The 126,955-nt window shown below is 45.5% G+C and overlaps 3 protein-coding genes and 1 pseudogene across 5 annotated transcripts; 3 read left to right on the top strand and 1 right to left on the bottom strand.

Moving 5' to 3' along the window:
• The first annotated feature begins 41,982 nt into the window (after nt 1–41,982).
• Nucleotides 41,983–62,289, top strand: ARHGEF15 (Rho guanine nucleotide exchange factor 15). 2 transcript variants are annotated; one of them, XM_063301504.1, is made up of 13 exons: nt 43,079–43,885; nt 46,059–46,114; nt 48,564–48,796; nt 50,307–50,467; nt 50,827–50,979; nt 52,032–52,161; nt 53,142–53,216; nt 54,025–54,117; nt 54,488–54,642; nt 55,257–55,421; nt 56,431–56,516; nt 58,047–58,148; nt 60,778–62,289. In XM_063301504.1, exons 1-13 carry the CDS (start codon nt 43,740–43,742, stop codon nt 60,963–60,965), a joined length of 1,743 nt encoding a protein of 580 aa, XP_063157574.1. In that variant the 5' UTR covers nt 43,079–43,739; the 3' UTR covers nt 60,966–62,289. The 2 variants fall into 2 exon arrangements, with proteins under 2 accessions (XP_063157572.1, XP_063157574.1); XM_063301502.1 differs by lacking the exons at nt 56,431–56,516; nt 58,047–58,148; nt 60,778–62,289 and adding an exon at nt 41,983–42,823 and having other exon boundaries at nt 43,825–43,885; nt 55,257–55,530.
• Nucleotides 62,290–63,276: 987 nt separating this feature from the next.
• On the bottom strand, nt 63,277–91,323 carry PLOD3 (procollagen-lysine,2-oxoglutarate 5-dioxygenase 3). The gene is made up of 19 exons (XM_063301501.1): nt 90,978–91,323; nt 80,415–80,506; nt 79,856–79,992; nt 79,488–79,651; nt 78,277–78,389; nt 77,200–77,263; nt 76,403–76,500; nt 75,878–75,979; nt 75,623–75,754; nt 74,145–74,266; nt 72,998–73,102; nt 72,765–72,890; nt 71,937–72,078; nt 71,098–71,211; nt 70,377–70,442; nt 70,181–70,285; nt 68,318–68,464; nt 65,523–65,648; nt 63,277–64,661 (listed from the first exon to the last, which is right to left on the bottom strand). Exons 1-19 carry the CDS (start codon nt 91,081–91,083, stop codon nt 64,506–64,508), a joined length of 2,217 nt encoding a protein of 738 aa, XP_063157571.1. The 5' UTR covers nt 91,084–91,323; the 3' UTR covers nt 63,277–64,505.
• Nucleotides 91,324–93,820: 2,497 nt separating this feature from the next.
• On the top strand, nt 93,821–100,874 carry ZNHIT1 (zinc finger HIT-type containing 1). 2 transcript variants are annotated; one of them, XM_063301499.1, is made up of 5 exons: nt 93,826–94,037; nt 96,673–96,843; nt 97,684–97,763; nt 98,985–99,154; nt 100,693–100,874. In XM_063301499.1, exons 1-5 carry the CDS (start codon nt 94,016–94,018, stop codon nt 100,712–100,714), a joined length of 465 nt encoding a protein of 154 aa, XP_063157569.1. In that variant the 5' UTR covers nt 93,826–94,015; the 3' UTR covers nt 100,715–100,874. The 2 variants fall into 2 exon arrangements, with proteins under 2 accessions (XP_063157570.1, XP_063157569.1); XM_063301500.1 differs by lacking the exon at nt 98,985–99,154 and having other exon boundaries at nt 93,821–94,037.
• A 10,801-nt stretch (nt 100,875–111,675) lies between these two features.
• On the top strand, nt 111,676–117,721 carry LOC134497050 (alpha-N-acetylneuraminide alpha-2,8-sialyltransferase-like; annotated as a pseudogene).
• Nucleotides 117,722–126,955: the final 9,234 nt, after the last annotated feature.

Below are 126,955 nucleotides of genomic sequence, written 5' to 3'. Positions count from 1 at the left end.
GGCCATTGTCAGTTTTCAACGTGGTTGGGCATCCCAGCACTGTAAAGGTCCGAATGCAATGATTTATGACATGTTTGGTGGTCTCACCCCTCTGGGGGGTGGCCATCATGAACCCTGAATAAGTGTCAATGGACACATGTAAGTATTTCCAGGGGGTAAATGGAAGATATTGGGTAACATCCATTTGCCAGGTTTCACAACTTTTAGTTCCTCTAGGGTTAACACCCTGAGGATATGCTCGGGCTTGTCGGCTGCAAGTCGGGCATTGTTGAACAATAGCGCCGGCCTCAGCCAAGGAAAGGCCGAATTGCTTAGCCAAGCATTTTTTATTTTGATGAAAATATTGATGACTTTCAGTTGCCGTCGGCAATTTTTGCCGGGGGGTTATGATGGTCACAGGAAGTAGCTCGCGACAAGCCAAGTCAGCGCGCTGGTTTCCTTCAGACAAAAACCCTGGAAGGTTTTGGTGGCTCCGAATATGAGCGATGAAGAAGGGGGATGATCGCTCAGTGACCACCCGCTGGAGCGACAGAATTAACGACAGCAGCCCTTCTTCGATGGCCGGAGAAAGATACGAACCAAAAATGTTCGAAGTAACATGAGCAACATATAAACTGTCGGTAATTATGTTAAGCGGTTCTCTTTTAAACAAAGTGAGAGCCAAAACCACAGCAGCTAATTCTGCCTTTTGGGCGGATGGCTGGGGTTGCGTTAAGCGTTTTTGCCATCCATCATCAGTTTGCCAAGCACAGGCACCAACGGCCTTGGTACCATCTGTAAAGACTGTAATGGCCTGGGCAATGGGGAATAAAACCAAAGGGTTTTGAAAGGTGATAGGAACAGTTTTCACCAGTTGTAATCGATGATCAGACGGGAGATGACAAGAAACTCTGCCACACCAGCCCTCAAGCGCGGCCTGAATATCATCTGAATTTTGATATAGGTGTTCCCAGGTGGTTAATTTAAAGGGAATAAAAATGACAAAGGGCTCTAACCCCACGAGGCTTTTCAGCCGGGCACGTCCCTTCTGACACAACAATGCCATTTGGGAGGCCTTGGTAACTATCGTAGTGCGCGGGGTGTTAGACAAATGGAGCCATTCTAGAATTATGACCCCTTTTTTGTTTTCCGGCTTCTCTGGGACCTGAAGCAAAATAGCCGTTAACAAAGATGGAGTAAGCAGTATGGCTAATGAAATAGGTAAGTCTTTTTTCATGCGATCAACCCATATAAGGCCTAGGGCCTGGTTAACTCGTTGTATGGCCGCCTGGTGTTGTTGTGTCAAGGTGATTTTTTGGGCGGGGAGCTTAGAGCCAGCCAAGGCTTGAAATAAAGGAGCTAGCTCTTGTGTCGACAAGCCCAAATATGGGCGGACCCAGTTTAATGTTCCCAAATATTGTTGTAACTGAACAAGAGTGGGGTCCACAGGAAGAGTAATGTGAGGGACAGAAGGGCTGGCGGCTGACTGCAAGAGGCGGTGACCCAAATATTGAAAAGGATATTGAGACTGAACCTTTTCGGGGGCCACGTGGAGTCCACCTTGTGCCAATATGTGGATAAGCTCAGGAAGGGTCTGTTGCACGGAGCCTCTTGGGCCATCGGCTGCCACTAGAATATCATCCATATAGTGATAAATCAAAAAGGTAGGATGACTCGTGCGAAACGGCTCTAACACATGTGCGACAAAGGTTTGGCACATGGTGGGACTGTTGACCATTCCTTGTGGAAGGACCTTCCACTGGTATCGGCGGGTTGGCCTAGAGTTGTTTAATTCGGGCACCGTAAATGCGAATAAAAGGCGGTCTTGAGGGCAAAGGGGGATAGAGAAAAAACAATCTTTCAAATCAATTATTATGAGGTCATAGCTGCTCGGAATAAAATTAGGATTAGGGAGTCCACACTGCAGCGCGCCCATTGGTTGAAGAATGGCATTGACTGCTCGAAGGTCTTGAAGCAGTCGCCATTTTCCAGATTTTTTCCGTATAACAAAGATCGGTGTATTGTATGGGCTGGTTGAAGGCTCAAGATGAGACAGGGCCAACTGGTCGTCTACCAGTTTCCACAAGGCTCCTAGTTTTTCCAACGGGAGCGGCCATTGATCCATCCATACGGGAACAGGAGACTTCAATGCCAATTGAAGCAATGGGGGCGTGGACTGGTGTTGTGTCATCATGGAAAATATAGAGAGGCATGAAATTGAGACAACAAGTCTCGGCCCCACAAATTAAAAGGAAGCGGGAGCACAACGGGGCGAATGTGAGCAGGGCGAGATGATTCAGCCGTTGAGGCCTGGAGCCAATCGGAACTAATTTGCGCCACCTGGGTGCCTCCCACGCCGTGCACGGATGGAGATTTTGAAAGGGGCCAATCGGTGGGCCAATCGTCCAAGCGAATAACCGACACGTCTGCACCAGTGTCAACCAAGCCTAAAAAGGGACGACCGTTTAATTGAACAGTCAACATCGGCTTGTGTTGGTCAACTGTTTGGCTTAGAGCCATTATTTCAGCTAAGGCTGGTAACAAAATAAGGGTAGCCACTATTGTCCCTTTAGACATGGAAAAACAACGATCTCCAATGCACACAATGGAGAGATCGTGTAAGGAGACATGATCATATAAGAAGGGTGTCGCCACCACTCCTTCTAATATAAGGGAGGCGTTCGGGATGATAAGGAGTGGGCGATAAGGTTGTAAAGGCTCTGGAAGTTCAACTACCAGAGGAATTGAGAAAACTAAACCAGGCTCATCATAAACAATAGATTGGGACAAATAAACCGGAAAGGATGTAGAGATAGTCTGTGGTGAGGCTGGAGGGGGGCTGCCTAGTTTTAAAGGCGTAGTCTCCCTTTTCAACAGCAAGGCATCAGCCTTTGGCGTGGGGCTGGCCGAACGCCCCGCCTCTAGTTTTCCGACTGTGATTGAGAGGGAGGATTGGATCGACACTGGCTTGCCCAATGAAAACCCTTGCGACAACGAGGACAAACGGTCTTTGGCTTTCGGGCGACATCTTCTTTTTGGTTTTTGAACCCTCCTTTTTGAGCGCCCCCCCCCCCTGGAGCTCGACATTGAGATCTAAAATGGCCGGGCTTGCCGCAGTTAAAACAGTTGCCATTTCGGGGTGCAGAAGAAACCACAGCAGTAGAATTGAGAGCAAAGGCCAGTGCGGCAGTTTTATAGGACTCAGTTCCCACCTCTTGACAGGCGCGAATGTATTCGGCAATGTTTTGTTGAGTTACCGCCTGAAGAGGTTTTAATATTTTTTGGCAATCAATATTTGCATTAGCCACTGCCAGGCGTAGCAATAGTTCTGTCTGGGCTTGGGAATTATCGATCTGCCTGTTAATGGCTTCAGTTAACCGATCGATAAAAGTGGCATAAGGCTCAGTGGGCCCTTGCAAAATTGAAGTAAAGGAGTGAGTGGGCTTAGTAGGGTCGGGAATGCGTTTAAAGGCAGTCAAAGCGGCTTGGCGCATGATCGCATATCCTCCTTGTCCCACAGTAATTTCTTGCTGAGGGGTAAGAACAGTGCCCTTGCACAAAAGGTGGTCCATAGTGACCCCTTGGGGGAGGCCAGCGGCCTGCGAAGCCGCAACAGAAAGATAGTAATCATTGTGCCATGCCGCCAATTGGGCCGGGGTAAGAAGCATTTGAGCAATGCCTCTCCATTCAGAAAACAGTATGTTGTGGTGGGCCGAAATGGTATCCAACAACTGGCGCGTATATGGGGAGGTCACACCATACTTGGTGGCTGCTATCTTAAGTTCTTTCAATAATTCCCACTCTATCGGAATATAATGGGGGGTTGCAGCCGCAGCGCCAGTGGGAATGTGCATAATCATGGGAAAACAAGAAAGATCATCAGAAGAGATCTTTCCGGCAGCTAATGCCATCTGAAAGGCGTTTAATACGGGCTGTTGAGAATTCTTTGGGGCCGTGTTATAAGGCGGTGGTGCTGAGGGAACGGGTTCGGGGATGACAGGATATAACGAATCTTTCTTTGGTGTCTTAGGAGACGGTTCTTTTTTATCTAATGAGGCAGGTGAGAGCAAGCCTTCATCTTTATTTTCTTCCTTTTTCTTTTCTACCTCAGGGGTTGGAGTGTCAAAAGGATACAAGACATTAATGGCGGCCATTAGAGCACGCCACGTACACATGATGTTTGCCGGGGCCCTTGGGGACTCATGTATCCATTTTCCCAAACGCTCCCAAGTGGAGCGCTTGAACGTGCCCTCCGCTGGATATGCGGGGCAGTGTCTTTCTAAATAATTCAAAAAAGAGGTTATTTCTCGCTTTGAAAGCGGGTACACATTTGTGCCATTAACTCTCTGCAAACAATTTGCCTTCTTCACTAAAACGAGAAGTTCATCCCTATGCCTGAGTTGAACTTGGGAAAGTGAGGAGCCCATACTCACGATGCGCGTGCCTATTCCAGGTGCGTAGTACAGGAGTGAAGGAGGTGTACCTTTTGCCAAAGGTCACACCTTGAGAATCACGTCGGGGTCACCAGTTGTGGCTGTCGGCTGCTGGTCCCGTCTGGGATGAGAGGTGAGCGCCACAATACTGGGACGAATGCACCAGGTCTGACTGACCCGGCGGGTTCTTTTCCCCCACAGAATGACACAAGCACAAATGGTTTCTCTTGGTGGGAGAAGTAGAGAGAGAACCCGAAGAGAGAGCGAGCGAGCTAGCCCTAACGGTCTCCACGACTCCCTTTTATTTAGTTACAAATCGCGTGACAAATGGTCACATGGTCACTTAATATTCATCAGTACATAAAGTTTGCCATATATGGTAATCCTTGGTGGTTTTCATTGTTCATTGGCTAAGCGTTCCCTGTGTGCTGTGGAACGGCCCGAATATGTTTCCTTCTTCCTGTTTCCTGGTTCCCTGCTCTTTTGTCCCACCGCAACAGTTTGGGTCGCCGAACAGATTAAGGACGGCGTGTATTTGCTCCGAGGCATCGTCAGGGTACTTTGCCCCACTTCATCCCTGAGTGCAATCTTTACATTTTGCCAGCACAATTATTACATTTGCAGGATCATTTCCAAGAATCCTGCCATTGTTCCAGGCTGCAGTCAGAGGCTGAGAGCAAAGGAATGGCCATCAAGTCACGTCTTGGCACCTGAGAGGCTCTTTACGTCAAACCTCACATCTAGTTGGTCAGTCCCTTCTCCTTCCATGATGGATGCATTCAGTCTCATCATCTCCTGCCCTGGAGCAAGGGAACTAGATGACACGTTGGGAACAAGCAGCCGCCTGCCCCGTGTGTTGTGACTCATCCCTTTACGCCTGGTAGGAAGTACAAATAGGAGGTCAGTAGCAGGGTGGAAGGCACTGTACTTGCAGCTTCCTTACTACAGCAGCTCCCGGTGGACACAAGGATACAAACAACAAGGATTTACCAGAAAGACAGCATCACTGCACCAGAGGTCCCACCCAGCCCATCAAAAATGGCATTCTTAGTGCCAACTGAAGATCTTCAGATGAACAGCAGTCTAGAAGACGCATGGCCACTTTGCAAAGAGCATTTCCTCTACTTAGAAGCGGACAATCTGGCCCAATGGCCTAGCAATCAAAATATGGCGCTCTTGACAGTGGCTGCACCAAGGGCTTTGCACGTTTTCCACTCCTTCCAGCCAAGCCCAAGGGAAGAAGACAACCCCAAGGTGGTGCTGGACTACTTTGAAGGTCACTGCAGACCCTGCCACAATGAGACTTATGAACGCTTTCTCTTCCGTACCCGTTTCCAGGAGCTTCATGAGCCATTTGAAGATTTCGTGGCTGACCTGCTGTACAAGAGCCATTTCTGCAACTTTGGAGACCAACGGGAGTCTTTGGTGAGGGATCAGGTGATACTGGGCTGCCGAGACAGCCTTGTCAGGCAACAGCTGCTTCAACACGACTGTCTGGGTCTTGAGGAAGCTCTGGAGATTTGCCATTGGGCAGAGAAGAAAGAGGCTCAGCACGTTGAGGATTCCTGTAGCCATCCCAAAATGAGCCCAGAGGAGAAGACTTTATTCCGGGAGGGGCATGTCAAAGAGAAGAGGCACCAGGCCTCACGAAGGGAAGTACGGCGTGTCCGAAACACAGGCAAGAGGTTAAACCATTGGCAGCAAGAAGTTGACAGCTGCCCCAGGAAGGAGTCCTTCAAAACGTATGTTTGAGCCAGACCACCAGAGTTTTTAAGACATTGAATGAATGGAGTAGTGAGTGAAATACTGAAGTCATGCGAGATGGATAGCTCCTTCTTCTGCCATGTAGAACTGGGCCGCTGAATCTTCTCTGAGCATCTGTGTTACATTACGAAGGTTGTAAAGGCAGCATGTGGAAAGAAGATGATCTGTTTCTTAAACCACCAAAGAAAGTAACTGTTGTGTAGTTTGTTGAATAGAGGCTAGGGTCCTGTGCAACGTTGGTTGTCACTCAACCTTGGTTCCCCGTATAACAATAACGACCCCGAAGACAATCTCTACTAAGTAAATTGACTTCAGATGTCACATGATGGATTTCCAGCAGAAAATTAAGCCTGAGAAGATTATAGGGAAACACCCTCTAAAGTTGTCTATTCGTGTGGATGCCTGTGATTCAATTTACTAAACTGGGACTGTTCAGGTTCTTGAATTCTCATGATCTATCTCTACATCTAAAAAGCCTAACTGAAATATTCAAATTGAGCTTTGCGGAAATTACCTTACCAGTGACTAATCCATGTGTTCATTTCATTGGGAGGGGAGGAGAGAGAGTGACTTTTTAAAGGAAATAGATGTACTGGAACATAGTCTGGCTTTGTCAGAGTGAAGTTCTGAGAAACTCAGCCATAAAGATTTCCTTTTCCCAATTCTTAGGGCTGTTAACAGTTGTAGAGAATTATTTGCCAACTTTCTGTTTTGTATTGCTAAATTATTCAGAAGCGTTCGCCCTCGTGACTGCAAACCTACTGATCTCTACCTATATTTACCTACCAAGTTATTTATTATCCAAAATAAAATATTGGCTTGATTGCTATCATGGTTTGGTCCTTGAAACTTTTAATTATTTTAAATTGCAATCCTCTACACATACAATGCTCAGAGAAAAGCTCAGTTGAATATGGTTGGACATAACTTTTGATCGAATTAGTGTAGGATGGCATGCTTTCTGGATCTATTTCTGCCTGCATTCTTCTGAATCCATCACTCACAAAAGCCTCTTTAGAAGGTCAGGGACCCCACCTGAACAGAGCAAGATGGCGTGAGAATAATTCCTGAGGAGGAGGTAGTTTCTCAAATAAGACGGAGAAAACTTTCAGAAAGCTTTCTCCTGTTCATGGCCGTAAGGATAAACACCACTGGAAAAAAGATACGTGACTGACAATATCAGACTGGGAATTTAGACCTGGAGAATATTCAGCAATGGCAAAATGAACAGGGTTATGTTCACAACGGAAGTTTAACCAAGTATAAGCAAGAACGGCTTCCATATTTACTCTATATCACCCAGCAAGGCAAATATAAATATTGTAGAGTATGGTTTCTAAGGGGGAAAAGAATTGTCTAAAGTAAAATCAGAAATACACCATTTTTTAAAATGTTTATAAATATTGTGTACCAATTGGAGTACCACGAAGGGGAAATTAAATAAATTAAATATTTGTTTATAATGTTTCAGTAGCTTTTCCTCTTCCTGTTTCTTTTCTCTCTGTTGGTATATTTAAATAACAAAATAGGGGAGATTTTGGCACTGAGCTCAGAGATTCAAATCCTTTCTTATACTGTTAAAATAATTCAGTGTGCTTTGTTTTTATATTAATTTCTTATCAATGATATATTCAGCACTAACTCTACACCCTTGTATCTCTGCATCAATTATTTTCCCTTAATTTTTTTTCTTCTTTCACTTGTTTGTTCTCTTTCTCTCTTTTCTTCTTTTAAAAATGATTAGTAAATTTAAAAACAAAAAACCACCCTGATCAACCTTATGATGGGGATTACCCCAAACAGGACAGTTGTGTTCAGACTGCATGCAATGCCCCCAACATAACCTTATGATGGCTTAATGTGACAGCTCGGCTCGCACAACATGCTAAGATCATGACTGGATCCCCCCAATATGCTGAATCCCGAACTACCTATTCCCACTTTAGCCTAGATTAGTATGTTCTGCAAAACCGGCTTCAGACTGATATGAACTATTCAGAGGCTCCCTCAAAGCATAAGGTGCCAGCTTAAGCGGATGCCAACACCAGCACTGAAGCCAATCAGCCCAAATATGGATGACATGCATATTCCATAATCAGCTATCCACACTGGGTTGGGGGAGATACTGCACCCCCCTGCCTTTTCCCCATCATCCCAAAAGGAAGCCTTCCTCGCTCTTCAGAGGAAGTACTGGGTATGAAGTGAAAGCAGCAGTTTTCTTGTGATGACTGCCTACTCAGCTTACCATTAAATTCGATTCATACGTGATCAAGTAGAAATCTCTTTAATGGAGTGTAGTGTGCAGTACAGAGAAAAAGTTGCAAATAGAAGTTCCCACGTTTCCCCAAGTTAAACAGCCCAATGAACTCAACCCCCTCCCCCTTCTTCGGTATGCAGACCCCCTTTTTGTGCCAGTCCATTCAGTTCTGTGCAGATGTCTCTGCCGGATGACCTTGGATGCCAGAGATAGTCCAAACAAGATGCTTTCACACTCCTGGCTTGTCCCCCCTCCCACTTCTACTGACTCGCAAGTCTCAACCCGTGTTGATTCCATTCATGCATGTGAGTCGGATCAGATGTTCTGGGGACATTTGATCTGGGAGCATGACATCTCTTAACATTTGCACCCAGAACGCTTAGTATCCAATATTTAGAAATATACTCTTGAGTTTGCAGGTTCAGCTTGGCTGGCATTCCCTCTTTATTTTCTGGCTTCGGGGTTCTTGGCTGAGCTAGTCAAATGGCATCATTCATGCACAGGAGGGATTAACCAACTCAGTGGGAACCTGAGATTTGCAGAAGGACAAAAGACTGCTGCACGGAAGGCAGGGACTCAAAAAGGAAGGCTCAAAACAGCTTAGGTGAGATTAGGTAAGTATGCTTAGCAGCTGTGGGACAGTAACTCTTCAGAGGATGAATGAAATACTGGATGGGTTGGGAAAGGAAGCAAAATGGCATGTCCTGTGGCATGGTGGGCATGGTGGTCTGGAAATGGGCATGGTGGTCTGGAATGGTGAACAGAAATACTTCACACTGCAATGATAAAAGCAATGTTATCTTAGCTGTGTTGCCTCTCTGCCACATCTTCTACCATCAAACTGTACACATCATGTTCAGAAGGTCCTTCCTTTTCTTTGCAGGTGGCTGTGGATTCTGGGCACCCCCTTTCCCATTTCACCTTTGGGGAAATGCACAGTCATGGTGCTGAGCTGAGCTGGAGATGGTAGAAGAACAGCTTCCATTCAAGCACTTAGGAAATATTGCCTGCAGGACATCCATGCGTGGGAACCTGGAAACACGGCTTGCCTTCGCCACTGCCTGAGCATGAAAAGACTTTGCCTGGAGCAGCGGGGAAAAATAGGAACTGCCTTATGTTAATAGTTCCCTGTTGAGTCTGCAGGATGTGCTCAGGCACGTGCCTTCGAAATGGTCTCTTGTCCTGAGAAGCTGGACAGACATCAGAAGTGGCTTGACACGTAGGAGGCTGCCCAGATCATTAGCCACTTCCGACTCCTTGTGGCATCTGACAATTAATTCCCAGAGGGTGGATGCTGCTGTCTTCAACTCCTGTGGAAAAGAGGAAAAAAACCATTATTTTGCTCAGCAGTAGAAAAACAGAGAAGGAAGAGAGAATCCACCACTGGGCTGACTTCTTTGTAGATTTACTACACGCATGGACATTTCTGGGATATTTCAGTTACGGACTATAGAACTGAAATTTCTGATAAAGCCACAGCAATGGCTTCAGGTCCTTAAAATGTTCAGATGGTATCTACAGATTTGGAATTAAGGTTGATTCATCCAAAAATTGTATTTAGGGCATATCGGACTCCCCAAAGAATGTATTTGAAAGGATGGATATCAGATTTTTTTATGCTGGAGATGTAAGAAATTTGAGGGCTCCCTGACCCCCATGATATGGTCATGTGATCATTTAGTATCTTTTGGGGATAGTGTATTAATGTATATTAGTAAATTTATGGGAAAACCTTCAAGCGTTAAAGTTGTTAATGTAATGTTGAATTATATACCAAAGTTTTGGAATTTGACTGTTTACCATGAATTGTGGTTCTATCAGGAAGGCAAAAAGAATTATACAGTACTAAGAAACTGGAAAAGTGGAATTATTCCAGATGTCAAGGAATTGGAAGTGTGTGATCTATCTGTTTTGGAAAAGGCAATTATTTTCTACTAATCAAAGGATGCAGCAATGTGTGTTACAATGGCCGAGATTCTGTGTATCTTACAATAACATATTATTCATATTATAGTAGTGAATTCATTGGTAAACTAGTGACCATTGCTAAGTATAAAATAGATTTGTTTTATTTTTTTTCTTAGTTTGTATTTTTAGTTTGGACTTTTAATTTTTGTTTCAATTTTCTTTTCTTTTTTTAAGATTAAAGACAAAAAAAAAAGATTTACTATATATGCACTAGAGCCTTTCCACATGTGCAAACAAGTAAGCTTCTGCCCCAAAGTGTTTACAGTTGGAATGTCATCATCTTATTTCTCTCTGGCCCTTCCACTGTTACCTGCCTCTATTTGGCTCCAGCTCAAACCTAAAAATTCATAATTGTGGCACAGCTTCCATTTTGGAAAAAAAAATTCTTTTAAGTAGACAGAGTTATGCACAAGAATGCTTTCTCTAAAGCTAAGGTGGACCCCTTGAGGCCCAGCACTGCACATACACCCCCAAAGTCAGGGTACAGCACCCCCTTTTTTAATGTGATAGAAGGGAGAAAAGATTCAACACCTGATTAGAGAGTAGTGCTATTAACTACATTTAATTTTTACTGCAGTAGCAAGAAAGTTTGGCCTAGTGCAGTGTGTCTCAACCTTGGCAAATTTAAGCTGTATGGACTTCAACTCCCAGAATTCCCCAGCCATCATGGCTGGCTGGGGAATTCTGAGAGTTGAAGTCCACACAGCTTAAAGTTGCCAAGGTTGAGAAACACTGGCCTAGTGGTTAAGACACCAGGCTAGAAACCAGGAGACTGTGAGTCTCATGAAAGCCAGCTGGGTGGCTTTGGGCCAGTCACTCTCTCTCAGCCGAACTCACCTCACAGGGCTGTTGTTGTGGGGAAAATAGGAGGAGGAAGGAGTATTAGGTATGTTCCCTGCCTTGAGTTATTTATAAAAAATAATAAAGGTGGGATCACAAAAAAATCTAAAAAAAAATAGTGAAAGGAAATGTTTTTATCCTGGGTCTACCAGGAAGTAGGGTCTGAGCAATACACTAAAAAATCAAGTGCCACTCTTGAAAAGCTGTTTATTCCAGCTCTAAAGTGTACATCATGGTCTTCAACAAGGTTAGTGTTAAGGTGATTCACCATCAGCCTCACGCCAGACTTAGCTGACCCTGCTAGTTTTACTGGAAAATGTGATATCCGACGCTAACCCCAGTACACCTTAGGAAAAATGCTTCTTCAAAAGTCTTAACATCCAGAGGCTTTCAAAGAAGAAAACTGACTGGCTCTGCATGGACATTCTTGATTTAAAACTTATATTAATATTTTGTTCATATTAATAAGCAGCATTTTGGCACCCACACACAGAGATCCAAGTGCAAAAATTCTAGTGAAATAAAGTGAAACAAACATGCAAACAGTAGCAGAGCAAAACAGGACACTTCCCCAAAGCCAAAGAAAAGCAAGAAATAACACCCCAGGACTGCTAAAAGGATATGAGAAAAGTGCAGTGTTGTATCCATGTAATCATCAGGATTTGAGCATGACTCAAGGCATCTTTATATTTTTAAGGGTATCATCAAGGCCTAATTAAACAACCTTGTAAGTACCCTCCTCCAATTGCTAACTTGAGCAATTGCTTACCAGTTGGCGGATGTAAGACAGAGAACTCCGTTTCCCATTGTCTTGACCAATTTCCTAGCCAGGTTTCTACACTGCACAAAGCCATAATGTGGTTTGGTTTCAGCTTAAGGGTGTTGTGTGCCAACTGCAGGGGTTTTTTTCAATAAACCATGGTTAAGCACAGCCTGGCGTGGTGCAGTGGGTGACCCAGTCACCCACTCATTTGCATGGAACAGCATGTGTTCGCTTGCCTGCAATTCTTGATTGCCCAAGAATGCCATGCAAGTACTTGAAATCCAGGTCGAGAGAGAGATTGGGTGACAATCTTGGCTGGCTGCCAGAAACACCAAAGGGAAGTGGTTGGAATCCCTGAAAAAGGGTTTTGAAGTTTAGGTGATATTAAGAAGACATTTATAGATATTGTTTTTCATGTTTTTCTTTGTGTAAATGGCTATGAATAAATTGCTTTTTAGTCTTTGAAAATGTATTAAAGCATTCAATGTAAACAGTGAGTACCATTCTGTGGTTTCTTATTTTTTATATACTAGGCATGAACTATCTCCAATGTTGTTGTTGTTATTACATTATTATTATAATTATTATCTTGTGGAGTCCTTGGTGCTCTGAGCCTTGTCGTTTTCTTGCAGACGTTTCATTGCCAGACTAGGCAACATCTTCAGTGCGAAGAGGGAGTGGGCCTTGCTCTCCAAGTGAAGCAAGGCCCTCTCCCTCTTCGCACTGAAGATGTTGCCTAGTCTGGCAATGAAACGTCTGCAAGGAAACAACAAGGCTCAGAGAGCACCAAGGACTCCACAGTTCAACCCTGAGCTACAAATATCCGCTTTGATTGGAGATTATATTTTTATCCCACCCCATCTACCTACCTACCCACCTACCCAAGGTGGGGAACATACCTCATACTCCTTCCTCCTCCTATTTTCCCCACAACAACCACCCTGTGAGGTGAGTTGGGCTGAGAGAGAGCGACTGGCCCAAGGTCACCCACCTGGCTTTCATGCCTAAGGCGGGACTAGAACTCTCATACCACGCCTGATTGGCTCTGGGGCTGAGAGGGAGGGACTAGCCCAAGGTCACCCAGCTGGCTTTCAGGCCTAAGGCAGGACTAGAACTCTCATACCACGCCTGATTGGCTCTGGGGCTGAGAGAGGGGGACTGGCCCAAGGTTACCCACCTGGCTTTCATGCCTAAGGCAGGACTAGAACTCTCAGCCTCCTGGTTCCTAGGCCATTATTTTGTATTGGGTGGAAAGAGAAGACATTGGCCTTGGTGTACAATCACACTTCTGTTGTTGTTGTTGTTACTAGGTTGCTTCCCACACTTCATGACCCCTGGGACATCAGTTCATCCGGCGTGCCTGTCAGTAGCTGCTTCTTTGCATTCCTGAACTGCTTGTGCTATCAGTGGCGGTATCTAGCCACCTTGTTGACCTTTTTTTGACTGACTTATCCAATGACTCCTGGCTTCCCACTGCGTGCCCAAAATATTCAAGCTTTAGCTTCAGTCTTAGTGCTTCTGGTGGGCGGCCTGCTTTGACTTCATCTTGTATTGAATGATACATTCTTCTTGCAGTCCTAGATATTTTCAACCCGTTTCTCCAGCCCCACCAATTCCAAGGCATCATGTTTTCTTTGTTCAGCTTTTTCTGATTATCCAACTTAGTTCTCCTTCCTTGCAGGAATTAAGTTCACAATTAATCACCCTCATCAGGTCAGGTCCTTCCCAAGAATTCTTATCTGGGAAACTCTCCTTGGAGGGCACCAGGCTGGGCCACACCGTTGCCAGCTGGGCAAACAGGCAAAAATGGAGAGATTTGTACCTGCAAGGCAGGAGCCACAAATTGCACTCATATCCAAGCTACAAAGGATCAAAAGAAGGGTGGGTGCAGTGAACATTTAATGCCGGCTCAGTTGCCTGGTTCCCACCCAGAAGCACGCGATCAAGGAAGAAAGGATGGCCAGCTTCCAGGGTAGTGAAAGATGCTTTGGAGATGCCAAGCCCAGTAATGGTGCCAAGTGTTGAGTTGGCACCGGGCACCAGACTGGTGGGCACGGTGCCCATGTGAGTAAAACAGGATACTGAGCAGATGACACGGAGAGGATCAAAGGGGAAAAGCATCATGGAACAAGCAGAGAAGTAAAATCTAACAGCCCCGGTAAAAAGGGGGATATCATGGGACGTGGATTCCTGATGCTGTGGAAAGGGCTTTGGTGTTAGAATGAGGCTCCTTGAGGATCTCACATTTGGGCGGCAAGTATACAAAGAACTAGCAGATGGCAGCAGAGATACAGAAAACTCCTAAATCTTAGTTGCCGCCTGATGGGTATCCAGATTTTTTCAGCACAACCAAGTTTGATAGTGAGAATACAGCTGCTAGGTCTTTAGCCAACTGAACAGAGCTTTTAAGAGTAAGGCCCAGGGGCCAAGATGAGGAAGGGAAAACCTGTGTTTCAGGTGGGCTTCGTGCATTGTGTGAACTATTGCAAAACATGGCATAGAGGCCTTGGCCTGTTAAGCATGTTTTTTTAAAGTACAAGTTTTTAAAAATATATATTTTAATTTCTTTACTGTATTAAACGTGTGTCCTGCCTATTCCCTCTAGGATTTAAGGCAGTGGAGTTTCCTGCAATCTATAGTGATTTGTCTCAGGCAGGTATAACCTTGCGTGGCTCCTTTAAACAAGCTTGCAGGAAAAAATGCAGCCACTAACCCTAGTTAATGGTACTCCCAGCTAATGGGAACCTTCTAACCTTGGGATTTTACAACGGATCGTAGTCCGCAGTCCCGTTCGTCGCTGTTCGTCTTCTAGCTCCGTCCTGCGCTTTGTTACGGAGGCCCGAGCTGTGCTAGCGTTGCTGCAGAAAGAATCTATCCATGTGGTCCCCAAGGGCCGACACCGGCTGGATGGCAATCAGTCAATCAGTCAATCACCTTGGTCCGCTTGTGGTTGCAGCTTAGCTACCTCCCAGCGCCTGATCGGTTGCTGTAATGCAACCGGCGGCCCGGGGCTGCCCCCGGAGAAGCGGTCTTCGTTGGCCGGCGCCTTCTCCGCCCTCCGTCTCCAGCCCCGGGCCAGATTAGGGCGGGGGCGGATCTCTGAGTCAACTGCGCTGGGGAGGAGGCGGAGACCGCCGCGGCCGCCGCCGGCGCAGGGGATCGGCAGCCGGCTGGCGGCATGCGCTGGGCGGGACAAAGAACGGCTGGGCTCGGCGGCGGCGGGTGAAAAGCCCCGCCGGGGCCGGCTCTGCCTTTGCGGAGACGCCGCGTGCCTGCTGCGCTCCCTCCGGGCTGCAAAGGCGCTTCTGGTGAGCGCAGCAGGCAGAAGGTGAGACGGGGAGCGGCTCCGGATTAACGTCCAGGTGGGCTGGGTCGCTCGACTGAGAGCCTGTGAGGAAGCCGGCTTCCCCTTGGAGGAAGAAGGCGCCCGCCCTTCCCGGTCGGTCGGTCGGTCTGCATTGGGAATGGGTTATGTGCACGTGGCGCTAGGCGGGCGGGTTAACCGTGCCTTGAACATGTGCAGAGTGCCTCGGGGGATTTGAAGGGGAATCGGGGCAGGGCTTTCCCAAGCAGGCTTGGATCCAGGGCCGTTTCTTTAGAGAGGTTGACCGGCCTTGGGTGCCAATGCCAAACCTCCTTACGCTGGCATCGTAAGAAACCGTGGTTTATGGAAGGTAAACCCCAGCTGGATTTTTTCTTTTGCGGGCTGCCTGAAGCCGTAAGGCCTACTCGGCGAGCCGCTCGACCGGGTTCAGACAACGCACTAACTAAGAAGGCAGACCCGGGTGTGTGAACGTGATCGTCGCGCCTGATCAATGGCTAGCACGGTGCCCGGGCTGCTAAATGTTCTCCTGGGTGTTGGAGCGTTTCCTGATTCTTCCCTGGAATTTCTGCACAGAAAGGTGGTTCTCATGCTGAGCCACGCGTGGTGTTTGCACGGGTGGGTGAGCTCCTGTCGAATAGAGAAGCCGCCGCATCCAAAGGCTATGGGAGCTAAAAGTGGATGCAGTCACATTAAATCAGCATGGCATCCAGGCCTTTCCCCCTGTGCCAGTCGCCGCGGGTCCCGAGGGCTGGACCATCTGTTGAATTTCCATGCAGCCTTTTCCCCCACCCCCAGTTTGGCTCAGCTTTGGGAAAGTAGTGAGGACGGATTTCTGAAGGAGAAGAATTGGTTCAGCTTCATGGAAACACTCCCCCTCTAAACCTTTTTTATTATTTTTTAAAATGCCATTGCATCCTGTTGATCCTGTGGGTGGAAAAGTTGAAGGCAGGATTTATTGAAATTTCTAGCAGAGATTTGGTTTCCTAGAGGGTTGTGTTCGCATAAGCCACTGCCCTCCTTATGGCTGTCCTGGGAAAACTCTCTGGGATTTGACTCAGGAGAGGAACAGGATTTGTCTGTTAGGGAGTGTTGTGTTATATTGTGTAAGTGCTGTGGAAGCCACTGTGCCAAAAGAAAATAACCAGCATTGTGAAGAAACCATGCAGACAGCTGATTCTGGGGTAAAGGGAAGATCTTGGTGGTCTGGTTCATCTGTTGGATTAAGCCATGGCTTGTTTGAATCATGGTTTGTTGAATGAACTGTGAAGGGCTGAGTTTGCATGACATGCTAAGCCAGAATCAAACAATGCACTTGCTTTTAGTGCACTATGTTTTGGTAAAAAGTTGTTCTCCATCCAAGTTGCTGTTCAGTTAAGAGAAGCTATCCCTGGGCTGCAAAAATCCAAATGATCAGTAGAGAACAGTAAAGAATTAGTATTTTCTTTATATTTCTTTGCTGCCATCTGGTAGATGTTTCAGTTTTTATACCCCACATCTGGTAGCCCTATACTAGTGTTTCTCAAGCTCAGCCGCTTTAAGCTGTGTGGACTTCAACTCCCAGAATTCCCCAGCCGGCTAGGGAATTCTGGGAGTTGAAGTCCACACAGCTTAAAGCGGGTGAGCTTGAGAAACACTAGTCTACACCCTCAGGCAGGTCACAGGCTTGCATTGAGAACCCTTGTATTTTTTTTAACTAATTGTAGCTTCGTGAAACGTGTGGACCCAGCTGCATAGTTAGAAAGGGCCATGGAGGTCATCTAGACTGACTCTTTGGAAATCTTTTATTGTGTCATTGTAAGTCTCTGCTCAGAAAGTTTTAGCTCTTCAAATTATGATTTAAATCCTTTTCTTTTCTCTCCTGCCTTTAATTTCTTTTGCTCACTACTTCTCACTCTTTTCCAGCACTTTGCGAAACATTGCTTAACATGAAACAGAACACTGGGATGGGCACGTATGCATGTAATTATTATTTTTATTTTCCTTTTTAGTTCAACTCTCAATCAGTTGCACTAGAGAAACTCCAGAATTTCCTCCTCCTGTATCACCACTGGAGATACCTAGAGAAAATAGATAAAGGGGTCTGTAAAGAACAAATGGGTCTTTAAGGGGTGGGGGGTGTTTTTCCAGGCAGCTGATCCAAAGAAGAAATTAAAATGATTACAATTCATGAGAAAGACACTTTCCTTTAGAATGACTTTTTTGTAAATGAGATATTTATCGCAAACGAACCCCCTAAAAGAAACTGTTTCTCACGGATTTCTTTTGCTGGTTGGCAAATTTGTCCAGAGTTAGACTAATCCTGTTCCCACTGGTTTGGAAATAAGCCTCTTCGGAGTCGAAGTGACTGAGCTGGGAAAGATTTCCTAGATAAAGTCATGAAACAAACTGGGGCGTGCTGTTGCCCTTCTGGGATGCACCATTCCGTTTGTTCCTTGTCTAGTTGACAGCCAGCACTCGGTGTGCCTAGAGCCCATTTCCATCTAAGAACATCCTTTCCCAACTTCCAGCTTGTTTCTTCTCCCGCACAGCCCTCCTGCGGGAAGTCCAGTGGGCAAACTCCAGGTGAGCTGTTGCAAGACCCTTCGCTTGCACATAACGTGCATGCCTGGAGGACAAATTTCTGTGCAGCTGAAATGGAGTGACCAGTCTCTGGTCTGGGATGGAGGAGAAGAAATGGTTTCTATAGCTCAGGGGTGAGAGGTCAGCTTGGTTTGCAAGGAAATCAAAGGGAAAGTTGGGTCAACGTCAGCGCTGGAAGATCTGATGAAGCCTAGAGAAACCCAGAGGGGAGGAGTGAGTCATTTTGTGCAGTGATGGTGGTGGAATAAAATGCACCTGGTGAACAGCCAGACATGCCTTTGGGTGCATCCAGTTTGGTTAGAGGTTGTATACTGTAAATCTACTTTGTAGGTGAGATTGGACATTTTTGTTTCAAGGCAATAAATAAGGGGAGGCAGTTTTATGCGGATGTTTGTGCGGATATGTGCTAGACTGGTGGATTTGCACAAATGGCAAGCAAGTGGAGAGGAATGTGCAGCTCTTTGAATCTCCTCTTCTAAGGGTGACCCAGAAAATGGAAAATTCTGGAGGTAAATCACAGTTTTGCTGTTGGTGTCTGCTTTCACTGGAGAATCATCCAAGTGGTGGGAACAGCCCTGTGCCTCATAGCAAAGTAATAGGACTTTGCTCATCTGATATGTTTTTCCCCAAGCATAAAGCATTGTGATTGACCTTTATGTGTGAATCCAGCCATGGTTGAAACAAGCCGTGGCTTGTCGGGATGCGGGAACCCAACTGTGCAGGGTTTTAATATTGAAGAGACACTCAGAAAATCATCCCACTCGCTACGCAATTGGGGCTAAGCTGTGGAATTGCAGCATGAGATGGGGGGCCGTGCTATGATAGAAAGACAATTAAATAGAAGTTAAATGAAATAAAATGAATGCAGAGGAAAGGTATACTGACCAATATTAGCCATGATGGAACCTCCACACCCAGTGATGGTTTGCCATTCAATGCAAGTATTAATGGAGTAACAGGATAAACATTTTCTTCCTTTGTGTCCTAATGCTCAGATTTCTTAATACATCCCATTAAGCCAGCAGGATGGTCCTTATGTTTCTGTGTAATGACCAAATTAAAGTTCACTCTTTAAATTCCATATTTTTTTTCTGGAGGCATGTGCATCCAAGCTAGGTGGTGTTTATATTTTAAAGTGTAAAAGCCATGCATCTTACACGGAGTACGGATTTCTCATTGGCTTTTTCTCTATATGGATAAAGTGCTGAAGACTTCAATCCCGTGCAGGCTTACCTGGAAGTAAACCCGGTGGATTTGACGGGATGCATTTGGGTAAATGGACATTGGACGGGCTGGAATTTCTGGGCATTTTCCTAGAGGAAGGGATGGGGCAGTCTTTGTAAGATAACCCCCATCTGCTTGCAGTTTACTCTAAAGGGACTTGTGCCATATTGTGTTAATGCTGAGCTGAGAGTGGGATGGCCCAGGACTGAGTCTACCTCAGCTGTGCGAATTCCTTGGTTGCTCTGGACCAGTACCACTCCTGGCCCGCTTCACCTTAAAAGGTTGTTGGGTGAGGGAATACGATGGGGAGAGATCCACATCTAAGTCATCTTCAGCTGCTGGAGGGAAGGCAGGATGTAAGCGGTTATCATAGACTCCGAAGGGACTTTTGATTTGGCATGAAATCTAAATCTGATCCTTTCACTGAAGCTTTGCTTTTAAGCTGTTGTTCTGCTCGCTTATCTGTCAGTTCTGTCAATACAATTGAAAGCAATGAGATCCTCATTGTTAAGCCTGCTGGATTTTTGACAAAAATGGATATAAATAACCAGTCATGTTATTTTTGAATTTGGTTCATTCTTGTACTGGTTTCCTTTCTTGGTGCAATCCTTCTTTAAAAAATTCAACCTCACTTTGTTTTTCTTTCTTGCTGCGTTTCTGGATAAATGGCTTTCCACTTTTATTTCAGTTTAGTTCTAGATTTGTGAAGATTTCTGGCCATTTTTCTCCCGAGGCCACTGGGAATCTGTTTTATCCCCACTACAACGATCTTGTGATGTAGGCTGGACTGAGAGAGTAATAGAAAGTCACTTACATGGCTGTGATGGAAGTGACTTGTGATATAAATCTTCTTTCCTTGTAAGGTTATGCCCTCATTTTTTTTAACATTTAAGGTGGTTGCATCCCAAAGTAATTAAGGAAGTTGGGGAGGATCTCTCTGGGGTCTCATTTCCAAATTTCTACTGAGCCAGAGTGATTAAAAAGGAGACTTCCGTGGGACCTTATCTCTCGATTTACACTCAACCCCAGAGCCACTTAAAACACAGCATAAAATCCAAGATGATACTCAATGAGAAACAGTGAACCGTGATGAATAGGGAGCAGGGATGAGCAATAAACAATGTGCTTGTGAGTGCAGTGGTTGTGGATTTCTTCTGAGTTTCTGTACCAAGGAAAAATTAGGCACACTTCCCTTATCATGCTTCAATTTGAAAATACATTTTCTCTTCTGTCCTCCCCTGCGCCCACATTTTAGGGTGTCTTGATCCAGAAAAGGACACATATGACAGCAAATTACTTGCCATAAATTATTTGCCTAGAGAGCCAGTTTGGTGTGGTGGTTAAGGCACCAGGCTGGAAACCAGGAGACTGTGAGTTCTAGTCCTGCCTTGGGCAGGGAGCCAGCTGGGTGACCTTGGGCCAGTCCCTCTCTCTCAGCCCTAGGAAGGAGGCAATGGCAAGCCACTTCTGAAAAATGCTGCCAAGAAAACGGCAGGGACTTGTCTAGGCAGTCGCCAGGAGTTAAGACTGACTTGAAAGCATACCCCTCCCACCATTGCAATATGGAAGGGCACAAATCATAAGAAATGTGTGCCTGCTAGTACCTTGAGATAGGTAGATGGGAAGATTAATTCCTTCCCCTCCCTCCCTTCCGTTAATGTTGGAAAAGTAAACTTGAGGTGAGCTGTTCTATTCAATCCTTCCTGCCCTTGGTTCACGGTCTTCTGGCGAAAAGACAAGGGCAGGGGGCTTCTTTGCACAGCCCCTTGTTCTTCCCTGCCGCTTGCAGAAGCCTCACCAGCTGTGCAGAAGATGAAAGCATGCCCAGAACCGCACGATGTATGCAGGTAACAGAATTCTGCTTACCTCAGGACGGAATTTTGGTTTTGTTTTATTTCTGTAGCTCATCATAATTTCCACATGTCTGGATAAGAGCTAGGGAGGGAAAGGCAGTTGTGCAACTTGTAGATGCATCTTAGATTTTGGTGGATGGGTTGATTCCTCCCTTTTTATGTAAGTCTTGCACAAGGAGAAGAGCTGTCCAGCAAGCAGGAGCCTGTTTCTGCACACAGCACAGATGTGGGTTTCCCCCCCCCCCCTTTTGATTCCTGGGTAATGAAAATGGTAGTGGCTAAGACATTGGATATAAAGAAGAAATGCTCAGAAATGTTGCGTTGTGGAGAACAATGGCGAAGAAGGTACCAATAGAAGAGAATGCATGTAGCTCAGGGCTGAACTGTGGAGTCCTTGGTGCTCTCTGACCTTGGTTGTTTTCTTGCAGACGTTTCATTACCCGACTAGGTGACATCATCAGTGTGAGTGTGGGGAGCTGATAGGTAACACCCTGATGATGTCACCTAGTCGGGTAATGAAACGTCTGCAAGAAAACAACCAAGCTCAGAGAGCACGAAGGACTCCACGGAAAAGAAGGTGCATATTGTCCAAGGAAGGGCTAGGAGCAGGCTTATCACAGTGCAATCCTCTAACTACTTGAAGTCCAATAAGTGAATATAGCCCCTTTTTGCAACCTGGTGCCCTCCAGATGTGCTGGAACTGCAACTCCCGGTTTTTCCCAGCCGCATTAATGGCAATCCTAGCATAGCTGAATGATGGGGTAGAGCACCATGGTTTCTTGATTATAGCTCTTTTGTCAAATGGAAGGAGGCCATAATACTGTATTGCCGTTGCTGGCTCCGTGCTACAGGGGGTCTATCCAAGTGCTGTGTTGATTAAATGTAGGTTCATCTGCATTTAATACTTGAAGGAAGCTAGATACAGTAGGCTCCCAGTTAACCGGAACTCAAGCAACCGGCAAAAAAAGTCAAATAAATAATACTTTAAATAAAATTTAATAGTAACTCTCAGGCAACCAGAAACTACATTTATGCGGCATCTACCAATCCCCATGGGTGCCGGTTAACTGAGAGTCTACTGTAATAGAATATTAAGAATCTAAGCATATGATATAAATATTGTTGTATTGAAACAACATATGGTACTAAAACTGAGAAAATGGAGCAATGGATGGTTTACGTGGCTCAATTTAATAATATGTTAAAGGATTGAGCTAGTTCTATATTAACATTTTATGGATATACTTTTAGTTTCCATAAATGTCACTCATTCATTATTCTATATATTTTTTCTCTGATTTTATTAGTACTGCTATGTTTGTACTTCATCATATCTTCTGGTTGTTATACTTACCAACATTTATTTATTTATCCATTCAATCATGTCCAATTCTCAGTGACTGCCTGGACAAGTCCCTGCAGTTTTCTTGGTAAGGTTTTTCAGAAGAGGTGTGCCATTGCCTCCTTCCTAGGGCTGAGAGAAAGTGACTGGCCCAAGGTCACCCAGCTGGGTTCGTGCCTAAGGCGGGACTAGAACTCACGGTCTCCCAGTTTCCAGCCTGATGCCTTAACCACTACACCAAACTGGCTCTCTATTTTTATATATGCATGCTACGTTAAGCGGTCCTCCTCTGTCAGACGGTCCGTTCAAGCTTACTGGGTATTGGCATCCTGCACCACACTGAACAGCACCCAGCCAGCAGCACTAGAGCATCTGAATTTTATTGCCATTTTGATTTCCCATAATGCCCTGTGGTGTTGCTGTGCCAGTGGCATTGTGGGAAAGGGATAGGGCAGCTAGATTCACCACCCAGCACTGCTCAAAGTGTGGGGCTATCCTATCTGTATTATCAGAGGACTCTGCTCTTGTCAGTAATCTCCTAACCCCAGTTCCAGGTTAAATAGGTTTTATAATGACCACGTGCTCTGAAAAATGAGGTGAAAGGAAAGGGTGTGAGGTTTCTATGCCGTCCATCCGTTGATGGCCGTTTCACGTGTTTCAAGGAGGAGAACTCTCTCTCTCCAGTCATCGGGGAAAGATTCCGGCAAAGCTGAAAAAGGGAAATGCAGTATTTCAAAAATATGGAAGGCTCTGCAAAGCAAATATTTGGCTAAGAAAAAGAAACGAATAAGAATCAAGCCCTGTTTCTCACAGTTGGAGACACTTGGATGGATGTGCATCTAAAATAAAGAGGTTAGATCAGGGTTTCTCAACCAGGGTTCTGCGAGAGGTCACTAGGGCTTCCCTGGGAGATTACGGTTTATTTAAAAAATTATTCCAAATTCGGGCAACCTCACATTAAAGAAGTCAGCCTCATCCTTTATTTTCAGTTTAAGAACACTGTTAATGCATACATACGGGCCTGCCCATGAAACAAATGTAATAATTTTGTAACTTCCGGCCTCTGTTTGAGCCTGAATGTGCAGGGATTCTCCAAGGCCTGAAAAATATTTCAAGGGTTCCTCCAGGGTCAAAGGTTGAGAAAGGCTGGGTTAGATACTGACTGTTTCTATTCCTCTCCCCCATCTGGAATTAGGAAGAAGGGAAGCTTCTCATCTGCTCATCCAGTGTGCCAAATTCTTCATTAATGTTCTGCATCTCTTGAGCAAAGCTTTGGAACCAGCACATGGAACTCAGGGAGAGTCTGTGTTAATTCAGGGATGTTGTTTCTGGTCCTCCCAGGTCGGCCTGGGAGCTACATTGCTGATGTGGTTCTGCACAATTCATCTGTGAAACCTTTGGACAGTGTAAGGTAAAGGTAAAGGTTTCCCTTGACATTAAGTCCAGTCATGTCTGACTCTAGGGGGTGGTGCTCATCTCCGTTTCAAAGCCGAAGAGCCGGCGTTTGTCCGTAGACACTTGCTCCGTGGTCTTGTGGCCGGCATGACTAAACGGAATGCTGTTGCCTGCCTACCGAAGCGGTGCCTATTAATCGACTCCCATCCGCATGTTTTCGAACTGCTAAGTTTGAGATTGTAAATTCTGTGGGCAGAGCCCTCTCTTCATCCTGTATTCTGCAAACTGTATGCCTACTAACGCAATACCAGGAACAATTAAAATAAAGTAATAAAATCAACCTCATGCCCCGCTCAGCTCTATGACTGTACAGACACATTCATGCAGTTTTCTTGACGGTCTGCTGTGCCTTCTTCCAGGATGAGTTTACAACTTCTTCATTTAACCTAAACTTCGGAATGTCCTAGTGGTCTCCTGTCTAAGGTCTCACTTATCTGATTCTGCTTATTTTATTTTTTTTAATTCAGCCAAGGTTGCCCAGGTGCTATGCTGACCCAATATCAAGTCAGCTAGACAAAATCTATTTCCATGTAATATGTGGCTGCCCCCCCAGGTTTGTACAGAAGAAAATATCAAGCAATAGGAAACAGGAAGATATTAAACATCTCTGAGTAAAGAGCAGAGTAACTACACTAGCTGAATGCAATTAAATTTAGCTACATCACTGCTTTGTTAGAATATTTAAAGTCTCCTTCAAGAGCACCATTGCCATAAGGAAGTGATTGGTCATTGGCACCTTCTGATATTCAAATCAAATAATTTATTACAGCCATAAGGCCCTTCTGATGTTGCTTTTCCCATCTCAGTCTAGCCTACAGCTTTGGGATTTTCTGATGCAGCCCCATCCAATACTAACCAGGCCCTACCCTGCTTAGTTTATAAGTCCAGACCAACTACAGTTTTTAGACTGATGTAAAATAAAACTCAAGCCTCGGACGGAGGTCTCTGCCAACAATTAACTAATTATGAGTGCATTTCAGCCTAATTTACAAAGCTTAAGGAGATCTCTTTCCTAGACTTAGGTAAGAGTTGTTCAAATCCTTGTGGGATTAGTTTCTGAGGAAAGAGACATTAACTGCACTGGACTTAACATTGGTTGGGATATTTACTTACAGTCTATGTTGTGATTCATGCTCTGATTGCATCTCGATTTTGCTGTTATAGCAAGACAAAATGGGCAACTTTTTGATGGCCGAGGACTGGAGCCACAGTAGATAAATGAGAACATCAAGTGAAGCTAGGATTTTTTTGTGGCCTTAGGCTTCCCAACTTCGGGCTATCTAGATGAGAATGCCCCAGCTGGATAGGGTAGTCACCGTACCCCATCCAGCTGGGGGATTCTCACTCCACATCTAGGGGCACTAGATTGAAGAAGGCTACTTTACAATATAGCATTTGTTTTTTCACCAGTTCATATGCTAAAACTGTGGGTGGAAATGATTCAGAGAGGTAGAGAGGTTTGGGGTTTCATATCACCTAAAGCTGTAGTAAGTCTGCTTTTTGTTGTTCTTGACCACATCCTTGGGTAAACTGCATTCTTGGGTGAAAATTAAAAACGGAAGTTATCTAAGGAAACGATGGCTTGCTTTAGAAAGTGGCCATGGTTTTGCAGAGTTTCCCAGCTGGAGCAATTTCCAGAACTGTGGACTTTGCCTCCCAGAATTCTCAGCAGTCGCCCTGCTGGCTGGGGGATTCTGGGAGTTGATTCTGGGCATCCTGGTTTGGGAATCACTGAGATGGTTGCAGATATGTGTCAAAATATTGTTTAAGGAATGCTTCCCTTGAAATATCCTTTGTTAATCAGAGATCCTCCACATGTTTTAGACCAGTGTTTTTCAACCTTCCCAAGGCTGGCTGGGGAATTCTGGGAGTTGAAGTCCACACATCTTAAAGTCCCCAAGGTTGAAAAACACTATATTAGACTGTAATTTCTATGGTTTCTGATCCCTAGCCATGGTGGTTAGGGTTGACTCAAGGATGTGCCTGGGGTCTGCAAGAGATGAGTTATGGATTTGAATCCTCCTTCAACCTATGCAGTTGGATCAGCCATTGCTTCTCAGTTTAACCCACCTCACAGGGTTGTTGTGAAGCTAAAGAGTAGAGAAGGGAAAATAGGCAACTTTAGGTTCTGCTCTGAGCTTTTGGAAGGAGAAAATTACAATCAGTAATGCTAACATGGCAGGCAGGAAATCAATTAGAAATTCAGGAACTTTTAGCCTTTTTCAGAGCAGGGAATTTTTTTTTTTTTTTTTGCATAAGCAGGCTTCTGCTTGTACAGACAATGATTTCTTTCTACAAATATTATTTGGCAGGCTGCCTTTCAAGTTTGGAAAAGAGCAAGTCTTGACTCGATGCGGGTAGCAGGCTCTTAAAAAAAAGAGGTGCATGCTTGTTAAAATTTGCTCGGTCCAATCTCCCTCCGAATGCATGCGGTTTTATTTCCTGGGAAGGGGATGAGTTTTTGCATCACTGCAGCCACCTCCTTGCCAGCCTGTTGATGACCCTTTTCTGCTTCCGCGAGAGAGAACCGGTCCTGCATGGCTCACCCACCTTCCCCAAAACCACTCCCTTCCTTTTTGAACAAATGGGAAAGCTGCCTCTTGCTGGGATTCCAGTGTGCCAAAGCATCTGGGGGCCCAGCCCTTCCAGCTTTTGTATGCCATTCTGCGCCTTCTCACCCAACAGATCCTCTTCTGTCGGAGAAGCCGGAACCAAGAGAAGATGCTTCCTTTTTTCTCTGCAGACTGGTCTTCACTGCTTGGAAAGACGGAGTGACTTGATCGTTTTATAGCCCTTCCAGAAGATTGCGGGGAACGCCGTCTGCTGAGTGTTGATGCTGCAGCTTGCAGAACGTGGCTGCTGTAACCATCCCGGGGAGAAAAAAAAGGGGGAGAGCAGAAAAAAGGGAGCCCACCCCGATTCCCTTGAAACTGACTTTCTTTTGTGTGTCTGCCTCTGGATTTCTTTGCCTGCCTTCTTGATCTGCCAACTGAAACAAGGAATATGAACCCTCGGCTTGGAGCAGATTCTGTGCAGAAAGTCAAGCTGTGATCCTTCATGGAAGCAGGAGAAGCTCTGGGTAATGGGTTTTGGTGGAAAGGGTGGATTAAGAAAAGGCTTTAAAAGGTGCGGGGTGGGGGAGCTAACAAAGGCAGAAGACGGAAGAGAACAAAGTATCTCAGCAAAGGGAGACCTAAGCGATCTTTTCTGAAGGTGGATGGGTTCTAGACCACACAATCAGATTGAAAACAAATCCTCTGGAAAGCTAAACGAATCTGACCCTTTTCTTGCATGCCCCAGAGTTGAGGAGTGGATTAAGGACAACTCGTCTTTTTCTCAGTAGATTTGGGGATCTAATTAGGAGAGATCTGATTAAAGCTTACTGCAGAGTGTGAACTCAGAGATGATCTACTGGGGAGGGCTTCTTCTGAGGAGAAGCAGGATTGTGTTCCCTCCTTCCCAGGAGGGATGAGTGTGCGCATCGTCAGTAGATTGTGGACCTCATTAAATAAGATATCCGAGGTTATTTTAAGGGCTACCTGGACAATCAACCTCATTATCTCTTAGGATCCGTTGTCAGGTTTTTCCCTCCTGCCTGCATTTGAAGAAAGTAGAATAGTAGTATAAAAAAATAAATAGACCCATTGCTGTTTTCTACTAGGCTGGCAGGATTGTGTGTGCGTGTGTGGGTGTGTGCATGCATGTGTTCCAGTTCCCTCCAGAGCATCTCATTCTCAGCTTCTAATGTGGGAGCATGAAAGGTATTAATAGCAGCTTGCCCCAAGCTGGCGCTCTGATTCCCTGCCTCCCCAGCCAGCCTGTGGATGATGGGAGTTGTATTCCTGCACCTATCGAGGGTGCCCGTTTGGGGAAAGCTGCTTGATAATAACAGGAGTGCCTCCTTGCCCTTCCCACCTCTTGGAGGAGTGGAAAAGAGGGAAGCTGAGAAGATGCAGAAATGTCCTTTTCCCCACCATGCTTGCAGAATAGCCACGAAGCTTCAGGGAAATCAAATCAGTCCAGAATAAAAATAAGCCTTCCTTTCCCCCACCCCCCACCCCCCACCCCCACCCCTACCCCTTTTTGATTTCAGTCCTTCTTGTGGCTTGCTCGTGCCTGCTTCATGTGGTCCCGGCTTGGAATGATTCATCCAAACCACTTGATTTTCAAATTAGAGGGGAAAACGCATAAAAAAGGCACTGGGGGAGGGTGGACCATCCCATACAGCCTCTGAGCTGGGAGCTGGGTGGGTTGTTCTTGCGGTGAAGGGCAGGCATGTGTGGTGCGCGTCACCAAGCGCATGCATGGCTGCATGAGGCTGTTCTGATTTAGTGGCCTGGTATTTTTACCGAGTGTAAAGCAAGGAGTATTTTCTCTAAGTTAAACAGCTGCCAGCCATTTCAATTCTCTTCAAGTTGCGCTCCACTGGAGCTGCATAAAATGAGTATAAATGAGCTTCTCTGTTGAAGTTAATTTTCTTCCACCTTGGTGTTAAGCATGAGTAGCCCTATTCCTCTGGTGTGCTTTCCTCCGGTGAGAACCTTGTAGGTCAGAGCAAGCAGAATTGGCCTTTTTAACTCAAATTCATTCATTCATTACTTTGTTTCTACCACACTGTTACTTTGGTCAATGTTCGAGGCATCTTACTGTAATTCAAACAAAACACAAAATGTAAGCTATAACAATAAAACCAGAAGAATTGAAACGGCAATCAGAATCCTTAAAATCAATTAATGATGTTTATATGAAAATCCATGAATATAAGCCACAAGTAACAATATCGGTGTCAGAATAACAGTGGTATCCACAGGACTAGTGACTTGGGAATGTAGGAAGCTACTGTAGGGCTAATCACTCCTTTGCGCCAATGAGTTCAGGAATTCCTACACTGAATGTGAGTGGGATAGAGCCCTCCCCAACATGCTTATTCTCAGCTGAAGTCCTGGAGATTTATTTCTCCTGCTGTTTTGACATGGAATTCATTAATTCTGTGCATCAGATCTTTTGTGTATACGTAAACCTGGAGCATGACTGGAAAATGAAGCCATTCCTAATCTGATGCCTCTCCCTCCCATTTCCTGTAGCTCAGCTGGGCTGGTATTTTTCTTCGGATATCAGTTTGTTTGGACATTTGGCTGTGATGGCTTTTCAAGTAGAAATAAAAATGGTGTCGTAAGTACCACTGCTTTGTTGTCAGGCTACAGTACAGGTAGTCCTTACCCATTGTCTTGTTTAGCCATCGCCTTGTTTAGCGAATGTTCAAAGTTACGACAGTGCTGAAAAAGTAACTTTATGACCAGTCCTCGCATTTACAACTGTCGCAGCGTCCCCGCAGTCATGAAATCGACATTTGGGCACTTCACAACCAGTGGGCATTTACGAACATCGCAGTATCCGGCGGTCACACGATCGCCATTTGCATGCTTTGCAACAGGCTTGCAACAAGCAGAGTCAGTGGGGAAGCCGGCAGTAAAATCGGAAGTCATGGTCACGTGATGTCTCACTTAATGACTGCCATGATTTGCTTAACGACCAAAGGGGAAATGATGTCATGAGTCTGATGCGGTCATGCAATGTTTCACTTAGAGACCATGGCATTTAGCGACAGAATTGCTGGTCCCAATTGTGGTTGTTAAGCGAGGACTACCTGTAACCTCACTGAGACAGCCACATACAGGTAGGTGGTGATTAGTGCAAATTCAAATAGTGTGAAATTTGATTTAGTGCGATTTATAAATTGATACCAGGCCGTGTCTAATGCAAGCCAAAATTCAGTTAGTGCAAGGTTTTAGATGCTAATGGTCGTGTTTGCAAAATGGAGAAGAGGAGAGTTCCGTTCGAGCAAAGCTCAAAAAAGAGGCTCATTTTGAACAACTACAGCAGAATACAGGAGGTAGCTAGTATGCTTTGTTTAGGGTTTATCCTCTTTTACTGTTATATGGTATTTCATTAATAAACATATAAAGAATTATGTTTAAAAATGTTTGTTGCCCATTCCTGGAACCAATTACCCTATTTGCCATAGAAATATCACTTCGAATAGTGCGAATTTGAATAATGCGACCATTTTGTGGGATTCGTTAACTGCACTGATCGAGACCTACCTGTAGCGCTCTAAGCTTCAACCTCACAGGCTTGGTGTGGTATCGTGTGCAAATCTTTGAGGTTTATAAATCATGGTTTAGGGTGTAGTGCAAGAGGAGAACTCAGCCACCCTGGTCTTATCCGACAAAGCACAATTCAGCAAACCATAATTTAGTGTCAGTAGCAAATTTTGCTCTTCCTTTTGCCCTTTTCGTTTGGAGAAAATGTTCATTTAAGGAAAAATGGATTAAGTGGCATTTGCATAAAATCACAAGCACATTATCCACAGGTTTAGCTTAGTATAGTAAGTGGATCCAACCTATGGGTTGCTTCATCGTTTGGTGAATTGTGCAGATCCTGAAAACTGAGCTACTAGATAGATCCAGCTGATGAAATAAACCGTGGGTAGACATGCCCCATGAACACAACATTCATCCATCAGTCCAACCAGTTAACAATCTAGCCAGTTCCTCCTTTTAAGAGGAGCTTCTGCTCTTGACTACGGTGGGAATAAGTTGGAAAGCTTTGCCAGGAATTCCGGGAGCTTTGCTCTAGTCCATCAGCTGGGCAAAGGCAGGAGAAAGGAAATTGTTGCAGTAGGTAACCAGCTTTTCCAAAACCCATATCGAAGGAGTTGTGTGCAACTCTCGAAGGGATTGTGGGACATCTGCAGCAGGAAAAAAGCAGTAGACAAATCTGGCTCTTTGCTTCTGCAGACTTCGAGCTATACTTACCTCCCTTTTCATCTGCAGCAGCCTTGTTATGGCTGCAGTCCTGTGGCACTTGTGCCTCGGTTTGGAATCAGAGATCATTGCTGTGCTCTGGTTGGGCTACCCTTGCAGCGGCCTGGAAGCCTGCTAGGTAGCCTGCTGTTAAGTCCTGGGGTCTTTCAGCACAACATCCCCTGTTGTGGCTTTTCACTTTCTTTCCAGATTATATTCACCTGGCAAACTTTCTCCAGGCTCTGAAGTTAAGCAGCATTGGGCCTGGTTTCAATTTGGATGAGTGACCTCCCCAGGAAACCCTAAGGCTGCAGACTAAACTAGGAAGTCAAACATCCACGTGGTTGGAATGAAAAATGCCTGGCCAAGGCCCAGCTCAACTCAGAGGCGTGTTTGCTTCATTTTATGTATTCAGCATGCTGGTTTACTGTTCAGAAAGGAACTCAGTACCCATTGATAGGGATTCTGCAGGGCTGGGAAATCCCCACCTTTTATATACAGCAGTCTGAGAGAGTTCCCTAGCAGATATTCAAAGAGGAAGAATGCACTTTGCAAATTAGCAAGGATTTGGCCTCTTGCTTACTTCTGGCTGAGTAATGTCACTGGTTGAGTGGCATGATTGAGTTTGGATGCTGAGTGTTGGCCTGCTTTCTGATAGTCAAAGGTTAAGTGCTTACAAGGATGGATTTTTTCATCAGGTCTTGCTTGAAGACCTCTAAGTGACACCTGGTTGAGCACTGTGGGAGGAAGAGAACATTGCTCCAGGACGCTGCTGCAGCGCTCCTGCATAACGGCTCTTTCATAATGGCCTTGGGGAGATGGTGGAGAGCCAAACTATCTATTTAAGGGTAGCATGGGGGACCTAAGGAGCTTGGAAGCACTTTGCTGTACATACGCCACAGTTGGAAAATCTCCAAGATCAGACGACGCTCCAGATCGGTTTCTAATGTTGGTGTGTCATTCTAGAACAACTGAATGCCTACTCAGAGTGAAAGGGTAAATGCCCACGGAGGTAGTTTACTTTATTTTGTCTGTCATGCCACATGGAATGAGCAGCTGGCCAAATACTTTTTGTTGGAGTGAGACTGTGATGCATAATGGTGAAGCAACTTGGGCATGTGGGTAAAGCAAAAATTTTCTGTCTCCCTCTCCCCCCCAACCCCCCACTTGGGGTTTGGAGATTCATGATTCTAAAAATAATTTAAACTTCCTTGGGGGGCCAATTTTCAGTTCTGTTTTTCCTATGTCATAAATCACAGGGTGGGAGGAGAACTTGGAGGGCTTGTAATCCAACCCTCTTCCTGAGGCAGGCATCCTCAGACCATGCCAGACAAATGGTCGACCAACCTTTGCTTGAAAACCTTCCGTGATGGAGCCCTCATGACTCCAGGAGGGAGGTTGTACCACTGCTTCATAGCTCTTATGCCCAGAAATAAATTCCTCCTTATTTCAATATCCCTCTGTTCCACTTAGTGGTTCTTGGCCTGCCTTCAGGCACTATGGAGAATAAATCCACACTAGCTTCCTTCAGGAGCAAGTATTGGAGGATTGCGGTCATAATTCCCTTTAGCCTTCTTTACGCTGAACAGACCTGGTTCCTTTAACCATTCTGCATAGGACTGAAGAGCAAGGAAGCTAATGGCCTACAAATGTTCACCATCTTTCTTGCTCTTCTTTGCACACTCAAAAGGACAGGAAATCCCACCACCCAGTTTCAATCTGGAGCTTTTTGCAGGCTGCAAAAAGAGGCTCATCTGCTGTTTGCCCTTGCTTGATGTCAGAGCAGGTGAAGTGTGGCCCTCCATATCTGCTGAACTACAACTCCCAGCATCCCCTCCTCATTGGCCATGCTTCCCAACATTGCTGGGACTTGAAGTTTGTCTGTATCGTGGAGGGTCATTTCTTGGCAGTCTCTCCTCATTAGCACAGAACTTGACTTTGCAAGCTCCTTAAATATCATTAGCTTATTCCCAGCATGGGGCCCAAATCATGGTTTGTCAGTGGGCAAAGCCATGGTTTAAGCAGCAAAATTGTCTGATACTAACAGAATAATTTTTCCCCCTCTGGGTTGCATTCATTCAGAATGTTGTACAATCTTCCCTGAAATTCATCCCTGATTCTTCCATTATCACCATTCACTGAAATGTAACGTGCATTATCAACAGCCTTCTCGATCCTGCTTTCGTATTCCCCACAAAAATTTAAATGACACAGATTCATACTTTATGACATACAGCTTAATAATCCCATTCATAATTAATCCTGCATGTATTCACCAACTCCATGAGATCAGACCATGTTTTATCAGATCTGTTTTACATCTCTACCCTTAATTTCAAAGCCTGCCTTCCATCCTTTTTTATCATTTGCTTGACTGCGTTATGTTTCAGAACAGTGTCCGCACATCTTCAAGTTGCCAAGGTTGAGAAACACTGCCCTAACATTATGCTAAAGAGAGAAAAGCCATTTTCTGTCCACACTTCCCATACAATGCCCAGTTCTCCTGCCTCCTCTATTTCACCTTTGCTCAAAGTTAAAATCTCCCTCACACTTTAGTCCATCCTTATAGGAGAGGTACCTAACCCCTGGAATTATAATTCTTGCACTTTTTTCATTCAGATTTTCCGATTAAATGGGTTATTAGAGAAAAGTTTGACAACCCAGTGTCCCTTTTTCCTGTGACTGCAGTTCAGCACACCTGTTTCCTGTATCCTCTCTCGTGTTGAGTGTTAACTCTTTATTTGTCCCTCTTTCTCCTGGTTCAGTAGCAGGCACATGGGTGCATGGACACACATGCACACACATGATCTAGGGAAAAATACTTTGGGAATACTGGGTTATGATTCTTGATTTTTTTTTCCTTCCTGGCTCTTTTGCTTTTTATTTTTTCCTTTCCTTTTCTCTGACAGTGCGAGAGGATTCTAAATTAAACATTCCCATTTCCTGGCTCCGGAAAGACGCATTTCCCTTCTTCATCAAAAAGGGGTTTGTGGGCCGGGATTCCTGAACGGGCTTGTAGGGAGCTAGTCCCTCACTACCGTTTGTTAAGGAGGCAGAATCAGCTTCTCCATTGATGGATGGACTGATTGATTGATTGATTGATTGATTGAGAGAGGAAAAAAACCAAGAAAGTGCCCCACAGACCTGCTTCAGGTAACGGCTACCCTTCTTCACGTTTGTTTCTGCTTCTGTTGCCTTGCTTGGTTTCTGGATTCTGGTATCCCAGAACTGTACCCAGTTTAGCCACAGTTCATGATAGAAGGATGAACGGCATGGCGACAGGTCCCAAAGCTGATCTCCAGACTCTTGAGGGCTAGCAACTTCTTTCCCAAACCCTATTAAATGGGAGATGGAAGGATTTCTGTCCTAGCTGTTGCTTATAGGTGAAATGAAAAAGTCTTTGCCTGCTGGCAAAAGGCCGTAAGCATGCCCAGCTTTCTTGGGGCAAGGTGTTTTGTTCATTGTTTTGGTGCAGCCATGGAGAGGACTTGTATTTGTATTCTACGCTCCCAGGTAAATGGGGAGAAACAACATAGTAGGCGGTAGGCAGCAGAAGGGTTGATACAATAATTTGGGCCCCAAACTGTTTAGCCCCCCTAAGTTTTGCCAGCACATCGAAGATTGTATGATAGTGAACTGGGAATCAGTACAATTTTGGGAAGAGAAGTTGATATAATCCTATGGATTATCAGTTCTTCTGTACTTTAAAGCTAAGAGAGCTTCATGTAGTACACATTGCAATAATCCAGCCTTCTTCCATTTTAGCCTGGTCTCCTTGGGGAAGGGCATTATGGACCGCCTGGCAAAATTGCTTCTGGCCATCACTGCTATAGAAGCATCCAGATGCCAGGATGAATTAATGCATGCTGTCCTTTGAGCCAACCTTATAATGACCCTCTGGGCTAGATCAGGGAAGAGAGATTGCCAAGATTATCTTTGGTAGTCATTGTAAATGTTCAACACAACCGAGAACCTTCCTCCACTGAGGACTTCTGGAGATATGGTTGGACTACATTATAACTCGCAGAATAATCTGGAGGAACCAAATTTAAGATCTTCTAGAACAAAGCGGAATTCTTGTGGTGCCTAAACAGGATCCCAAAGATCCTAAAAGAAGGTGATTCCGATGCATTTTTTCTGCATGGACGGACATTTTCATCCACACTGTTTGTGTAGAACAGCTGAGTCTGTCTAGGCTTCATCAGGAAATTGTCTTCTGCCCAAACAGATGGCATCTTTTTGACCTGTTCACAACTTTAAGCCATGGTTTGCTGTAACCCTGGCTTGTTGAATTGGCTGGGTTCACATATTGCCTTAACCGATAAATCATTGTGGTACATATCCCAGTGGCTGGATTTACACAAAAAGCTGAGTCAAAACCAAACATGGTTTGGTGAAATCCATAAATCTAGTTCCTACTTCCAGTTCCATGTGGGCAGATGTCTGTATTATTTAATCTTTAAAATGCGAGCCATTGGTATTTATTTTCCAAGATTTGGTAGGTGTCTCCAAAGGAAGCCTGTTGTTGTTTTGTTGTCAAAACTTTTCTTTAAAATTGAACTTTTTCTGTGTACTTAGCAGTTCAGTACAGTTTTTTTGTATTGATCTGTTTTAAAATACAGATAAGCTACCCTAACAAAAAATGTATACAGAGGTAGCCAGCAGAGCAAAGAAAAGAAAAAAGATGTTATAAGGAAAATAACAACAATGCAATATAGAAAAAAATAAAGCCGTTCAGCTAGGCTTGAAAAGGAGGAGAAAATAAGAAAGCCACTCAGTTATGAAAAAGTACACAGACAGACACACACAGAAGGTCAAAAACAAGGAAATAATGGCTAAATACAATAACACTGGACATTTAGGCACACCAAACTAAATAAAAGAACATAAAATAATGCTCAGCCCAGGTCATAAACTTATGAATCACTATGCCTGAGCTAAAGAATTTGGCAGCAGTTAAGGCCCTATTTTTATGAACCTCAGTTTATTAAAAGTAAAATACCAATCAAAGGAACTTCCAGGAAAGGAATTTAAAAGGGGAAGAGCATAAACCTTTATGGCTTGCCTCTATAGAAATTGCATAAGAACCTTAACCTGTGTTAGCAATTTAATCGCTTCATCCCTAAGAAGTTATTAGAATATTCTTTAATTTGCTGCTATCTATTTAGGCTTTTCCACCTGTTTAATGGAAAGGTAAGTGGAAATTACATCAAATAAAACCGTTGCCACTTGGCAGGCTTCTGTGTGGGTATAAATTTAAAATTATAAATCAAATGTTCTTCAGCCCACTTATAGTGGGATTCTTCCAGCTGTGGAATCTATAGCAGTGTTTCTCAACCTCAGCAACTTCAAGATGTGTGGACTTCAACTCCCAGGGAGTTGAAGTCCACAGATCTTGAAGTTGCTGAGGTTGAGAAACACTGATTTGTGGGGATGGTGCTGTTTTGACAAGCAGTAGCACTCAGAACGGATTCTCCTTTAATATATAGGATTACACAGGCATTTCCCCAATTTACATTGCCATTCCATTCCTGGATCATTTGTGTAAGTAATTGTTGGTTCCTGGCCTGATAAAGATTCAGGAGACTGTTATGTAAACAACCAGCTGCAAATTTCTCTATTATCAGTGAAAAAACCCTGCCTCCCTGTCTGATTATAGGAGGGCTGTTTGAAAGAAAATTGGAAAGTCTGATGTATCAGGGCATAAATGCGCTCTAAATGGAAAAAAAATTCAGCGGCTTGAATTCTTGTAACCCCATCCTATTCATCTCAATCTGACTAAAGATAATTGTGTTTAGGAAAATCACATATCTCAGGCTCAAAATGGCAGGGAGGTAAACCTACAATCACCCCTTGGCCCAAGTCGGTGAATTAACGGGAAAGGTGAGAGAAAAAAAAAAAATTTGAACCACTACATGTGTAACTCATACGCACCATTTCTGTGGCAGTGGGCGATGCACCCTTCGCATTAGGAAAAAATTCTTAGTTAGCCAAGAAGTGTCAGAAAATCTGTGATGGATTGCCACGTCTTGGTTGGAAAACCTGACAGGGAACATTTCAGGACCCATAGCATCTCCTGCTTTGCAGCTGAGGCTGAAGTTAATTAACAAACCTGCCAGAGAGCTGTAGAAATTCTGCAGCATTGTGTGGATGTGAGCGCAGAGTGCCGATCCCAGATTGACATAAACAATATACTTGGAGGAGCCTTTAGTATTGATTAATAGTAGCCCTCATTGCTGCTAAACACTGCCTTTAAAACTTGAATTTCTGGACAAAGTCAAATGAATCCAAGTGGCTTTGCCAATTGCACTGGAGCATAATTCCTCTTTGCAAAAAAAAAAAAAAAAACAGCACAAACTCAGAAAATGCATCTGGGGATCTGGGGCCTTGCGTGTGTCTCTCACGTTGGCTCTATGCACAGTTTTGGCTGTGAATTCTGCAGATTCAAAAGGGAGGAAGGGCCTTTGCGTAGGCTGAGCAACTAGGCGTAAAGAACCCAGCAGAATGATCTTCTCCCATTTCTTCATGCGTTAGACATGACAGAAATTCAGCGAGACTGTCCCTGTTGCAGAGATTTCAGGCTGTATGGAAAAGAACTTGGCCTGTTTAAATCCCTGCCCCCCCCCAAACAGCTGTTGAGGAAGTGATTCCTCAGTTGGAAAACTCAAGGTACCACTTGGGGGGGTCACCATAGCAACCTCTACACTTTGCTGATGTTCCGTCCTTGTTACTCCTCGGAGCAGATCCAGAGAGATAAATAAAGCGGATGGCTCTCTGCAATATCCAAGGGATCATCCTATCTTCTCTTTCCTGTTCAAGCCTGGACATGATCTTCTGTAGACACAGCCCACGTTTAGTGTCCAAAAACAGCCACCCCTCTGGCCCCTTTTCCTGAATGCTTCATTCCACCCCTTTCCAGGTTTTGTTCCATTTTTTCCCTGCAAAATGGAACGATAGTGGCGGATGGGGAGGAGTGCAGCATTTCCGTCAGTCAGCCTTGCATTTTTGTTCTCCCCGGCGTATCCTAATGGGGAGAAATGGCTGCTCTGGCCTAGGGAGAGGAGGGGGCAGCCCGTAGGCGTAAAATCATGCTGTTGAAAGTTTTAGTCCAATGTACCAAATTTTGGTAGACATTTTTTTTCAAAAGAAAGAGAAGGAATGGGAGTATGGTTAACTTAACCATGATTTCCCCCTTCTCCCCAGGGGGCCAGTGGTGTTTTGAGGTAAAGGATGAGAATGGGAACTGTTGGCCTTCCAGAAACCACCAATTGCCGTTCCCACCCTTTTAAAAAGGGGGTAGAGGTGCTGTTACTTAGATGTCTTCCTGTGTCTCTCCAGAGTGGTGTTTCTCAACCTTGACAACTTTAAGATGGGTGGACTTCAACTCCCAGAATATGCTGGCTGGGGAATTCTGGGAGTTGAAGTCCACCCATCTTAAAGTTGCCAAGGTTGAGAAACACTACTCCAGAGAGTTGTACTCTCTTACTCTCAGCACTTCTGTTTAAGTAAGTAAACTCTAAATGAATGGTTATATAGAATCTATACATGGGCCAGGTTTCATTTGAGGGCTGCCAGTTGCCGACTAGTAACCTCAGCTTCCCTTCTCTGTGCCCTGCTTACTCTTTGCTTCCCTTGTTCTATTTCTTGACCCAGTCTTCAGACATTAATCCTGAGTTTCCCCACCCCTGTGACCGGCCCCAAAATATCCCACTGGCAGCTGACATCCCCCAACTGTCTCCTGTGAAGCAGCTGTCTTGAGTTCATTCTTATACCCTTCTCACCCCCACCCCCGCAAGCAGACACACTGCCAGTGCTCCCAGCAATCCTATTTGTAAGTGTGCATTCGCAAGTTTGAATCCTGCCTTAAGAGGCATCCGGTGAGTTGGACACGTGCTGAAGGAAGAGCTATGTGTTTGCGTCTACATTTCAGGGTTTGGAAATGTGCCTGCTAGTGTTGAAACCTCATCCCACATTTGAACAGAACGGTCAGGCTGGGAATTAATCTGTAGGGTGGGAGGAAGAGGGTGGAAACGGGGAGAGGAGAGAGTTGCATTTTTTCCAGCCCCACCCAGGGAGATTTTATTTAGTGCTTGTAAAGGCACACGCCTGATGTTGTAAGTAACTGGAAACCGAGGCTGTAGACCGGAGGTAAAGAAAACCAGTACAGGACTGTGTACCTTCCCTTCCCCGTTACTGTATTTCTTTGTGGAATCTCTTTCCCAGCCCATTGCGTTTCTATTGCATTGTTTGAATTGTTATTAAAAATAGTGGGATGCAATTATGCGCTTGATTTTCTCCACTAGTTCCCAATGGTTGGAGGCCTCGCTGCCCAGCCCTTTCCTAAATCTTGAAACTTTACCAGGCCCTTTGATCTTTTCTGATAAAATTCCTTAAGGGCTAGAAACTTGAAGGTTATTTTTAAAAGGGCGAGAACAGATTGAAGGTCTCTGCAGGAGATGATGTCTTTATTCCAGTGCAAGAAAGACACAGTTCTGTTGGACTTACCTTCCATTTCACTTCCTGGTTTCTTGAACAGCCTCTGACCAGGCCGAACACTATCTTTCCCAGCTGGATGGGTGTGCGAGAGCCACACCTTGGAGAAGTCTGACAGGCGGGAAGGCCGCCTCTGGAGAACAGTTGACCAGAGGTTAGGATGTGCTGCCAGCAAGCAGGGCAGAAATGAATGAGATTGTAGAAGTCCATTCCAAGTGATGGATTGGAACGATCGCACATGGGTGAACCTTGCCAGGGCCTTGCAGATGAATTAACATTTCTTGAAATCCCGTTCCAACTAGCCTTGCAAGAAATTTTGCCTCGCAGAGCATAGACCTCATCCCCCTGTGCTGCACTGCAACACTGCTGCCTGCAGCTGAGATTTCTCCGCCTTAGCTTGCAAGGAGTCAGTGAAAGATTGTAGGGAAAAAAAAAAGGGGGGTCTGTGTTTGGCTTTTCTAGGGAAAGAGAGCGGGAGAATTTGTCTACAAGTAAGATCTGTGCCAGTCACCATGGGGGTAGGATGTTTAGCCCCAAACCTACTGTAGATGGAATGAAAAGGAAGGGAACCCTTTAAAGAAAGGGCTCTCCTTTGGTATTCTGTCTGTGTTCTCTATCTGAAGAAAAAATAGGGTTTTTTGCAGAAAACAGGAGCATTCTAAAATAACCATGTTCCCCCCACCCCGCTGCTGTCAACAGTGGTACAGTCCTTGTAGGGCAAACAAATGTAGTAAGAATCCGGACATAACAGAGCCAACTGGTCAATCTCAGATTGCAGGGGACACTGTGTGCTATAGAGCCTAAAGAAGTTTCTCAAGACAGATCACAGCTCCAAAGCAGTTTACAGACGTAAAGGAAATGAACGGAACTGCGAGCCAGAGCCGCTGCAGGAAGGCCTCCATTCTCCATTCAGCCCAACAATTTAGACAACAATTTAAAAGGCAGTCATTTCAAGAGCAGACCATCATCTTTGCACATACTGAGATTAACGGAGGGGGTCAAAACGAACTTAAGGACAGTTGAAAAGCTCTTTGGAAAAAGGCCTGTATCTGCACGTTAGAAGGGAATTCCCAGAACTGGGGCCACCACCGAAAACCCCCCTTCTCTTATGCCCCTAAACCCTGTATAAAGTTAGAATAATAAATATAAATACTTTCTGCAAGTCATTAAGAGGGATCTAGGCTACTTCATTATTTTTTCTTATGGCTGTGTTGCTCTTTAAAAAGTGTAGGGAGAATGCAGAAATGCATGCAAAAGCCACTGCGTGCAACCTAAAGCAGCAGTTAAGTGTTGGACTGAGACTAGAAAGAGCCAGGTTCAAGGCCACCCTACAGAGCTGCGGTGGTGGGGAAAATAACTGGCGGGATATAAATGTAATAGAAGCATTACAAGGAAGGCAGGAGACCAGTCTCAGATGGCATAAAACAGTGCTTCCCAAACCTGGGTAAATTCCCCCAAATTGGGGAAAAGTGGTTTTTCTTTGGGTAACGACACACGGACCCATTACCCAATCACAACAGGGATGTTTAAATTGACTTAAAGTGTTTTACTTACATTGGGTAAAAAGGACTTTTTTGATAAGCGGGTAATGAAGGAAAACGTTTGGGAAGTGCTGGCATAAAATATGCCTCCCTCCCTTCTGGCACAGCTCAAGGATTCAATTAACTGCACTTCCATTGTCTCTCCCTCTGCAGGAAATGAAGCCACAAGGGGGATGTTGCAGATGACCTCCCTGGAGTGAAGATGTCTTCCCTGGACCCCCTGCCTCCCGCCACTCCTCCCTCCCAGAAACCCACCCGCATTATCAAGCCTCGCCCGCCCACCAGGCCGCGTCCCTACCTGCCCCCCAGGCCAGATTCAGCCAAGCTCCTCCGGGGCCTGACCCCTCCTTTGCCCCTGGAGAGGGAGGGGTGCTCTCAGGTCACCGAACCGCCGTGCAGCCCACCGCAGCCCCTGCCCAAGCTGCAGAAATCTGGTGCCGTTCGCAAGATTGTGGTACGCTTTGATCAGGCAGGTCTGGGGAAGGAGGAAGCCGAAAAAATTGTCCGGTTGTCTCCAAGCTGCAACCAGGATGAGAACAAGGAAGAGAAGGCCGTCAGAGGAAAAAAGGTCCAGGATCCGTTGGGTAAGAGGGCCAGTTCTGAGCTGTGTTCAGAGAGATGCTGAGTAGACCCTGTTAATGATCCTTCAGGTCAGGCTTGACTCCTGGTGGCTCCATGCAGTTTTCTGGACAACATTTTTGGAAGTGGGATCATCCTAGAGGTGGCCCAAAGCCCCCTAGCTGGCTTTCGTGGTTAAGGCAGGATTAGAACTCAGCCCTCCCCATTCCTAGTCCCATACTTTTAAAGATGACGCCAAACTAGCTTGCTGGGTAGATGCTGGTCATCTTTGAATTTGGAGTTCTGCTTGGAGCAGATTGGATTCCACTGCTCTGCCCTTTCAATTCTAAAAAGTTGCAAGTCAGCATTGACTTACTTTTCCTCCCTGTCTGGGATTGGAAGAAAGCCCCTACCTCAATTGCACCTCCTCTCCTGGAAACCCTGCCGCAAATAAATGCAAGCCCAGTGATTTGCAAACGTGTGCTTGGCATAAAATCCATCTTCACCCTCCCCAGTAGCTTGCAGGACACAGGTTGTTCAGTTCTGCCCACTTTGGGTTTCCATCAATGAAGCAGAAACACAGCAGTGCATTTCTTAGCCTCATCCTGGTCCTATCAAGGCTAGAAAAGTAACGCAGCCAATTGCTGGAATTTCAGGGTGGCTTGAACCCATGAACGGCGGAGGGAGGTTGTGAAATGCTTCCCTGTCCTGTGCTTTTACCTGCTATTAACTGAAAGATTTCTTCTCCTTTTCTTCCCCTTCATTCAGTATTCTCTCTCTTCCTTTGCTTCCCCAGATCCTTGCAAGGATACCCAGCCCTCCGTATCGTCGGTGGCGGAGCAGAACGGTGTGGATTTCCCCAGTTCCTGCCTGTCCGGTTGCCCTTGTATTTGCCATCAACAACACCCGGGCATGGTCTTGATCTGGGTTCCAGCAAATACTCAGCAGCAGGAGGGAGATGTGGAGAACGGGCTGGCCTCAGACCTCTCATCCTCTGCCGACGAAGCGGGAACCTCCTTCCAAAACTTCCTGGGGCTCGGTGACCCGCCTGCCCACTCTCCCTTGATTGCAGGGGGCAGGGTCCTGAAATCTCGCCGCTCGTCCCGAAGCAAAAAGCCCCTTGACTCCCCACCGTCCACGAATGGGCACCCTGAAGGGGGCGTGGTCCTGACGAGCTACCGTTCGACCGCAGAGCCCCTTCCCCTACGCTGCCCGCCATTGATGCCCAAGCCGCCCCGCCGTAACAAAGGGGGCTGCCCTGCCTCTCTGGATGGGGAGCTCCTGCCTCCAGCCATCCCCCCTAAGGCCCCCATGAAACCGCCCCGTAGCTCTGTGGGGCCCTTTGCTCGCCGGAGCTCCCTGCAGTACCCACTGGAGATGAATCACCTTCCGGGCCGAGTCTCGCCTATTGCCACCGGGGAAGGCTTTCTCATGTTGCCTCCCCCCACCCAGCCCCCACCACCTCCCCCAACTTCCCAGACCCCTCCACCCCTCCCCATTTCTCAGCCTCCCTCCCAGATGTCCACAGCCCCCCCTCTGCCCTCCCAGCCCCCTCCCCTGCTGCCTCAGGGTCTCCCCCCTCCACCAACCCAGCCACCACCACCCTTGGAGGGCTCAGCCCTGGATGAAGGCCCTTCTCAAGGTACCACCCGCACTCCCTTGGGGTAGAAGGACAGGGAAGAGGGCCATTGTGGCGTCACCCACTTTCAAGTTTTCCTTAGCCAAGAGCTGCTTTGGGGTCTGGGTTCCAAAAATGGAGGGGGCACGGTCAGGACCAGACCTTGGCTTGTTACATTAAAGCAGTGTTTCTTAGCCTTGGCAACTTTAAGATGGGTGGACTTCAACTCCCAGAATTTCCCAGCCAGCGTGGGGAAATTCCACCCATCTTAAAGTTGCCGAGGCTGAGAAACACTGCATTAAAGAATGGTGCGTAGGATCATTGTCCAGCTGTGTGCTTCATAATTTCCCCCTTATGTCGCATTAAACTTTATGCTTGGTCAGAATTTAGGAAGGGATCTTCCCAGGCTCCAAAGTGCACATCGCTAACTAGATTCAGGATTCAACTTTTGGCTGGGGAGGGCAAGCTGCACAGTAGAGGTGTACAGATACTTCCGTTCAAACAGGATGGAGTTTGAAATGTCTTTTTCCAAAGGTAACAGCTCAGATTTTGAGCTTGAAACCCTTTCAGATCTCCCCAAACATCTTATTTCTCACTCGGGCAGCCATTGTGTACTAGAAACTGGGCACTGGAAGTAGAATGTGTTTTGAATCAAAACATGTTGCGTATTATTACAGTGCAAAGGTCTTGTTTTCTAGACCTCGGGGAAAGATCCTCCTCTGATCTGATTGGGGAGGTTTACTCTTTGTTCCCTCTCCTGCTGAGAATGTGGCTTGGCTCATTTATTCCGAGTTACTTGATTCAGTCTTCCTGAATCTGGTGCATTCCAGAAATGTTGCACTACAATTCCCATCCTCCTCAGACCAAGCCAAAACATGGCCAGGTGCTTGATGTATTACAGCACTGCTTAGGTCTTCCCCGAGATCTGTAATCTGTGTGCATGTCTGTGTTAAAGATTAAATGTCCTTTTCCATTTCCCCCTCTTCCTTGTGTTTCGCTGACTCTGCAGACTTTTCCTTCTACAGGTGGCTGTGAAAATGAAGACAGCAGTTTCAGTGACCCTGAGTCAGAGAAGTCAGACAACAGGTTTGTTTCATTCCCTGCTTCTGTGAAATTCCAAAGGGAGAGGTTTACCTGGGTGTGCAAATAGGACGCCAGTTTAGGCTTTGAAGAGGCTAATACCTTGAGAGTAGATCAGGATCTATTGATTGGTATCTCTGGATGATTTATAACAGGAACTCCAGAACAAGGAGTAAATGTGTCCAGGTAGTCCTCACTTAACGACCAGAATTGGGACCAGAATTTTGGTTGCTAAGTAAGTCAGTCATTAAGTGAATCCAACCCGATTTTACGACCTTTTTGTGGTGGTTAAGCAAATCCATGTAACCATTAAGCAAAGCATGTGGTTGTTAAGCAAATCACACAGTTCTCCACTGATTTTGCTTGCGAGAAGCCAGATGGGAAGGTCGAAAATGGTGATCACATGACCATGGGACGCTGCAACGGTCATAAGTGCAAACCAGTTGCCAAGCGCCTAAATTGCGATCACATAACCATGGGGATGCTGCAGTGGTTGCAAGTGTGAGGACCGACTGCAAGTCGTTTTTTCCGGCACCGCCGTAAGTCTGAACTGTCACTAAACGAATGGTTGTTAAGTGAGGACTGCCTGTAAAAGGTAAGGAAGCTGATATCAGCTGGTGCTCCCATACCATTTGTTCACCGGTGACAGACTTCGCTTGCTGCAGTTGTGAGCAGTTGCTCAACAATCTATGAATATGATTATTTTAGCTAAGTCCTTAGCTCATTGGAATGGATATGCCAAACCTACAACCCCATTTCTCCTGTGGATCACGTTGATCAGCTCTTTGGATCCTTGAAATTATTCCAGAGTTATTCATTGTATTCTTCTTAAATAGCAGACCTGTACAGATTGACAGAAAGTTGTAAAAAAAAAAAAAAGCAAGAGATCTCAAGCATTCAAGATTATGAATTTTGCTGATCTCTTGTTTGACACAAGAATATTGGAACAGGTATTTTCTGTAATTAATTATTTGAAAAGGATTCTTTCTTGGGAAAGACTTTTCTTCAGTTATCTGGTCATTTCTGACAAACATGAGATACAGATTAAGTAGCTGTTAAGAGAGTAATTTGATGAGAAGGGAAGGTCCAGAGATGGAACAGAGCATTTTTCTTCCTGAATTTGTAAGTTTTGAACATCTCTAGTTCTGGATCCTGAATTGTTGGGGTTTTCTGAAAAAAAAAAGCTTACTTCCTAGTGACTTCAAAATTAAAAAGTCTGGGGAAAACCAAGAATGTTGATCCTATATTAAAGGTTCTCCATTTAATGCTAGGTGGGGAAGAAAAACTATGATGTCCGCAGCAGTTTAAAATAATTACTCGCTCAATTTGAGTTTGACTCCTGATGACTTTGTGGACACATCTGTGTACTTATCTCAACAGAAGTGTGGAAGTTGTTTGCAAATACCTTCTTCCCAGTATACATGCCAACCCTAGGATTTCTTAGTGGTGTGCCATCCAGGTGGCTACCAGGCCCAACCCTGCTTAGCTTGCCTGGGATAGCTAAAGCTGTTTAGGGGCTCACCTTCTGTGACAAGGCATAAGATACCTTTGGATATACAGGTAATCCTCACTTAACAACCATTCATTTAGTGGTAGTTGGGACTTACGATGGTGCTGAAAAGCCGATTTACGACCAGTCCTCACTCTTACGACTGTTGCAGCGTCCCTGCAGTCATGTGATCACGATTTGGGCGCTTAACAACCAGCTCACATTTATGACCATTGTAGCATCCTCTGGTCCCATGATCTCTATTTTCGACCTTCCTGGCCGGCTTCTGGCAAGCAAAAGCAAATGGGGAACCACATGATTCGCTTAATGACCATGTGGTTCACTTAAAGCTTGCAGTGATTCATTTAATGACTGCCACAAAAAGGTAAAATCGGGTTGGATTCGCTTAATGAGTGCTTCACTTAGCAGCTGAAATTCTGGTCCCAGCCGCAGTCATTAAATAAGGACTACCTGTAATCTCAGTCTAGGAATTGGGTTTAAAATCACAAATTGAGAATGCCATTCCTGGGCTGATGTTCAGGGGTGTCCAGTTTCTTAGTTCTATTTTTTCCCCCCAGTTTTGCCCAAATGTGAAGTTGCAGGCCTTGGTCAAATCAACAACAGTGTAGAGTCAGTCTGCTCTTAGGGTTGCTTATTGCTGGCTTTTTCTGCTTTGCCCCTATATTGCAGGCGCTGTTCGGTGCTGTTGCCTAAAGGTCCTGACTGGGGGCTTTGCCTGCAGGATGGTAAGTAGACAGGTTCGTAAAAAACATTAGAGAGCAAACAGAAACCACGGAGAAGTGACTCAACTACAGACGCCGAACAGCTTCTGACTCAATTTCTTTACATTCTTCTGGAATCCATTGTGAAATTCTCTCCTATACCCTAACGCAGTGTTTCTCAACCTTGGCCACTTTAAGTCATGCTGGCTGGGGATTTCTGGGAGTCGAAATCCAGATATCTTAAAATGGCCAAGTTTGAGAAACACTGTCCTAAGGCGTAGTTAACTGCTGAGATCTTTTAAAAGTTCAGTCTTGGGGTGCTACGTGATCATTGCTAAGCCCTGGTGCCCCTGATTCCTAGTGGTGCCTCATCAGGTCTTCCTTCTTTCACTTTTTAAAGCTCTGTTACAGGATCCAGGTGTGGAGACCATGTGCTGGGGACATCCCTGGGCACTCAGTGTGCCCTCTGCTTCATGCAACTTAGAACAGTTTTTCAGATATTCTTTTAACGTTTAACAAGAAGCTGACACCTCTCTGGGATCCCTAGGCAGAAACTGGATGATTGCGGCCTTGGGTTTTGTTTAGGAAGTAGGTGCTTTGGTTCAAGAAAAAAGCCAAACTCTTTTGGGAAGACTAAAGTGTTTTCCCATTAAGCTGGGGATGAGGAAGCTGCAGGCCGCATAGGATTGCCCAACACCCTGAGATTGAATTTGGGAGGGTGGTGTGGGAAAGAATGAAAGAGATACGGGGGGTAAGCCACTGCATGGTTTATTTCTTTGGGCTTAGCGTATTCCATAAACCCAGCAATTTTGCTTGAATAAATTAGGTACATAAATGCAATTTGGTGTAGTGGTTAAGGCATCAGGCTAGAAACCAGGATACTGTGAGTTCTAGTCCTGCCTTAGGCACGAAGCCATCTGGGTGACCTTGGGCCAGCCCCTGTCTCTCAGCCCTAAGAAGGAGGCAATGGCAAACCACTTCTGAAAAACCTTGCCAAGAAAACTGCAGGGACTTGTCCAGGCAGTCTCCGAGAATCGGACACGATTGAACGGATTAAAAAAAAAATAGATATAGGGAGAGCTTGTGTGAACTCAGTAACTCTGTCTTGTGACATACAAGGTTCTTTTGAGTTTCCCAGGATCCTTTCCCAAGACAGAAATTACAAAAAGTTTGGGACAGGAAGAATTATGCAAAATTATGCATGTTGTGGATAAAGTGGACGAGGGGAAGCTATTTTCCTCTTCCCAAAATGCTAGAATCAGAAATCACCCAATGAAATTGAATCCTGGACGAATCAGGACAGACAAAAGGAAATGTTTTTTTTGTACAACATGTAATTAAACTTCGGAATTCACTACCATGAGATTTAGGGCTAGCTACCAAGGGACGCGGAGGCGCTGCGGGTTAAACCGCTGAGCTGGCCGATCGGAAGGTCGGCAGTTCGAATCTGTGTGACGGGGTGAGCTCCCGTTGCTAGTCCCAGCTCCTGCCAACCTAGCAGTTCAAAAACATGCAAATGTGAGTAGATTAATGGGTACCACTTCGGCGGGCAGGTAACAGCATTCCGTGTAGTCATGCCGGCCACATGACCACGGAAGTGTCTTCGGACAAACGCCGGCTCTTCGGCTTTGAAACGGAGATGAGCACCGCCCCCTAGAGTTGGACACGACTGGACTTAATGTCAAGGGAAACCTTTACCTTACCAGTTTGGCTGGCTTCAAAAAAGGGCTGGACCAGTTCATGGAAGTCATGCGGATCACTGGCCATTAGCCTTGATGGCAGTGTGATCCCTCTGAAGGCCATCTGCTGGGAGACTAGTGGGCTTCCTCGGGAGTTAGTGGGCCACTGTGAGAACAGACCACTGGATTAGATGGGCCAAGGGTCTGATCCAGCAGGGCACTGCTTAACTCCTTATACAAGTCAGAAAGGCCCCAATTTACCCTGCAGTTCAAAATCAATTTAAAAATGGGGTAAATACATCAGTCAGTGGGGGTTGTTATCAGAGACAAGCCACACCTAACATTCTGGGACAAAGAAAATAGTTGCCTCTCCCCTGCTCAGCTTGAAAAAAACAGAGGTCATTAATCACCAGTGTCTGAGTTCACACCACTTGCTGGTCTAGACTAAAATAGGGTTGGTAGTTTGAGGTCCTGGAAGGAGAGAGAAGAGGATGACTGGCAGCAAGGTGGATGGACACAATTGCAGCAGCGACGGGGTCAACATGAGTCAACACCCATTTGATGGGACATAATCCATCTAGGAGTTGACACCCTCTTGCTGGGACATAATCCATCAAAGGGTTTGAGATGGAGCTTGTTGGGGGGAACCAGCCAAGGTTACGGCATGCTGTACGTTCTAGGTCACCCTGTCAAGTCATAATATAGTTCTTTGTTCAGGTACGGGATGTTATTTCCTTACCTGGGTTCGCCGTGTCGTGTCTTTCTCTGCATTCTGGTTTCTTGTCCTCTTGCAGAGCCCTTGTATCAAACGTATCGCCAGGCTGTCATCTCCAAGGAGATCAAGAGGCAAACCGTTCCACGCAACAGTAGTTTCAGCAGCTCCGACTACAGGGCCCCTTCTCCTGGCGAAGGGCCAACGGGGCCCCAGGGCCCCATACCTCATAGCACGCTTTGGCAGGAGCTGCCTGCCGTGCGAGAAAGTGGCCTTTTGGAAAATATCAGCCCAGAAGAGAGGAAGATGCAAGAGGTGACTCTGACAGAACATGGGTAGAGAGGCGTTTCCCACCGCAGAGAATTTGGGGTGTCTGGAACACTTTGAGAATAATCAAAAATGCAGAGTTTCAATGAACTAGCTAAGGAGTTGTTTGTGTTGGTGTTCTTTTTTTCCCCCAGATAATGAGATCATTTTAAATTTGGAGTCATGTTCATTTGCAGTTTGGGACTGGGTGTTTCACACATGAATTACGACCTAAGCTGTAGCAGCAGATTAATAATATTTTTTCAAATAATGTGGCACTAGGGAGCCTGAGTATCTGAAAGCTACAGATAAATTTTGTGCTACAGTCTAAACTTTCTCTGTGTACGTTGATAAATTCTGATTTTTTTTCCCTGTAACGTGGCACACTTGCAATTGTGATTTGTGATGGAATAAAGCAAAATACAGGTAGTCCTCACTTAACAACCATTCATTTAGTGACAGTTTGGAGTTATGACGGTGCTAAAACCCGACTTACAACCTGTACTCACACTTACGAGCGCAGCATCCCCACAGTCACCTGATAATGATTTGGGTGCTTGGCAACCAGTTCACATTTATGACCATCGCAGCGTCCCGTGGTCACAGGATCGCCATTTTTGACCTTCCCGCCAGTTTCTGGCAAGCAAAATCAATGGGGAACTGTGATTTGCTTAACGACCACGTGGTTTGCTTAACCCTGCAATGATTTGCTTAATGGCCGCTGTAAAAAAGGTCATAAAATCAGGTCGGATTCATTTAATGACCACTTCGCTTAGCAACCAAAATTCCAGTCCCAATTGTTGTTGAGCGAAGGCTACCTGTAAGGACTGCTCCCCAGTACAGATATGCCCTGGCGACATCTATTTTCTGTTTGTCCTCATGCTGTGGGATTCATCTTGTTCCCAACTCTTGCCTGAACAGCTTAAAGTCGTCCTTAGCTGCTCCTGTATTAATATTACGTTATCTCCTTCAAGCAGCCAACAAACTGGTGTAAAAGCTGACTCACCCGCTATTGCATTGCAAGTAGATGACCCTTAGGGGATGGACTCTGAGCCTGGCTCTATCCACTACTTCAGGCTGGTGAAGGCTCCTGTGAACTGTCCACCTTTAAAAAGGGGCCTTGCTCTTTACCCATCAGATTTCTGAGCTGATCCTCAAATCAGAGACCTGGGTCAGTCTGAACAGCAGCTGACCATTGATGGTAGGGAAAATATATAACTGGTGGGGCAATTCTTCCCTCACCTGTTCGCTGTTGCTTAGGCTGCTTTTGAACATGGGTTTAGCGCTCTTCTGGAATAGCGCTAAAGCTGTGTCCCAAAAGAGCTCTTTGTGTCCAGAAATAGTCTTTGCAAAGCTCCAGGGTGCAAAACTGGGGTGAGATTTGATAGATGGCAGGCCCAAGACATCATAAAGTTGGGGAGGCCAGGGAACATGACGCTCGCCGCCTTTACTCCATGCACGTGTGGATGCTCTTGCCACTCATTCTGTCGTCTTTGTGGTTCTTGGTCTCTGCGGTCAGAGTCTCTTTGAGGTGGTGACCTCTGAAGCCTCCTACCTACGCTCACTCACCCTTTTGATTGAGCATTTCATGGACTCTCGGGAGCTGGCCGGCACCATCCTTCTGCGCGAGCACCGTATCCTCTTCTCCAACGTACGCAAAGTCGAGGAAGCCAGCGAAAGGTCAGCGTTGCCTCTTCCCTCCTCTTTCTTCCAGTCTTCGTTGCCCAGGAGCATTCTCAAGAACGAGAGCAGCCAGTCCTAGAATTCCTAGCTTGCTGGTCATCCATATGAAGGGCTGACCTCCATATTCAGAAGGGATATCCCACCTGCAGGGCTGTTCCAGGAGATTCTTCTGAGGATGGGGATCATCGGTGATTAGCATCAGGCTGATCAGTTATCCAACTGTATGATCATCTATCACTCCCCTCTCCCTCCAAGTGGGGAAAGAGATCGCTGCGTGGAGAAACAAGCGTGCTATTTTTGTTTGTGCTTCTGTGAATGCCCCGCGGGCGTCTGATGCCAGTTCTTCCCCTTGGCAGGTTCTTACGGGATCTGGAAAGGCGGTTGGCTGAAAGCCTGCAGATCTCAGATGTTTGCGATATTGTGGAGGACCACGCTCAGCAGAGCTTCTCGGTCTACGTTGATTATGTCCGTAACCAGCTCTACCAGGAGAAGACCTATAGCAGCCTCATGTGAGTAAGAGGGGAGGAAAGGAAAGGAGTCGGCTGGGTCATCTTTGGGGAGCGTGAAGGACTCTAGAGACTGGAGGAATTATCTGGAGGAACTCCTTTGGGTGTTTTTACGGCACGTTTTGGCCTGGCTGAGAATTCTGGGAGTTGTAGTTCCCCCTCATTTGGCAGCTATCCAGTCTGATAACCCTTCTGGGTTCTGATTCATTGCACACAAACTGAGCTGCTGGCTGATACCCAAGTGCTGATACCAAAAGATAGTAGTCAAGCCTGTCTTTCTAACAGCAACCATCCAGGTACTCCTGAAAAGTTTGCTAGTGGGAGATAATGGCCATCCATTGTAGTCTCCAGGCCTTGTATGTTCAGAGACAGATTACCTCTGAAGGTGGAAATCCTGTTCTACACTGTCACGGATAGCTGATGTGGACGTACCTGTGCATCGTAAACTTCTCTGCTCAAGTGGTTCTGCTTAGTCCAAAATCTACTTCTCAGACGCTTCCAGGAAGCCCTCAAATTAAGCAGTTCTTCATTTCATTTCATTCATTCATTCATTTATTCATTCCATTCATTCATTCGTTTCATTCATTCCATTCATTCATTCATTCATTCACTCACTCACTCATTAATGAGTGAATGAATGAATGAATGAATGGAATGAATGAAACGAATGAATGAATGAATGGAATGAATGAAATTAATTAATTAATTAATTAATTAATTAATTAATTAATTCATTCATTCATTCATTCATTCATTCATAATATTGGCAAGTGTTCCTCTCCCTCTCTTCCATCCACCACCCACCCATTGATAGCTTGCTTCCCTTCCAAGGGGGCCAAGGCAGCGTATGCAGAAATGGAAAACAACCTCTAGGGCTGGCCATGACCCAATACCTTCCAAATGCGGACTGAGCCTGTGCGGTGGCCTGGAACCACTGCAGTGGAACAGCTGACTGAGCAGAGGCCTCCCCCCGCCTGGTTCTTCAGCAGTCCTGGGGCCTGCACTTCAGACGCATTTCTCTTGGGTGTGCAAACTTCCTGTCTTTTCCCTCTTAGGGAGAAGAACCCCCAGTTTGCCATCGTTGTCACCCGGCTTCAGGAGCAGCCCCAGTGCCAGCGACTTCCCTTCATGTCCTTCTTGCTGCTCCCTTTCCAGAGGATCACCCGCATCAAGATGCTCCTGGAGGTGAGGGCTGGGTGTGGTCTTGGGGCCAAGAACCTGGGTTGCTGTAAGGCCAGGGTAGGCAGCTTCTTGGTGGAGACGTTCTTTGGGGGGCTGGCAGGTTGGGAAAGCAAGTTCTAAGCCAAGGCGGCATGTGCTTATGTCTTGTGTCATTTCTCTCCTTGCTGCCAATCAATTTCTCCCCGGGTCCATCCTCTTTCTTCTTCTTCTCCTTTGCTCTGCTTCTTTTAGCCATCTCTCGACCCCCTTCCATTTTACTTACCCCTTTTTCCATTTTTTCAGCCTCTTCTGTCTTTTCTCCCACTTTCAGCATCCCACCACCCATCTTCTGAAGGAAATTTTGAAATCTTTTGCTGTTGAAATTGAGCCACTGAAAAACTCCTGGGTTTTCGAAGGGGCAGCAGTCAGGTTTAAATGGAGCTGCAGTGCTGTGTCTCTCACTGTGTGCAAACCAGGATCCAGCAGCTGGGAACCTGAATGGGGGACAACTAATCCCATTATTTTCATTATGTTTTCAATTTCCCGGGGAGCTGATTTCAGGGCCTCAACCGCAGAGTCCTTCCTCTGCAAAGAAGCCCAATCCTATCCCTTTCCTCTTGGCCATCGTAGGAATGGGATGTGTTTTTGCAGAATCCTCTGTGCAGCCCAGATTTCCTGAGCAAGACAGAAACCTGGTTGGAGAAGGGTTTTTAGACTGTGAGAACGGGATGCTCAAAGGTGTGCACAAGGTTTCACATTTGACTCCTCCCTTATTTTTTAAGTCCAAAACAGGTTGTTCCAACTCTTCCAGACTGTTCTATTCTGGATACGTTCAGACTTCAACTAATGGCTATCTTGAGCTTTGAATGTTTTCAATGACTGGGACAACCTGGGTTTCTGGCCTGAGATCAGGGCATTTCCAGTTGAAACTGTTTTGAATTCAGGGTCTCTGCTCACTTCTAACCAGAAGTCCCTTCCTCTGGTTTTATTGTGTGTGTCTCTAGAATATCCTGCGCCGGACGGACGAAGGTTCTTTGCGAGAACAAAACGCCATGAAGGCTCTGGCCTCTGTTTCCAAGGTGAAGCTAGCCATTAATAGAGGCGTCAGGGAGCAAGTTGGGCCATTCCTATACCTAGCCTAGTGTGTTGTGTTCCAGTCTTCCCCAACCTGGTTCCCCTCTAAAGATCTTCAGGGTCAACTCCCATCAATGCTAGGCTGGGTAGAAAAAGGCAAAGCATTGTGGGAGCTGAAGTCCAAAAAATTGGAGTTCCCTTTTTTGTATGCTGGCCTTTCCTTTTAAAGGGGTTCCTCTGGAGTGGAACCTCAGGGACACATCCATGCCATTTTTAAAAAAATTGGAAAGACTACACAGGAGGCTTACCATTGCCTTCTTCCAATATGTTCTCTCTCTTTTTAACTATCTAGCCTAGCTTGCAGCCCTGGTGGTCTCCCATTCAAGGGCTAACCAAGCCTGACCCTGCTTAGCTTTTCTGAGATCGACCAAAGTTGCTGCCATCTGTAAGAACATTCCCTTTTTGATATCACTCTGTCTAATACAGAGTGAAGCACTGAGTGCCAGAGGGTGTCTTCTTTTTAGATAAATGCAGTATTGATTTAAAATGTTTTGGGGGGGGTAATTTTCCTGCCCCTTCCCATATTTTAAAGCCTTGAAATGCTGTGTTTCTTAGGAGTGGGGAGAAGGATGAATGGAAAAAAACACGTCTCGCTGGCACATTACATGCTTTGGGGGTGATTTTGCTTTGACTTAGGTTTAATTGAAGCATGTTTCTGTAGTATTACTTGTGGCCAATCAGTAATTTTAGGATGCCCCAGGGAGACTGACTCTTCCCTCTCTTCTCCCCAACTTCTCTAAATCTCTGCTTTAGATCATAGAAGAATGTAACTCCGAGGTCGGCCGGATGCATCATATGGAGGAGCTGATCCACACTGCCAGCAAGATTGAGTTTGACAAGCTCAAGGTTAGAAGGTGTTCAGCTTTGGACCTCCTTTGGGCTTGCTCCAGCCTGCCACAGCTTGTCCCCATGGGCCTCCAATTGTGCTTGCATGAATTGGGGAATTTAAGAGAAGATGCATCAGCCTTTGGTTGTGCACTTGGGAGCTAGCGGGAATGATATTTTGGGTGACAGAATTCCAGGGGTACCAGAACACTAGGATTTGTACACACCTAGAGAGTGCCATTTTGGCAGGCTCACTGGCGAAGAAAAGCTTATCTGCCCTGGCATGCCCTAAGCTGTGAATTTGCACAGAGAATCTGTGTTCTCCTTGCAAAAATCCAAATGGCCTCCATTTCTAACACCTTTTTCTAACACCTCTTTATCCCCAATTCAGGCCATTCCCATCATTTCCCAGAGCCGGCAGCTGTTGAAGCAGGGAGAGCTGCTGGAAGTTGTGCATCGTGGCACCATCTTTGGGAACAAGCCCAAACTGGTCCCCATCTACCTGTTCCTCTTCAATGACCTGCTGCTCGTCACCCAGCGCAAGAGGTGAGCCAAGAAGGCCTGGGCTGAAAACTCTGGCAGCTGGGTGGTTAGTCTGCACACGTCTGCATTGGAAGGGGTGTGTATGCGGAAGAGGCGGGAGGGGAGGCCAAAAATGGGCATCTCTCACCAGGGCCATTTGTGGGGATGGAGAATTGGACAGGCAGTGACGTTTGGGCTATGGTTCCATTTCTGCAGGTTTTGAGAATGGAGCATTGCCTGCTTTCCCAGCCTCCCGCTTCATTCTTAAGGCCTAGAAACTTGCTGTTTTTAAAAAACAGAGATGGTCCAGAAAGACGTCTGCCTCTTCTGCCTGACAAATGGTGTGCCCTTGCCTGGTGGGGTGATCAAAATGCCCCCAGTCCTCTCTATACTCCTAGATGAGAACTGTAGTGATCTAGACCAGAATCCTCCAGTTGGGGAGCCTCCAGATCTGTAGTCTGCAGGTCCTAGCATCTCAGCCGTGGTGGCTGATCCATTTGCAGGCCCACTGATCTGGGAGGCAGCCAGCTGGGGAGCCACTGCTGTCAGCCACACATCTTCAAAATAAATTGAGTTGGGATTCATTGGTGGGTTTTCTTTGCTTCTGCTCTGGATGCTGCCCCTGCCTTTTGCTGCAGCTCAGAACGCTTTGTGGTGCTGGATTACGCCCATCGCTCGTTAGTCCAGGCCCAGGGCTGCGAGGAAACCTCCACCGGCCATAATGCAGAGAACAGCTTCTACCTGACGTTGATGGAGAACCACCAAGGGCGGAGTAGCGAACGCCTCTGTCGCGCCCCGACGCAGTGAGTGGCCGCATAGGGGAGGGAGGTGAAGAGAGTGAGGAGAGGTGGTCGTAACTGTGCCCCATGTATAAACAGTGGGGAGAGTTGATCAGAGCAGCCTGCTTTCTTTCAGAGGGCTAGAGCGTGAGATCTAGGAAAAATGTGTTGCAGTCGTGGCATAGAGCAGTCCCACCACAAGTGATCTTGGCTGATTGCATTTCCAAAGTCTTTCCCTCCCGTAAGAGAAAGAGAAGCGCTGGGTGATCAGTTTGAGCCCATGACTTGGAAAACTGTGGAACAACGTTCTCAACTGCAGTGGATTGCAGAAACGAAGAAGAAGGCGGGGGGGGGGGGAATGGCAGTTTGGCAGATGGCAGCATCTCGCTAATGTTGGCTCATCTTGAAAAATGTCACTCATTGGGATCTAGTTACTGCTTAAATGGGAGATCACCAAGGATCTCAGGGCTGTAATCTAGACCAGGAAGTTCAAGCAAACCATATTGTTACTTGGAAAAATACAGAGGCATTGTCAGGGAAGCCACCAGGAGTCACGTTCAGCCCAGGGAAGTTCAACCCAGGGAAGTCTTCACCTTACAGAATTGTTCCTCAAGTGCAAGGAGCAAGGATTTTCACTGGCAAAGGAAAGGAGAGAGAGTTAGAAGGCCATTTGATAGGGAGGCTCTTCAAGCTGCTGGGTGCCTTCTGGCCAGACACACAAGCCCCCATCCTGCTGGCCTTTCCGCAAAACACTAAAGACCTGGATGTGCTCCAGGGCATGGGGGTGGGGCAAGGGTTAGACGGCTTGGGAGATGTTACTGTTCTGCGGAGTTTCTGGGGTTTCTTGCCAGTGACCACTGCAGTTCTTTTATGCTTTGCTGATACTGTTTGTGCTGTTTTCAATGCACTGTTAGCCATCCAGTCACATCTGCAAGATGGGGAGCCATATTGAATGAATGAATGAATGAACGAACAAACGAATCAATCAATCAATCAATCCCAAGCAGTGCATCTCCAACACTTTCTCTTCCAGGTCCGATATGCACCGCTGGATGGGTGCTTTCCCATGTCATGAGTCCCAGCCCAATAACAAGCAGGAAACCATCTATGAGGACTGGGGTGAGACCTTTTGGCTCGGTACCTTTTAACCTCCATTCCTGCTGCTCCTTGTTCCAAGGCCAGGAGAATCGGGGAACATCACATTCCTGTTCCGTGGCTCCTGGATCTGTCATCAGTTTGTCCATTTCGTGCTGGGAAGGCTACAGTAGCCAAGATGGAAGTGCACAACTGCTTTTTTCATAGCTTGAGCTTTGAAACCCATTTCACCATTGGCTTTCGGGCCAAATTCGGTGTTCTGTGATGGGGCTGGTTTTTCCTCTCCCAATGTGTGGTTTATCTAAAGGAAAATACCCCCTTCGTGGAACTTCCTTCCCCCCCCCTTTTCCTCATTTAGCTGTTAATATAAAAGCTGTTTTTATATTAAAACATCAATTTGAGAAGTTCAGATTCTCTTGCCCTCTCCCCTCCCTGATTTGTCTGGCCTGAGGCAGCTGGGGGTCTACTGGATGTTTGAGTAGCTGAGTGCAAGTAGCAAACTTTGGCTGATGTCAAAAAGCCAAGGGGGGTGCATGGTGATTGGATCTGGACTTGGATGGTAGACCACCAGGAGACTCCAAAGCTGTAGCCTAGGCTGGGAAGTCAAAGAAACATCCCAGAAGAATGTAGTAGCCAACCATGTCACCACTGCTCCCAAAATATTGGCATGGATAGATCATGTCAAGTCAATTCAAGGAAGTTTTTATCTTGATCTAGGTGATGGTGGCTGATCTTAAAAAGCTAAGCAGAGTTGGACCTGATTAGTACTTGGATGGGAGGCCACTACAAGATCCCAAGGCTTTAGGCTAGATTGAGAAGTAGCAAAGCGAAATGCTTGGCATCTTGAAAGATGAGCATTATACATATAAGTCAATGGCCGGTGGCAAGGGATTATGGGAATTGTAGGCTGGGGACATCTGAAGGGTGTCAGGTTGCCTTCTCTTAAAACTTTAAACCTTTAAGGAGTGGTGAGTTTGGGATTATTATTATAATTTTTTTTTGAGCCATAGTTCCTTTGCAGTATTTGTTCTAAAGGTTAATGTTCCTTGGCTGATTCTTCCTTCAGCAATTAAAATGCATGTAGCATATTCTAGGCTGGACAGGCCAAACCAACTGAGCTGATTTTTATGCTGCATATAATGCAGAAAAGGAAAGCCATTTTTACCGCCTCTCCCTCTGTCTCTTCTCAGTGTGGATTAGTGGTTAGGGTGTTGGACTAGGGGCAAAGAGGCTCGGTTCAAGTCCACCCTCTGCCATGAAAGCTCCTGGGTGACTTTGGGCCAGTCTCTCTCTCTCTCTGACCCCACCCTACCTCGCAGGGTGGTTGTGGGGAAAATTGGAGGAGGGGGTGCAATGCATGCTGCCTGGGCTGTTGGAGAAAAGGTGGGGTATAAATTTAACAAATAAATAATGTGCCAGGGAACTGTTATTCCCCCCTCTACACACACACTTGCTGCCTTTCCTTTTTCCTCCTCCTCCTATTATTATTATTATTATTATTATTATTATTATATAATTTACTAAGCTATTATTTTTTCTTTTGCCTTTCTGCAGATTGTCCCCAGGTTCAGTGCACAGAGACCTATCGGGCAGCCCAGGCAGATGAGCTGAGCCTTGAGCCGACAGACATCATCAATGTGCTGCGCAAAGCCGAGGGTGAGCCTCTGAGTGTGGTGCTTCGTGACCAGAGTTCAAAGTTTCCTTCTCCTTGTTTGTCTGAACAACTTAGAAATTGGAGCTCGGGCCATGGTGCTTCTTCACCCAAAGATGGTGTTTTTAGCAGAAGGGACCCCTGCTCCCCAAAGAATTATCTTTGATCCCTCAAGGTCCTTTCTGAATCTCTCTTTATTCAAGTCTCTCCAGACAGCACCTCCCCAAATTCTCAGCCAGTTGGGAGCTGCAATCTCCAACACGGAGAGGGTGTGGTTGAAGAAAATTGCCCTCCACCATTTAGCACATTGGCCATCCTGACAGTGCCTAATACTGTTGTGGTCTGGCACTACTGGAATGGGAGACCACCAGGTGATCCCACCAATAGGCTAGGCTGTAAACGTCTGAGATAAAGCAGTAGCAAGGTGAAAGGTCCCCTGTGCAAGCACCGAGTCATGCCTGACCCTTTGGGGCCATGCGGCATTTTCTTGGCAGACTATAGCGGGGTGGTTTGCCATTGCCTTCCCCAGTCGTCACCTTCCCCAGCAAGCTGGGTGCTCATTTTACCGACCTCGGAGGGATGGAAGGCTGAGTCGACCTGAGCCAGCTACCCAAGAGGGAATCCAGCTTCTGCTGGGATCCAACTTGGGTCATGGGGAGAGTTTCGGTCGCAATGCTGCTGCCTAACAATCTGCGCCACACGAGGCTACTTAAAGCAATAGCAGACCACTTCTGAAAAATGCAGGGAGATGTCTGTATTGTCCCCAAGAGCTGAACTCAACTTTATCTTGTACATCTGGGTAGTAATCGGTCTAGAGTCTCTTAACCACAGGGGTGACCTGCAGCTTCAAGTTATCCACCTTGGCACAGAATCCTCAAATTTTCTTTACGGATTATATTAAATCTCATCCTTCCTTGCATAGCAAAAAAAAAAAAAAACCAGGAGTCTGGCTGCACCTTTTCTGACTCATTTTTTTTTTTTAAAAAGGCAGACACTCTCTCACATTTGTGAGTCAGCAGAGGTGCTACCAGACTCCTGATTTTTTGCCTCCCTAGACCAGTGTTTCTCAACCTTGGCCACTTTAAGATGTGTGGACTTCAACTCCCAGAATTCCCCAGCCAGCCTTGGGAAGGCTGGCTGGGGAATTCTGGGAGTTGAAGTCCACACATCTTAAAGTGGCCAAGGTTGAGAAACACTGCCATAGGCTAACACGCTTCTGCTCCTACAATGCCTTTCTTGCATGGTATTTCTACTACCCCTTTTTTATTCCCACGCATTCTCGGATAGCAACTCAGATTCCGAGAACAGCGCCCACACCTGGCCAGGATCGCAGCTTTTGCTTTCCTGGGGATTTGAACCCAGATCTTGGAGTCCAGCCAGGTGCTTGGGCCATCAGGAAGCCCACCTGGGGGAGGAATGGGCTAGCAGAGGAACGTCAGAGCGCTCCAACTGTCTTTCCGTGCTGGCAATAAAAGGGGAGCATTGCCTTTTTTCCGCTTGGTTCAGAGATTTCTTTCATACCCTGGCAATGTGCATGTTTGAATGTTGCCTTTGGAAAACCAGCTTCCTGGGAAATAACCTAAGGAAACTTGCCATGCTAGTGATTTTTTGAACATATCTTTTTAGCCAGGCTTATTTTTTTTTCATCCAACGCTCCAGCCCAGCCTTTGCTTCCTGAGGTTATGGACTCCAAACCCCATCACCACAAGCCAGGCACTCCAGCTGCTTGGCCAGTCTTAGGAACCATCACCTGGGCTTGGAGGAGGGTTAGAGCAATGATGCAGGGCCTAAAGCGATTGTCTCCCCCTTCCCTGCCCCCAGCTTCCTGATCCAAATTGTTCCAACTGCCATCCTGCACTGCTGTTAGCTTTGATAAGAAAGTGACATAGGCCAGGCTTTTTTCCCTCCCTGTGGCCAACTGGTTGCATTTGATGCTGGTAAACAGGAGGAGTTGCACCTTCTCCTGCCATTGTTCCTGTGCAGCTGGGAACAGTGATCCATCTGACTAATAGTTCCTTCTGGGAAGATTTGCAACAGAGGAGGAAGAAGGATCCGTCCTCAGTCCCCCTGCAGCTCCACTCCAGGTTCATAGTCTTGCACACGTCCTTCGTCCCTTAATTCTGCCTGGGAAGGGTTGCTGATAAGGCTGTTGTCAAAATCACTGCCAGTTTGGGGCAAGAGTTGTGGGGGGAGACAAGAAATCGGTGGCTTCTCGGAGGCACCTTGTTTGGCATTTTTCTTCTGACCTGGCGTGGTGGTTTTTATGCACTTGCATGACAACTGCAGCCATCTTGCTGTGTTTGAGATGTACAGGATTCTAGACCTGGCCTTGGGACACATGCTTGAATGACCCTTCCACTCTGCCTTTATCCAGACTTGCTGGCCAGCTTAGCAGTGTTTGCTTTGCTCCTTTTTATCGCAACCACCTTTTATCCAGCAGGCACGTTTTGTAGTGCTCTGTGGTTAGGAATCTGATCTAACTGTTAGGACAGGCCTGATCCAGCAGAAATGTGCTTTTCGGGGCTTTGCCACGTGGCAGGACGGTCTTGGAGAAGTTTGGAGGTGAAGAAAGAAGGGCGCAGAGATGCTGATGGTTTTCTTTCTTGGCCCCCCCTCCCCCCCCCCATGCTGCAGGCTGGTACGAGGGCATACGCCTAGCCGACGGTAAGAAGGGCTGGTTCCCCTCATGCTACGTGCAGGAGATCACAAACGAACACGTACGCCGCCGCAACCTCCGTGAGCGTTACCGTGTCCTTCAGGTTGCCCGCCAGCTGCAGCTGATGCGCACAAGTTACATCAAAGGCAAGTACAGCTCAGCCTGAGACTGAAGCCACACAACCAACAGAGCAAGCGACAAGGGAGCCCGGCCTATGATTATCTCAAGGTCGACTTCTGTTTTGCTGGGCATGGAGCGGCATCGCCTCAAGAGGGTGCTGAAGGTGGTGAGGACAGTAGACAGCGGTTGTGTTCTGGATGGAAGGCCACTGGAGGGTGAAGGAAGAGTGAGATGCAAGCTCGTAGGGTCGATTGGCTGGAGTTCGTGGTGGCTGCAGTGCCAGAAGCTAGCCAGTAGAGGCAGCAAAGGCACTACTTCAGACATGTTCCTTCTGCCAGAAGGGGGCGATAGACTGCATTTTCAGCTCCGTTGCAGTTTACAGGCTTCGCAACGTCCAGTTCTTATTCCCCAAATTAAGTCCTAACTCCTCTGAGTCTGCTTGGCATCTCAGTATCCCTGAGTGAGGACCCTGAACCTTCTCAGAGGGTTAGGGTGAAGAAGCGACACGATCTTCTGCCTTTGGGAGGATGGATCATCCTGGTAGCGGTGCAGTGTTTCAGGAGGTTCCCCATACCAAGACATGATCGAATGGATTGCCTCGTGTTTTACCGGAGGTGCCAGCTAAACCTGAGCAGGTGCCCCTATTTCGCAATGGCTATCCGCCTGTTAAAATAAGTGTGGCAATTCAGGCCCACCACCTGTAACCCTTTTTTGGGGCTGGATGAGGCTGGCTTTTTTCCCCACCCCCGTGAATGATGGGTGTGCTTTGCCCTTCACTGGCAGGAAATCGGGTAGGCAGCACTATGAGAACACACCTCTCCCCCAGTAAAATGCATTTTGCAAACAGGGACCACACTGTGAGCACTACCAGTTTCCTAATCCTGATCTTGGTGCTGCGACTGCCAATATTTCAGACCTTCCCAGTGGTCCTTAACCGGGGCTCGGGTCGGGCCCTTCTCTACCTCAGCGCCTCTCTTTTCTGTAGCTGGGAATCCAGGACTCTTGTTGTAGCCTGTGGACCCAGCTTATTCTCCCCCCACCCCCACATGCCAGCTCACAGCGTAAGACTTTTTTCCCTGATGCCAACCTGCCTGGATATCCTGGATTTTCTCCTTTGTGTGTTTGGTTTTGCCAACAAGGAATTTCTCTTCCTTGCATCCATTCTGGAAACCTCGCCATGGATTGGCTTGTATTTATTAACGCGTTGCCCTCTTGGGCTCTCATGCTGGAGGAGATTCTGCTTCCACCATTCTTGGGGGGAAGCAGAGGAGACTGTATTTAATTTATTCTGTTCCCCATTTGCTTGCATTGTGACCCCTCTCATGTTTTTCTATCCCAATGGCCTTTTTAAAAAACACTGATGAACAAAATGTGCCAGTGCTTGTTTTCAGCTGTTGCTCGGGCTCATAAAACGGTCGTGGCAGAGCCCTGCTGCCGACTTCTCCCTGTTAAGATACAATGAGTGACAGGACTGGAATTTGCCCAAAATGGCTAAGCCCAAAACCCAGAATAGTTCCCTTTGAACAACCCGTGAAACCAGAAGGGAACAAATCACAGGTTGGCTTAATATGTTGTATGAACAAGGCCTTTTACCTTATATGGGGTCTTCCAGCTTCAGAACTCAGCTGGAGCACACAAGTGTGACACGCGGGCAGTCCTAGCTTTACGGCCCAGGATTGCATTTCAAGGCTGCAGTTGGAGATGAGAATACAGGCCTCTGTGTAAAATTCACTTCTCTGGGCTGAGATCGGACCTACCGGCTGGCGCGGAAAGGAATATTATTTGGCTGTCTTGGCGGGGAAGGCTGTGAAGGGATGGCTCAGTTGTTCCAGATGCAGAAACCAAACTGGCTTAGCTGCTTCCAGAAAGGAAGCCCCAATTATGGGTCTCTCAAATGGCTGGGCTAGTTTTCTTCCCATTAGAAAAGCACGTCTGGGTTTGAGAATTTCCCACCGATTAGAATTCCTGGCTGGGAGGATCCTGGAAGGCAGGCTGATCCCTTGGTTTAGTTTCTGCATGGCAGCCTTGTATCATTGCGAATATCTAGAAGCAATGGGTTAAAGTGGAAGGTCTAGGCTGGGTGTCAGGAGGGACGAATCATTGACTAGGAGCTGTCAGCCGGTGGAACAGACGGCCACATGAAATAGCAAGGTCTTCACTGGAGGTCTTCAGAGGCTGGAGGGTCATCTGCTAGAGATGTTCCAGTGGGTTCTGCAGCGAGCAGGAGCTGACCTCTAAAGTCTCTTCCAACACTGTGTCCTTGCCTAACCTAAAGCTCTTTAACCAAGGAGCATGCCTACAGCCCTGGTTGTAAAACTTCATTTCTCCCCTTCCTGAGTAAGGATGAACACACCTACCTCTTTTAAAACGGAGCTTTATTCAGTGTGCTGCCCAATGGGAAATAATTTAAAGTATGCTTCGTACACAACCCAGCTAGCACACTTCCACCCCTCCACCTGCCAGACCGATAGCCGGCGGCTCACAGTATTATGGGAGGCTGCACGAGCTCCCCAGGAGAGCCTCGTGGCTCAAGGAATGGGAAGAAGCCATCTCAGAAGAAAGTCCCTTAGCTACCGAAAAGATCCAAGATATCCTTTAAGTAGCTTGACAGGAAGACTTGTAGCCCTGGGGCTCTGCCCAGCTCTGGAAAATAAGATGGGAGTGGTATCTCTGCTCCCATTGCAGTACTTAACATTCCTAAGAATTTCAAAATGCCTTGAGAGCTTTTGCGGGGCCGGGGCAGGATGGTAACTGTATTAGCCTCCCATCTGCTCCTCCCTCCCTCTTACCAGCCCCGTTTGAGCCAAGGGGCGGGCTATAGAGAAGCCACTTTTCTTCCAGCACCAGAAGTGAAGGAACAGCAAGAGGACCAATTATACCTCTCATTTGTCTTCTTCCTTCATCGCCCTCTTTGATTTTCTGGTGTTGCTTTTGTAAACGAAGAGAGAGACCCCAAGGGAACTTCCAGCCCCTTCCCGATCTTCTCATGCACAAGGGAGAGTGGGGATGAAGCCCCCTTCTTGTTTCACACGCACCCAGATCCTCAGCCCTGCGCTGCCAAAGTTGGTTTCGGAGAGGACCCGGCTCACAGGCAGCCTGTAGCCCAAGGAGGGGTCTGGGAGAAAATCAGGAGCAGAAGAGATGGACCGTGGGGAAGGCAGGGAGCAAATCAATTCCATCCTACGGAGAGACTCAGCCCCACAATTCTGATCACCTTTAACGTGGTAAGAATTCTTTGCAGGCTGGGCCTCGGGGACTGGCCTTGCCGCACATCCTGATCAAGTGACAGCCGGCCGAAGGGAAGAGCGGAATTGCCTCTTCGTTTCTCCGATCTTGGGGCCCTGGGAGATGACAGAAGGAAGGCGACGGCAGCTCCAGATGCTAGTGGTGACCAAAGATTAAGGGCTGAGTGAGATCTGAGTCCATTTGCGCTTGGAAACCAGTTGTCCCTTTCTCTGCTTTTGAAGGCACTTCGTGGCAATGAAGCTGAAGAGGTTTCCCCCGTTTTCCGCACCTCTCCCCTGCGCTGGCCGCCATGGCGCCCTCGATGATCCGGGGCTGGAGGGGGGAGCTGGGGGTGCCAGCATTAGGGGTCCACAAAGGAAACCATGATGTAGCGAGTGCCCCAAGTGGTAGGCAAACCTTCGTGGTAGTGGGTGAGACGTCCTGGGTGGAGCAGGCTCCAGCCCTTGCGGGGAGATTCCACTTTGCAATTGTAGCGGAGAAATCGGCAGCCGCCTCCCTATTGAGGGACAGAGCAAAAAGAACCGTTCTAGACAGACAAGAGACGAGGCTCAGATTATCATATTTTGGATGCATTACAGGTAGTCCTCGCTTAACAACCACAACTGGGCCCAGAATTTTGGTTGCTAAGAGAAGGGGTCATTAAGCAAACCTGACCCGGTATGACCTTTTCTGCAGTGGTTGTTAAGTGAATCACTGTGGGTGTTAAGTGAACCACGTGTTCGTTAAGCGAATCACAGCTCCCCATTGATTTTACTTGACAGAAGCTGGCTGGGAAGGTAGAAAATGGCGATCACATGACTACAGGATGCTGTGATGGTCATAAAGGCAAACCAGTTGCCAAGTGCCCAAATCGTGATCATGTGACCGTGGGGATGCTGCTACAGTCACAAGTGTGAGGACTGGTTGTAAGTTGTTTTTCCCAGCATTGTTGTAAGTCTGAACCGTCACTAAATGAATGGTTAAGTGAGGACTACCTGTATGCAAAGACAGCTCTCTTGAGAAGCCTATAATGCTGGGAAAAAAGGAAGGAAAGAGAAGAGAACAACCAGCAGTAAGGTGGATGGATACAATGGCAATGGGTGCAGGGTTGGAAGACCTGAAGTACCAGGCTGGAGACCGATCATCTTTCTGTGTAGGTGCTAAGGATCAAAACTGACTTGATGGCACATCATCCATCCATCAGGCAAACAGAGGCTAGGTTTGCACAACACAGCAAGGTTCAAATCGTTTTACCCCGGGAATTGTTGAAACCCTAGAACCCCACCCCTTTGGTAACCCAAAAGCATCCAAGACCAAGCCTTGCACAGGGGAGCCCCCAGCACTTCACACAAGCCACCTGCCCTCCAAGGGCACTCACCTCATAATCTATCCCTTTATGGTTAAGAGCAACATTGATGGTGAAAGTGGAGGAATCGTGATGGGGGCGAAGTGAAGGCTGCTCGTCTGGACGGTATCGGACCATGAAGTTCATGATCGCACGGGCCTGAGAACAGGAGACTCGAGTTAGCGCCTTCTGGGCGAAGGCAGGGTAGAGGACAGCACGCTGTGTACGCCCGCACACGAGCCCAAAATGGGGCAACCGTGTTCACTCCAGGTACAACGTGCCCAACCCACCTTCTTACCACTGACAGATCTCATTGCTTGGTGGACAGCAAAGAGTCAGTAGATGACAGCACCAGGGCTGACCTTGAAAAAGCTAAGTAAGGTTAGATCTGGTCCGTCCTTGGGAAGGAGACAACCAAGGCTGTAAGATGGACCAGGCAGTCCCCCCCGCAAAAAAAAAATCCAAAAAAGGCCAATGACAAATCATGGTCATACTCTTGATAGAAAACTTGAATGTTACCATGCTATCTCCAGGAACTGAACATATTCATTTGTTTCATTCATGCACATAGGTTTAATTCTGAAAGAGCTTTCCCAGCATTGATGGACATTCTTAACTGGGGTTTTTTGGCTTATGGTTGGTGCTGAATCAGGAGTCTGGTGACACTTTCCCACAAGCAAATTTTATTAAAAGGCATACAGTGATCTCTAAACATCTGATTAAGCATAATGGTTTGTGGGAAAGACTTTGGGAGGCGGGGCAAAGAGATGTCACCTAGGGAACAGTCAGATAAGAGAGAGAATGGCCTGAAGCTGGATAGTGGGTGGGGCAATAGGCTTAGAAGGGACCCTCCCTAGTTTCCCGGGCTGTAAAGGGGTGGGGGTGGGGAATTGTACTTTCAGACTTGAAAGAGTCCATTAGTGTAGCTTTACAATAAAGTAGAATTAGCTTATCTGTCTGTGTTTCTTGTTTCTGTGTTTTGTGAGCTGCCGCTCACAAAAGCTTACAGTTTAATTAAAATTTGTCCATCAGAAAAGTTGCTACCAGACACCTGTTTGTCACTATAGACTAACGTGTCTCTCCTCCTCCTGCAAGTTGCCACTGAGGTTTCCCATAAGGCCTTGGTATAGTTTTGGCCTAGGGCATTCTGGGAAATGAAAATAATGCCCAAAGGAAATAGTTGTGGCCGATAGTGAAAAGTTTTGCCTCCAGAGCTTTTTAGGAGAAGAATCTTAAACCTGATCTTTATAAAATCAGTAGTCAAGTTTGCACAACCCAACTGGCACTGACTTAGCCCACTCAGGGGAAGGGGGTGTTGCACTATACCTTTAACCATAAATTAATCAAAGGTGCTGTACTCACCCAATGCTACCCCCCAATAAACCCCAAACAAAGTAAAAACTAAGTTTCATGGATGCAAATCTAGCTGCTAGATTTGAATCTGATTGGCATTAACGGTACTGTACCACTTGAATGCAGTCACAAAACTAAGGTTTTTTTTTTAAGTGGGTTCTTTTCCTATAAGCAATATCTGCCCAACTTACACAACTTGCCTTCCCAACACTCCTGCGAGGGAAGCCAAGCTGAGTGACACCCCCAGTTGAACGTGACTTTTGAGAATCCCATGGCAGCATCTGCTGTTTCCTTGCCAACAATACAGAAATGGTTTGCCACTGCCACCTTCTAGGACAGTGTTTCTCAACCTTGCCAACTTTCAGGTGGGTAGACTTCAACTCCCAGAATTCCCTAGTCAGCCATGCTGGCTGGGGAATTCTGGGATTTGAGGTCCACCCATCTTAAAGTTGCCAAGGTTGAGAAACACTGTTCTAGGATGTCAACTTATCCATCTAACCTACATCTTTGGGAATTCCTGGTGGCTTCTCCTGTCAGCTTCTCTACCCAGACAGGATCACCTGGATGCTATTAGACTATTATCTCTTCTAGGAATGTACGTTTCCTTTAATTTTTTAAATCAATCAATCAAAACCAGGAAATGATAAAATGCCCAAATATTCATATATTACAGCTTTGTAAAAATCAAAAACTTATTGTAGCTATTTCCAATCTAGACTATTTCCCACTAACGCTTTTTATGAGTCACCCATATTTTTCCACATCAAAATATTCCGAGCAGATCATTCTTTGCCATAGTTTCCTTGGTTAATGAAGGACGTTAAATCTTGCCATATTTTAAAAAGGAATATAATTTAGACATGTTGGCATGCTGGCTGGGGAATTCTGGGAGTTGAAGTCCACATATCTTAAAGTTGCCAAGGGCAAAAACCCCTGATTTAGATTGTCCTATTTCAATGTAGGGTTTGAAATTGAAGGATTACTTTCTCTGCTGCCAGTATATACTGATGCTTACTGTATATGTTATTTATCTAAAGATACCATTCCATCCTTTCCCTTTTGGGTGGCCACCATTCTAGCTGCTATCAACAGGCAACTCACCAACCCTTTAGATTTTATTTTCCGAACAGCTTCAGTGAATATTCCCAACAAAGCTGTGGGTCAACTTCTGCTACACCACAAATGCACTTCTGATGTAGGCACAGCCGATATCTTCTGGGGAAGGGAGAATTAAGGACCCACACTCTCAAACTGGCTATGGCTGGGCTTTGCATGGGGTGGGGGGACTGAGAGCTTTAAGAGATGACACCTACAAACTTCCCCCCAAAGGGTGGGGGGGAAGCAACAGTCCTGTTCCAAATGACTTTGGGGATTGCAAAAGGGATCCTATTGCGCTCTCCCTTCTGTACCTTTGCTCTGCCCTCAGTAACCTTTCCCATTCCCTCAATTACGAGCATCAGGCAGGCTGCTGGTACCTTGGTATAGTAGCCAGGATAGAACTTCTCTGTGACCGGCGCAATGTAGTCTCGCAAGAACTGCAGCCATTCCTTCTCAAAGCCGATTTGGTTCATGTGAATGTCAACAGTGGGGACGTTCTCGTAGCCGCCAACCAGCCGAGTGTCCTAGATGGGATGTGCAGAATGGGAGGAATTGTAATGGGCTGTGGGAATTAACCTTGGGAGACAGGAGGAAGAGCCGCAGCCTAGACAATGGTCGGATAAGAGAAATCTGAGTCCAGAGCAGGAATGGGAGTGGAGAAAGCATCTCAGAAGGGACCCTCCCTAGTTTCCTGGAAGGTAAAGGCTTTCAGATTTGGAAGATTTGCTTACAGTAACCTTACAATAAAAATAATATTAGTATTCATGATTTTGGTTTCCTGGTCTGGACAACCTCAAAGGGTTGACAGGAATGTAACATCCAGGATAATGGAAGACCCTTTAAGGAGATTGTTCGGGAACTGGCCAATGCCCGTTTTCTGCAAATGATCTGCTTTCAAACTGGGAGAGTGATGGCTTCTTTTCCATTGTTGTGCCTCACCAAAGTTGCCAGTGGAGGGGAGCAAGTTTAATATCCGTAAACCAGAAACAAGAAGGATGCATCTGCATTTTTACCCAATGGCTACATTCCCTAATGAAGCACCCTCCAGAGGTCATACATCCATGCGCCCACTTGTGCATTCAGGATGCCAAAATCTCCTACTAGGCATTCATCACTAGGAGAAACTCTGCAGAAGAGCATAACATGTGTCTTTAGCCAACAGTTCCCACCCCTCCATTTTTTCCTCCAGGCAGATGAAATCCTGGCACTTTGAAACTAGCAACAGAAGCTTCAACCCAACGATGTGGGTCGAATTAGAGTAACATATGCTCCCTGCCTGAAATATTATTCTGATGTTCCTCAGAATAAACAGCCAACCAGTCCCGAACACATTTCTCAAAAATATACAGAATTGCTCAACGGGTTGAAGATGGTCCTAAGTGCCATCAAGTGTGAAGGGTGGAGAATGAGTTGGCTTCCCCGTTGCACTAAACTAAGCCTGTTTAGTTTAAGTATTAAAACATGGTTTACCAAATAAGCTACAGTTTTTGGGCTTCCCAAACATTGCTCAGCCATAAACCAAGCTTTCTGGTGACTGGGGCTGTATTTAAATGTAACAGAGCCTAGAATTTGGGGGAGAGGCAGCTGTTCTTAGCTTCTGGAGGAAGAAATGGTGAAATGGAAGTCTTTGTTATTAAAGATTAGAAAATCCACATGAGGGTTTTACCCTACAATTTGGAGACATGCTCCATCAATTTATCAAGTTTCCTTTTAAAGTCCTCCAAGTTAACCTCCTGTCTTACAAGCAAGGAATTCTACAGATTATGTGCTGTGTGAAGAAGTCTGTCCTTTCATCTCTTCTGAATCTCCTTCCAATCTCCATACTGTGGGGGGGAGGGTAAGGGGGTGCCTTTGGGGTACCCCAAACTTAGTGTTCCTCCCTCTCCACACCGTGCTCCATTTTATACACCATGACAGGGGCATCCACAGGGTGAGAAGGGCCAAAAAAGATGGTGGCTGTGACTGTGTGAGTGAAGCACCACTCCTTTTTTACATGCAACACACATAGAAGAGGAGAAGCCACCATCTTGACTTCTTCTGACCACTCTGCGGACTGCCCTCCCTCTCAATCATGCCTTTTTTCAACATTCAGATTTCAAAATCTTCTTGTAAGGTGTTTGAGGTCCCTCATCTTTCTGCAGGCCCTCTTTGGCCCTCTTCCCAACTCTACTAAACCCTTTTCCAAAATGGAGCAACCAGGACGATAACCTCAGTGGACAGAAAGGCTGGGATGGGCCCACCTCATGCTTTCCTCCGGACCACCGGCCATAGCGTTCCGCCTCTTCCACCAGCTCGTCACACATCTGGTCGGTGAACAATGGAAACCAGTAAACATCAGGGCAAGGCTGCCAATGAGGAGAAGGAAGAGTGAGTGAAGGAAGTCTGAGAGACCGAGACTGACAACTCAACAGGACCAGAGAAGAGAGAGAGAGTCACCTGTTCGAAAAATTCTCCCTCAAGCACTTGCGAGTAGTTCTCATGGATATATTTGTCCTGCCAGTCCTGTCCAAAGGAAGGAACAAAATAAGGGTAGAGTCATGGAGAGCTGTCAGAATATCCAGGAAGTGCATCTCCTGCTCAAAGACTATTCTAGTCTAATGTATATCAGGCAACTCAGTCCTGGGACAAACATTTAATTTCTGCAGAACTTGCCACCATATCTGTCCTAACTGCCAGGAAACAGTTGCTGAGACAAGGAACTGGTCTCTAATGTTTTATTCCTTGTACATAACAGGAATCCTAACAAACTGAAGAAGTGTGGGAAAAACCCAGCCATATAAACCCCAAAGGTTAAGGCGGTCCCGATCTGTGTCTCTTTGAATGGCTACCTAATTCCTCAGTGCTACGCATGCACTTAACAGTCTGGATGGGAGCCCCCTGCTCGCCATCCTTACTCATGACAATATCTCTGCCTCCCTCAAGCAGGGGCCTTTCAGATATGCTGGAACTACAATTCCCAGAATCCTCAGAGGGCCTTAGACATTGTGGGAAGCTCCAGGGGCAGCAGTTTCTTGCTTTCCCATAACACCCTGGAAATTGCAATGGTAGTTCCATCAGCACACAGTTTCTTCTCCCACTCCAGAGAAATCCTCCCAGATCTGGGGGCAGTGGGGTATGATCCCATCTTGTGCAACTTGGAATGACTGGGACCACTCACCAAGGGGTTCTCAGATATCTGCCAGAGCTCAGGATGTAGATGGGAGATGTTGTATCTAGTGGTGGAAAGGAGACGTCCAAAATCATCCCGATTACTAATATGGAGAAAGATGGCCTGGAAAGGATAGATATGCCCAAATTTAGGTGGGAAAGAGGTGGACATTTGCATGATCCTGTGCCCCCAAGCACCCACATGCCAGAAGGTACCAGAAATTTAGATAAATATAAATATAAATATACACATGCGTGTTTAAGATGTGTCCTGTGCTTGTTCTGCTAAGGCACAGAAATTTAGAGCAAGATCCTAGAGCCGTGTTTCTCAACCTTGACGAATTTAAGATGTCTGGACTTCAACTCCCAGAATTCCCCAGGGAGAATGCCGAGAGAGGGAGGGTGGTGCTGCAGGTGCACGCTATGGAGTACTCCATAGCCAGCTCTTCAGGGGAAAAAGCCACGGGAGTGCAAGTGACTTACAGGAGTGACTTGCGACCTTCCCTTCCCAGCTCCCTGTTGACTTTGCTTGTGGAAAGCTGGCAGGGAAGGTCGCAAATGGCGATCATGTGACCACAGGAAGTTGCAACTGCCATTAAGTATGAGCCGGTTGCCAAGCACCCAGACCGTGGGGGTTCTGGGAGGGTCAGAACTCTGAGGACTGGTCATAAGTCCCCCTCATTCAGCACCCTCATAACTTCGGATGGTTGCTGAACAAGTGGTTGTTGACCAAGGACTACCTGTAATACATTTATATTCTCAATGTAAAATTCAAAACACAACTTTTTAAATACTTTGTTCACCTAGTCCTTTTGGATGAAGGGCCTGTAAGAAAGCAAAAACTCTCACCTTGTCCCGCACACTCTTACAAAAGGCCATATCTGGATCCGTGTCATCCAAGGTGAAAATATTGTGTTGGGGCAAATCCTGCCTTAACGTCTCCCCTTTCAGCAGGTAGACCTGAGAGATATAGGGGACATTCCACACCCCACTGCAATAGGGAAAAACACCAGGAGAATCCTCAGTAACACAAACAAGGCAGAAGGTATACAGAAGAGAACATTTTTTAAAAAAAACTTCTTTGGATTATGCCCAAGGACTATTCAGTCTGACATTCCAGTTGCAAAGAAGTTTCTTGGAAGGCCTCAGAGAGAGATTAAGGATGGAAGCTATCTCCTGTTGCTTCCCAAGAACTGGGATTGAGCAGCACACTTCCACTGGCAATGGAGGTTCTACTTGGCTACCTTTGAAACCAGATTTATGGAAGGGGATTTCCTTAAGAGAGGAGCATGACACCCAGGCCTTGCCACATCCAGACTGGGGTGGAAATACCATGTTTTCCTTCTTATAGGCCAGCCGTGGGAGCATAGCAATGCCAAACCCCCAACGGCAAGGATGAATTCCAACAGGATTTGCTTCCCTGCATTTGACAATTGATGGGACTCAGGACTGATAGAGCAGCATGTTTCCGATCAGCAGGGGCTGCACCAAATGACTTTCAGACTTGCAAGATTCTGTTAATGTAGCTTTACGATAAAGTAGAATTAGCTCATCTGGTTGGGTTTCCTGTCTGGTCTACCTGGCAAGGCTGATGCATCTGGCTGACTTGTAGAAGTCTTGAGTAACTCAAAAACCATCTTCCACCCAACTATCCATTTGCTCAAAGCTCCCACTTACATTCTCTTGCCTTGCACCAGCTCCACATAGTCTTCTGAGCGGGCATAATATTCATCTGGGCTAAGGGCACCCCAGAAGTTGGACCAAAGCTTGCCATGCCGAGACATCATGGGGGCAATCACGTTCCTGGACAGTGCAGAGATGTAACATGGAAGTCAGATGAGTAAAAGCCAGCGGGTGGGAGGAGAGGTGATATGGCCTGCAGCTGGGCGGGATGTAGAACAATTGCTTACTTGTTCTCCTGCACAAGTATTTGCAGGATCTCAGGGTTTGTCACCACCACGTCGGCATCGAGGCTGAAGTAATAGTCACAGGCGGAATCTTGTCGGCACAGATCCCTGGGATGCAAGTGAAGAGGACGGATCAGAACAGTGTTTCTCAGCCTTGGCAACTTTAAGACGTGTGGACTTCAACTCCCAGAATTCCCCAGCCAACACTAGATTAGAACTTTGATGCATTGCTGCCCATTTCTCTCCACAAGCCAAAGATAGGAGACCCTGTAGTTGTTATCTACAACCCCAGCAGCCCCAGCCCATTTAGGAAATTGGTTTGGCAACATATGGAGACCCTGTGTTTTTCCCATGATCCCATGAAGCAAAGTGTTTTCTGGTTCCTTTTCCAAGTTCCCTCTGGGCTGCAAAGGGAGATAAAATCAATCAAGGTATTGAGGAAGACACTGGGCACATGGAAAGGGTCTTCAGTTCTTGGCTTGGCTTTCTTTAGTCCTTGAAAGTGCACTGCCCCTCTTATGCCTTTCAAAAGACTTTAGGCAGATGGAGAGAGGGGTAAGGGCTAACGGTAGCAACGCAGGAACCAGCAGTTCTCAGGCTAGACAGAACAGTTATGTAAATACAGAGCAGTTCTCAAGGCTTGGAAGACACTGGCCATATTTTTGTTGGCTTAAAGGGAGGAGAAGAGTAGCATTTAAATCCTGAAGTAGACAAGTATCTAGGGCTTGATTTCTATCTTCTGGAGTAGGCAGATATCCCCCACTTATATGGCTTTATTGTGTCTGGAATAAAGCCACTTATCAACATATGTTAAATCTGGGAACTTCTGCTGTAAGCAAGTTCCTGAGTAGGAAACAAAACGTAATTTTGCAGAGTCGCAATTCATTGCTGTGCCTGGCCTGAAATCTGGCATTAGTCAAAATTATATACTTGGAAGTTAGCGCTGAGTAGCAACAAGCAAAGCTTTCCCAGTTGAATTTCTGCCTGGCTTTTCAGAGGGGAGGGGGGATATGACACCAGCCCTGCTAAGAATGTGCCTTTGGATCTCTGCTTTTGCTTCTGGCACCCCGTTCCCACCCCCTAGCCCCCCTGTGCTTTCATACCAATTTACATAGCGGAAGCTGTCATCTCCTACCCTGTGTCTACTTACATAGCCATATCTCGGGCTTCGCCCTCACTCAGTTCCTCCTCCGGCCCTATTAGTTTGATGCTGCCAAAGGCTTTGCGAAGTGGATCCCACTCAGCTTGGATGTGGGGCTCGTGATACACCTCCTGGCAAAACATCAGACAGGTCAGTACCCTTGAGCAGCCAAGGTGGAAGGGGAATCTCAGGGCTTGAGTAAGGAGGTGTGATGGGATGGTCTGTGGGAATGACCTTGGGAGACAGGAGGAAGAGCCACAGACTAGACAATGGGCAGATAAAAGGCAGCTGAGCCCCCAGAAGGAATGGGAGCATGGCAAACATCTCAGAAGGGACCCTCTGTGAGAGTTATGATTTTAAGGCCTAATTATAGAAACTCACAGCACAAGCCACGATGGATATGCGAAGTTCTTTATTAGGTCTTTCTCTCAGGCTGTCAAAGCCACGACTAGCCCCACTTCCTCCCACCTCCCTGCCTAAGCCTCCTGCCTTTTCTTTGTCCCACCCCTTCCTCTGCGTTGACAGCTTGCGTGATGGTGGCTTCACAGTCTTTCAGTTGTGAGTGGGGTTGTTGCTAGCTGCTCTCTTCTCATCCCTTGTCCCTCCATTATTTCTCTTCTCTTTTTCATTCCCCTTGATGTGTAAGGTTAGAGTACCCAGTCGCAATTAGCTATTGCCTCTGGGTTCTCCAACCTTACACCCTCACTAGTTTCTTGGACTGCAAACACGAGGGGATAGAGATGTACTTTCAGACTTGCAAGATTATGTTGATGTAACCTTACAATATAGACACCTAGTATTCCTGGGGGTGCTTCTTGTCTGGACTACCTCGCAAGGCTGACAGGAAGGCCGGGGAAACAGGATGGCTCTTAAACCCACAAGCCCATCCTCAATTCCCCTCTAGTTTAACCACATTACATTCCACCCAGCCAGCCCCACTCCGACCTTCCTACAAGCTAGAAATGTTTTATTACTTGAAATTTCATAGCACTGCTTTGAATTGCTCCACATTTCATATTTTTGCAAGCAGTCTCAATTTGCTAAGTGTAGTTTTTCCCCCTCCCTTTTGGAAATATGCTTCTGTGCTTAATTATATATTCAGCTGGGGTATGTTAAGCTTTGTTGTGGTGCATTTTTTACGTATTTTCCCCGCAGATCTCAAATGTACAAAGGGAAGAGGGGAAACTATGTCTACTCCTTGCTCTCCAGAGCTGCAGCCTCTCTGATAGATATCTTGCCCAGCTGTGGATCTCATTTCAGCGACACAGAGCTGGAAAGCAATCTGTGTCAAAGAAATTACTCAAATAAAGAAAGCTACAGAGTGGGAGTTTGGTATTCCCAGCAGTTCCCCACAACATGGTGGCCCTCCAGTTGTGTTGGAAGACCGCTCCCATCACCCTTAGCTGGCAGGCCCAGTGGCTGATGGGAGCTGCAGTCCAAGGTCAAGGAGGGTTGCTTTATGTTCAAAATTATTATGCTCAACTCACATGGTTATGGAGGAAAAGGCTGAGGTGAGAATAAGGGTAATCCAAAGTCAGGAGACGCTGAAGAAACTGAGGCAGGAACGGTGTAGGTTTTTCAATAAAGACACCCAGCAGAACACGTGGATATGACTCTTCCTGTCAAAGGAGGCCAGCAAAACAGACCTGTGTCTCAAAATGCTCTACTTAGGCCCTTCCCAAGGCCCACACGGGTCACATTCCTCCCCTACTTTTAGCTCCACCAGGTTTGCGGAGACTTACTGGCACGTCCGACAAGTCCAGGAGGTCATCATCACACACCTCACAGCCCCCCTCGTATGTCCAGGCATTGGGGATGTAATTCCCCAAATAGTTCAGCTGTAACTGCATGGAGGGAAGGAGAAGGTCAAGAAATGAACTCACTGAAAGATGGAATGGAGCTCAGTTGCTCCAATACCTCCAAAACTGGATTCAGCCTTGGGGCCCTTGCCTCCAACAAGTGAACAAGGGAAGAATTGAATTTCAGATCTTTGGAGAGCAATGGCTATTGGAGGGAACTGGAGCCGTTTTTATCTACCCAATCCCTGAACAAATGGAAATTCAATACCAGCTTTATTGAGCTGTACTTAGACCTTGCACCGCTTCCTTCATAGCGTTCCAAGTTGGCGTACAGAGTTCCTAAGCAGGCAGAACTCACAGCCGCTTAGCTATGGTACAATCTGCAGGCTCGGTTTACCAGATCTTTGAACAGAGACCTGCTCCGGGTAGAAGTCGTGCAAATATAAATTGCGCACGGGAACAAGTTACCTTGGTAGGTCCATTGCCATGGATAATCACAGGAAGGGTATCGTACGCAACGTTCCGGGCACGCACGCGGGTCTTCTCGAATTTCAGCACTACCTCATCTGTAAAAAAGGAAGAAAAAGCAGAGTGAGCCACTTTGGTGTAGGGCTTAAGTTGCTGGCCTAGAAACCAGGAGACTGTGAGTTCTGGTCCTCCTTTAAGCACGAAAGCCGGCTGGGTGACTTTGGGCCAGTCACTCTCTTTCAGTCCAACCCACCTCACAGGGTTGCTGTTGTGGGGAAAGTAGGGGGCAGGAGTATTAAGTACGTTCACCACCCTGAGTTGACCATATATATCCACCATGGACACGTCTAAGGAGACTGCTGGTCATCTTCAGTGGATGTTCTTCAAACACATTAAATCATAGTGGCCTTAACCAGAGGCGTCCGTGGTGTGCATTTGTGTCTGTGTGCAGATTATAAAACAAGCATCACACCACTCCAAGACAAACTCCACCTTTTTGTTTGTGCGTTGTGAGGTTTTAGGAATGTACACAAGGTTGGTGGTTGCTTCATGCTATTACAATAGTTGTTTTGACTAAATTGTCGGATACCTCTGGCAAAACTAATTCTGCTCCAAATTAGTTTTAAACTCCACTGTGTTTGTCAAGGTGACAGACCTCGTCTTTTGAGATCTGTGCTCCAGGTCACAAGATTTTCCAAACCCCGTCTACTCCCTTCCTGCTCCTCTCCATCTTCGAGCCTTTCCCCCTCTGCCAGAAATAATTTTGCTGACTCTCATCGAAAGCACCACTTACTCACCAATGGCCCCATTCAGGTTCTGGAAGATTTTGGATGTGTGATCCAGGGCGATCCCGTATTTTTCCTACAAACACAGCAGTGAGGAACTAAGAACAATTCTTCTCATCCTCCTGCAAGACCCTCCATGCTCCAGTTACAAAGCAGACCCAGAGCTACTGTGAATTGTAGCTCAGCAATGGGGTGGGGGGCATTGTAGATCCAGAGTCAGTTCCTGGTATGTTGTAAAGTACTGAGTACCTTCCTGGCTACAGCCACCCCATTCTTTACTCTTCAAAAGTGGGATGGAGAAACCTAAGGCTCAGTTTAGCAACTCCTCCCAGTGTCACTGCGTAACTTGTCTTTTGCACCATTTTTAAGAGTCTGCTAATCATATGTTGCATTAGATTACATGCATCCTGCATGCATTCCAGCTTTTCATAGGTTGGGTCTGTTCCCAGAACAGACTTAAAACAGGTAGCTACTACTCCAGTTAAACTTCCTTACTGGTGGTTCTGGCACACCATCACACTAACTGGGTCAAAAGTATCATTTTGGGGAATACAGAGTTCCCTGCCCAATCTCTCCAGTAGGAATTGGATATCCCATGAGCCCTCAGACACCAGGTTACTGGCAAGACTTCAGGACATCACTAGCTTCTTTCCCATTGGCCAGGCAGGCAACAATAGACATGGCTCAGCCCCTGCTGGTGATCAGTAAGTGGGTGGGGAGATTTGTACTGCTTCAGCAATGAGTTCCATCCTAGAGTGGCTTTTTTTTCCAGCCGCTCTTTCTCTTCTACTCAGTTTCCTGGAGGTGAGGGGTGGAAAGCAGAGAAACTGACTCGGCTTGGCTGTTCCCACTGACTGGATGGAATCAGCTTAACTTTAGGCAAGACTGGGACTGTTTTAGGATAGCTCTAACCCCTTCCTTGATGCAGTAAAGGCCACTGTGGGAACAGAGCTGTTGGAATGGCAATGTCAGGAATTATAAAACCTATTTTAGCAAGTGGGGGATGTGGGCCAAATATCTTTAACAGAGACAGAGTAACTGAAAGTAAGGACTACAAAAACCACACAGTGAGTTTCTCACAGCACTCACCCGCAAGGCGGGATCCAAGTAAATGCGTGTGTAAAACAGCTGGTCATCATCATCATCCTTGTACTTCCACAGCTGGACAATGCGGTTGATGACAGGGGCATAGCCAATGAACCCTGGAAAGCAGAAATGCTGCTTTTGGGAGCTGCGTAACAAGATATTCTTATGGACTAGAAACTTCTAAACATTTTGCTCTAATGTTAAGCAAATGCTCATACGATACGACACTTCCATGTTTGGAGAAGATTGGAACTTAGCTCATGAAACTGCTGGCTCGCCAAATCATCAGGTGCTTTTTAGCACTTCACCTGATCTAGAATTCCTTATGAACCACCAGGATGGTGATTATCCTGCCCACTCCAGGCAAGACATGAACATTGCCTTTCTGGAAATGCACCAAGGTAAACAGAGATCAAGGAATTCTCCAGGGCACTCTGTATTCTCTACCATGCTGGCTTGCTATACCAACCCATAATCTGGCACTGCAGATGAACAATTTGGTATGCTGAGAACCTCTGCTTGAAAAAGGAGACAAGAATCTAGTCCATATGGTTGCCGATACAAACTTGTAAGTACCCAAAAGGTACATGGCTGGCATTAGCCTGAAAGAACGATAGCAGCAATTGTAATAGACATAGAATGAACCTTCAAGGCCTCCCAAGGAGTGATTCACACACTACACTTAGCCATAAATGGCTCCTTTGATTTTGATTTACACGTAGTCCTCATTTTGTAGCTGCAATTGGAACCAGCAACTCATTCGTTAAGTGAAGCGGTCGCTATGCCAAACTGCAACTGTGCTTATGATCTGACTTCAGCGTTCCTTTGTTTTACAGACCTTGTGCAGGTTGTCAATGTGAGGACTGGTCTCAAGGCTACTGTTTCATCACCATCATAACGGCAAATGGTTGCTAAACAAGGCCATCACTAAACGAGGACTACATGTAATAGCTGTAGGAACCAAGGTATAGTTTCCATTGCTGTACCAGTTGCCGGAGTTCCGCAGCTACGGCCAGCTGACATTCTACCTATCCACTCTCCCTGACTTGTTGCTAAAGTTGATATTATTTCAAAACCTGTCCTTCGGTCCCAGAATTAAAATCACACCACACCCGTATTGGCATGAAGCATCTTCTCCTTGCAGAAACGGGGCCTTTCTATCATGGAGTTGCTCTGATTCCATCCTCACCCTGTGGCACCCTGAGCCCTTTTACCTCCAGAGTTTAGGAAGCGCTTGCCCAAGGTCACCGGGGGGTACTTCTCAGCCAGGGACCACTCTGGCCAGCAGAAGCTTTCCGCCGAGAAGACCAGGTTGCTCTTAAGTTGCAGGAACTTCCAAAGCAGCTCAGTTGGGCTTCCAGCCAGGATCACATCATAGCTGGATAGGAATGAGAAGGCAAGTTCTGGGTTAGTGTCTCAAACCATGCTTCCTTTCTACAGGCCAGGGGAATAGATGGAGTGAGTGGGCAGATGGAGAGCCCACCATGGGCCAGGTTCAGCTTCTGGGCTGTGGTGGGTCCTGGAGAACTTCACCCTCCACGTCCTCCTCTTATGGATCTGGCCCAAGATTGGTTAGCCTCACCTGTCCACAAACATGACAATAAGATCCTCTTCGTTTGCATATTTCTTCATTTCAGCCTTCAGCCAACGGACTTTCTGACCTCCGCCGACCGTCCGGGCAACGTCGCCTCCTTTCCAATCCTCGCCAAGCCCTAAAGTCTTGGAGAAACATCACGGCAACTGGTAAGACAGGTGAGGGACGTTTGTCTTTCCTCCAGATACTATTTTTTTTTAAAAAAAACTGCTCTTCTAGCTTGAAATTCAGATGCTTCTGCCCAGGACAGGACAGATCACCCAACAGCTTTTCCATAAATGCTGAATTTCTCACTCATCTACAAAGCATTCTGTGTTCAGGGTGGCATACACGTTTCAGGACTACAACTCCCAGAATTCCCAGCCCCAGGAGATGGCCGCTATGGGTCCTAGGCTAGCTTTCTTTGACCTGTCCTGCAGAGGCCACCCTATATACTGTATTGTAAGAAGACAGCAAAAGCAGGGCTCAGATTAGCACTTGTATTTGGCTATGTTCCCACCCTCCCACTCCTCTTTTTTTGGGGGGGGATAAGTTAGAAAGGACACACCTTGACAGTATAGTTGAAATATTTGGCAGTCTGTAGAAAGCGCCGGTACCCCGCTGTTTTCTGCGTGGCAGCAGTCAGGACCAGGAGCTTGCCTGCAAACAGCATGGCAACAGAGGAGTTAGGGAATTCAAAATGAGAGACCAAGAAAGGAAAATCAATAGGTTATTTTAGATCAACCCACTTCTGCTATCAAGACCAGGAGGGCAGGCTTAGAAAGGTTCACAAATATTTCGGATGCTGTAGCATTCAGTGTGCAGGAAGCTAAACTAAATTGCTTTATCTCTGCCTCTGATGATTTAAATTACTTGAATACATTGAATTCGGCCTGAACAGGAGAATTTCAGAAATGCTGTTTTCCTTCCAACCTCGTGAGACAGATTCTGCAGTCTTTGAGCTCAAATTCACACAATGCCCTGGGCTTTTGCTTCCAAAAACCACACTGAGTTCAGGCACTTTGAGGTTTGCAGAAAAGGATAGAGTGGCAGAGTTCACATAGAGTGCTGTGCCCAAGCAAATAAAGCATATGATGGCTTAAAACAATGGCCTTATTCACACATCACAAGGGATTCAAGCCCTTTTTTTATCCAAACCCAACCAGTGAGGTTAATTTAAAATATTAAATTATTTGTGTTATTTGTTGCAGTTATTGATTTATGGCCTTCTAGAGCTCAAGGCAACTGACAAAATCATCCCCCATGATTTTACTTGCACAACAACCTTGTGAGGTGAGTTAATCCAAAGGAGTGGCTTGCCTGAAGTGATTTCATAGTTGAATGGGAATTTGAACCCCAGTCCCTCCTGACTAATGCTCTGGTTGGATTCATACTCACATAAACCATGGCCACCACTGTTGAAGAAACTATCGTGGCCTGATTAACCCCCAAGACTAAGATATAAGCCACTGTTCACAAGCCACAATAGCTGGTTCAGCCCTTGCACTGAGCCAAAAGGTGGTTTGGATCTGGTTAGCATGTTAGGTAAAGTCAGCTACTATTGTTGGCAAAATGCAGTTGAACTGTATGAACCCAGCTATGGATTAATCATTAAACCACCTTTCTCAACTTGTGCACATAGATGGACTTCAACTCCCAGAATTCCCCAGCCAGCATCACTATTCCTGAGAATATTGGTAATTGAGGTCTACATATTTGGATGGGGCTTAGGCTGGGACAGACTGCAATGAACACGGAGAAGCAAACCATGGCATTACAGGATGTATGAACTCAGTCTAAGCCCCGAACAACCAAACAATATGAAGTTGGGGCAGGACAGCATGGCAACCATGCGTCTTAAGAGAGGTCCAGGTGCAGAAGAGGGGCCCAAGTCATGCTTGTCCTTCAAAAGGAACAGGAAAAGTTGAAGCATGCTTCTAAAACCATATACCTCCTCCAGGCTACATTAACAGAATCTTGCAGATCTGAAAGTACAAATTTCCCACCGTCTCTTTTTACAACCTGATCTTACAGCGGAGCCTTCCTCTGCCCATACTCAGTTGCGGGCTCCTCCCTCTTTTATCTGATCATTCCCTAAGCAGCATCTCTTCCCTGCATCCCTCTAGGCCATTCCCACATACTATTACACCAACCACTGCTTGTTCAAATATGGTCTATTGAATAAACAATTGATTGGATTCGCACATAACCATTCGGTTGACCAAGCATAATGGCTGATTTCATACGACACACAGCCATTCTCAACGTTTTTACCCTGGAGGAACCTTCAAGTCTCAGGGCACCCCCACATAAAAATCACAAAAAATACAAATACTTCACAACGCAATTCACTGCTAACCTACACAATCCACATCTTACGTCATTTACAATCACAGCAAAGTCTTAGGCTGGCATCTTAGTCGCAGCTCACTAAAAATTTCCACCGCTGTGAGTGCTATCATTTCACAGCATGCAAATAATAATTTTTAAAAAAAGTTTATTTTTTTCAATCTCGGTATCTCATGGGATCCTAGGGTTCCAGAGAATCCCAGTTGAGAAAGGCTGTGCTAGACCAAAATCAAATAAATTTCCCCCTTACCACCATCATTAAACACCATTAATATAATTTCTATTTCAATTAGTCAAATATTTCACCACCACCACCGCCGCTTTAGAATGACCACATCTTTGAATGTTCTAAAAAAAAACCCAACACAGGCACTTTGTTCTATTTTAAAGAGACCCATTTTTTTGGAGGGCATTTTCCAGATATCTAGGTGCTATTACAAACCAAGGTTATATCCAACAGCCTGGAGTTGTAGAAAGGCCCATTAGGAGCCAAGGCCCACAGTTTTTCCTGCATTCCTGCCAAGGTTTTAATGCCAACGTGGCTCAAGGACATATCTGAGTAGGTTGGCATGGATTTCTGTAAAGGTGGAAAATCCACAGAGAAATTTCAAGTCCTTCTGTGGTTTGTGAAAGCCACAAATGGTTGAGTTGACTCAATGTGTACAGCTTGATTACCAAATTAGACCAATTTTCTGTGTTGGCACAGTGCATTTATTGAAAAACTAGGCTGGGTTTATATAACATAGTAAATCTCTCTCTCTCTCTCTCTCTCACACACACACACACAAATTCTAATCAAGGTTACTGTGATGTATGAATGTAGCCATTATGTCTTTGAAGCGGTGAAGCATGTCGTGCAAATTAAGCCAAGGAGATGGCAAAATCCTGACTGGACTGTACCACTTCAAATCTCTGGGGGAGCAGGAGATTCTTTGAATATCTACTATCTTGATTCAGGCAGCCATTCTTTGAATATCTAATATCTTGTCTGCAAACAAAGACATAGCTTTGTGTGCCAGCTTATTGCTTATGGGAGTAATTTTTTAAAAAATACAATTTGAACTCTGTCTAAAGCAGCACAAATCATTTAACCACCTTTGTGCACTACATGTTGTTCAGATGTTCATTTTGGTGCCCAACATTGGTCCCAAACACAAGAATAAAATCATGTGGCCTCCATGTTAGGGCTACCAGATCTGGAGAGCAAAGATCCAGGTGACCAACAGATGTCAGCAATGCGTTATTTTCTAGGTCTTTGCTGCCCGCTAAAGGCCCTCTGGGTTCTTGCAGTGAATGCAGGGTTTTATTTTCAGACCTGGAAACAGCTGGAATTTCAGAGAAGGGCACCTGGGGTAAAGGTTATGTCATCACAGAGCTCTGAAATTCTCCCAGATACGATTAATGGGCACACATTATAGGACACATCTCAGGCCCTTGCTGTTTTTCGTCATGGAAGATCTGAGCAACTGCTGCTCCACGGCTCGGCTCTGGAAGTCTCCCTTGACCATAAGGCTTAATGGCATTGTGGTGGGCTTCTCGCCAGAAGACTTGGCTTTACATTTTTTGCAAAGGCTCGTCTCTGAGAACTCCAGGCAGTGAGGGCCTCTGGGCCTTCAATAAGCCTTCAGTTGATCTGGAATGCAACTCTGGGGAACAGCCAAGGCTGCTGCTTTGGCACACAGAGATTACTACAGCAGAAGGATGAAAGCAGAGAGATTGGTCTTGTGGAGGGCAGAAGCTCATCTCATGAAGCTCCATCTAGCTTTTTCATCCTATCCCATAACTCAGCCAACAGGCTCCTGCAGGGACAATCTGACACCTGGGAGATGTTTCTGACTACAACTCTCACAAATCACGTGTTATGGACTGTTCTTGCCGGGGCTGATAGGACCTGAAATCCGAAGCATTTCCGAAGACACCATCTTGCTTAATTCTGTGTCTGCAAGCCACGAGGAATGGAAAATGTGCTTAAAAATTAGCTAAATTATTAGCTAAAACTATTAGCTAAAAATTAGCTAAGGTTCTCCACAACACTGCTTTGCTGTCACATCCACATAAAACATGACTGGCTGGGAACTGGATTGGGTTAGAGCAGTGGTTCTCAACCAGTATGCCATGGCTCACATGGGCTTGTCATATTCAAAAAGGTTGAGAACCATTGAGTTAGAGCAAATATGTTCAAACAAACTTGTTCTGGGCTGCTCGTTCTGGACTTAGGAGCTACGAGACACTGTGGACCTAAACCATCAGGAGACAGAAGGCAAGTCTGATGAGAAACTTATCTCAGAAACGGCAACTCAGCTTTGTTGTTTATTTGTTCAGTCGCTTCTGACTCTTCGGGACTTCGTGGACCAGCCCACGCCAGAGCTTCCTGTCGGTCGTCAACACCCCCAGCTCCCCCAGGGATGAGTCCATCACCTCTAGAATATCATCCATCCATCTTGCCCTTGGTCGACCCCTCTTCCTTTTGCCTTCCACTCTCCCCAGCAACTCAGCTAGGTGGTGAGAAATCCGGGAAGACGCATTTTGAATAATTCAAAGAGTTTCCACTTAATGAGCTCAACAGAAATGAGGATTGGGCATTGCTTGTACAGTTTCCAAGATTCTGTGTTTACTCCAAATCTAACATTAGATACCTTGCTAAGTCTGTATAATTCTTGCTTCCTTGATCTTGCTCAGCTGGAGGGCGCTTGACCAGTGGTGACTCCAAGGCTGTTAAGAGTTATGAGCAAGTTGCAATGTTTAATTGGGGGGAAGAGGGAATAGAGGAAAAAGTATGAATGACGTAAGTAGAGAGTAACAGTATTAACTGTATTCCTCTTAAGTTATATTGATGTGGCAACGTGTACAGTTCAGGTAACCCCATATGGAAAGGATATAAGAAGGAGAACATTGAGTGTAACCAACCTGATTACAGCTGGGAACTCTTTAGCTTGACTGACAGAAGAAGGATATGACTGAGGCGTATAGTATCAGATATTGTTTTGTAATGGGCAGAAGGAATAACCTTGAGGAACAGGAGGAAGAGCTGCATCCAAGGCAATGGTCAGATAAAAGAAATCTGAGTCCAGAACAGAAATGTAATTTGAGAAAGCGTCTCTGACAAGCCCCTCCCTAGTCCTCACAAAGATAAAGGGAGGGGGGAGCACATTCAGACTTGCAAGATTCTGTTACTATAGCTTTACAGTAAAAGTAGTATTAGCATGAGCAACCTTGGTCTTCTAGTCTGGTGTCCCTTGGAGGGTTGACAGGCATTAGAACTGGGGACCATCCAATGACACCAATTGGAAGAAAATTTAGAAAGCACTTCATGACAAAGCATTACCACCAGTCAGTGAGGGCCACTAACTTAGTCGGCTTTAAAAGGGGATTGGATTAATTCATGGAAGATGGGCCTATCAAAGTCCAACGACACCTCCAGGTGGAGGGGCAACAGGTCTCCAAGTACCAGTTGTGGAGGAACATGGGCAGAGAAAGGTAGGTTTCCATCCCCTGCTTTCAAGCATCCAGAGGCACGTGCGGGAAACTACAGGCTGGACTAAGGTGGGCCATGGCCTGACCCAGAAGAGCATTTATGTTCTTAAATTAAATTTAAGGTATTGTTCAGGTCCTATTTCCTACTTTCCAGAGGAGGGGAAAGTGGTGCATCATTCCAAGACCAAGTATGGCTTTCGGCCCAGAAAAAGGTACAATCGAGCCTTGTTCCTAAAACTGAATTGTTGCATTCTGCCAATTTGAAGGAAATCTCAGGTTTTGGAAAGCAGAAAGGTATTTCCTCATTTCCAAAAAGGCACACCGGTTTCAGACTGTATCAGGTTTGGTTTTCCAGTTACTTCAGAATGGAGCAAAGAACACAAAGGTTTTTACAAAGAACCAGCACCCTGAGTCCAAATCTGTTTTTGATGATCAGCCTTGGAAAACACAGAGATAACACCATGTGTCTAAATATCTACAGCGTGCCCTTTTTCCATCACAGGACCCCAAGCCCAAACATCTTACATCCGCAGATGTAAGAAGTCATTAGCTCATTTGCAAACCCCACAACAATAGTACTATTCTCATCTTCAAAATTAGCTTCTGTTTCTAAAGATACACCCTGGTGTTGTCCTATTTTTGCCTTTGCAAATAAAAATATCATTGCATGGAAAGTGAAGGACCTTTGGTTTTGTTAAGGGGTGGATTTGTGGTTGCCGAGAACCAATTCCTTTGGACCAGAGAATCTACTCCAAACACATCAAAATGATTTCTGGGCAAGGGTTTCCCTTTTTGGCCACCACCGAGTTGCTTCTCGCCAGCCAACCCATCACAAAGTCTCTCTGGCAAGCTTTTCAAGCCACCGTTTTTCTCTCTTGGAAAAGCCTGAGATTCTTCCCTGTCTGCAGCAGATACTGTAATTCTAGAACCCACGATACATCCTACGATTCTCCAGGATAAACGAAGAATTCAGCAGAGAAATTAAAGTGGGAAAAAAGTCCAACGAGGAAGAAGCTAGGAAGGTTGCACACAGTGCTCAAGAACTTTAGGAAGCAGAGAACAGGAATATAAGCAAAACTAAGGGTAGATGGAAGCGTGAAGAACGGTGGGATGCTATCAAGCGTTTCTTTGCTTGGTTTGCACACGATGTGTGTACAGTAACTTGAAAACAGGAATGTGTAAAGGGCGGCCTAAGAGATCACGTCAGAGCCGTGGATGAAATGGCTATATAGATCTGCCCTCCTCCAGAAAGAAAATGGGGGTAAAGGTCTTTTTAACCACTTTTTTCTCAGTTACGAACGGCTCCCGATGGTCCATGGCCACCCTTGCTTGCTCCTGAACTCAAATGAAGAGAAAAGGGGAGGTGGAACAGCTAAGGAGCATCAAAAGAACGCTGCTACAATTTGGGGAGGTGTTCAAGAACATGGGAAGGTCCTTTATGTACAGATCCCAGTGGAATAATGGAGCAGTCTGAGTAGCCAAAATCAGCCTGAATCTTTAAGATGCCAGCTCTGAAGTCTTTCCTTGAGCCAAGCTTGACTCCTGGTGACTTCATGGATGCATCTCTAGGGCTTTCCTGGAAACCATCAAGACGTTCTTTACCACTGAGGTGTTTTCAACTTTCCAAAGTCTAAAGCCCTGGGATTTCCTGGTGCTCTGCAACTCAAACATTAACCAGACCCACCCTGCTGAGATCTTCAAGGTCACCTAAGGTCAACTTGGTGCTTCCACAGAACTGGACAACCTATCTTTAAACTGTTCTCCAGTAGCACATCAGCAAAATAGCATTTGCTTCAAGCTGGAAGGCAGTCTACGTGGAAAGGATTGTTCTTCTCCAGACTGGACAGCTGTTCCTCGCAGACAGTAAACTCCCTCTTGCAAACAGAGGAACATTTCACAAAAACGGAAGTTGCCAGTCCTATAGCCTATTGAGTAATGTCGGTAAAAATAATTATAGGAAGGGGGAAGGGTGGAAGGAGAAGACAGTTCAGCAACTTGGAATGTTAACTGGAGAACTGTCCTTCATTTTTAAACCTGCTTTGGCCAGCCTGGTGTGCAATTCCCATCATCCCCAGCCAGGACAGTAGTCAAATGTTGAGAAAAGCTGCACTCAATCAACAAGAAAGCACCAAGACAGGCAAGATTGGAGATTGATGACATGCAGAATTAAAGCAAGCTACTCTCCATTAGTGTTCGCTAATCAGAACCATCCAGTCCTGTTCCTCTCCCGACCATCAAAAAAGTCAGGTTTAAAATCATATTCAGAGACAAAGTATGAAAAAGTGCAGCCTATCTGCCGGCTGGCTTTCAGGCTGCAAACCAACATGACCTGGGCTCTTGGCAATGTTTAATCAAAGTGAAATCAAGGCATGGTAAATATATAAATTGTTCCCAAATGGAGAAAAAGATTTAAGTTGCAATCACAGAGCCGCAGAATTGGAAAGACCTATTTTAGGCCCTTCTTTTGGCCTTTTTTAAACACTACCCTATCAGTTTTGGCCACAATGGTGAGAATGGACTCAGGCCCCTGGAAGAACTCAGACCCACAGGTAACCCAGTCCTATTAAGGAATGAGCAACACAGAAAAGGTGGCGGGGTGTGTGTGTGCTTCTTGTCCCCCACTGCAGCTCACACTTTTTACTTCCCTTTCACACAGTAAGCCAAAGATACTAATCAGGATCCAAAAGGCTGTCCTTGATGCTTTCATCTCAAAAGTAATCGTCAGTTCAGCAGCAGTCAGCTTTCAAAGAAATGATAATTTCCTAAATCACATATGCAAAGCTGGAAGGCATTATAAAAGAACCACCAGACAAAACATTTGATCAGGATGAGCCAGGGTTCAACGTCACCCTCATTCTTTGTCTGTGGACATTCTAGCTGGTCCACGTCGTAACTTCAGTTTGACTTCAATTCAACATTAGTGCTCTTTCTGTCTTACTCATAAAAGGACCTGCAGTAGCCATCAAATACATTTCTTAGAGTTTTGGAAACTTTTATTTGAAAAAAAAAAAAAGGCAAACTCTACGTAGTAGAAAAGGGTGCTTCCTAAACTCTGGAAAGCAGAGGAACTGCTGGGTTCAAAAAGAAGCTACAGAATGACCGAATACTGGGGGGAAATTCACGCTAGCCTTCCCCAAAATGGGCCCTCTGTTTGTATGGTTAGGTTGGCATGGGATGCTGGAAGCTGTAGTCCAGCACACTGACAGTCTGGAGAGATCACATCATCATTTCCTAATGTACCTCTGAACGATGCCACATTTCCTTGCAATATTTCCTGACAAAACATCCTGTCAAAAGAGTTGGATCTCAACAGATTGTTATCTCTGGATGACAGCAAATGTGGTTGGCTGTGAAGGTGCTGGAGTTAGATTGACAGGACCCAGGTTCAAGTCCACCCACGGCCACAGAAGCTTTGGGCCAGCCATTCTCTCTCAGCCAAACCTACCTCACAGGGTTGTTGTTGGGAAAAAATGGATGTCAGAATGCTATGGAATATAAATCTAACAAACTAAAATTTAAACAGCCATCTCTAACCTAGTGCCTAGCCAGTACATTAAGACTACAGCTTCCTTCCATCTGACTGCATGGACAGTGGAAAACACTTCTTGATCTCCCGCAGCTAAGCAAAGTTTTATAAAAATGTCTGCAAAGAAAGGCAAAATATTACACAATTTTCCCCCATAACCTTCTTTTTCCAGTATGCTGAATTTCTTCTTTTATCCTCACGATATTAACAGAGATTAGTCAACAAGATTTGTCCTCATTCTTGATGGTCACTACCTCTGCAATTCCACCTTCACACATCACATGAAACTGTGGTTTATTGAGCAACCCACAATGGTCGAGTTTAAACAATGCTGTAAACCAGAATCAGACATTCAGGTTGAACACCACTGTGTGAAATTCGATGTAATCCTGCTGAGTTTCCGGCAATACAAGCTAGAGCTTAGCTTCAGTTTAAATATGATCCTAATAGCAAGCCTTAAGCCCTCAAAAGAACAGATGTGGATTGGATTGACAGAGACAGCAATTTCCGCTCCAACTGAGCAACCACAATTATTTTCCTATCAACAGTGCCAAGACTCCCTCCCCCCAAACCCATCTGTAGCATTTCTAACCCAAACACCCTTCTTGATTTACTGACTGGTTTGACTTGTTCTCTTCTCCATCCCTGACTTTCTCAGATGCACCATATCTGTGTGATTGCTATTTGTTGTAGATTTAGAAGAAGCAAGCACTTTTTCCTGCTTTTAATTTTAGGAAAATTCAAATTAATTTTATCTTCAGATTCAAGTGGGACTTCCATGATAAAGACATTAAGGAAATTCATAGGTGGCAATAGTTTATCAGTATAATTATCTGATGCTGTAATTATTTGATAATGAGAGCTGAAGGTGGGTCCTCCACAGTCAGGAGCAGTATACCTGTAAAGCTCAATTGCTTCCTTTGAAACCTATTGGGGGTTTCCCAGAAGGCCCTGTTAGATGTCCTTTTACTTCTGCTGTTCCCAAAACATGTGTCCTAACAGCAGATGGAAATCAGACTCTTTAGTAAATGCCACAAATTCACCCAGGGCACCTCTGACTTTCTCTTTTCCTCTCTGCAAACCCAAACATGTCTGTGTGGCTAAGTCCACTTATCATGCTTAACCTGGTTTCTGAATCAGCCCACTGCTTGGGTTCAACCCATAAGCTGGTCAAATAGTCTAGCCCTGTCAAAAGAAGGGATGGGCTTTCTAGGGTGACCAATTCCTGTGTAGGCTCTGGACAGAGGCAACCTAGTGCCCTCCAGACACATTGGCCTTTAACTCCCAGAATCCCCCAGCCAGAATGTTAGAGAGGATTCTAGGAATTAGAAGCCAATATATTTAAAAAGCACCGGGTTTAGTGATCTCTTTTTCCCAGAAGGGATGGCTTTTCAAAAACTCTTCTTCCGTGCCCTCGTTCTCTTTTTTGCTTTTTAAATTTAAACAAGAGATAAAGTGACTCCGAAGTCGAGATAGGAATGCAGAGCCAGACAGATCCCGGGGTTTGCACTCCCCCCTCCGTCCGCGACAGGGAGTGCTAGGGTGATAATGACCATCTTGGGACTGAAACCGATTCTCTGCGACTGGGGAGCGAAAGCGGTGGCCCGTGTGGAAGGACTCTTTAAGACCCGACCTCAGTTGCTGCTCTGTAGCATTTCCACTCCATTCCCCTCTCCTTCCCCTTTTCTCCGCCTGACCCCAGCTTGCGGCGACTAGTAACTTCTCCCCCCTGCGCCCCGCCAGCCTCATTCCTGCCCGGTCCCCAGCGCCGCGCCCTCGTACCGGGATCCACGGTTTCCCGCTCGCCTTCGCTGCCCGCAGAGGCGCCCATCACCAAGGCGGCCAGCATCACGGCGGCGCGCAAGACGGGGATCGCTCGCAGCTCCATGAGCGCAGGGTAGCAAGCACCGAGCGCAGGGAAGAGACTGGGGGCCCTCCCGGGTTTGGTTTGCTCTCGCGAGCGGCGGGGCTTGGAAAGATCTCAAGCTCCTCCCGATAGCAAACCAATCGCTGGGGGACTCGGCGGGAAGACCTCCTCTAAGGGGTAGGGATAGCTCTGCGTGGAGGGGGGGGTATCCTATCTGCCTGGCAGCTTTCCCCAAATACGCGCCAATCTCCCTTCCATCTCCCAAGCAGTCGGGTCGAAAGGAAACGTTCCAAAGGGAAACCCCCCCTCCCCGCGCGCGCATTCCATTCTTTATTTACCCCTCTCTTTTTTTCAATGGAACTTAGTCGCCCTGCTATCGACCAATCGCAGCGGCAACTCACCAGAGGGTTCGGCCAATCAGGACGGGGGAAAACCTTCCCCCCTCCCCTCTGCAGGCCAATCAATAGTCTGGAAAGTTCGGGAGAGCCGAAGAAAGGGTTCGAAGAAGAAAAAGGGAAAGAAAGTGAAAAGACACATGTTCGGGGTTTGTCGTGAGAATAGGGATACAGGGCATTTCCACACACGGCGGCTCCATCGCCGGCCCCGGGAGTGGACAGGGTGGGGGATGCTAGATCCAGCCCAGAATAGGGCCTCGCTTGTTGATATCCTTTAATGCCAGAAGATGAAGGAAGAATAAAAACTCCGCTCAAGTGCAGATTTGATCCTTGATAGCCGCAAGAACAAAATCCAGAATAAATCGGCTGGTTATTTGGCCAGATTTCCGGTTGCACAGAACTCTTCGTCAGGCAAGGCAAGGAAGGAAAAATAAAAACACCAGGGTTCAAATGAGAGAAGTTACTAAGCTCTTCTCTTCCGTTCTTTCCTGGTAAATATTAGGGACGTGTGAGGCTGTGATCCTCGGATCGAAGCCCCACTCAATCTAGGGCGGCCTGTACCTGGCCGAAAATCCAAATCTCCAAGGTTAGTTTTTTCGGGATGGGATAAAGGCTTGCAAGAAAGTGATCGGTGTTGCTTTGTTTGCTAAACGATTTTTTCTTTTACCGCAATCAGTAGATGAGTTGGTAAATGCGTTACAGTAACTCTGTGATCTTGGTAATTTGATCCAGGAGGAAAAGGGGGGTTTAAAGAAATGAAATACATAACTGGGACCCCTCTCTCTGTAGTACGAGCATTGATTTTCGTGCAAAGACAGAATGCATAATAATAATCATGATAGTAATAATATCTTGCTTTGCGTAGTATAATTGTTGTTGTTTATTCGTCTAGTCGCTTCCGACTCTTCGTGACTTCATGGACCAGCCCACGCCAGAGCTTCCTGTCAGTCGTCAACACCCCCAGCTCCCCCAGGGACGAGTCCGTCACCTCTAGAATATCATCCATCCATCTTGCCCTTGGTCGGCCCCTCTTCCTTTTACCCTCCACTCTCCCTAGCATCAGCATCTTCTCCAGGGTGTCCTGTCTTCTCATTATGTGGCCAAAGTATTTCAGTTTTGCCTTGAATATCATTCCCTCAAGTGAGCAGTCTGGCTTTATTTCCTGGAGGATGGACTGGTTTGATCTTCTTGCAGTCCAAGGCACTCTCAGGATTTTCCTCCAACACCACAGTTCAAAAGCATCGATCTTCCTTCTCTCAGCCTTCCTTATGGTCCACCTCTCGCAGCCATATGTTACTACGGGGAACACTATTGCTTTAATTATGCGGGCCTTTGTTGTCAGTGTGATGTCTCTGCTCTTAACTATTTTATCGAGATTTGTCATTGCTCTTCTCCCAAGGATTAAGCGTCTTCTGATTTCCTGACTGCAGTCAGCATCTGCAGTAATCTTCGCACCTAGGAATACAAAGTCTTTCACTGCTTCTACATTTTCTCCCTCTATTTGCCAGTTATCAATCAAGCTGGTTGCCATAATCTTGGTTTTTTTGAGGTTTAGCTGAAAGCCAGCTTTTGCACTTTCTTCTTTCACCTTCATCATAAGGCTCCTCAGTTCCTCTTCACTTTCAGCCATCAAAGTGGTATCATCTGCATATCTGAGATTGTTAATGTTTCTTCCAGAGATTTTAACTCCAGCCTTGGATTCCTCAAGCCCAGCATGTCGCATGATGTGTTCTGCGTACAAGTTGAATAGGTAGGGTGAGAGTATACAGCCCTGCCGTACTCCTTTCCCAATCTTAAACCAGTCCGTTGTTCCGTGGTCTGTTCTTCCTGTTGCTACTTGGTCGTTGTACCCAAATTCAGGACAATCTTTTATGGGGATAATCCCCATCCACTTTTTTCTTCCGCTGTTCGGTATGTTTGGTGTCCATGTTTATGTGGAAGGCACTTTGCCTGCTCAGAATAATGGTTCCTATAGAGTTTGCTATCACCGCAACCCTAAACGCTAAAACAATTTCAGGGGCTGAAAGGAAGCCGTTTAAATCAATGTTTCTCAAACTAGGCAACTTTAAGACATGTGGACTTCAACTCCCAGAATTCCCCACCCAGCCTGCTGAGCACTTCGAAGTGCACATGTCTTAAAGTTGCCTAGTTTGAGAAATCCTGCTCCCTGCCTTTGCCTAAAGAATTTATTTGAAATTCGGCTGAGTGTAGGACCCAGAGGAACAAAATCCCTTCTCTGCTAAAACCAAACATTCTCAGCGAGGAACGTTGTCGTGACGCTTCTTAGGGGGCGTGACTTGCTAGCGTAGGCGGAAGTCCATGTGCCTCTAGTAAAATGGCCCCGCTTGCGGATTATAGGTGGATGGAGCGTCCTTATACATAAGCAAATAAATTGAGAGCGCTAACGCCTGACCGAGTTTGCTCAGTACCTTGTCGCCTCTGCAGTACAAAGGTTTTGCAGCTTGGAAAACCGGAGTGGAGAGAAACAAAGCGATTTTATACCAGAAGCATCGGGAAGACTCGAGGGGGGAGCTGCGTCTCTTTGTCTGGCTTGGAGAATGGTGGAAAAGAAAATTTCAGGTATCTTGGGAGTAGGATGTGGGGAGAAAGCGGGGGCTGTTGATAGATGCAAAGAGTGACTGGGGCCGTTTTTCCAAATTGCAAAGGAAGATAAAAAATATGCCTTTAGTGCAGCTTTAGGAAGTGCTGCATGCTAAAAAAAACTAGCCTTAACCCATTTGTTGCTCTTCAGAGACGTTGGGGCTTCAATTCCCAACATTCCCAAATGGTGTGTTCTTGCAGTCATTCTGGCTGGAAATTAGGAGAGTTGACCACTCAGCAGCTGACCCTAGATGGGCTTGGAAACTGAGTAGGGTCCAACCTGATTAGGAGTTGGATGGGAGACCACCATGAGATCCCAGGACTATGGATTAGACCAGGAAAAAAGAATCCCAGGAAACAGAAATGGCAAGCTGTTTCTGCATTGTTGCCAAGAAAACTATAGGCACATGTCCATGAAGGAGATTTTACATAGTCTTCATGTGCCTGGAGAATGCAAGGTTGGGGAAGGCTGAAATTCTAGGGTACAAAATCAGAAACCACAGGTACATGTACCATCTTGGTTCGTGCAACAGGTGAGGTTGAAATCCAGTTAACCAGTTTGCATCTCAGTGTGTCATACAAACTCAGCCAGTGTGGTTGGGTTACAGGCCTGTGCGTTATTTGAACCCACCTAATTGGATGACTTCAACTCTAGATCAATTCAATGTGTATTATTGTGGAGTGTGAACTCAGCCACTGTATGTAATGATAATGTTGTAAATTTTGATTTTGATTGCACTGATTTTGCTGTCATGTTTTATAGATGGTATTTATTAACAGTTGAGTTAACACCTTGAGTGTGTCCCTGCCTATAGAAGTGGAGTATCAATTTAATGATTGATAAACATTTTGGTTTTGATGTAATCCTGGCTTAATTTCTGAAGCAGAGCTCAAAAGCTCCCAATTTGGAACCCTTTTTGGCTCCTATACTGTGCATAAAACTTGCAGTCAGAGGGAAACCTTTTGTCACAACTGAGTTTTGAACAGAATCTCCAAAAGTCTGATTCTCGAAACTAGTTGTTCTGCCTAATTGTAGTAACAAAATTGCAAATCTGGAAGGCTAGTACTTTTATGATTGTGATCCATGAATGTGTGCACTGCAATAAATCTGTTAGTTGCTAAGATACCCAATGTTTTTTGGTAGTTTTAAAAATGAAAACAGGAGAGAGATAATTCTGCCACACCACTACAGTCATCTGAATCTTGAGCAGAATTTCCTCTGCAACAACAGATGTTTCTTTAGGTGGAAAAACAAGTGATATGCAGGATTTGTACAGGTATTTTTTACATTTTCCCAGTATGCGCTTGAAATATATGAGGCAAGGCATGAGGATGAAATATTGCTATTTCTCCATTGCTCCCTGGAATATACAAGCCTACACTAAACTCTAAAACAGTCACATATCTAAAATAAAACATCTCAGAGACAGAAGAGAAATGTTCACAGAATTAGTAGGAATCAAACCCAACTCAGTGGTGTCTAATTAACTCCAGCCTCCAAAATAATTGTATAATTTCAGGTAAGAAATGTTGGCCTGTTTTCAGCCATAACACTGGAGTGTTTTTTAAAATCATTCTGGGATGATTGTGACTGCTTATAGACAATGTCCTATGATCCTTTGCCCTCAGATGTGTTTGACTACAGCATGTCACCCATTATCCACTCCCATCAAACTGGCAGTTATTTGTCCAGCATCTTCTGAGCATGGAAGGTTGGGGAATACTGGCCTACAGAATCGTTGGGTAGTTTTAAGCACATCACAACAGCCACCTGTAAGAGGAGGGATAAGCTCCTGGAACTGAAAATCTTTTTTGGCAGAATAGATGCTCTGTCCTGCCACAGGAGGGTGCATTTGGACAACATGTGCATTGGTTAGGTTTATGCAGGGGTAAGGGAACATCATTGAATTCACACATTGCAAACCATAACCCATGGCTTGTTTTATATTTACATAAAAGAAGGTGTCAGCTGCATTTGCAGATAGTTTGCGAAGGGTGCAGAAGGAATGACTGGGTTTGCCCAGTGCCTTAAGCCTTACAAACCCCGGAGACTATATTCTCATGACATCTAAGAAACAAATAGATATAACAGCTAAATAAATAGATGGAATATCGTATGCTGTTAACTGTGGTTTGCGGTCACTTTGGGTTCAGATAGCACACTAAGCTTAAATTAAAGAGATCACATTTTGGTCTAGTTGAGGGGTAGACAACAGATCTTGGGCTGTTTATTGGCCTTTGGGTGAGGGTGGGGGGAATTTAAGGGTTGGGCGCCTCAGTGAAACAAAGTGCTCATCCTTAATGCTACTGCCACATGCAAAAAACAGGCAGATGTTGCCCTGCCGCAATCCAGCCCTTTTGCTGCCAGATGTTGGCAGTAAGATTGCAGGGTCTTTTGAGAGGGGGGCAGGTGGCCTGCATGCAGTCCATTCCCGGCTTAGGGCCATGTCTGTCTGATTGGAGCATGTGCACTAGGAGACTGGAAGCGTCCTTTGCCAGCTGGGAAGGTGGCCTTATCAGCAGATACCAGCTGTCCTTGGAGGCAACATGGTTGACTCAACGTAGCTTGGCTTCAGCCTCTCTCCATCCTCTCTCCCTCTTTCCTCTTTCTCAGCAAGGTCCCAGGACCCCAGCCAGAGGCGAATTTTAGACCGGGCCACCCGCCAGCGCCGTCTCAACCGCCAGCTAGAGGCCCTGGAGAATGACAACTTCCAGGATGACCCCCATGCCAACATGCCACAGCTGGTGAAGCGCTTGCCTCAGTTTGATGATGATGCCGAAACAGGTGAGGCTTCATGCTGGGCGTTCCCTTGATTTCACTTTCCCTTAGCTTTCCTTGACTTCCTTTTCTTTCTTGGCCAATAGATTAGTTGATTTGTTTTGTTTGATATATTTAGCCTTGTTTGTGGGTGTGTACATCTGCACACATACAGTATATGTGTGCAGAAGCCGCCCAGAGTCACTTGCTGAGATGGGCAGCTATAGAAATCAAATAAATAAATAAAAACAAACAAACAAACAAACAAATAAAAATATGTGTCTGTGTTTGTAAATCGACACACATGTATACACATGAACACATGCGTACGCACACAGACGTATAAGTAGAGGCATGTCCCCGAGGGAGTCAAAAAGTCAACATGGTGGCCACAACCATGCCATTAAAGCCCCACCTCTTTTTACATATCTTGACTTGAAAGAAGTCAAGCTAAGTCTGTGGGGAGAATGTATTTTGTATCTGCATTTGTACATTGTGGTTAGGGATTTTGGGTATTTTTGTAGTTCTTTAGGCATTGCCAGTTTAGAGATGCCCTTGTGGGAGCAAAGAGCTAATTTTTGATCCAACACTGGGACCCCTGTCTCCCTCCGTTTAATAAGGAAATTACTTTTCTTTTCACTTCCCCTTTTCTCTTCTGGAAATTGGGAGTTTGCTTGCCGGCCACCCCCACCCCCAGGGCTTCCATTTTGTGAGAGCTCCCACAAAACATTCCAAGAGTGCCCATTTGCCCAGAAAAGTGGGGCACCCCTATCCTAAAGTAATGAAATCCCAAACTTCATACTTAGGCTAAAAGGTGTTTATCTTCATCTAGAATTTTCTTTCCCCTTCTTTGTACTTTATTTACAGGGAAAAAGAAGAAAAAAACCCGCGGAGACCATTTCAAGCTGCGTTTCCGCAAGAACTTCCAGGCCTTGCTGGAAGAACAGGTCCTTATCTCTCTCTCTCTCTCTCTCTCACAAAAATTTGGGGGGCATCTCAATTCTTTTTATTTTTCTGATCCTCATTTCAGTACAGTCCTCATTTAGTGACTGCCTTGTTTAGCGACAGTTGAAAGTTAAGTGTGTATGTGTGTGTGTCTTCAAGTCAGCTTTTGACTCTTGATGACTGCCTGGACAAGTCCCTGCAGTTTCCTTGGCAAGATTTTGGAAGTGGCTTGCCATTGCCTCCTTCCTAGGGCTGAGAGAGAGAGACTGGCCCAAAGTCCCCCAGCTGGCTTTGTGCTTAGGGCAGGACTAGAACTCACAGCCTCCCAGTTTCTAGCCTGGGGCCTTAACCACTATGCCAAACTTGTTCTCTTCGAAGTTATGATGGTGATTAAAAAGTAACTTTGTGACCAATCCTCGGATTTACGACCTTCGCAGGTCAATAAAGCAAAGGAAAGCTGAAGTTGGATCATAAACACAGTTGCGGTTTCACTTAGCAACCGCTTTGCTTAATGACCAAGTTGCAGGTCCCAATTATGGTTGCTACATGAGGACTACTGTATTTCCTTTCCCCTTTCCCGCCTGCCACCAAGAACACCGGTTAAATAATGATTAAAAATGCACACTGGAAAAGTTGACTTTTGAAACCCAGGTTGAAAAATATACTGAAAAAAAAAAGTCTTTTGCTCAGCGGTGTGCAGATTGTAACAGAACTGAAGTGTTTGGATTGATGGTTGCGGCCAAATACTCAGTTCAGCGGGAAGCGTTTCTATCTCTGCCCTTCCAGGCAGTTAGGGAAGGAAACCTTAGGATAATTTGGATAATGGGATTTCAATAGGATTTTGGATAATGCAAGATCCGTTGATCTGTAGGGTGGAAGAAAGCGCATCTTACAAATAAGAGCCGCTGCACTTCTATTCTGGGTCTCCTGTTCATCGTTGGCTATATTGTGCTGTTTCAGGGTTCTTGGTATCATTGCAAGTAAAGAGATGGGAGAAGAGCCACCTCAATGTAACAGCCTGTTTCTCAGCCTTAGCAGCTTTAAGATGGGTGGACTCCAACCCCCAGAATTCCCCAGCCAGCCATGCTGATCTGAAACACCGATCTAAGAGACAGAGGAATCACTTTGGGATTGAGCGGTGAAGCAGATCTGTCGCAGATTTCCTCTGTGCTTGCCGCAAGATCCCAACCAAGGGGTTTCTTTCTCTGTTTGACTTCCAACAGAACCTCAATGCGAGTGAAGGGCCCAACTACCTGACAGCCTGCGCGCCTCCCTCGAATTTGCCTCAGCGCCACTTCTGCACTGTTTGCGGCTTCCCGTCAAATTACACATGTGTTTCTTGCGGAGCCCGTTACTGTTGTGTCAAGTGTTTGGGGACACATCACGAAACTCGGTCAGTGCGCCATAGCCCTTTACTAGCCACCTGGGGCAATTAGGCATTGTTTCTAGGCAAATAGTCAAGGCCTGTTAATAAGACTGGTTGATTCCTACGTTGGAGCCCCACACTACTTGGGAATGTGCGGGCAATCGTGCACAAAAATATTTGCACTGCTACTCAGTGTGATTTTTTTTTCTATTTATTTGAGGCAGATAAAGGGTTGTCTTCAAAAACTTCCAAATCTTGATAGCAGAAAATGAAAGTACAGCCAAGATATAATTTCACAAATTGAGAGCAAGCAAACATAAGACTTTTTATTGATTTCTACGTGAAAAACAATCCTGCTATTGTATATACTCCTGTATAAGCCCATCCACAGATAAGCCAACTGGAGAATTTTTGACCAAAAGACTGTAAAAAATGTACCACCCACGGATAAGACAACCCTCAAAATGTTCGTATATTTTAATTTTTACAATTGGCTTATCCATGGGTAATCCATGGATTATCCATTTTTCATGGTACTTTGGTTAAAAAATTTGAGGGTCAGCTCATCCGCGGATGGGCTTATACATGAGTATATACGGGATATACAGGTACTTTAAAAAATTATTACCGTATATACTTATGGATCAGCCCATCCATGGATAAGCCGAACCCAATTTTTGGGGTGCATTTTGGCACCTAAAATTCTCGGCTTATTCACAAGTATATATGGTAAACAATGGAAACTTATTCTAAACTGGACAGCAGCTGCACAACTGCTAGAAACCATTTGAAATGTATTTTTAGGCTCAATTTTTGTGGGTTCATTGGAAATGGAGAGAGCAGTTGATAGAAAGACAGACTGTCCTCGTTCCCCAATACACTTCTTTTAATCCAGAATTAAATAGAGCTATAGTTAAAATTCACAGTTAATTGTTCACATGAAAGATCTAAAGGCAAAAATGCTGCAAACTTTGTGGATTAAAAAACGTTTCAAAAGCATATCACAGGGAGGCCCGGCGTATACAGCCTACTAAGCCATGGCTTCTTGAATCATGGTTTATTGAATAAGCCACAATTCATGCTGAGACCAAAACAAAAGCAATCTGTGAACCAAATCTGACCATCTGACACTTTCTCCTTTTCCTATTTTGCACTCAGGTTTAGGAAATGGGGAATCATCCTCTGTCATTTTTTTTTTTTGCAGCCAAAGAAAAGAATTTGCCTAAACTTTCTTCCATAGTGGCCAGCTCCATTTTATCTTATCTTTTAGTGTGGGTATATACAGAGCATTTAAAATTTGAAATCTGGCTGCTTTGAGCATTTGGGAACCTGATATATTTACAAAACTCTAAAAAATGGTCTGTTTTATGTTCAGAAAGGGGCCCTCTGAATTAAAGCTATTTTGTAGATCCTTTGCTTTCCTGCTGTATGAAAAGGTGGATGGGTAAATTGACTGACTGACTGACTGACTGACTGACTGACTGACTGACTGACTGACTGACGGACGGATGGACAGCCTCATCTTTTAGGCTTTCTTCTAGAACTTTGCTTTCTCTTCTGTTCAGGTGCTTGAAGTGGACAGTTTGAGTTATGCCATGAAGAATTATAAATATTATCTTATAGAAGAAGTCTTTTCAAACAAGCAGGTTGTCTTCCTCCCTGGACAAATAGATTTTCCCAGCCGTGAAGAGGTCTAAACTGGACTGTAATTCGTGTTTGTGTAATAAAATGTTTTTATGGTTTGCAATTGGTGGCATGCATTCTTCCTTTTAGTCACATGGAGCTATTTTTCTGCAGCTTGGGTTCCATTTTTTTTTCTTTTTCTGAGGGCAGCATCCTTAAAGAATCTAATTAACCCTTGATTTTAACAGAAGGGGAAAAGAGTGCCAATAGACCTGAATCCCATAAATGGCGCATGGACTATTAGCATGCACATAATGGCAGATTCTTCATGTGTGCAAAATGGCAGATTCTGTGCTTGCATACAATGGTGAATTGATTTTGTCCATTATAGCAACATCTGAAAACTTTTGCAGCTCAGATCTGGTGGCCATATCTGAACATCGCCAGCTCCCATGACAAAGGTACAGGCAATCTGGAGGCTGGCAGATCAGTTACGTTTGAGCCATTGCAACTGTACCTTTTACTGTTTAGTTATTTTTCATGAAACAAATGGTCTGAATCACCATATAAACACACACACACACGTACACACACACACCCTATAGCACTTGCTAGCTTTTCCATTGTTTCCCCTCATTCTTTATTCAGCAACAAATTTATTCAGTTTTTATTTTAATTTAATTTAATCTCTCTGTCCTCTCTAAAATGTATGTATTAATTTTCCTGTTTGTTTGGAGTTTGAGGACTTCTTCATAGGAGGTTCTTCTAAAAGAGAAGAAATACTGGTGATACTGTTAGAAGTAAAAAAATGGGCTTCATGAAGTGCCTTCTGTCCTCTAGGTTAGATTAATTTAAATTACAGCTTTTCAGATATGATAAGAAAACCACGCCATATACAATAGATAAAATAAGGCTGGTTTTTCCTATAGGTTTATTACCCTTCACTTTGGCAGATGACTTGATTCTCATCCAGCTGGAAAACAATCAAAAATTAATGTCATATGGGCTTTCAGCAGAATTCCTCATATTCATTGGGTGAAAACAGGCTAAACAGTATTCTTTTCCCTCCAAGTCTAAATTATATGCAGTATTAGGAGGTTAAGAAGACTTCACAAAATGAGAGAATGTAGCCTCAATATTTACATACTTTCTAAATACACTTGCTCTCCCCTGAACCAGAAAAGAACGTGTCAGAGCTAGGCACAATGTTCTCCCTTCTGCACTTTTGCAGAGCGGATAGTCTAAAACTCCATTACCTGAGTCCCCAGATTCATATGGCAAGACTGAAACAATGCAGCATTATACAACACTTTCTATAGGAATCTCTGCAAGCGTTATATTTTTGCCTTTTCTGTGCCAATATTCAGGGAGAACAGATTAAGCTTCTTTCTGATGTGAAACATTTGATTACCTGTATGGTAGCCAAATTCAGTGAAAATGAGACTACAAATAATAGGAGAAGAAGGAATGTGTGAAGGAGAAGGAGAAGAAGGGATAGGAGGAGGAGGAGTAAACTATAACTCACAGTCTCCTGGTTTGTAGTCTGGTGCCTCTAACCACTAAACCAAACTGTATTTTTCTATTGCTGATGACTGATAAATAAAAATTCTTCTAGATACAATAAGAAAACATAAGAATTTGCTTTAGTTAAAGCAGTGGGAAATGAAGCTTCTCAAATCGATCTGTGTACATCTGTGGGAAGGAATGTGGAATATGCAGAGACTTTGTACCCACCAAAGGTGTGGAATGGGGGGTGAGAAGTACAGCACTGGGCTGGTTAGAAGCAAATGCTGAAAACATGAGAGATTGGTTTTATTCTGAGTGTAGGTATGGAAGAACTTAGCAGAGTTGATCTATTGCAATGTTTCTCAGTCACGGGAACTTTAAGATGCGTGGACTTCAACTCCCAGAATACCCCAGCCAGCATAAGAAATACTGATCTATTCTCTTACTTGGCCCCCAATCTGCTTGCAACATGACATAGTCTTTAGCTGTTCCATAATTCCTACAGAAAGCAGCAGAAACTGAGTTTCAGGATAGAGGACGTGATATTTATGTTACCCCAATTTATAAAAAGCCCTAGGAAGGAGGCAATGGCAAAACCACTTCTGAAAAACCTTGCCAAGCAGTCGCCACTGACTCAAAGGCTTTGTTTGTTTGTTTTAAAAGGGGACTTCTCCCGTCTGAATACATTGTGATGACTGGACATGACTGAAGTCATAGCTCCACAGATCCAGGCGGTGCTAGGTTGGAAACAATGGTTTCAAGTTCTACACAGCTTCTAATGGTGGGACACCTACTTGTCTAGTAGATTATGAATGGCAAAGTCACAATTGTGCTACTCAAGGTCAAATTCCACAGAGTTGCTCGTGTCAAGAGAGGCACCAAGAAAAGCAGTCAAGTTTTTGGGAGTTAGAAAGGAAATCAATCTATGTCCTAGATAAGGTTCTGCAGATCAAGGCCAAGCCTGTCTTGCAACACGGTCGTTCCTCATCAATATTTTCCCCCACAATTGCTCTCATGACATTCTTTTGACAAATGCATCTTCTCTGGACTTCTGAGTAGAATGCATGCCAGTATTTCAGTTTGAGCAGTGTGAGCTGCAGATGGCTGGAAGGAGGAGCTCATTAGTTTCACAGGTCCTAGAGACAGCTCAAGGCAGGAGCTGTCTCTAGGACCTGTGAAACTAACGAGGAGCTATTGCACCCTATTAGAAAGGATGAAGATGGATGGTTGATCAAACCAGCTTGTGAAATTAGTAGAATAGGAACAACTCCCCAAGGGGAGAGTGTAGAGCAGTGTTTCTCAACCTTGGCAGCTTGAAGATGTGGGGAATTCTGGGAGTTGAAGTCCACTCATCTTCAAGTTGCCAAGGTTGAGATACACTGGTGTAGAGAGTAAGAGAGATGGCCTTGATGCAGGATCTGTTAGCAAAAGGGGCTGAAAAAGTCCAGTCCCTCCCTCCCTCCGTCCCTCCCATCCATCCATCACATATATTTATTAGTGGTTATATATTTAGTGGTTAGAGAGCCGGTTTTGTCTAGTGGTTAAGTTGCTGGGCTAGAAACCAGGAGGCTGTGAGTTCTAGTCCTGCCTCAAGCATGAAAGCCGACTGGGTGACCTTGGGCCAGTCACTCTCTCTCAGCCCAACTCAACTCACAGGGTTGTTTTGTGGGGAAAATAGGAGGAGGAAGGACTATTAGGTATGTTCCCTGCCTTGAGTTATTTATAAAAATAATAAAGGGATAAAAATTATAAATAAATAAGTAAACAAACAAATAAATAAATAACTCCAATTGTGCTATTATTCTCTTTTGGGGTGTGCAATATTATGCAAAGTTCTGGCAAAGAGTGTGAAGTAGCAGACCAAAAAAAAACTGATTAAAGATTAGAAAGTGAAATTCTATCAAATCTAATTGACATCCACACATTCACTATTTCTTTCCATATCTTACTCTCCTTGCAAAATGTCCTTGATTTCATCATGCCAGTACACATTTTACACATACGCAGTACTGTATTTTCCTTCTCCTCTTTAAATTTCTTACATGTCTCTTTTTGAGGATCCCATCAACTCCATCCTATAGTTTTGTCAGTCTTCTCCTTCCTCTCCCCTTGAACCTTCCTTCACAGTTCATTTTGCAAGTTGATCCTAATTATATCACCTCAACATCCAACTTTTATGCTGCTCCTTAATTTTTGTATTCAGTCCACCTTCATCTAGCACCCATTCATTCTTGACATACATCTTTTCTTATTTTACCATACCGACTTCTTCAGTAATTCATTCCCACTGTGTTCAACTTAAGTCTTATGTTTGTCTAGACATTCCCGACTTACACTTTTATATACCAGAGTAGGAGATACACACTCTTATACAAAGCCATTTTCACTTGTTTTGACAAACATTAATTCCTCGCAACAGGCCACACAGAACGGAATTACATGTAAAAACAATAGGAAACTATTGGCCTTTAGCTGCTGTTGAAGCTCACAGAATAGCAGTCTTTGTATATTGGGTTGTAGCATACTGAGTCATTGTCCAGAGGACAGAACATAATACAACCCGTGTTTCAAGGCTAAACCCAAAGAAGTCTTGATGATGGTCCTGGAGCAGTTTTTGCAGACGTGTTCATACAGCTCTGAAAGTTTTCCCACACCAATGACGAAGTTGCCCTGGTTGAGGTAACTGCAGATTTGTCCTGCAGTCTCCCATTTGAACAAGAACTGATCTGATCTTTAGCAGATATCCTTCCCCCAAAAGCAATCTTGAGAAGGCCATAGCTAACTGATGGACCACAAGTCATATTTGGTGCTTCTAACTGAAAAGATTTCAGCAGTGGGGCTGAGAGAATTCAATTTTGGGAGTAATGCTCTTTTAAAGCACATTTATTGTGATTCTGAGCTTTAAAGTTGCTCAAAGTCTCCAGAAATGGAGTAGCATGTAAGTTCAACCAGTAGGTTTTGGATACATCATCTTGTTATAAAACTAGTCATGGGAAATATATCAGTATCACTGATTTCCCCATATTCAGATATAGACATTATAACCTTCCACATTCTTCTCCTTAGAAAATGTTTAAGGCCACCATTCCCATTTGTCTTTTTCAATGAGGACATATCTATCAGGCATTCCTTGGGTGCAGTGGGGTTTGCAATGGCCGGAGCTCTCCAAGGCATTCCTTTGTTATCCATGATTTCTTCCCAGAGAATATGGAAGGATACAAGGATTAGCAAGATGCTGAGAATTGAACTGGTTTCTTAAAACCAAGAATTTCTTGGGAAGGTGAGTACTGCTGGTTGGTGGGAGTGTCCACCCAAGGTGGGTTCTCTCCAGGGCATCTCCTGAAGATCTTTAGACCAAAGGCTTGGAAGTTTGCTTGAATCAATGTAATCGCTGAGAGTCCTTCCAATTCTTTAGGCCTATGGTCATCACTCCTACCCTCCTGGGCACTAGCCTTCTCCAGCCAAGTGCTGTTAGATGAGTTAGATGTCAATTTTTATCAGTCCAGTCCAAGATGGCATTTGAATGTATGAATATCACACCTTATGGCAGTGGTCTCCTGCCAGGGAAGGAAAACAACTTTTCCTGCTCCTCCTGGTCTTAAATCTTATTGTTTGTTATCAATGTATTCCTTAAAACAATCTGAAGCTTTCTCCCTAGATTCAGGGGGTTCACTTATTATCAAAACCAGCAATCTTAGCTTGCACTACTTCCCCAGAGAGCCTTAAGCTAATAATTATGCTACTTTTGAGCAATTTTCCGGAGGAGGTCCTCTATTCAGGTACATGCTATAAATCTGCAGCCAAGAGGCTTGTTTATTTACCAAGGCGCAATTTTGAACCTTCCAGTGTGAACAGGCACAAATTAAGCAGCAACATGCAGCAGTAGTGAGAATCACCACCCCAGCGGGAAGCATGGGACAAAGAATGTTTACAATTTAAAATGCATTAAAATATTTTAAGATACTGCTTGCAGGTTAAGCGAGTGCAAGGAACTGTCCTATACAGTCATTTGATTTCTTTTCTCTCTTCTTCAAAAAATAACGACCAAGATCCTGAGCCCAATTAAGCCCAGAGCCTATTTACACCTTTACAAGGGTCTTTCAGTGAATGTCGACAGCCTGAATTTAATGTATTTGCTTGCATTTCTTTTGTTTCGTTTTGATCCCCAGAGAGGCAGGACTGGAATGACCACATTTGTGTTGCAAAAATCTAGACCAGCAGTTAAAATGTTAGATTTCTCTGAAGCTCTTGGCTTCCATTGGATGCTGTATGTATTTTGGCAGACTGTTACCCATTTGCTAAGCAATGTCATCTTTAAATCAACCGTGCTTAACCAGCCTCTGTTTGCCTTCCTCAGTACCCCCAAAGGCTTTATTACTTAACAGTCATAATCCAGGACAACACGTCCGTTGGATCAAAGAACACATTTATTGTTGGCAAAGTCATCTTTGCCATTACTGTGTAATCCTAGCTAGTATAACTACAGCCAAAAGTGGGTGAAAAATGGGCAGGAAAAGGTTTCAGAGATCTATGTTGTCATCTTCCTGGCTTTGAGAAGTTAAGGAAAACCAAACAGTGACAAGAAAGGAGCAGATGAAATACAGCAGCTCATGAAACTTGGTGGTGGAGGGCAAGTTCAACCTTGGTTGGTCCATTGAAAAGTTCTTGAAAAGCAGGCTGGAAGAGACCCTATTCAAGCTTCTGAAGAGCCAGACTGGATTCAATGTAAGGCAGATTTATACCACTCCAAAAATGATGCTTTGCTCACCAGGGTCAACCACACAACAATAAGTACACTAAATTTGTGTAAGATTTCTCCAGCCCTTCAAGTGTGTGTGAGTATTGAGGATTTTGCCTATGCTGGTGGGAAATTTGGGGAGTTCAAATCCAAACCAGTGGAAGATCAGCAGGTTGTGGAAAGTTTCTCAATACAGGAACTCAGTTTGTGTCAAGTTGAGCCAGAGATAAAGTGAAACTATGCTTCTTCAAGCCTTGATTCTGTACCATTTCATTTCCAGAATTATCTCATGTTGAATGTTCATCTCTCTCTCTCTCTCTCTCTCTCTCTCTTTTTTGAAGTTTCTTTTCCAAGCACTAACCTAAATCTGGCTGACTGAAAATAAATATTTTTCTTTTAAACCTTTGGCAAGGAGGATGGGTCAAAGAACACTTTCTTATCATAGGAGTCCTGTTGGTTTTGACTAAAACCAGGTCAAAGTTCTATCAGCCAGACAGACATCTTTAGAATATATAGAGAGAGAGGAAGAGAAAGAGAAAGAGAAAGAGAGAGAGAGAGATGTATTTAAATCTGTCTGTCTGTGTAAATGGTATCTACGCAAAAGATTTTGGAATTATAATTTATTGCAAAGCAATTATGAGCCAGCAGTTTTATGTTGCTGCAATGAAATAAAATGCAAGTGGAATTCTAGGCTGCATCCGTAAAACCAAATCATAGTTTCCAAATCATTATTGGAAGTAAGAAACCCTGTTGAGGCCTTACCTGTCACATGAACCACCATCAGGGTTCCAGCTCACAGGGATGTAATCATAGGTAGTGGTAGATGTTCTCTGTCAAAGAACTGTATTATATGCACAATCATCATCTCTATTCACTCACATCACCAGCAATACTAGGAAAGGAGAGACGCTGCTTCTTGTTCCTCATGTGATGGACTGAACATGAGAAAGTGATGTCTGAATAAGGCTAGAAATTCCTCTTGTTTTGCTTAGGTCAGATCCCACCCCACGTAATAAGTCCGATTTGGGCCAACACACTTTAAGAAGGAGTCAGGCCAACTGGAAAGGCAATGAGGATGACCCAGCCCAAGAACAAACCTATGAAGACCTATGAAAGAATCGTTGAGAATACCTGCAACAAAACTGCAGCAAACACAACTGTTAATATTAGATGAAATAAAGCCAGACTTCTCATAGCAAGTGCTAATAATGAAGCTAAAGCTTAAATGTTTTGGACACCTAATGCAAAGGCAAGGTCATCGATGCTTCCAAAAATCAAAGACAATAGAAAAAGAGGCTGACAGGTGGCCAGGTACCATCACTGATTACACAAGCAGGTGCTTTCAAGAACTCAGAGAAGCAGTCACTGATTGACAGACCTGGCAATGTTTGTTGGGCCGTGAAGCACGGGAAGCAATGGAGTAACTGAACAAGACGCCTCACCCACGTATATATTTGGAATATTTTGCAGCACAACTGATTTGAAGAAACCACAGTGTGGCTGATTTTATGTCTGTTCTTGAAGGAGCTACGGAGATAAGGTCCTTTTGAACACTGATGCATTCTGCAGAAAGATGGCTCTCTCCATCAAGGTTCTGATGCAATTTCTCAAACTCCATCTTGACTTCCACCCTTAGTGAGTTGATTTAACTTTCTGTTTAAAGGCTTTGTGCAGATTACAGAACATGTTCATAAAGTTACATTGGTTGATTCAGTTCCTTCTGTTCTCAGGAACCTGTGGTTCGTTTGTTCGTTCATTCATTCATTCATTCATTCATTCATTCATTCATTCATTCTTACTTAATTTCTATAGCCACCCATCTCAACATGTTCTACTAGAAGTTATGAATGAAGGATTAGATAAACTATTGACAAGAGGCATTCTAGAGAAGATCCATGAGGGTAGATGCAGTGGATGTTTTTTAACATGCCTTAGCCAAATATGAATTTCTGCCTTTTTCATTAGCTAGATTACTCTAGTCCCTCTGCTAGAGTCATTACAAATGAAATTATTTCTTTCTCTATCAAGGTGTCTTGTGGAACTTGCTAAGGACATCCTGTATCTCCTCTTGTATTTAATTTGACAAGAAATGATGTTTTATCAGACAAATGGAAGATATTGTGGGTGTAAAGAGAAACGGTGGGATTGAACGCAGACTGTTACTATATGCTGATAATATGTTTTGTTGACAATGATATATGTTCTATACCAAATCTTACGTGGTTTGGTAAATGTTCCGGTGACTCAGTTAAGTCCCATAATCTTCCTGTAGGTCTGGGGGAAGGAGTCAAAAAAAGTCAAGATGGTGGGAGGGAAACCATGTGATCTAACCAATTGACAGTTGTCTTTGCCACATGTTTGTAAGTCTCTCCCCATTTCATCCAAGCATGACTGTGATAGAAGACCTTACATATATCAAACTTACATACAAATATATTTTAGTTTTAGTATTAATATACTAGGAACACTTGCACTTTTATTTTGGCTCTGAAACCATGTTTTATTTCCTTGAAGAGTTTTGTTGGCGTTCTAGCTCTTCCTTTCTAACAGACCTTGATAGATTGCCATACCCATAGAAAGATAAGGTGTACATTCCAAAGATAGCTTCTCCAGAGGAAAGGTATTGTTTAATCATGGTCAAGGGGCCCTAGCAAGGATGGAAGGAAGTCCCTTATATGGAATGAGGTTAAGATGAAGGAAGGAAATAGGAAGGAAGTTCCTAATATGGAATGAGGCTAAGGTGGAGTATGGGTAACTGAGTAAGGGGTGGTCTTCTAAAGGAGGAGATGAATGGAATGTATATAATGAGCTGTAAGGAGGGAGTCCTGCACGATCGCCCACCTATGTCATGTTCCCCGTTGCAAGGCATAAGTGCATCACAACGGGGAACATGCACATCAGGAAAGAGGAAGGGATAACCATTATCCTTTAAACACACACATCATCCCTTAAGCACCCAAACCCATAAAATCAATCACCAGGACAATAGGAGCGCACCTCGGACAGGACATGGAAACCATTAACAGGTCGGGGGAACTCCCAGCCATTACCCCGGGGGACGCACCTGCACCGGACGAAGGCAAGGAGACAAAGGAGAACATCGGAGATTGCCCGAATCGCCCATCGTCAGACCCATACCAACTCTAATCACCCATCCAGACCCGGCTTGGGGGACAATGGAGGGTGGAGGAGGACAAGGTCCGCCATCGGGGTATAAACGGGACACCCTGCTACCACACCCGCATTCCCGTCTTTTTCTCCGTATGCATTCTGCTTCAATAAACTCGGAAATCCTTAGACCCTCTAAGTGAGTCCATGTCTTATTCGAAGTAAGGCTACCCTGACACCTCACAGCTTGCTGTCATTGCTCTTGGGTGAAAAATAACTTAATTTCATGCAACTGCCTGTTTCTTTGGTCCCGGCTCAGAAATAAACCTGGTAAGGAAATAAAAAAAATTCTAACAACTGACAAAAGACACCTCTTTTCTTCCTAAAACAAGGTTAAATAGTTCACCAGCAATTTCATTCCTGTCCCCTTGTTACTGCTCTACTATCATACCCAAGAAAAGAGCTTTGAATGGCGACCAGATGATTGAATGCAGTTTGATAGAGGACTGAGTGGAAGTCAGGAAGCATGAACTCTTTGATCCATTGTCCAAGAAGGAGCGTCTTCTAGGGTGGGAGAAAAGCTTGGAAATGTTCAGACCAGTGCTACACTTGCGCGCACGTGTGTGTGATAAAATGAGATCAGTTCCTCTCCTTTACATATTTTAATACTCCCCCCACCCCCTTCCCTTCCTCTTGTTTCATATGAGACCAAGATGCTTAGAAACTTGTTGTAGATGATTGTGTTGCGATTTCAAGACCAGTTTGGAGGTGCTAGATCCCAAATGCACTGCCACCCTGCCTTGTCTTGGAAGGCATGTCCCATTGGAAGAATGCTGGGAGAATGTTTTCATCTCTGTCTTGCTGATAGAGATGGCCAACGGGTCCTATTGTCTAAATGCTGGAAATTCTCAGTGGACAAGAAGCTAATGATGCAGCTGATGCTCTTCCAGGAATTCCCTTGGGAACCCAGTGCTACAGCGATGATGCAATGTTACTGACTCACCTGAATCACCAGTTCCAAAAGGTATCTGTTTGTCTGGCCTTCGATTACTTTAACTATAGGGCAGCTTTGTTGTTAACAGAAGGATGATGATGGATGAAATTTATTATGGCCACCCACTCCCAAAGGCTCTTATAAAAGGTTCTTTGCAATTGTTCAGAAGCAGTGTCTCTCCACCCATCCAAATTCATAATGCTGGTTCATTTAGGAAGCTGAGTCAACTTATTTCTGGTTCAGTCCCGGTTTAGGTGAACATGGAACAAAGCTGGGTTTTTATCCCCTTTGCAGTGCGGCAGTTCTGCAGAGCTTGTGAGCCTATTTTCCCACTGATGGGAGCAATTCCCCTATCCAGCTTAAATGTCTTATTCCTGGAGCCAGTATAGAATCATCTGTCTCACTCCAGGCCCTGCAACAACATGCAGCTGTGGTTATAGCTCTTGGGGAAAGGGCCAGGTTGCAAAAATGCCACAACTCTAACAGGCTGTTAAGTATAGAAGGAAAGGTATCTTTGCAGCCAGGAAGCTTCCCCTCATAGCAATCAGTCAGATTGAGAAACAAACAAACAACTATCAGATGGTGGAGAGGTAGGGAGACCAGCAATTTATTTTATTTCCTTTTTGTGTGGAGTAAGGAGATTCTTGTTATTCCACAACTGATGGCTGCTCAGAGTGGGGCACTGGTTAAACAATGTTCTTTGCATTCTCATCTTGGTCAATGAAAGGTACATGGGTTGGTTCCTGAGTTTCCTGCATGTTCTCAACATTCCCAGGCCTGCAGAAGGAAAAGCAACCACAGGTCACTTTTAAACTGTTTTGTGAGAGATCAGGGATCCTTTCAGACAGACCAGAGTTGGAAAGGTCCCTCACGTTACTTGGTTTATTTTCATCCTTTCCATTGCTTTCAGGAGAATAAAGGATCCTTTTCAAGTTAACCCCCATTGCTTCCTTCTTTCAGGGCAGAACTAGGACAGTGCTGCAACGCTTCCCACTGGCTGACGGTAACCAAGGAAAACGCACCGCTGGGATCAACAATCAGTTTTGATGGTAACAAAGAGAAAAATATCACTGTGAATTCTGAGCTGGCAAATCTGCTACCAGAGGTAATAGAATATGTATCCTTTTGCTTTTGGTGGGAGGGAAACTAATGGAAATTAATGTAACTGCGAACAGTGGCTAAACGAGACAGTTGCTAAATGAGGACTACCTCTAGTAGTAGTTGTTCTCCAAATGGCACTGATGCCCCTGATTGCTATCCGCACTGTATCCAAAGAGAAAGAAACTCCTCTGTTTCCGTAATCGGACAAGTAAGCTTACCAGGTGCAAAGGGAGGAAGCCGAGAGAGGGCCACACTTAAAGCAAGTGTGACGGTGGTGGTGGGGGGCTTCCCTATATGGAGCACTAGAGGGAGGGTGTCAGCACTTCAAAGTAGATCAGACTAGGAATCCAAGTTCATGTAAGTCAGCACTACTTTTATTGTAAAGCTATAGTAACAGAATCTTGCAAGTCTGAATGGGCTTCCCGCTTCCCTCCCTTTATCTTTGTGAAAACTAGGAAGGGGCTTCTCTGAGACGTTACTCATATTGCATTCCTGCCCTGGATTCAGGCATCTTTTATCTGACCATTGTCTTGGTAGCAGCTCTTCTTCCCGTCCTTCAAGGCCATTCCCCCTGCCCTCTAATTGGGTGTTCTGAGATTGCGAAACTCCCCAGAGGTTTCTCAGGTGGAATTGGTTGTCTAGATCAGTGTTTCCCCACGATAACAACTTGAAGATGTGTGGACTTCAACTCCCAGAATTCCCCAGCCAGCATGGGGAAGGTAGGAGGGAGAGTAGCCCGATCCCAGTTTGTGATAGGTCAAGGAAAATATGGTGGGAGGTGTCAGGTTAGCCATTCTGGGAAAGGGAGATTGACAACCTTTTGCTGGCAACTTCAATTTGGGGACCTGGCATCCAGATGGCTGGTGATGGCAAATAACAGTTCCATCAGTTTTAAGACTGCACTTACTCACCCACGACCTGGTAGAGGATAAGCAGATGGATATGGCATGTATTCTAGTTGGGCTGAAGGTACCAGTGATGGTGGTCCTCACTTAACAACCACTCATTCAGCGACTGTTTGAACTTACGACAGCGCTGAACAAGTGGTAGTTACAGCCGGTCCTCGAAGTTCCAGCTGTCGCAGCGCCCCCGTGGTCACATGATCGTGATCTGAGCACTCAGCAGCCAGCCTGGATTTCCAACCATTGCAACATCCCCGTGTCACATGACTTTGATTTCCTACCTTCCCTGCCAGCTTCCCACAAGCAAAGTCAATGGGGAAACTGGCAGGAAGTCGGAAGTCACGATAACATGAGATCCTTGCTTAACGACGGCAACTGGGGACTGCTGGAATTGCCACACTATGCAAGTGGTCATGGACCAGCCCACGCCAGAGCTTCCTGTCGGTCGTCAACACCCCCAGCTCCCCCAGGGACGAGTCCGTCACCTCTAGAATATCATCCATCCACCTTGCCCTTGGTCGGCCCCTCTTCCTTTTGCCCTCCACTCTCCCTAGCATCAGCATCTTCTCCAGGGTGTCCTGTCTTCTCATTATGTGGCCAAAGTATTTCAGTTTTGCCTTTAATGTCATTCCCTCAAGTGAGCAGTCTGGCTTTATTTCCTGGAGGATGGACTGGTTGGATCTTCTTGCAGTCCAAGGCACTCTCAGAATTTTCCTCCAACAGCATTACAGTATATCCTAGCATTTATATTGTTATTTTCCATCTCTATTAAAAGAAGGGAAAAACTGTGGTGCTTGCTAAATGGTCAATAAACTCTTTATCTTTTCTTTTGCAGCTTGTGGAATTGAAATTTCCTAGATACGTTTTGATCACTTGCACCTTTTATTACTATTTGAGTGATCTTATATATCAAATGCAGTATTTCACTGTTTGCGTAAAGTGGGTCAGATCCCAAATCACTCGCCTTTGGAGAAATATAATGAAATAAACTGATTTTAGTGAATCCTTGCTAAAGGCCCCTGGGTTCCCTTGAGTCCACCTGAAGAATAAATTAAGGTCCAATGTATTACAGTGTTTGTAATCAGCTGTCTGTACATGCATTTTTAATCCCCTGTCCTTCCTGACCCATGGCATTCTCACAAAACCTCTAGAGTTCCCCTGTGGCAGGTTCCCGATATGCACCATCATTGGCAGTGGTGGAATGCGGCACAGCCGCTGTGGGCAAGAAATTGACCAGGCTGATTTCATCATCAGGTAATCGTTGCTCTTCCTTTGAGAGCTAAGGCTAAAGGGCAATGTTGGAAGCATCTACATCCTTGCTTCATCAAGATAATGTCTTTTATTTCTCATTTCCCATCTTTCTTCTCCATCTCCTTATTCTCTTCTCCTCCTTCCCCTTCCCCCTCTCCCTGTCCTCTCTCCCTCTCCCTCCTCCTCCTTCCTCTTCTCTTCTCTCCTTTTGTTTTTGCTTTCCTCTTCCTCTTCCCTTTCTGCCTCTCTCATCCCTTCTCTTTCCTCCTCCCTCTTTTCCTTCTTCTCCATCTCCTTCTCCTCCTTTCTCTTCTTCCTTCTTCTTCCTCTTCCTCTCCTCATCCTTCCTCTCTCCCTCTCTCCTTCTTATCTCTCTCTTTCTCCCTCTCCCCCTTCCCCTTCCCCTCCTCCTCCTCCTCCCTCCTCCTTTGACCTTGCATAATACAAAGGGACTTACGTCTTCCCTGTGGGGATGGGAAATGTCAAACACATAAAATACCTATTCTGACAAGCAAAAACTTCCTATTACAGGCAGTCCTCATTTAGCAACTACAGTTGGGACTGGCAGCTTGGTTGTTAAGTGAAGTGGTTGCTAAGTGAAACCACGACTGTACTTATGGTCTTACTTCAGCTTTCCTTTGCTTTATAGACCTGTGAAGGTCATAAATGCGAGGATTGGTCATAAAGTTACTTTTCCATCACCGTCGTAACTGCAAGCGGCCACTAAATGAGGCAGTCGCTAAACAAGGACTACCTTATGTACCACAAACAATTCCCCCCCAAAAGTCAAGAATTCAGGACATGGAAGGATGGATTTAAATTACAAGAAGGCAGATTCTGAGTAAATGTTGGGAAAAACTTCCTAATGTTAAGAGCAGTTCAAGAATAGAACCAATTACTCAGGGAGGTGGCTGAAATCACCCTTTCCAACACTCCATGTATATTCAGTGTTGATTCCCTGTTTCTACTCACACCTGTCTCTTTACAGTACTTGGTGACTTTTCTCTTTAGCCTTTTATTTTAAGGTCACTTTGGGATTTCTGCTCCTTTAATTTTTTCCTGATTTCTTGAGGTTTTCATATTCTTGAATCAGCCCCAAACTAGTGCCTCTTTCCTGTTGGGCAAGGGGGCTTTAATTTCTAGTATTTTTGCAGTTAAAATCATTGCTTATGTTGGAATCCTATGGGCATAAAACACCCTCCCAGTCTGATAAAAACAGGGGTTGGATGGAAGGCATATCCAAAGAAAGTGGCAAAGAAAAAGCTATTTCTTCAAGAGATGCAACTTTCAGAAAACTCGGCTGTCTGGATCTGGACTGAACAGGTGGACAGGTTTGACGTAAGACCAAGAGTTAGCACAAAGAATTTTGGAAGGTGAGGTTCTGGCAACAACAATGCCCATTTGATGTTTTTGCGAAGCTTTCCCCCCAAACATCATTAAGAACTGAACCAAACCTACCCATTTCCCTTGTTTTGCACTTTTAAATAACATGGCTTGTCTTGAGATTAATCAGTGTGCCTGTTTTCCATTCTCTCCCCCACCCAGATTTAATCTGCCTCCCATGAATTATGCTGAAGATGTGGGAACCAAGACAAGCCTAGTGACCATCAACCCCAGTATTTTACAAATTAAGTAAGGAGATTGTGGGGTAGATAGCAACAACAACTCATTACAGCTGTGAACTGAGGACTGTGGCACTCCAAACTTCTCTCAAACACATAAACCATACTTTTTCATGCATTCATGCATACCTTTTGAGAAAGACCTCTACATGGGAATATACTCTGTCCTGGGTCAGTTTGTTAGGCTTGGGTTTACTGTATTATGTGAATCTAGCTACTGTGGCTTGTATCAAGTTTCCTTCGAGCTGAGTTCAACTGCTGCTGTCTTCATGGATGTGCCCCTGCAGTTTTCTTCGTTACAGTCTGGAGGTGGTTTACCATTGCCTTCCTGTGGAAGGTTTCTCCAGCTTCTCATTTAGGATTATCATTTCCTGATCATCCCCAATCCAAGGATTAAGCAGGCCTGACCCTATTTAGCTCTGAGGTCATCAACTATAATTCGATCCTGGAAGCTGGAGGTGGCAAAGACTGAACCAGAAACCTTTTGAATAGGCAGGTGCTGCTGACCAGTACCTTAGTTTTCAGACTTGTGGCACCCGGAAGGAGGACACTGGGCAGGGAGAAATGGAAATGAAGAGGAAATGTGGTGCAAAGACAAATCTGTGTTGGAGAAAGAGAAAGAAGCTATGGCAGGAAACTTTGATGGTGGTTCCCTTTAGTGAAGATGAAGCAGGGACTTCTCCTATTGCCTGGTCGAATTCCCACCCCGTTCCCAATTCTACCTGCATTTATATACAGGATTGCAAAGATACCCATATGGGGCTTGCATAACTTGCTTGATTTGGTTAAAATCCAGTAGGGGTAGGGAATTTGTGGTTCCAGGTATTAGGGGAACACACCCATTGTCTCAGCAAATTAGGTGAATCAGACCATGACCATAAAGCATCGCTGTAGCTTTTTTGTTTGGTCAAATTGTAGTTCATCATGGGAAGCCAGCACTTGGGTTAACTTGGGCTTCGTGGGTTGTATAAACCAAGGCACTGATAGCTGGCAGATGAGTGTCCGATCCCTCTGGAGTTGCTGAGCAGCAGCAACCCCAAACGCTTTCTCCTCCTTCTTCTCTATTAAGGTCCAATCCTCCTTCTAGGGGAACTCAGACCTGGCTTTGCTAGTCTTCTCCGTCTAGACTTCCTGCCTCCGAGTCATCGTTTTGCCCCTAGCTCCACTTAATGGAGTTTTACTAAAACCCAAACAGATTCCCATATCCCTAAATCTGTTCCTTTCACATGCTTTCGATTGCTGAATGCATTTTTACTTGTGTTTTTTCCCCCTTTTGTCTTCTGAAGATACAGAGACTTGCTGGGTCATAGGAAGCCTTTTGTGGATGCTCGTCAGGCCTACAAAGATGCTGTTTTCCTCATTCCTTTGTTATCCCTCGAGGAGCATATTGCTGTTGGTTGCCGTGCTCTGTATACCATGCATGATTTTGGCCTGACCCAGCAGGCTTTCTTCCTCCACCCACACTAACTGAGTGCCCTTCATAAGTATTGGAAACAGAAAGGATTGAAAGAAATACGGCTGTCATCTGGCCTCACATTCACCAGTTTAGCTCTGGAGTTCTGTGAGCACATCTGTCTCTATGGCTTCTGGCCATTCTTGTTCGATCTAACTGGTGAACCCCTCAATCATCACTACTATGATAACGTATTGCCAAATATTTGGCTTCATACCATGTCTGAAGAGTACTCATGTTATCTCAGTATGTATGACCATGGTGTCTTGCACATACAACTTGGCAAATGCCAGTGAGTGTTGGCCAGATGGAGCAGTCCCTAACCCATGGATAAATTGTCCACAACAAGAACAGCCTTGTTGCTAAAAATGAAATGAAGGTACATTGCACAAGTAACCGGCTGAAGTGGAGTCATCTTTCACAAGCACTTAGTTGGGAGACCCATCGTGCTGACAGAGGAAAAGTCCGGTACAAAAACGTGGGTGGTTGATTATTACAGCCGATAATTCGTTGGAGTACTGTTAGGTCCCCAACACGGTACCCTCAAAAGCTTTGCTTAGTGCCTTTGGGCACCGTGAGCTAACTAATGGTTTCATTGTTGAACTGGCCATATCATCGTGGCAGTTCTTTTCACATGGGGTAACTGTTCCTCAGGGCAACCGTAACGTCCACATCATGTTCTCAAAATCCCTGCAGGTCCAGTGGCTGATCAAGTGGTCCCTACTTTATTGAATACCAGACAACCCATGACTAGTTGGGCCATCCTTTTTTCCACACATAATACGGGGTGGCGCCTCCCCTCCCCTCCCCTCCCAACCCTCAGCAAACCCTAGTGAAGCTGCCACTGCCTCTGCCTCCTCAGCTGACCTTCGGAACTGCCTGCCACTTTGCTGGGGGGATGGGAAACAAAGGGACATGCGGACTGTGGGGAAAACTGCATCCCCGCTCCCCATCCTGGCATGAGCCCAAGGGCCCTCTCCCTCCAGGGAGGAAGAGGGCTCACCTGTCAACCACCAGCGCCCCCAGCCAGCCCTACTTCGCCAGCAGGCGTCTGAGTTGCTCCCTTGTCCTGCCCTCACCACCACTGCAGTTAAGAGATTTCAATTTTTGGCCTCAGTTCCAAAGCAGCCAATTGCCACTCGCCTGTCAGGCCTTGCTGCCGGTTGATTGGGCGCAGGGACCAGAGGGAAGCGGGAAAGAGGGTGGGGATATGCCCTCCCGTGTTCCCTTGGGCCACACAACCTACAGGTTTCTGGGAAGTGTCGTTGTAAACCATGATCACGTGACCACAGCTAACTGTGGTGACTCTGCAGCAGCCAAACTTTGTGAATAGAACTGGTGTGAAGATCCTTGAAATTTCAATTCCATGAGAGTCATGGGTCCCAGATTTTGGACACGTTCTTTAAGTTAGTCCATTTGAGGTACCTTGCTTCAAAAACTGTTGCCCTATGATGCACCGTTTTGGCCAACTGAAAGTGACAAACAGACTAACAGACAGTTTTAGTAGTTTATAGATAGTCTGTATATCTGGGTAGGTGTTATCAATCCATGTTGTCCTGAAGGAGCCCCTGGACTTGACAAAAAGGTACTGATTACTCATGATGTTCCACAGAAGTTTCCGTGGAAGCCAACAAAGCTAAGTCATGGCCAGAAAAAAAGATTGATTTACTCAACTTGTCCTCGCAAACAGCTTACATTCATTCTCATTCTCTCTCTCTCTCTCTCTCATCACCATCTATTCATCCATCAAGTACCGTGGGGCTTACATTGGGTTAATCTAAGCAGTTTACACAGCAATAACGAAACACATTACAAGTTATAAAATACAAATGTCATAAATACTTAATCAGCTGTAAATGCATAAAACGACAATCAACAGTGCCTTATACGCCCTAAGTATCTGTAGAGAGTAAGGGAGATGACCTTGACAGAGATAGGCCAGATCCATTACCAAAGCAATGAGGAGGGAAACAGCTTAAGTCCAAAACAAGCAGAAAGTATGTGTAAGTGGCTCAGACACCTCCCTAAGTCATATGGGTATAAGGGGAGGTGGCATGGCACAATCAAACTTGCAAGACACTGTTACAGCCACTCTCAGTAAAAGGAGTCTTAGCCTTCCTTTTGAGTTGGTTCTTGGTCTGGTCTACCTGATGGAGCTGACAGTATCTGCTTAATACATCCAAATGCTTTTTCAACTCCTAGGTTTTCAGCAGCCTTGTAAATGTTTGTTTGTTTGTTTGTTTATACTTCAAATTTAGTCACCACCCATCTCAATAAGGAGAATGTGGTCCCACTCCTGCTGCACTTTGTAGGGGATAAGGATTCTTAGCAAGTACTCTCTCTGGGAACGCCGTGGCTCGGCAGGTTTTATTTGGAGCAGCCTGCTCATCTGCTGATGAGAAAACAAAGACTTAGAGAAGTCCTGCAAGCATGGATTGCTCTAGGAACCCACCATTTTAAGGCTGTGCCAGGGAAAAACCCAAAGTCTGATAAATGGATTGTTTGGAAATGTGTCTCCATCTTCCAAATGTTGAATGTTCCTTTAATCTAACTGAACATTTTGGCTATTCATATACATCTGATATATACTTTATCAAATTATATGAATCAAAACCCCTCGTTTTATTTATGTACAGGATGTATTTAAATGGAGAAGGCCATCCAACTTTACAATGACTCTGCATAGTGCATGTGCTTATTTAAGTAAGGCATATTTTGTGCAGGTACATGCTGAAGACTCCAGCCAAGCAGATAGAATTATTAATCAGTTTTTTAGTGATGGAGATGACACTGTCACATAGACAATTCAGTTCCTCATACAGTTCCAGGATTGGTAAAGAACTGGGGCTACCAGTGCAACCTTCATGTAAAACATCCACCACTGAGCTACAGTATGCTGCTATTTTATATTGATTTTATACCAATGCACTATCGTCATAGGAACCCAGGGGGGAGAGTTAAGATAGCATCCTTCCTCCTAGGTAACAAGAGTGTTTGTTATTTACTGGTACCATATTTCATATTTAAGTATATCAGGTACTTGGTAGACCAGTGTTTCCCAGCTTTCAGATGCATGGATTTCAACTCCCAGAATTCTCAGCAATGGTCTTTCTGGCTGGGGAATTCTGGGTACTGAAGGCTACACATCAGGAAGTTGCCAAGGTTGGGAAGCACTGGTTTAGACCAAAGTGGACTGTATTGTTTACATGATTATGGGCAGGGGAATGAGGACATGACAGGTGCAGCAATCCCATTTTGTTGGTTCCAGATGTTCCCACATAGAAGCTATATTCAAATATATACCTTTAAAATATAAAGTTTGGAGGTTTGAGCAGTCAGTGCTGGCCCTACCATTGGGCAGATGAAATAGCATAGCAAATTTGGGTGCTCATCATCATCATCATCATCACCATCACCATCAGTGAACAGCGTGATGAAAACGTGACTGTAAGATTTTCTTCTTCAGGGTCAACAAAATATAGCGGATTAGCCTGTATGTAACATTTGAGCAACAGGTCTTCAGCCTTGTATCTTCTGTGGGGACCAGGAGTTAACTGAGTTGAAGTCCAAGATGTCTGTAGAGCAGCTGAGTTGAAATCAGATAATTCATAGCATCGTAGCGTGCCCTTTGTTCATGGCTGTTGCTGAAACAGATGCGCCAGGCCAAAATCTTGTGGAAGGGTGCCTAAATTGAAGCAGTGGAAGTATGTACATTTATTTGAATCCAACCAGCTGACTAGAAAATAATAATACAGTTTAAAAGTTATCTAGTTCTTGTCCTTCAAACTGGAGAGCTAGTGATGTGAAGGTCAGTGTGCAGAAAATGAGTTTATACTGAACAGAATGGCTTTTTCCCCCCCCAAATGCCACTTCTGCCAATTAGAGACAAAATCAGCATTCTGGCTCTAGACTGTGCTGTGTCTTGGACAGTATTCTGTTCAAAGCGAAGAAAATGCTCTTAAATCAGTTCATGGCTGGAAAATATATTTAGGCCAGTGGACCAGTCTCAGGATTTTGAGGGCATGTGTTGGAGGTTCTCACAATATGGCTGTCATGATGGGTAATGACATTCACAAAATGTCCATTTATCAGAAGACATTCTGTTAAATTATTCTCTGCCATCCCTTCTAGAATGGGGTCTGCACAGTCCCAACGTTGTTTTTTTTTCTTCCCTGAGTAGGTCAGTATTTCCAAACAAAGTCGAGACTATCCACCATTTTCATTTTTTTGAAACTGTCTCTCTGATCTCTATGGGCAAAGAGGTACCCTGGGAAATCAAGATGATGCTAGAGCTGACACGTGGCTTTGTAGCAAACTAATTTCACATGTGCCAGCTTCCCCTGAGGTCCCCGTGGCTAATCGGCATGTATCAAGCCAATTATGCATAACACACCCATATTTTTGAATCTGACTGGAGTGCAAAAGTTAAATCTCAAGTTGGCAAAGTTGCTTTGGAATTAAAACAGCACCCCAGTGTATTTGCTTTGGTGGCCCTGTGATACCTGCCCTGTTAATAATATGCTTCCATAAAGAAACAGATTCCAGCAATGTCTCAAGGGCTTGATTGTCTCTAAAGTTTATCCAGCTTAGAGCAAAAAGAAATTAAGTGTGTTTCCACTCACTTTCACAGACAGGCAGACCATACGTGCCATTTCTATACATCTGTCTTCCAGTGGTAGTCCTGGTTTCTTCCCATTCTTCCCTCCCCATAAAAAAAAGTTATTTAGTTGTGGCATTTTTGTATCTGAATAGGTGCTCTGCAAAGAGAGAGCAGCTTGCTCTATTTTGAAAAAAGACAAAATAATGAGCACACAAACCTGCAATTTCAACCACGCAGCATGGGAAGCAAAGCCGTTCTGGGATCATTCACAGGGGCAATTTAAGGGGGAAATTACTCATTGCCAGCTTGGTTAAAAACAAGACCACAGCAGATAAACACTTCTTTAAAGTTTCCAAAGTTCTCATTCAGGAGTGGATGTTCTAAAAAAAAAAAATTAGCTTTTCAAATACCATGTTTTGCTTCGAGCCAACGGTGGAAAAGTACTAGAAGCACCCCCAACCCTGCCCTCTCTCCTTGTCCCCCACTTACGGTCGCTTCCACAGGAAGACATTGTTCTACAGGCAAAGCCATGTGAATAACTGCTTCAAGTCAGTGATTTGTCACGTTTTCCTATCTTCACTCCCTTCAATCACACAATCAAAGAGCAAGGATCCCACAGTGATAGAGAAGGGGGTAAAAGCCCACTTTTTCTAATGGCATTTAAATATTTAGAGTCGTTCTGTTGCTCATCATTTGTAGTAAGTTGTAAAGCAGTGTTTCTCAAACTTGGCAACTTTAAGATATGTGGACTTCAACTCCCAGAATTCCCCAGCCTGCATGCTGGCTGGGGAATTTTGGGAGTTGATGTCCACACGTCTTAAAGTTGCCAAGTTTGAGAAACACTGTTGTAAAGGCTTCATTAAAATTGTGATGCCTTCCCTCTATCCCGTCTGCAGTATACATGCCACCGATTAGGAACCACTGTGCCAGGAAATAGTGCCACTGTCTTCACCCCAATCATCTCCCGTAATGGTATGTGGGAATGACCTTGGGAGATCAGAGGGAGAGCTGCAGACTGGACAACTGGCATGTAAAGGATGTCTCAGCCTGCAGAGGAGGGGATAGTGTGGGAAACACTAGGAAAGGAGAGTCCCTTCCGAAATGTTTCCCATGCCATCCCCCTTCAGTGGGCTGAGACATCCTTTATATACCGGTTGTCCAGTTGGCAGCTCTCCCTCTTGTCTCCCAAGGTCATTCCCACATGCCATTATATCTCCATTGCACTTGGGCAGCTGTCCATGTCCACAGCCTATGAGCAGCCCTGAGAAGTCCCAGCTTGGGTCTCTGAAGGGTCTGCTTTACCTGGATGGTGACAGCCTGCAACAGCCAATCACCATCTACCATCCTTTCCACAGACACCCCCAAAGATGCCAACTTTTCTCTGATGATGCCATCTTGGAGAAGGGCAGATAACAAACTTTTCTCAACAGAAATGAGGAAATGGGCTAGATACAAGAAGAGAGCTTTGGAGAAGAAGAAATAATGGCTGGTGAACCAAAAGAGATTGGTTCCAGGGGAGCCTGGGACCAGACCCCCGAACTGTTCCTGGGTGGAGTCTGGAGAAGACCACTGAAGAAGGGAGATGGCTAGTGAGAGATGTGGCTTCTTGGCAGAGATGGCCTTGGGGGATGCTGAAGGAAGAAGACCATCTCCTGCCATCTGGAGAAGAATGCCAGCCAGCATAATCAACATACTTGCTTCTACATGGGGAGTTGGTTGTAGGAAACTATCTACACCTAAATTGCCGCAAGCTTAAGCTAACCACAATATATGAGAGAAAAGGGTTACTTTGATATTGTGAGAGAGACTGGGAGAAGAGTCAATGCAGCCCAGATATTAGGGCTCAAAGAAATAAGGAGGCTTAAATACAGTACCATCTGGTTACCTTCTGTATGACTCTCCCACTAGTGTGGTTTTTAAATGCTCAGTTACCTTTAATTCCATCAAATAGACTGTAACTTGAGGATTTTTCACTCTTCTTCACCAGGCTATTGACCCCCTTGTTGTACCCCACCCAAACTCTTTGCAGTCTTTCTTTTCAAGCCTCTGAGTTCAGGCACCTAAGACATCCTTTCTTTGTGCACTTCAGAACTTAAAGTGGCCCAAGTCTCTTTTTGCAAAGTGTTAAATCCCCCCTCCCAGAATTCTGCTTTTTCTAATTTGTTCCAGCACATTTCCTTCTCCCTTTCCCTCCCTCCCCTCCCCTCTTCTTCCCTTTTATTATTTGCCACCCAATTCCAGTGGACTCTGACCAGGGCCAGACTTCTATATTTCGTCTGCTTGAACCACCTTGGAACTTCATTTCCCCAAATATACATACGCTATCCAGAGTTGTAACTGACTGGGGCAGCTGATAATAAATAAATAAATAAATAAATAAATAAATAAATAAATAAGCAAGCAAGCAAGCAAGCAAGCAAGCAAGCAAGCAAGCAAGCAAGCCTCTGTCCTGTATATGTCATGTTCACCGTTCCAATGTTGCCGGTACATCGTAACGTTTCGCATGTCATTTGGCTGATGCATGTTTCATCTGGGAGGGGAGGAGGATTCCATCTCGTGGGATTGTTATATGTTAGCAGCTGGATTGGAATGTGTTTGGGTTATCTCGTGTGTTCAAGGTTCCTTTCCCAGGACATCAGCAGAAACGGTTACCAGCACCTGGGGGGCGGGGAGTTTGCGACGGCCAGGCAAGGGGAGGGATTACGTTTGAGCCGAGGGTTTTTAGTTTGTATTTGGCGCGCTTTTGCTCATTCTCAGCTTTCTCTGTATTTGCATACTATTCTTTAATAAATCAGATATCATTAAGTTCCTGCTTGTGAGTCTGAGTCTATTAGGGTAGGCAATCCTTACATAAAGCTGAGAATCTCAAAAAAATTACCGTTAGCCCCTTTCCAGATTTATTTTGTGAGGGAGAAGTGCTAGTGATGAGCAAACCAAATCCCCAAACCACAGAAAGCGAGGAATCGAGCGAGGGGGAACCCGACTCCACGGTGATAAGAACAGAGAGGGTCCCTACTCGGGAGCTCTCAGAAATTCGAGAGGTGTCGAGCTCCAGCCTGGGAGAGAGGAGGTTGGAGGTAAAAGAGCCCCTGAACCTACCGGCGAGTCGCCAGGCGAACTGGTCACCTGAGATGAAACACAGGGACCCCTATCAGGGACGTCCAAAACGTCTTGGAAACAGCGGTACCCGAGTTCCCCAACTGTAGTGAGGCAGGAGGGAAAGGAGGATTCTCAAACTCCTGACCGTATAAGACTGGTGGAGGCCAAATTGGAGTCACTAGAATTTATGTTTCAGAAAATGTCAATGGACTGGGGTCCCCGGGAGAGGAGGAGAGAGGAGTCTAGTAATAGGCATTCGTCTCCTTCTTTGCCCCCACCTTCTTCGGAGGAAAGGAGTAGGACCCGGCGCAGAGAGGAGGCAAGGGTGCCGAGGGTGAGAATTTCAAGGTCCCCTCCTCGAGAGTGGAGATCCCTGGGAGCTAAAAGAAAGTCTGACCGCCCAGCTGTGGTGAAGGGACTGCCCGGAGTGGGGGTTAAGGACTTTACAGTTAAATTTGATGGAGATCCGACTAAGCTATTGTTCTTCCTTACCAATGCAAGGAGTTATATGGATGAATGGGAACCGTATTTTCGTTCAGAAAGAGCCAAGATTAATGCCATTGCCACTAAGCTCAAGGGGCAGGCTGCCGATTGGTATGTGCAGTTATGTCAATCGGATGCCCCTGAGCTGGAGGAGTTCAAAGAATTCCTGTGGGCATTGAAGCTACACTTTGAAGACCCGTTAGCTAAAGAAAGGGCAAAACGGGTGCTGAGGGAGCTTAGCCAGGGGCCACGATCGGTGGCAGACTATGCTCTGGAATTTAAGGCTCTGGCTGGGAAGGTTGAGGATTGGTCCCAATCTACCTTAATAGAACTTTTTAAGGATGGTCTGAACATGGAGGTCCTGAGGTGGTCGCTCGGTAGGGACGACCCAGATACCCTGTATGAATGGATACAGTTGGCAGGGAAGGCTGAGCATGCCCATGAAACCTTTGCTCACAGGAAGGTGATGAGATATTCCGGGCTCAGCAAGGGTTCCTGCCCTGCTGCGCCTACTGGAAAGTCTGGTCAACATGCCTGGGAGGAGGAGAGGGAGCGCCGCTATGCGAAAGGGCAGTGCCTCCAATGTGGAAAGGAAGGTCCCCGAGCGGCGGCGTGCCCGAAGGGCAAGACCGATGATCATTCGGGGAAGCCGATGGGGAAATCTCCCTCCCTACCCAGGAAAATGAAGGCAGCCATGGCTGAAACTGAAGTGGAGGAGGTTCCTTACTTCGGGGGCGAGCGGGAGCCCGATCTACACCAGCTGGCGGGAAACGCCAGCCACCTGCTCTAAGAAGCGCCTGTGGGCAGGTGGTGGAGGACGGGCACGAACATGTTTCGGTGAGTGTCAACTATCCCACACTGAACGTGAAAGTGAAGTTAGGCTCCTGCACAAGAACTGTTGAAGTTTGGGCATTGATCGATTCGGGGTGTTCGTGTTGCTTGATGCACCCTGACGTGGTGGCTGCTTTGGAGTTACCCAGCTTTCCACTGCGACGTCCCATGATTTTCACCCAGCTGGATGGTTCTATGGTGGGGGGGAAACCGGTCACCCATTACACGGGCATGGTGGCGTTGCAAATGGGCAGCCACCGTGAGGGGCTGCCATTTGTGGTGGCGCCTGTGGGGCATCCCTTAGTCATTCTGGGGATTCCTTGGTTGGTCCAACAAAACCCCTATATAAATTGGGTACACAGGACTTTGACTTTTGGGGATGGTTTCTATCAAGTCCCTGGGGAAGACGACGCTCTGGAGGCTGCAGTGGGGAGGGCGGTGGCAGCAACCCCACATTTCGCTGTCACCCCACTGGAGGGCTTGCCGGAGCAATACCAAGGCTTTGCGGATGTGTTTG

The sequence above is a fragment of the Candoia aspera genome, chromosome 4, assembly GCF_035149785.1.
Source record: "Candoia aspera isolate rCanAsp1 chromosome 4, rCanAsp1.hap2, whole genome shotgun sequence".
NCBI lineage: Eukaryota > Metazoa > Chordata > Lepidosauria > Squamata > Boidae > Candoia > Candoia aspera.
The sequence above is the reverse complement of the archived record's forward strand: the minus strand, read 5'-3'. Positions and strand labels throughout refer to the sequence as shown.

Bases quoted from the DNA above. Each gene is read 5' to 3' on its own strand.
- ARHGEF15 (XM_063301502.1), top strand. From the start codon at position 42,094: ATGGTCTTGATCTGGGTTCCAGCAAATACTCAGCAGCAGGAGGGAGAT. The intron at 42,824-43,824 runs GTACCACCCGCA...TTCCTTCTACAG, and splicing joins GGATGAAGGCCCTTCTCAAG to GTGGCTGTGAAAATGAAGAC. The intron at 50,468-50,826 runs GTCAGCGTTGCC...TCCCCTTGGCAG, and splicing joins GTCGAGGAAGCCAGCGAAAG to GTTCTTACGGGATCTGGAAA.
- PLOD3 (XM_063301501.1), bottom strand. From the start codon at position 91,083: ATGGAGCTGCGAGCGATCCCCGTCTTGCGCGCCGCCGTGATGCTGGCC. The intron at 70,286-70,376 runs GTGACTCTCTCT...CCTCATTGGCAG, and splicing joins AGGGAGAATTTTTCGAACAG to CCTTGCCCTGATGTTTACTG. The intron at 65,649-68,317 runs GTACCAGCAGCC...TCCTGTTCTCAG, and splicing joins ATCCTGGCTACTATACCAAG to GCCCGTGCGATCATGAACTT.
- ZNHIT1 (XM_063301499.1), top strand. From the start codon at position 94,016: ATGGTGGAAAAGAAAATTTCAG. The intron at 97,764-98,984 runs GTCCTTATCTCT...GACTTCCAACAG, and splicing joins AGGCCTTGCTGGAAGAACAG to AACCTCAATGCGAGTGAAGG. The intron at 99,155-100,692 runs GTCAGTGCGCCA...TCTTCTGTTCAG, and splicing joins GGGACACATCACGAAACTCG to GTGCTTGAAGTGGACAGTTT.